At 35.2% G+C, this 144179-nt stretch overlaps 6 protein-coding genes and 1 long non-coding RNA gene across 9 annotated transcripts; 6 read left to right on the top strand and 1 right to left on the bottom strand.

The window, feature by feature from the left end:
• The first annotated feature begins 28820 nt into the window (after positions 1-28820).
• On the top strand, positions 28821-48129 carry LOC106130192 (cardioacceleratory peptide receptor). Its single transcript, XM_060945174.1, has 10 exons — positions 28821-28922; positions 32182-32317; positions 34500-34603; positions 35232-35325; positions 35778-35870; positions 37299-37481; positions 40815-40910; positions 45389-45569; positions 47139-47271; positions 47905-48129. The coding sequence occupies exons 1-10, from the start codon at positions 28821-28823 to the stop codon at positions 48052-48054; spliced, it is 1272 nt and encodes a 423-aa protein (XP_060801157.1). The 3' UTR covers positions 48055-48129.
• A 10497-nt stretch (positions 48130-58626) lies between these two features.
• Positions 58627-61269, top strand: LOC106130157 (uncharacterized). Its single transcript, XM_013328931.2, has 4 exons — positions 58627-58755; positions 58990-59304; positions 60415-60530; positions 61222-61269. Exons 1-4 carry the CDS (start codon positions 58743-58745, stop codon positions 61267-61269), a joined length of 492 nt encoding a protein of 163 aa, XP_013184385.2. The 5' UTR covers positions 58627-58742.
• Positions 61270-62198: 929 nt separating this feature from the next.
• On the top strand, positions 62199-64190 carry LOC106130158 (uncharacterized). The gene is made up of 5 exons (XM_013328932.2): positions 62199-62293; positions 62378-62468; positions 63159-63245; positions 63463-63870; positions 63970-64190. Exons 2-5 carry the CDS (start codon positions 62387-62389, stop codon positions 64098-64100), a joined length of 708 nt encoding a protein of 235 aa, XP_013184386.2. The 5' UTR covers positions 62199-62293; positions 62378-62386; the 3' UTR covers positions 64101-64190.
• A 10371-nt stretch (positions 64191-74561) lies between these two features.
• On the top strand, positions 74562-75838 carry LOC132901885 (uncharacterized). Its single transcript, XR_009656935.1, has 3 exons — positions 74562-74643; positions 75182-75301; positions 75767-75838. It is a non-coding gene; the product is annotated as an uncharacterized LOC132901885 (long non-coding RNA).
• A 13301-nt stretch (positions 75839-89139) lies between these two features.
• On the top strand, positions 89140-113764 carry LOC106130195 (uncharacterized). The gene is made up of 20 exons (XM_013328973.2): positions 89140-89164; positions 89549-89662; positions 90408-90527; positions 91677-91778; positions 93139-93207; positions 93619-93711; positions 97701-97835; positions 99489-99602; positions 99645-99791; positions 100834-100962; positions 101961-102101; positions 102828-102932; positions 103258-103392; positions 104296-104358; positions 108341-108430; positions 108991-109083; positions 109428-109511; positions 111350-111469; positions 113109-113204; positions 113472-113764. Exons 1-20 carry the CDS (start codon positions 89140-89142, stop codon positions 113750-113752), a joined length of 2256 nt encoding a protein of 751 aa, XP_013184427.2. The 3' UTR covers positions 113753-113764.
• Positions 113765-115301: 1537 nt separating this feature from the next.
• On the bottom strand, positions 115302-124670 carry LOC106130177 (peroxisomal targeting signal 2 receptor). 3 transcript variants are annotated; one of them, XM_060945247.1, is made up of 8 exons: positions 124625-124670; positions 122926-123139; positions 120641-120823; positions 119027-119212; positions 118285-118402; positions 117852-117936; positions 116604-116771; positions 115302-116138 (listed from the first exon to the last, which is right to left on the bottom strand). In XM_060945247.1, exons 1-7 carry the CDS (start codon positions 124642-124644, stop codon positions 116612-116614), a joined length of 966 nt encoding a protein of 321 aa, XP_060801230.1. In that variant the 5' UTR covers positions 124645-124670; the 3' UTR covers positions 115302-116138; positions 116604-116611. The 3 variants fall into 3 exon arrangements, with proteins under 3 accessions (XP_060801230.1, XP_060801229.1, XP_060801231.1); XM_060945246.1 differs by having other exon boundaries at positions 116609-116771; XM_060945248.1 differs by lacking the exon at positions 124625-124670 and adding an exon at positions 124054-124232 and having other exon boundaries at positions 116609-116771.
• On the top strand, positions 124565-126376 carry LOC106130178 (arrestin homolog). Its single transcript, XM_013328953.2, has 6 exons — positions 124565-124729; positions 124811-125017; positions 125102-125233; positions 125321-125672; positions 125885-126079; positions 126228-126376. Exons 1-6 carry the CDS (start codon positions 124565-124567, stop codon positions 126374-126376), a joined length of 1200 nt encoding a protein of 399 aa, XP_013184407.1.
• The last annotated feature ends 17803 nt before the right edge of the window (positions 126377-144179 follow it).

Genomic DNA, 144179 nt, shown 5'->3' with positions numbered 1-144179 from the left:
GGAACCACACGGCACAGGTATACAATTACCGTGATAAGTAATATAGAATGTAAGTAGTCTATGCCTACTTCTCTAGGAAAGTGATTATATGAACGTATATAATCCTTCTTCTTATCTCAACTAATAATATAAATGCGTAAGTTAGTTTGTTTGTTACCTCTTCACCGTTAAACCATTGAACCGGGCCGAGCTGCCTTAAATTTTGCATATCTATACTAATATTATAAAGCTGAAGAGTTTGTTTGTTTGTTTGAACGCGCTAATCTCAGGAACTACTGGTTCGAATTGAAATACGAAGTGTTATGTGTGTATCATGCAAAATCTATTGGACGAACGTTGATAACATTTAATATACGTATTAAATATTATATAACCTGGAATAACACACAAATAACATACTTTTTATCCTAAAATTCGCACGGAAGCGAAGCGACGGGGCGCACCTAATAATCGAATAAAAATAATCGAGAATGAATTAAAATATCGATTGGAAATCGTTCCATATCACAAGTTAAACATAAGATAGCTATAAAAACTTTACCCATGAATATAAAACACTTGATTCTCGTATCTTCAGGAATATCGTTAATAGAAATCGAATTCTTTGAATAAATCAGTGTTAAATTATATCACATCAAGTCTTGTTGCGAGCGCTCTTACGGTGAGGGAGAACGTCGTAAGGGACAGGTTCAAATCCCACCTCGGTCATTTACCAATGAAACTTTTCAAAGTTATGTACATTAGTTTGAATACTAACCGATGCTCATACGATGAGGGAAAACAAGGTGAGTAAACTTGCACATTCAGGCAACTGTATTTGTAACAAACATACATACATATGGTCACGTCTATATCCCTTGCGGGGTAGACAGAGCCAACAGTCTTGAAAAGCCTGATCGGCCACATTCAGCTATTTGACTTAATGATAGAATTGAGATCCAAATAGTGACAGGTTGCTAGCCCATCGCCTAAAAGAGAATCCCAAGTTTGTAAGCCTATCCCTTAGTCGCCTTTTACGACATCCATGGGAAAGAGATGGAGTGGTCCTATTCTTTTTTGTATTGGTGCCATGGATCCAATACGGGTTAGGTTCACCTGCAAAGGTTGCGGAGGTCAGATGGGAGTCGCTTCGTGTGAAAACCTGACTCGCCTATATATAGGATCCATGGTCAAAAGGCATACTCCTGGCTTCTCTCCAGAGAGGTGAGGATGCAACCGGGACAAAACTAGGAGGAAGGAGTCTTGTTGAAATCATATAGGATCTGTTTGACACAGTTGTTCGGATTTTCGCCTCTGAACCATAAGGCCCTGGGTTCGTTCCCCGCTCAGGTCATGATGGAAAAATATATTTTTTTTCATATTGTCCTGGAATGTATGTATGTATATTTAAGTATTTAGTATTAATAGTTGGTTAATACATAAATCAAAAAAAAAAATCAAAAAATCTTTATTTTTCTCTACAATCTATTAATACATTAACAAAGTAAACAATATGTTGCAAATTACATTAAAGATTGTGAGAGACTAGTGCCTAAACTAAGCAGAGCTTGTATCTCAGAACACTAGCCTCTCCCCACTTAGTGTACATAGTGTCATATTGTTATTAAAAAGTAAAAGTATAAAGAAAAACAATAAAACTTCGAGAAGCAATTTAGGAACAACATAGGTCGCTAACAAATCGCCTAAAAGATTATAAGAATCTCAAGTTTATAAGCCTATTCCTTAGTCGCCTTTTACGACATTCATAGAAAAGGAAAGAGAATTTCTCGTTTCTGTAAAATATATTAAAAAATATATACATATATAAAGCCACGGTCTAGTCTAGTTTTTAAATGTACCATCTTTCTGACTAACAATTTTGTTGGTCATTTATCGATATATCGTAAACTTTCGAATGCAGACTCTGCTGATGTTTTATGAATACTTGGAAGCTCTTTGTGGTTTCAAAGTAGATATTTTATTTGGAACATGTGTTTTCAAGTCAGTTGCAGATTTGACTTGCATGAATATAAAAAGAGTTAATTTAATTCTGAAACTTTTAAAGCTTAATACATAGCAGAGAATTTTTGTTTTGTTTTTTTTTATTTACATACTTATGATATGCTACAAATACTGAAAGTATACATACATACATAAAATTACGCCTCTTTCCCGGAGGGGTAGGCAGAGACTACCTCTTTCCACTTGCCACGATCTCTGCATACTTACATACACCTTCGCTTCATCCACATTCATAACTCTCATACTGAAAGTACCTATACACATACATAAGATTACTCCTCTTTCCAAGAGGGGTAGACAGAGACTTCTTTCCACTCACCACGATTGCCCACACCACAAACTTTCACACACATTCTTCTTTCGTTCCGTCCACATTATAACTCTCTTCATTGCCGCTCATCAGTTTCGGTAGTCATGACCTTGGAAAAAAATGTATAATGATATAAATAAGTACATATGAGATAAACAAAACGGATCATTCCCCATAAACCCTGAAAATCTCAAGTTCAATGACCTCTTAGCCGTGTGGTTCCCGGCACCAATAAAAAAAAAAGAACAGTACCACTCCTTCTCTTTCCCATGGATGTCGTGAAAGGCGACTAAGGGATAGCCTTATAAACTTGGGATTCTTTTAGGCGATGGGATAGCAACCTGTCGCTATTTAAATCTCAATTCTATCATTGAGCCAAAAATCTGAACGTGGTCAATCAGTCTTTTCAAGACAGTTGGCTCTGTCTAGCCGTTAGAGATATAGACGTGACTTTAAGTGTGTATGTATTTATGAGACAAACAAAACAGATCATTCCCCATAAACCCCAAAAATCTCAAGTTCAATGACCTCTACACCACAAAGGTCGTCGAAGCAATAACCTATAACACAACAGCAATCACTTATAGAGATCCCATAACCAAAAGTTCCGGCGAAACTAGGCTTGAAAAATAACAAGCATTCTTCAAACCAAATATTCTGATTATTCCTATTGGTCTCATATAAACCATTGATACACATCTAGCTAGATACCGCAGCGGTGCGATCGCGATATTTCATAGGTACGTTAACAAATCAACTCAACAATATTTGCGTCTCATCTATGAAAATATTTTTCTGCAAAATTATGTCTTATACCTTTAAGGGGTAGACAGAATTAAAAGTCGTACGACTGGAAGGCCGAATTAACTAGAATGTCTTAAAACATAATTTTATGAGTGTAAGCCTCATCCCATTTTTAGTGGTCAATACAGGCACAGCACAATAATTAGTTTCATACTTCAGTTAATGAAGAGAGCTTGTAGATAAACGTGACCTTTAGTCATGTGACCATTACTTTCTGTTCTGTTCCACCCTGCCATAGTTAAACGGTGATCACGGCGATCTTAATTAATCATAACTACACCAATAAAAAGAAAAAAGTATAGGACCACTCCATCTCTATTCCATGGATGTCGTATAAGGTGACTAAGGGTATAAACTTGGGATTCTTCTTAGCGATTGGCTAGCTACCTGTCACTATTGGAATCTCAATTCTAACATTAATCCAAATAGCTGAATATGGCCTTTCAGTCTTTTCGGGACTGTAGGTTCAGGCTACCTTGCAAGGGATATAGACGTAATTATATGTATATTTGTAATCATGATCACTACAGTCGTCAAATGATCGAAAAGTATCGTAAATACGGCCTTTTGTCACCCTTTTAACTTGCAGTTTGATTACTCATGTAGGCAACATAAACATTTTACGAGAATCATGTAAATTTGATGTCGACTCAAAATACAATCGCTGAGTCTAGCTAGATCTATGTCAGTGATGAAAACACACGAAGTGGGAACTATTTGAATGCTTTGACATGCAAAACCAAGTCTCGAAAAAGAACGTGACACTGAAAATGGAAATTTTGCTTCATTCTTTCTTGGGCGTATAACGCACGTCCTTTTTTGGGTTGTGACAGATTTAATATCATGTTGTAGGATAGTTGTATTATAGGCACCCTCTGAACGCCTACATATCATCGTCTTTCTGCCGTGTGGTTCTTGGCAATTTTAGACTATTCCATCTCTTATCTATGTATATCTTCAAAGGCAACTATAGGAAAACAAAAAAGCAACAACCCGGGTGCAGTGTGGTTCCCGTCACAAATAAAAAAAAATAGGACCACTCCATGTCGATCCCATGGATGTCATAAAAGGAGACTAAGGGATAGACTTATAAACCTAGGATTCTTCTTTTAGGCGGTGGACTAGCAATCTGTCACTATTTGGGTCTCAATTCTATCATCAAGCCAAAAAGCTGAACGTGGCCTATCAGTCTTTTCGGGACTGTTGGCTCTGTCTTCCCCACAAGGGATATAGACGTGACTATATGTATGTATGTATGCAACTATAGGAAAAAAGTGGATTAATCTAGTACAAGCTGGCCTGCCAGCAATAAAAAAAAACACTCGTGTAGATTGTAAAAGTCGACCAAAGGAAAGGCCAATAGACTTAGGATTATTTTTAAGGGACAAGTCCGACAATCTATCTCATTTCCATCATTTGGCTATTTATCTGAACATGGCCCTAAAATCTATAAGTAAATTTAAAAAGACGTACGTAGCGCTTGCTTGACCTATCAGATATACCTAACATATCTTCTTATTTATAAAATTCTCGTGTCATAATGTTTGTTCCCGTACTCCGACGAAACGGCATGCCCAATTCTCAAGAAATTTTGTGAGCATATTGAATAGGCATGAGAATCGGCCAACATCTATTTTTCATACCCCTTAGTGATAAGGTTTGTCCACCCTTAACATGTTTTTTTAACTAGAAAATACTTCAAAGCTATTTATTATCATATAAACGAATACGGATCAAGGTGTTAGTGTTAATGTACCATTGTTCGACCTTTTCAATTTATCTGTCAACTGCTAAATAAATCAATGGCGCGAGGCGATTGCGACGAATATGACAGTGACAAATGAATATCCTCACCGAAGGTCTCATCAGCCGGAGCCAGGGGGAGGAAATTAATGTCTCCTCGCGATATTACTGGCTTCTCATAATTATCTTAGTCTTCAGTCATTCTGAGACTGTTCGTCTACTCCGTAAATGAGGAGGAAAACGTGATTATATTGACGTGTGGTTCCCGGCACTAATAGAAAATAGAATAGGTCCGCTCCATCTCTTCCCATGGATGACGTAGAAGGCGACTAAGGGACAGGCTTATATAACTCTTTGGGATTCTTCTTTTAGGCGATGGGCTAGCAACCGGTCACTATTTGAATCTGAATTCTATCATTATGCTGTGGCTTTTCAGTCTTTTGATTACTTTTGGTTTTTGTCAACCGCGCGGTAGATATAGACGTGATTATATGTTATGTTTTATATTTTACATACATATAATCACGTATTTCGAGTTATACTAACTAGTTCAACAGCAACTGAAATTTCTAGCTCTTGGGATTTAATTGTGTTGGTAGAGTTAGGTATAATTAATTTAATAGAAACGTGTTTGTATGATGTTATGTTAGATGTGAAGTAACATATTTGATTAACCTCGTTTTATGAAAGTCAAAATTATGTACATAACATATATAACATATGTAACATACACGACATACATAATATAATTTAGTAAGTTAGTAAGTAAATGCTTTATTGTTCACTAAAGGAGTACATTACAAATATAAAACAGTACAGAACAAAAGCGGGCTTATCCCTTAGTGGGATCTCTTCCAGCCAACCTGACAATAAGAGGATCACATACAAAATTGAGGCAAAGGTGAACAACAGTTCATTTACGAGTATTATGTTTATGACTTAACAATCATATACGTACATCATAAAAATAAAGTTAATATATAAACATGTATGTATACCTACTAAATTAAATTCATGAACAATTGAAGAATTCTTTTGCCATTACCGACTAACAAACAACCTAAGCCTGAAAAAAAAGAATTTGAAAAAAGAAGAATCCCTTGTTTTACTGTTCCATATAAGTTACAAAAATATTTTTTTGTCTTTTCACGTACCTATAATTGTATGCGTTCAATCAGTAATTTATACGACTACTTAAAAATTAATAATACCAATTCAGTGCCAACCGTTGTTATCAATTTTTCCTTTGTTTTAAGAAAATTTGTATTTATTTTCAAGCCGTGTTTGGATCATGCATGGTTGCGGAGGATCTTATTCAAAAGTGGATCTTATTCCGGGGTCTTCTGAGAGGGCGTAAGCGAAACATACATCTGAAAAAAAAAAAACTATGAGAGTATCCTGAATAATACAAACAATCACTTATTACATGAAAATGTACATACATACATACATATGGTCACGTCTATATCCCTTGCGGGGTAGACAGAGCCAACAGTCTTGAAAAGACTGAATCGCCACGTTCAGCTATTTGGCTTAATGATAGAATTGAAATTCAATTAGTGACAGGTTGCTAGCCCATCACCTTAAAAGGAATCCCAAGTTTGTAAGCCTATCCCAAAATCTTAACAGAATCTCATCAAAATCTTGACAGAGAAATTCTCTGTCCTTATGAATGCTAAGAACATGACGTTTTTCAAACAAAAATTCGTACAAAAGCTAACATTTCCCTTTAATTTGTGCCCTTAAATTATACATTGTTTGACAAAGTGCTTAAATCTCTTTTCCTATAATTTACGTCAAGATAACGCATTGTTTGATAGATTATTCCATTGCCAGCTTTATCAATCAATCTGACTTTTACCACTTAAGCTCTCTAAAGCTTAAAAGGTTCCCTTGATAGCATTAAGTAGGTATATATACATCATTTTTGGAACATATTTTGGCATTTAACAAAATTACTTTCGTACTTTCCACAATATATAACACGTCTTTATCCCTTTTGGGGTAGACGGAGCTAATAATCAAGAAAAAACTAGAATGTCACGTTAAGCTGTACATATTGAATGAAACTCCATACATAAATACATTTATACATACATACATATGGTCACGTCTAAATCCCTTACGGGATAGCCAACAGTCTTGAAAAGACCACGTCCACTTTCAACTTTTTAGCTTGATGATAGAATTGAGATTCAAATAGTGCCAGGTTACTCACCCCTAAAAAAGTATCCCAAGTAAGCCTATCCCTTAGTTGCCTTTTACGACGATTCTTTTTTATTGATGCTGGGAACCACACGGCACTACGGTATACTTTAATGGAACAATGGAATTGTGATAGGCCATCATCTCAAAGAAGAATCTCAAGATAAGAAGCCTTCTCCTAATTAACTTTTACAATCTGCGAGGGATGAAACTGTAACGTTTTTTTTTTATTTCTTACCAAACCTAGTGTATTTGTATTTATGTACATTTTTATAACAATATTCTCAAACCAACTCTTTTATCAACAGTAACAAAACCGCAAAGAATTGCGATAAAAACAACATTGATTTATAACCCTGGATATATTTAACATCATAAACTGGCTAGATAAATTGCTGAGATTTCCACCTCCGCAAATGGGTTGGGTTGCCATCCAGTGGCTTGTGTAAACGGATGTAACATAAACCATTCTAAATCCTGCAAGTTACAGGTGTTTCCTTGCTTTTTTTAATGGGAGTAGATGACTTATGATTATGGTGGACTTTTTTAATCTCTATAAATGTTGTCATTTTACGTAATCCATACCTACTTAATTTAGGAATGCGTTCTTGGTTGGTACTTTTTACGTGGTCGGAGCCGCTTACATACATACATACATATGGTCACGTCTATATCCCTTGCGCGGTAGACAGAGTGGTCCTATTCCTTTTTTTATTGGTGCCGGGAACCACACGCTACCGAGGAATGATAAATTTAAAAAAAAAAACAAAATGCCGAATTAAGACAGGTTGAAATACATTAATCGTGACTTAAATACCTATTTGAATGACCGTAATTTATTATACGGAAGCTCATGAGGTCTAACTTCCTAGTCCACAGTGTACGTACTAACACAAAGATAGGTAAACGTAGAAAGGTTTCTCTTGTATACTGAAACTTTTAGTTTCGTAATACGGAAGGTAAGCACAGAGTTTTATAAAACACTAGCTGTGCCCGCGACTCCGTCCGCGTGGAAAAGTTATTTTGGGCATCATTCCTCAAGGGTGAATAATTTTCTCAGTTTTTTTCACATTTTCCATTATTTCTTCGCTCTTATAGTTGCAGCGTTATATTATATAGCCTAAAGCCTTCCTCGATAAATGGTCTATTGAACGCAAAAATATTTTTTCAATTTAAACCAGTAGTTCCTGAGATTAGCGCATTCAACAAGCAAACTCGTCAACTTTATAATATTAGTATATATACATACATACAGCCACGTCTATATCCCTTGCGGGGTCAGGACCAACAGTCTTGAAGAGACTGAAAGACCACGTTCAGCTGTTTGGCTTTATGATGGAACTGAGATTCAAATAGTGACTGGCCCATCGTCAGAGGAATCCCAAGTTAATAACCCTATCCCTTAGTAGCCTTTGACGACATGCATTGGAAAAATGTGAAGTAAGCCTGAAACCACACGCCACATGTTTTAAAAGTCAATTGTTTATTTGTTTTGTGAGAAAATTTAATAGTTGCAATATGCATCGGGTAAATGTGTTATAAAATAGATATTCGAGACATGTTCCATGATATATTTTACAGTTAAATACATGCTTTGTCTAAAAATGCAAGAGACCATTAAGCTGGCCGTCTTGCGAAAACCTGCAAGCTGATCATCATTATAAATAAATAAAATATTAAATATTACTATAGTAAATATTAATAATTAAGTCAATTATTAAGCCCGATTCCACCTCACCACATACCTCAAGAAAGGTCACATTAAAAAATAATACTAAGATAGGACTAGCTGGGTCCGTACCGACCGGTAACCGATCGCTCTGGTTTTTTGTCAACTATTTCAAACTTGGATAAAACGAATAATTTCCGAACAGACATAAAGATTACTTCAGCGTGTTTGTACTAGAGAAGATTCTTTTCAGATGACGTAACTTATCTCTGTTGCTAAGGAAACTAGACCTAAAAACTAGGTTAGTATTTTGAATTCTTCTTTTTAATTTGGGGTTCTTTTTTTTAAATATATCATGTTATCATCAACTGTACTTACTTTAATTTGAAACTAGATACGTCGTGGAACGCTCAAAGTTTGTCACGGGTTAATTGCGCTCCAGTTGTTTCAGAAACTTTTTAATTTAATGCAAAGCTTTGCTGCATTAAGGAAACCATTTTTACGACCTAATGTGTTAAACCTCTATTCGGTAATTGTTTTGTGGTCAAACTTTTGTTTATTACTGTCAATTTAAAATTGTATAACTTTATTTGTACTCATATTCTCTTCTCCACAATTCTACTTTCAATTCTAAGCATGAATTTCTTTTTATTTATAAAATAATTAGTTAAATAATTTAACCCGAATGGTGCAGTGCCGTGTGATTCCCGACAACAATAAAAAAAAAGAATAGGACCACTCCTTCTCTTTCCCATGAATGTCGTAAAAGGTGACAAAGGGATAAGCTGATAAACTTGAAATATCAGCAAGGGATGAAGAAGATGAAGTAATAAAAAGTTGAAAAGAGTATTTAATGTGTAGTCGTTATGGATACAAATGAAAATGTTACAATATTTATCGCAGTGAAAACCAAATGCGTAACAATTATAATGTAACCTTAATTATCCGAGACCCACATTAGGACCTTAAGGCGCAAAATTAACACCTTATTCAAAGATAATAACAGCAAATGATCTCAAATTAAACCTGCGCTGTAAACAGGCGTATTATGCAAATTTATAATTGTCTGTGGTAAGTCATAGGCTTTTAGTGCATAAGGTATGACATCATAAAGTAATAGTCTATATACATACGTATGTAACAAAATCACATCCTGGTATCCCTTATCACAATTCCAGCACTTTGAGGGTAAACTCAATAAATGTTATTTGTTGCTGGTAGATTAGTTTGTGTGTGTTTAATGTCGTATGGTTCCCGGCACCAATATAAAAAAGAATAGGATCACTCTTTCTCTTTTCCATGAATGTCGTAAATGGCGACTAAGGGATAGGCTAGTATATTTGGGATTCCTCTTTTAGGTGATGGGCTAGCAACCTGTCGCATTCTATCATTAAGCCATACAGTTAAACGTGGCCTATCAGTATTTTCAAGACTGTTGGCTCTGCCTACCCCGTGAGGGGTATAGACGTGGTTTTATGTATATATTTATTTAAACATTGAAAAATCAGTTATTTAACCTTGGCGATTCTAAAGGTCTCTCCTAAACAGTCTTTACGCAATATCCAGCGAATATTTTTCAATTAACCACCCAAGAGTGGCCTTCTCAGCCCTTGAACAAGCTTAAGGCGTCAGGCTCTCCATAAAGAGGCTTAGACAAATTGAATTAAAAGTAATGATTCAAACACTCGTCCTTAAATATGGAGTAAGAAGACGTTGAGGCAGCCAGACTTGATAATTTTAGGTTCCATTCATTCATAAAATCACGGCTATATCCCTTGCGGGGTAGACTGAGCCAACAGCCTGGAAAAGACTGATAGGCCACGTTCAGATGTTTGGCTTAATGATAGAATTGAGATTCAAAGCGTGACAAGTTGCTAGCCCATTGCCTAAGAGAAGAATCCCAGGTTTATAAGCCTATCCCTTAGTTGCCTTTTACAACATCCCGACATTACGTATGTATTTGTATTAAGAATGTTTTTATATGTTCCTTACCAAACCAACACGAAAGCACACACACGTCTAATCAAAAAACATTTTGAAACCATTACAGAAAAAAATATATTTTTCCTCAACACTGGATCACCTGCCTTAAATCAAGGGCCTTAACTTTGGTCTAGACTAGACATAGAGACAAGTATTTGTATCTTGTTTATACTCCTTGGGTTTAAAACAAAATTGTTTCCAATGTCGCGTCTTGTTTTACTGTTTTTGTTAACAAAACGACTTGGCATTTGTGTTTCATGTCTTAAAAAACTTTCTTTTCGAAGTTTGTCGAATTATATTGAAAAGAAAATGGAAAAAAACAGTGAAATCGTTTTCAATAAAATCGTCCAGAATTTCTGTTCGACTTTGTTTCCACTTTTCAGTTGTTCAATCAAAGGAACAATAATTATTTTCCAGAAGTAAAACAGTCAGCCAACTTGGAAATTTTATCCATTAATAAGAGTTAAGCAAATTTAAAGACGAGTTTATATTGGTCGAGTTAAAATTTTTGAAAGCTAATGACAGCTCACTATCTTTATAAAATTTTTATTATGAATAATGAAGTGATTTTGATACGAGTATATAAGTGAATAAATAATATAAAACTATATCTTATTACTTTTAAAATTAAATACGTTACACGTGTTGTAATTATTAAATTAACAAAACATTTTGGAAGGATTAAAGATGAGGATTCATTGAAACGTGATAGTTCACTCACTATCTTAAATTTTTATCGGACGCTCCAGTGAATAATGAAGTGATTTTGATATTGAAGTGAATAAATAATACAAAACTATATCTAAGTACTTTTAAAATTAAATACAGTTACACGTGTTGTAATTATTAAATTAACAAAACATTTTGGAAGGATTTAAGATGAGGATTCATTGAAACGTGAATGGGACGCTCCAATACGTTACAATGATAAAGACGCACAAGGCGTAATACAATAGAAATCAAAATAATATAAGACAATCGCCATATTAGTCCAAGATCCCAGAGCCGTAAGACACAACTTATTTTCTAAAGAATGGATCTTTCGATTCTCAGTAGTCTTTCATGTACTTTTAATACCTGCATGTTTGTGAGACTTGCCCGGTGACACCTGCGCAGGTACCAGGCGAGAAAGGTAACTAAAAATCACAGTTACTTAACTTAAATTTTTATGACTGATTTTTATATATATTTTATAGACTATTACTCTGAAGTCATATCAGAGAAGTCAGACGCTTTCCATGCGCCAGAACTTTTGTCAGACGCTTTAAAGCTCTATCAAAAAAAAATTAACTTAATTTATTTTTAAATGTCTGACTTTTATATATGTTATTCAGATAACTATTACAAAGTTGTATTAAATCAGTCAGACAGTTTGTAATGACCAAACACCCCTTAAACACAAGAATTACTCAGCCTCGAGTATGAGCGCGATAGCACAATGCGCATGCGCGTCAGAGTAAAATATCTAATATTTGAAAAGTACTTACTGTTTTCAATTTCATATTTTTGCATATCTATTCAAATACGATGAAATTTATAATTAAAATAATAATTAATCATTTTTAAAATAATATAATATATTGCATAATAGCTGTTGCCCGCGACGTCGTCCGCGTAAAGTTCGAGTTGAATCTTAATCATACAGTCTGATACAGAGAGACAGACAAAAAATGTAAAAAAAAATTCTCTATTTGTTTCAGTCAAAATATTAAATGTACAGACAAAATATTTTTACCGTATGATTATATGTAGTATTTTGATTTCAGTTTTTTTAATAAATACTCTAACAACACAAAAAAAAATATTTTTAATAAAAATTAATATATATCTTGTTATTGTTGGGACTCGAACTCGGACCGCCAACTTCACAGTCTCACGCGCTAACCACTGGACCATCGAAGCCGTTGCGGTGGTGTCGAATTAAAGTAGACTACATACATATGGTCACGTCTATATCCCTTGCGGGGTAGACAGAGCCAACAGTCTTGAAAAGACTAAATGGCCACGTTCAGCAATTTGGCTTAATGATAGAATTGAGATTCAAATAGTGATAGGTTGCTCGCCCATCGCCTAAAAAAGAATCCCAAGTTTGTAAGCCTATCCCTTAGTCGCCTTTCACTTATATTTATATGTTATAGGTTTACTATTACTATACTATTTTTTAATTGTTTATGATTTTATTTTTACGGAAAATTCTGCCAGCAACGACAATCTAACTGATGATGAGAACGATGACTTGAGTGGACAGTATAGAGATTTAATAAATGATGAAAATTCAAATGATTATTTTGATGATGAAGACGATAAAGTGACAATAAAATAATTATTCAATTGATTAATCATAATTAATTATTTTTTTATTGAAATTATTATAATAGATATATTTTTTTAAATAAAATAAAAATCATTCTTTTTGAAAGGCTATTGCTACAAAAAAATTCATTTTCCCCTATTTATATGCAATATATTATATTATTTTAAAAATGATTAATTATTATTTTAATTATAAATTTCATCGTATTTGAATAGATATGCAAAAATATGAAATTGAAAACAGTAAGTACTTTTCAAATATTAGATATTTTACTCTGACGCGCATGCGCATTGTGCTATCGCGCTCATACTCGAGGCTGAGTAATTCTTGTGTTTAAGAGGTGTTTGGTCATTACAAACTGTCTGACTGATTTAATACAACTTTGTAATAGTTATCTGAATAACATATATAAAAGTCAGACATTTAAAAATAAATTAAGTTATTTTTTTTTTGATAGAGCTTTAAAGCCTCTGACAAAAGTTCAGGCGCATGGAAAGCGTCTGACTTCTCTGATATGACTTCAGAGTAATAGTCTATAAAATATATATAAAAATCAGTCATAAAAATTTAAGTTAAGTAACTGTGATTTTTAGTTACCTTTCTCGCCTGGTACCTGCGCAGGTGTCACCGGGCAAGTCTCACAAACATGCAGGTATTAAAAGTACATGAAAGACTACTGAGAATCGAAAGATCCATTCTTTAGAAAATAAGTTGTGTCTTACGGCTCTGGGATCTTACTCTATATTGTATTTGAAATTAGAGGAATTATATCGCCATCTACTGCGTAGTAGTCAAACATTCATCTAGTGTTGTGAAACCCATGATAAATAAAGCTGGGGGCACGGCAGTGCCCCGCCAAGTCGAGCAAAAAAAGTAAATATATACGGGACAAATTACACTGATTGAGTTAGCCTCGAAGTAAGTTCGAGACTTGTATCACGAGACACTAACTCAACGATACTATATTTTATAATAAATACTTATATAGATAAACATCCAAGACACAGGCCAATCAGAAAAAGTTCTTTTCTCATCATGCTCTGGCCGGGATTCGAACCCGGGAACTCCGGTGTCACAGACAAGCGTACTACCGCTGCGCCAAAGAGGCCGTCAATGATGATGATGTTTGATATGTCCCATTACATACGTGGACAGTGTTCATTCGTCCACGATTTAGATTTAAGAGTGAAAATGATACAGTGTAATTTGTTGAGAAGGAAAGGGATTCTGGAGAGAAGCCCCGGGGAATGCCTTTGGATACTGTATTGGGTGAGTCAGGTTTATGCAGGAAGCGACTCCTATCTGACCTCCGCAATCTTTGCAGGTAAACCTAGCCCGTATTTTATCGATACATACATACATACATAAAATCACGCCTCTTTCCCGGAGGGGTAGGCAGAGACTATCTCTTTCCACTTGCCACTTGTATTTTATCGATCATGATTACAAAATGATGATGTGCAGGTTTCCTCAATTCCCTCACAGTAAAAGCATCGGTAAATATTAAAACTAATTTACATAACTTCGAAAATAGGTATATGGCCAAGGTGAGACTCGAACCGGTGACTTTCTACACATCACGCATTTTAACCGGGCACCTTACGTAGAAATACAACGATATTATATCTGAAAGATACTCGAACGTACTTCCAGATAGAAATTCAGTTTTACAAATTGGATTTCTTATTCTAAAGGAATGTCCTCTGCATCTGTAGTCATGAATACTGTGCCATCGTAATACAAGAAGGGTTGTCGCTTGTCACTTTGAAAATAATATTATTAATTATATAAATTAAATATATACGGGACAAATTACGCTGATTAAGTTAGCCTCAAAGTAAGTTCGAGACTTGTGTTACGATATACTAACTCAACGATACTATATTTTATAATAAATACTTATATAGATAAACATCCAAGTGCCGGTGACCGATGACAGACCTAACAGTCTTGAAAAGGCTAAATGATATGGATTTGAGATTCAAATGATTGCGAGCCCAACGCGTGTCCCTTAGTCGCCTTTTACGACAGTCGTGGGAAAGATATGGAATGGTCCTATTCTTAATTGCCGTGAACTACAAGTGCGTGGCTTTTCAGTATTTTCAAGACTGTTCGCTCTGTCAACCCCGTGAGGAATAAAGACGTGATTTTATGAATGTTAACAAAATATTGCCACGCAACCCTATACCCTGTGGAATTGACCCGCGCCATTTTCCGCTGATACCGAGGGGTCAACTTGAACGTGTTGACCGCAAATAACGCGCTGCAAATACAATGGTATTGCATTATGTTAGATGTGTATAGTAATAGCAGTGCCGTGTGGTTCCAGGCACCAATAGAAAAAAGAATAGAACCCCTCTAACTTCTTTTTCATGGATGTCGTAAAAGGAGATAGGCTTATAAACTTGGGATTCTTCTTTTAGGCGAGGGGCTAGCAACCTGTCACTATATGAATCCCAATTCTATCATCAAGCCAAACAGCTGACGTGGTCTATCAGTCTTTTTAAGATTGTTGGCTCTGTCTACCCAAGCAAGGGATATAGATGTGACTATATGTATTATTTACCAATTCATGTAAAGAGAAACATCGGGAATGATAAACACAAAAAACATAGAAATCTCTTTCAGCAGACCCGAGATAGGAGTATGATGGAAAGAGTGATATGTTACATACATGTATGTAAGTCTCAATCTCAAGTCTCCGAGTTCACTTTCATTTTATCGTAACACTTATGATACCAAAAAGCATTATACCGAGCGTCGACGGTCGCATGGGTAAGGTGCCCGGTGTAAATGCGTGATGCGCAGAAAGTCACAGGTTCAAATCCCACCTCGGTCATGTACCAATGACTCTTTTCAAAGTTATGTAGGTACATTAGTTTGAGTACTAACCGATGCTCATACGGTGAGGGAGAACATGGTGAGGAAACCTGCACATTCAGGCAACTGGGTGTGTAACCATCGATCCAATATGGGTTAGGTTTACCTGCAAAGGTTGCTAAGGTCTGATGAGAGGCGCTGCGTGTAAAAACCTGACTCGCCCAATCCAGGATCCATGGTCAAAGGTATACTCCGGGCTCCTATTCAGAGAGGTGAGGATGCAACCGGAACTTAAGACTTATGATACAAAAACCACTACGGAATACGAATAACAAAAGTAAACACAGTCCGATGTCAAAGTAATCTACTTTCTATGAAGTCTCAAAAACGTATTAGTATTCTTTCGGCGTCTCAGCGCGGATGAAGTGAGTAAAAAATGGGAGTTATGTGTTTGGCACGGTCGTATATGTCATATAAGAAACTTGGACAATAGTTATGATACTACGACATGATACAGTCGTTGGCGAGTGACGTTGAATGTATGGCGTTAGTTTACATCGTGGAAGAACATAATAACAGGAATAAAGATTAATTAAGTTTTACCTAATTCAAAGGATAATGACCGTCAGTTTTTATTGAATTAACGCCACTGATTTCTCGGGACTTTTACCGTAATTACATAGTACATACACACATACATATAATCACGTCTATATCCCTTTCGGGGTAGCCAGGGCCAACAGTATTGAAAAAACTGATAGGCCACATTGAGCTATATGGCATCATGATAGAATTGAGATTCAAATAGTGACAGGTTGCTAGCCCGTCGCCTAAAAGAAGAATCCCAAGTTTATAAGCCTATCCCTTAGTCGCCTTTTACAATATCCATGGGAACGAGATGGAGTGGTCCTATTCTTTTTTTTTATTGGTGCCGGGAACCACACACATGTGGTGTTATGCTTATTTATCTTAAGTTTTTAAAGAGTAACTGACTAAAATAGTAACTCACAGCATAAACTGCTCGGTCCTGATTTTTGTAAATAAACATTAGGTTTCCCATAAACGGTCTTAGTGTAGTAAGCGAAGATTTCCCAAAATTCCCACGAGAATGGAGATAAATGGGAATTTCTAATCACGCGGACAGAGCCGTGAGCGCTTACTTACAAATAAACAAGAGACAGACCAATAAAAGCGATACACTTCTTTTAATTTTAAACTAAAAGTGTCAATAACTATGTACATATCTTTTCCTATTTGTAATTCCATCCTGACAAGGTTATCCTCCCTCGTCTGATGTTGAATTAACGCCACCGATTTCCCGGGACTTTTAGTGTGATTACATTGTGGTGCTAAATTAATATTTGATAAGGGACTCGGCTCTAATGAGTTGAATAGTTTCTGTATAATATGTTGTATTAGTAAACCTAACTATATATTATCAGAGGAATTGTTAAGGTTAGTCTATAGTCGTCATTTTCAAAAAAATTGACAGGCGGTTCCCCGCACCATAAAAAAAAAGAATTGGACCACTCTTTATCGTTCCCATGGATGACACAAAAGGCGACTAAGGGATAAGATTATAAACTTGGGATTCTCCTTTTAGGCGATGGGCTAACCAAAGCTTAACGTGGCTTATTAGTCTTTTCAAGACTATTCGCTCCATCTTTCTACGTCTAAGGGATATAGACGTGATTAAATGTATGCATATTCTAACAATATTATATTATTAAAAAAAAATAATTTTGCTTAATTATTATCCGTGTAGTTCTCCACACATCGGAACAATATCTCTTTCTCGTAGATGTCGTAGAGGCTACTAAGGAGCAATTTCACCCTGTGTTACCACTTCGAGCTCAAGCTCTGTTAGTTTCCCCCGTTGTCAGAGTATCGGAGATCGGACGAAAGTCGCTTCATATATACATTGTTTCATACATATATACATATATAAAATCACGCCTCTTTCCCGGAGGGGTAGGCAGAGAGTAAAGTAAAGAGAGTAGAGTAAGGTAAAGTCGCTTCATGTTACTATTATTTTAGTTTTCTTGTTCTATTCCTAGATCTTGGTCAAGATATAAGAGTGACAGGTTAATAGCCCATAAGAATAAGTTTATTATTCTCTCCCTTGACTGATTTTTACAATCTGACCGGGATAAAAGTACTGGTCCACACTATGTTTATTTCTTCTCTTCTATACCAACATAAAAGCTTGCACCAGATGAATGTACCTATTCTTTTAGTCACCTTTTACAACATTCATAAGACAGAGATGGCGTGTTCCTTTTCGGCCATGAAATTATAAATTTCGAAATACCCTCTAAAGTTTTCTGTTCTCTCACATACATACATACATACATATGTTCACGTCTTTATCCCTCGCGGGGTAGACAGAGCCAATAGTCTTGAAAAGACTGAATGGCCACGTTCAGCTATTTGGCTTAATGATAGAATTGAGATTCAAATAGTGACAGGTTGCTGGCCCGTAGCCTAAGAAAGAATCCCAAAGTAAGCCTATCCCTTAGTCGCCTTTTACGACATCCATGGGAAAGAGATGGAGTGGTCCTATTCTTTTTTGTATTGGTGCCGGGAACCACACGGCACATCAATTTCTAAGCTATCAGGAAGTCGATAAAATTCTATCGATATAATTCTCCCTAAATATTGGTATTCCCTCATCAATCAGATCCCACGGGCGCCGAATTGGTTCGGTTGGTAAATAATTCCGATTTATCAATAATACCCAAATCCTGTGAGCAGGTGTTACTAAGCATATTGATTTATTTTGCATATTTGAATTCCGGGTTTCATGGGCCCATCGATAATGATCGATCATTAAAAAAACGGTCAAGTGTGAGTTCAATTCGTTTTAAAGGTTCCGCCCGTTATATATTTTATTTAATTTCGACGGCCTGTGGCGCAGCGGTGGTACGCTTGTCTGTGACACCAAAGGTCCCGGGTTCAAATCCCGGCCAAGGCATGATGAGAAAAAAACTTTCTCTGATTTACCTGCGTCTTGGATGTTTATCTATGTAAGTATTTATTATAAAATATAGTATCGTTGAGTTAGTATGTCGTAACACAAGTCGTGAACTTACATTGAGGCTAACTCAATCTATGTAATTTGTCCCGTATATATTTATTTCCTTCATTTTAATCCAACGATAAGGACGTCCTTGCGAAAGATCAGGTGTTTGAATGAAAAGAGTTATGAATGTGGATAGAGCGGAAGAAGTATGCAAGGATTATGGCAAGTGGACAAATTAAGTCTCTGCCTACCTATCCGGGCAAGGTGCGATTTCTTGTAACCTTGAGAGAAATATCCAAACAATTTAAATTATGATTTTCTTAAAAAAAGTAAAAGAAAATGGAAAGAATGGAAAGTTCAAATTTCGTCAGAAAAAATAAGAAAAGGATAAAAAGGATCCAAATTAATTCCATTTGAAATTAATTAATGTCATCCATACATATAATAAAACTGTAACTCAACTTTGTCTGTACATTGAAGATATTTAAGAAAAAAAATTATAAGGGGTCTTTTTTGGGTCAATAGAAGCCAAAACAATTTTTTTTAGAATTTTTGTCTGTCTGTCTGTCCGTCTGTCTGTCTGTATGTTTGTACGCGCATCACGCAAAATCAACCAAACGGATCTGAACGAAATTCGGCACAGATATTGTTAGTAACCTGGATTAGAATATAGGCTACTTTTTATCCTGAAATTCTATCCCAAGGGGATGAAATAGGGGGTGCAAGTTTGTATGGAACTTCGTCATTTTTGATTTGAATCGATATAAAAAGCTATAAATAATTATACATACATACATACATATGGTCACGTCTATATCCCTTGCGGGGTAGACAGAGCCAACAGTCTTAAAAAGGCTGAATGGCCACGTTCAGCTATTTGGCTTAATGATAGAATTGAGATTCAAATAGTGACAGGTTGCTAACCCAACGCCTAAAAAAGAATCCCAAGTTTGTAAGTCTATCCCTTAGTCGCCTTTTACGACATCCATGGAAAAGAGCTGGAGTGGTCCTATTCTTTTTTGTGTTGGTGCCGGGAACTACACGGCACTATAAATAATTAATTCTTATATTTATTATAATGATTAAAAAAATATCATTTTATTGATTTAATTCATTATGCTTTGTTTATTGATTTAGTTCCCGTGGTTTAGGTATTTATTTTTTGACCACCCGATACGAGATGGCGCCTCATGAGAATTTAAGAAATAACACGATTGTAGCCGCCGGCAAAATTTTTAATTAATTAAGTTTTAATTAAGTAATTTTAATTTCGCCAGTACTTACTGTTTCACCACATCTTTAAGAAGATTTTTTTTTATGTATGAGAAGATTTTTTCATGTAGGTAGTTTGACGCACCCCGCATCGGCGACGGTTGCCATGTTCCTCAAGATTAGCAGGAATAACACACATATAGCAACGTCAGTACTTACCGTTTCACCATTAATTTAGTTCCCGTGGTTTAGATATTTATTTTTTGACCACCCGATACGAGATGGCGCCACATGAGAATTTAAGAAATAACGCGATTGTAGCCGCTGGCAAATTTTTTAATTAATTAAAAATTCGTTTTTCATTGATTTAGTTTCCATGGTTAAGACATTTACTTATTTGGAGAAAATAACAGGGAATCGCATTATGGGTGGTACCACTGTACTATTTTGTGGTGATTTCCGCCAGACTCTACCCGTAATAAGCCGAGGTACTAGAGCTGATGAAGTAAGCGCATGTCTCAAACGATCCATACTCTGGCCTCAGGTTAGGAAATTAAGTCTAACACGTAATATGAGAGCTCAGTTGGGTGGTAATCCTCGAGAGCAAGAATTCTCAGATGTGTTATTAAAAATCGGTAATGGTATGTTGCCTGAATCGAACGGGTTGGTACCTCTGCCAGATAAATTCTGTCAAGTAGTCACTTCGGTGGAGGAACTTATCCATTTCGTTTATGGAGACCTATCTCAAATAATTCATCACGAGGATTCTTGGATATGCGAGCGAGCAATCCTAACACCCAAAAATGAGCAACCAGCTGCTAATAATTTAAGTATTTTGAAAATAAAATTATATACCAATCCATAAAAACAGTTTTAGATAGTACCGATGCTACAACTTATCCGGTAGAGTTCCTTAATTCACTTTCGGCATCTGGACTGCCCGCGCATACAATTGCACTAAAAGTAGGCATTCCAACTTAACGCCGCCGAAACGTTGTAATGGGACTCGCCTTAAAGTGGTGTCGCTTCATAACAATATTATAGAAGCTAAAATTCTTACTGGTTGTGCAGCTGGTGAAATTGTTTTTATACCGCGCATTCCCCTCATTCCCAACAACTTTCCATTTCAATTTAAGCGTGTACAGTTTCCAGTGGCTATATGTTTCGCGATGACAATTAACAAATCGCAAAGTCTTGGAGCAGCCGGAGTCGACCTCAGGACGAATTGCTTCGCACACGGACAGCTCTACGTCGCTTGCTCGCGGGTCACCAGCTGTGACAGTTTATTTGTGATGTCTCCAATGGGCAAGACAGCGAATGTTGTATACAAAGAGATACTTTAACTTTCCATTATTATACTTACCTTTTTTTGTCTTTAGAATTTATTCGTTTTTTAACAGCTGCGCCCCCGGGACTTTGCTTTTGTAGGAAAAATAAATTATGTTCTATTCCAGGCATTATTCTTCCCGTGTACGTAAGTTTCATCAAAATCTATCCAGTTGAACTTGCATGATTGAATAGCATCCTCAAACACGCACTCACGTAGGCACATCTATTTTTTTGCATAATATTAGTTTATGTCAATGCAAGGCTCTTAATCTAAGCAATCTTTTTATGGTAGTGAAATTAACGCAGGCGAAGCCGCGGGCAAAAGCTAGTCCATACATATAATAAAACTGTAACTCAACTTTGTCTGTACATTGAAGATATTTAAGAAAAAAAATTATAAGGGGTCTTTTTTGGGTCAATAGAAGCCAAAACAATTTTTTTTAGAATTTTTGTCTGTCTGTCTGTCCGTCTGTCTGTCTGTATGTTTGTACGCGCATCACGCAAAATCAACCAAACGGATCTGAACGAAATTCGGCACAGATATTGTTAGTAACCTGGATTAGAATATAGGCTACTTTTTATCCTGAAATTCTATCCCAAGGGGATGAAATAGGGGGTGCAAGTTTGTATGGAACTTCGTCATTTTTGATTTGAATCGATATAAAAAGCTATAAATAATTATACATACATACATACATATGGTCACGTCTATATCCCTTGCGGGGTAGACAGAGCCAACAGTCTTAAAAAGGCTGAATGGCCACGTTCAGCTATTTGGCTTAATGATAGAATTGAGATTCAAATAGTGACAGGTTGCTAACCCAACGCCTAAAAAAGAATCCCAAGTTTGTAAGTCTATCCCTTAGTCGCCTTTTACGACATCCATGGAAAAGAGCTGGAGTGGTCCTATTCTTTTTTGTGTTGGTGCCGGGAACTACACGGCACTATAAATAATTAATTCTTATATTTATTATAATGATTAAAAAAATATCATTTTATTGATTTAATTCATTATGCTTTGTTTATTGATTTAGTTCCCGTGGTTTAGGTATTTATTTTTTGACCACCCGATACGAGATGGCGCCTCATGAGAATTTAAGAAATAACACGATTGTAGCCGCCGGCAAAATTTTTAATTAATTAAGTTTTAATTAAGTAATTTTAATTTCGCCAGTACTTACTGTTTCACCACATCTTTAAGAAGATTTTTTTTTATGTATGAGAAGATTTTTTCATGTAGGTAGTTTGACGCACCCCGCATCGGCGACGGTTGCCATGTTCCTCAAGATTAGCAGGAATAACACACATATAGCAACGTCAGTACTTACCGTTTCACCATTAATTTAGTTCCCGTGGTTTAGATATTTATTTTTTGACCACCCGATACGAGATGGCGCCACATGAGAATTTAAGAAATAACGCGATTGTAGCCGCTGGCAAATTTTTTAATTAATTAAAAATTCGTTTTTCATTGATTTAGTTTCCATGGTTAAGACATTTACTTATTTGGAGAAAATAACAGGGAATCGCATTATGGGTGGTACCACTGTACTATTTTGTGGTGATTTCCGCCAGACTCTACCCGTAATAAGCCGAGGTACTAGAGCTGATGAAGTAAGCGCATGTCTCAAACGATCCATACTCTGGCCTCAGGTTAGGAAATTAAGTCTAACACGTAATATGAGAGCTCAGTTGGGTGGTAATCCTCGAGAGCAAGAATTCTCAGATGTGTTATTAAAAATCGGTAATGGTATGTTGCCTGAATCGAACGGGTTGGTACCTCTGCCAGATAAATTCTGTCAAGTAGTCACTTCGGTGGAGGAACTTATCCATTTCGTTTATGGAGACCTATCTCAAATAATTCATCACGAGGATTCTTGGATATGCGAGCGAGCAATCCTAACACCCAAAAATGAGCAACCAGCTGCTAATAATTTAAGTATTTTGAAAATAAAATTATATACCAATCCATAAAAACAGTTTTAGATAGTACCGATGCTACAACTTATCCGGTAGAGTTCCTTAATTCACTTTCGGCATCTGGACTGCCCGCGCATACAATTGCACTAAAAGTAGGCATTCCAACTTAACGCCGCCGAAACGTTGTAATGGGACTCGCCTTAAAGTGGTGTCGCTTCATAACAATATTATAGAAGCTAAAATTCTTACTGGTTGTGCAGCTGGTGAAATTGTTTTTATACCGCGCATTCCCCTCATTCCCAACAACTTTCCATTTCAATTTAAGCGTGTACAGTTTCCAGTGGCTATATGTTTCGCGATGACAATTAACAAATCGCAAAGTCTTGGAGCAGCCGGAGTCGACCTCAGGACGAATTGCTTCGCACACGGACAGCTCTACGTCGCTTGCTCGCGGGTCACCAGCTGTGACAGTTTATTTGTGATGTCTCCAATGGGCAAGACAGCGAATGTTGTATACAAAGAGATACTTTAACTTTCCATTATTATACTTACCTTTTTTTGTCTTTAGAATTTATTCGTTTTTTAACAGCTGCGCCCCCGGGACTTTGCTTTTGTAGGAAAAATAAATTATGTTCTATTCCAGGCATTATTCTTCCCGTGTACGTAAGTTTCATCAAAATCTATCCAGTTGAACTTGCATGATTGAATAGCATCCTCAAACACGCACTCACGTAGGCACATCTATTTTTTTGCATAATATTAGTTTATGTCAATGCAAGGCTCTTAATCTAAGCAATCTTTTTATGGTAGTGAAATTAACGCAGGCGAAGCCGCGGGCAAAAGCTAGTTCCAAATAAAATTACAGATTCCTGGAAATTTTGCCAAAGGTTGACAATACTTCCAAGGACCGAACCCTAAACGGATAACAAAAGTTATTTTAAAAAAAGTTACTTACCAACTTTTCAAACTCAATCTTTAAAATTATGATGCCAACATTAGCGAGATCTCAGGGTAATTTTACTGAAAGTGCCATTTAATCGGAATCATTTACCAATATAATAATATATTTAAGTAATTAAATTTTTTTATGTTTTGTGTTTCAAACTACAAGAATGATGATTTTCGGCACCGTTGTAAAGCTGAAATATTAATCTAAGGTGGAATCAATTGCCACAACACATTTACTAAGTTACGAGTACTTACAACTTCCATAGTTTAAATTCCTTATTTAATTGAAAATAACATTTTTTACTTACTTTTTATAGGTACTTTTTACTTAATTTTCCTAAAATCTACTTATTTATTTGAAATAAAAGACTTTACTTATATAGAAATGAAACAGCTGGCATGTAATATTTTAAATTTAAACCAGACAAACTATTCGAAATTTAAATTAAATTAGGAAAACTTTTCAAATTATGGAAAAAGGAACGCAGAATTGAAAGATGATAATACGCTATTACCATTTTGAAACAAAGTGCACTCTCAAGGAATATTTTAAATTCAGAATAATTATATTAGCGCCATCTGGCGTCATTAAAATAGTTTTTCAATGCATATTTCAAAAGTAAATGGTAATCTTCTTAGAAACTTTCATTAATTAATATAAAAAAGGTGGGCTTATACTATAGGCGCAAGGGATATAGACATGACTATATGTATGTATGTAAGAAAACCAACCACCCAACAAAAGTATACAATGTTGATTCACATCAAATGCAAATATTTCAACGAAATGCACAGTTCTCTGTACCATAAACAAATTTAATTATAGTCATGTTTGAATTAACACCCGCTCTCATAAATACTACGAGACATACAAGTATGTGGCAATTAACTCCGAAACGGTATCTGATACTGTGTGTTTACAGAACACAATAGCGTCACATTATATATGTAAGTACAGTGGGCTACATGAAAGTATTGTAAAGTGATGTTATATGGTGCCGTGTGGTTCCCGGCACCAATACAAAAAAGAATAGGACCACTCCATTTCTTTCCCATGGATGTCGTAAAAGGCGACTAAGGGATAGGCTTACAAACTTGGGATTATTTTTTAGGCGATGGGCTAGCACCTGTCACTATTTGAATCTCAATTCTATCATTAAGCCAAATAGCTGAACGTGGTCATTCAGTCTTTTCAAGACTGTTGGCTCTGTCTACCCCGCAAGGGACATAGACGTGACCATATGTATGTATGTTATATGGTTAGGTTTGTTTTTTTATGAAGCCGTACACTGTAGGTACACCAAGTAGAGTATATTTACCGTTTAAATGAAATATACATATGTTGCCGTGTGGTTTACGTCACTTTATAATAAGATCATCGTAAAAGGCGACTTAGGCATAGGCTTATAACCTTGGGATTCTTCTGTCCTGTCACTATTTGAATCTCAATTTTATCGCTAAGCCAAACAGCTGAACGTGGCCTATCAGTCTTTTCAAGACTGTTGGCTCCGTCTACCCCGCAACGTATAGACGTGATTATTTATATGTATGTATGAGTGTGTGTGTTCTGCAACCAGTATTGTAACCAATACCTCCTGTTCTGTTTACAGAATAGAGTAGCGTCATACATATTATGTATACCTACGTAGATACAAGGGGAGTATATTATTTTTGGACGTTGAACTTAGCAGTGTCGTGTGAAACAATTAACTTCTACCACAGATATTGTGTATAGAAAGTAAAGGGCGATGACCTCTCGGAATGGTTCGAACGTATATATACATATATATCTTTGAAACTGAAATCCAGGACATCATCAACAATCAGTTTAGATGATCTTTTCTTGATTGGCTTGGTTTTTTTTTTTTTTTAAACTTAATAGGTACAGACGTTGGTATATCCTACTAATTATATCCTTTTCCTATAAAAATATTGTATAAGGTTTGTGAATATGTGTGCACGAGTTTATATATCATGTTTGTAACCCTTCACATAAAAGCAATTTGGTAGGTACACAGTTACATAATAAACTGAAATAATTTAGTATGTGCCGTGTGGTTCCCGGCACCAATAAAAATAGAATAGGACCACTCCATCTCGTTCCCATGGATGTCGTAAAAGGCGACTAAGGGATAGGCTTATATAATTACTTGGGATTCTTCTTTCAGGCGATGGGCTAGCAACCTGTCACTATTTGAATCTCAATTCCATCATAAAGCCAAACAGCTGAACGTGGCCTATCAGTCATTTCAAGACTGTTGGCTCTGTCTACCCCGCAAGGGATATAGACGTGATTATATGTATGATGTATGTATGTAATAATTTAGTATTTTTGTCCCCAAAATTATCATGGGAGCGAAGCCTCGGGGCGCAGCTAGTATAGACATAAAGAAGGGATTCATTTAGCGCCGTCTTCTGGGAAAATTACCGCGGGAGCCCAGGGGAATATATATACACATAAAATATCTTATGTAGGTAGTTTATTTTTAATTGGATTTATGTAAAAGAAAAATTATATAGAATTATGTGGAGTGCACGCCTGTGCCGTGTGGTTCCCGGCACCAATAGAATAGAAAAGGGTGACAGGCGCGTACATAATATACATACATATAATCATGTCTATATCCCTTGCCACGTTCAGCTGTTAGGCTTTATGATAGAATTGAGATTAAAATAGTGACAGGTTGCTAGCCCATCGCCTGTAAGAAGAATCCCAAGTTTATAAGCATATCCTTAAGTCGCCTTTAATGACATTAAAGGGAAATAAATCGAGTGGTCTTATTCTTTTTTAAATTTGGAAACACACGCCACAAATAAAATCCATACATATCTTAAGAAGAAGAAAATATTTTCAATTGAGACAGGCATTTTTAGCGAAATTTAACACAGATCCATGAAATAAGAAGTAGGCTACTTTCATTCCTGAAATAGCCATAGAACTGGCGCCTCAAACAGTAGCTAGTAATGAATAAACAAATGAGTATTCACCGTAAAGGTGCGAGACGAAAATAGCACATTAGCATGAAGGCAAAAGGCATCTAGTTACACCACAAGATGTGAACTTCGCTCATGTTTTAGCATAATTACACTTGGTCCCTTTCAACGCTGAAATTACTTTTGTTAATGTCTATTGTCACAGTTGCAAGGCAGTACAAGTGACAGTTGTTTTAAAGATACATTTTACAAGGTTTTATACAGTATACAGTGCCGTGTGGTTCCCGGCACCAATAAAAAAAAAGAATAGGACCACTCCATCTCGTTCCCATGGATGTCGTAAAAGGCGACTAAGGGATAGGTTTATAAACTTGGGTTTCTTCTTTTAGGCGATGGGCTAGCAACCCGACACTATTTGAATCTCAATTTTATCATTAAGCCAAACAGCTGAACGTGGCCTATCAGTCTTTTCAAGACTTCTCTGGCTCTGTCTACCCCGTAAGGGATAAAGACGTGATCATATATATGTATGTATGTATGTATGTACAGTATAAATACATACATATATTCACGTCTATACCTTACGCGATAGACAGAGTCGACAGTCTTGAAAAAACTGATAGGCCGAACATTGAGATTCAAATAGTGACAGGTTGCTAGTTCATCGCGTAAAGAAGAAAAGTTTTTAAGCCTGTTAATCGTCTTTTACGACATCCAAGGAAAAGAGACGGAGTGGTCCTATTCTTTTTTAAATTGGTGCTGGAATTGGCATCTTAGTTATCGAATAAGAACTGTTTGAAAATTAAATCAAAATTATCGATACGACACCATCTTCATCAAATACAATTTCTTAGCTACCTTTTGTTCAAATTAAATTCTGTCCTAGAAATATTTTCAAATGAACTTGGAAAGATATAGACGGCAACCCTTCGACCGAGGGTCGTTTCTCAATTACGAGAATACTTTTTGTCGCCTCTATTGCAATGTCTGACAACCCTCAAAGGATGAGGTACAGTCGCGGACAAAAGTGCCAAAATATTTTTTTTTTTGGAATAGTATATTTGGTGTAGTAAAGAATTACAAATAGACGCGTCATGCAACAGTGTTTTATAGTACTATTGAAAAAAAAATATTTTTGTTTCCTTTTAATTTGTACACTTGACATAAATATGTAAAGGATCTGTTTAATTGAAATTGTATAATACTTTGTATTTGTTGATACTTGTACCCCGTTCTTTCATAATTTTTAAAAAATAACCTTTCTACTTGGTTGTATTACATCTATTTCTTCTTCTCCCTAACGTTGTGCCCTTTATGGGTAAAATATAAAGTAAGTATAGTTTTATAAGTATACCTAGTCTAAATATTGTGTCTAGTCTAGTAGTTTGGGGATTAATTGAAAGATGAACAAAGATCGAAAAATAATTCGATATTTTTCTCATTTATTTTAAAAACCTTGCAGTCTGCCAACCTTTCGAAAGAAGAAACGGCTAAAAATTTTCTGACATCCCTGATGGAAAAGTATCGGCACCTAATATCTCACATAGTTTTACGAATATTTTACAATTGTTACAGGTGATTCCCCCAAAATGTGAAGGTCACGGTCATGGAGGAGTGCTCCAACTGCAGCGTGCTGGCCGAGTTCAACGACTCGTTCGTCAACTCAACCGCTAATGTCACGCACATCAACAAATTTTACTTCTATCAGGTAAGATTGTCTACTTTTCATCAGTATCAGAGACCGCCTGTTTGGCGCAGTTGGCGGATTCTCGCCTCTGAACCTAAAAGTCTCAGGTTCGATCCATGGTCAGGTCATGTTGGAAAAAGTAACGTATTCTGATCCATCCAATATTGGTCTAAGATCTGGTTCTGGGTAACCTTTCAGGTTATTAAGGTCAGCAGTGCTTTTCTTAATAAAATAGTATTTTTTAATGCGATAATATACTGAGCCAGCAAATTTTGAAATGTTAGCGCTCAATGTGCAGCTTCAAATATAATTGACTGGATTTGGCAAAATTTTAAAACAAAGAATCGAAATACGTCTTTTTCTGTGTAATAATAAAAATCGGAAAACGGAAGTCCAGATCCCGGTGAAAAGAATTCAGGAAACAACAAGATAAAAAGAACTAACGAAGCGAAAATTGGCAAAACCTCAAAATTGGTTTCAAATTACAACTGCACTATTTTAAAACTGATACTAAAACCTTGTTTTCTTGCCGTATATAAAGACGTGAAAATTCAATAGACGACTCAATTTATTAAGGCAAAGCTAATGAGGTGAAAAATGGTCTTAATAATATTGTATCGTCAACATAATTTTACAGAATGTAGATACGGTCCGAGTTAATTGTGTGAGAGAATCGTCCCTCTAAAGTATGGGTCTAGACGCTCCTGTATTCTAATCTCGTACTTGGATTCCGTTCAAGTCATGAGAGACAGCGGAATTTGGAACTTGACAATTACGCTTCATCAAATTCCTTCATCATCTATGTAATTTAAATGTATGATGTAATGTTATAAAAAAAATCTATAATCTAAGTTTGACGGCCTCTGTGGCGCAGCGGTAATATGCTTGTCTGTGCCATTGGAGGACCCGGGTTCGAATCCCGGTCAGGGCATGATGAGAAACGAACTTTCTCTGTTTGGTCTGTGTCTTGGATGTTTATCTATCTAAGTATTTATTATAAAATATAGTATCGTTGAGTTAGTATCTCGTAACACAAGCCTCGAACTTACTTCGAAGCTAACTCAATCTGTGGAATTTGTCCTGTATAAAAGAAAAAAAAAGATCTCATGAACCAAAAATCCATCATTTTAATCTCTCATGCCACAGAGAGCGTATTGACATTGTATCATGCGATCCCATGATGTCCTCAAAATGGCGAGAAGGGCGCACCGGAGGAGTTTTAGTGAGTAGGCTGTCACACAAGATGCCAGGAGTCCCACACTCTTCCTGGTGAAGACCGTATAAAGGATTTCCCCTTCGAAAACAAAAGAAAGGAGAGTTATTTATATCGTTGTCTCTTAACAGTTCTATTTGAGTTTTCCCATTTGTAAAATCACTTGCCACGTGAACTGTCATTTATCGGTTTTGTAGCGTAATTGCAGCGGCTCATTCTACTGTTTTATTTAATTCTATAAAGACGTTTGAACATTGGTTTGTAACATGTTTCTTTTTAAACGTAACTCTTTTAAAATCCTCTTGGTTCTAAATCGCTACGTCTTTATGCATTGAACCCACAAACCATTAGTGCCGGTTGGTTATTTAAATTCTGTATACTCCTCAGAATAGCATTTATGAATCTCTTTCAGAACAATTGTGCGTGCTATTTGCAGTGCAATGTGCATTAAATATTTTATTCACAGCTTTGTACCAAAATAGAATGAATGAATTATAAATACTTACTTTTATTATTTTCTTTTCGTTTCATACTAAAGTGATATTTGTGATGTTGAAATTCTGCCCAAGTTAAAGGTAAATAAAACACGACAATTACAATCTTACTTAACAGGTTTTTTAAACCCGACGAAAAAAGAGAGGTGTTATCCTCCATCTCTTTCCCATGGATTTCGTAAAAAGCGACTAAGGGATAGGCCTACAAACTTGGGATTCTTTTTTTAGGCGATGGGCTAGCAACCTGTCACTATTTGAATTTCAATTCTATCATTAAGCCAATAGCTGAGCGTGGCCTATCAGTCTTCTTATCAACAAGACTGTTGGCTCTGTCTACCCCACAAGGGATATAGACGTGACCATATGTATGTATGTATGTAGTTTTATATCCTAGTCAAGATACTCACTTCTCTGAAGAGGATTTTACTGGGACTCTATATGTACTATATAAAAACCTGTAATACTCGTAACTACTTTTAAATATATATTTTTTTTGTCAAATTCACTTACATTTTTTAATCCCCGCGTCCCACTTAAAAGGGCCATATCGCGGTATTGTCCATATTATAGAGAGTGGAAAACGGCATTACTTTCTTGAGATCCACAGATAATGTTGTTTCCGACGACCTGATTCTAGATTGTAGCAGGAAATAACGTTTTCAGATTTAGGTTATTATGTTTTATAACGATAACAATTTACTGAGTTTTATTGACATTTTCTTTTTTTGGGTGAATAGGGATTGTAACTTTTTAATCTTCAGATCAAAAGGTACAATGCCTACCTTGACGTATCTGTTTTTGTCATGAGTTTGTGTAGTATGTTTCGGTGATGTAGCCGTAACCGATTTTACTGTATTTTTTTTGTTAAATAAATCTTTTTATCGTTACGGAAACAGTTTTGATGGTACAGTAAAGAGGTACATTAAAGGAAATTTTAATCTCAATCTATCATTAGGGCTTTCGGATAAGCTGAACGTGGCTTTTCGAGACTGTTGGCTCTGTCTACCCCATAAGGGTTAAAGTCGTGATGTATATCACTGATGATACTAAGTTGTGTGTGCATATGTGTAAAGGAAAAGGTGTATACATACATACATCCATACATTATGGTCACGTCTATATCCCTTGCGGGGTAGACAGAACCAACAGTCTTGAAAAGACTGAATGGCCATGTTCAGCTATTTGGCTTAATGAAAATATAATTGAAATTCAACTAGTGACAGGTCGCTAGCCCATCGCCTAAAAAAGAATCCCAAGTTTGTAAGCCTATCCCTTAGTCGCCTTTAACGACATCCATGGGAAAGAGATGGAGAGTTGTCGGGAACCACACGGCACCAAGGTGCAAGATGAAATAAATATTTACTAACGTTAGTAGATTTTTTTCGTACAGTGTTAATTATAGTGTCTTTTTACCCGACTGTCCTCATAAGTTTCAATTTCAATATTATCTGAAATTTTGTAAGAATTGATTTATAAAGCCATACAGCTGAGCTTTCAGTCTATTCGAGACGGTTGGCTCCGTGTTCCCCGCAATATATATAGACGTGACTACATGCACGTATTTTATTTTCAGACGGCCCAAGTGGCGGTGTTATGGGTTCTGCTCGTGGCGATCGTGGCGGGGAACGCAACGGTGGTGCTAGCGCTACTCCTCACCAAATCCAGGAAGAGCAGGATGAACTTCTTCATCATGCAGCTCGCTATATCAGGTATACTTTTAATTTTAATGGATCCGTACCTTAAGTTCCGTAAAGGTGAAAACGGTTCAAGGATCCGTACCTTAAGGTAAAAACGGGACCCTATAACAAAGTCTCCACTAGTAAGGTAATCCTTTCAAAGTCCAGGAAGAGCAGGATGAACTTCTTCATCATGCAGCTCGCTATATCAGGTATACTTTTATTTTCAAGGATCCGTACCTTAAGGTAAAAACGGGACCCTATCACAAAGCCACCACTAGTAAGGTAATCCTTTAAAGTCCAGGAAGAGTAGGATGAACTTCTTCATCATGCAGCTCGCTATATCAGGTATACTTTTATTTTTCAAGGATCCGTACCTTAAGGTAAAAACGGGACCCTATCACAAAGCCTCCACCAGGAAGGGAATCCTTTCAAAAAAAATAATTAAATATAACTATTGAACCGTCAGTGACCAGGGGACGTCCGCTAAGGATTTTGGAAGATCTCTCGTGAATTATATTTTTTATTTTACGCGGACTGAGACGGGCGCTTTCTAGTTATATAATATGTACGTAAAGTATGAGGAATGGCGTGATTCACTAGAAAAAGACTGGTCCTATTCTCAAAATTCCGGGAAACACAGATTTCGTATCTTTTTTTTTCTTTTCTCTGGAACAAATTCAAAGCTTGAATGAGCAGAATTCTTTATTTAAATACTCTCTATTCCACTCGTGCTTAGAAAAGTAATCATTTTTGTGATTGTGGGCGTGTGTATGGGCGATGTTGCTTTGGGAAACCATATGAAGTTAGATTGCTCGTACAGTACTACCAAATCCGTCAGCTAATTTTAGCCGCATGATGTGTTTGACGTATAATTTCAAAACTTTATCCCACGATTGACATTTCGGAAAAAAAGTTCGACTGTCATAGGTATAATTTTGGTAAATAAATGAGAATTGTGGCAACTGTAATGTTGTAGTCTCAGCCTACTACTCCGTGCAAAATATATTTTTTGTATATTCCTGAGGTATTTCCATTACACATCATAAAATATAATTTAACACAGTTGGTGGACTTATTATTTAATTAAGTAGATGCAGAAAAATTAACTTTGCCAAACCTGCAAAATCCAATAAAAAAATAATATAATCATACATAAAAAACCGTAATATATTACAAAACTTATTTTACACCTAAACAAGTTAACTGCTCAATCCAAAAGTTGACTGTAAGTCAAATAAGTCTAAATGTGACTTTAAATTTGTACTTGTATGTATTATATATAGATATATATTCTGTGTGCATTTTATTATGTTTAAACATTTATTTATCTTGCTCTGCGCCAACGCCAATCTCCTGTTTGGTTTCCTTCCACCCAAAGGTTGACTGAAAGAGATTCCATTAACAATAAGTCCGCCTTTGTACCATCTCTATTTGTTTTGTGCTGTTTTGTATATTATGGTACAATAAAGAGTTTTATCCATCTATCCAACTATCTTGGTAAATTTAATAAAAATTGATTTATATAGAGCTATTATTAGATTAATCTTGGTATTCCGCATCCAATCAATAAAGGCAGAAACGGAGAAATTTTCTCAAGAAGAGAATACTATAAAACGATTCGTCAAATTTCCTTGCCGTGTTCGACTCAAAGACGTTTCCATTAGCCGTCCGAAGTGGAAATGTTGCCAGCATAATGGGTACTTTTGCGAAACAGTTGACTTGAGCAGCCTTTAATTTAAATTTGGGGAAACCTGGTGCGCACTTTCTGTTAATTTTTGACAAAAAGTATTGTCAAAATTAACCAAATAATTGAATAGCATCCGTGTGGTTCTCAGCAACACTAAAAAAAGAGAATAAGGACACCCCTTCTCTATTCCATGGATGTCGTAAAAGGCGACTAGGGGGCAGGCTTATAAACTTGAGATTCTTCTTTTAGGCCATCGCCTAAAAGAAGAATCTCAAGTTGATTATAATGAGTCTTAAGAGTCCATCGACTAGCAACCTGCTACTATTTCAATATCAATTCCATCACCAAGCCAAAAAGGTGAACGTGGCCTATCGGCCTTTTAAAGACTGTTGGCTCTGTCTAGCCCGCAAGGAATATAGACGTGTTCTGTCTAACCCATAACAGATAAGGACATAAAGAAATTTTATTTATAACATTAATCTAATTTATTATTAATCATAAGCTAAACTAATGAGTGCTTTTCAGATCTTCTCGTGGGACTCATCAGCGTGTTGCCAGACTTAATACAACGAATTACTATCACTTGGCTCGCCGGGTCGCTGGCTTGCAAAATGATGAAATATTTACAGGTGATGAAATATTATTTTGATTTACTTATTTTCATCATTATTATGTCACATATCATTTGCCATGTGGTTCCTGGCCTCTCCTATGAATAGGACCACTCCATAACTCACCAATGGATGTTGTAAAAGCCGAATAAAGCTAATAAATATTAGATCGTTCTTGTAGGTTAAAATTTGTCATCTATGTTATTTGGGAAGCGGTGGGGAGCACTTGACACAATTTTTCGTTATTCTCATGGAATAAACGGGGTTTTTAGTTTAACGCAGACGAAGTCGCGGGTAAAAGTTAAGTCATAAGTTAATACATACATATAATCATGTCTTTATATCTTGCGAGGTAGACAGACCAAACAGTCTTGATAATACTGATAGATGATAGAATTGAGATTCATTTACAGGGACAAGTTACTAGCCCGCCGCCTAAAAGAATAACTACAAGTTTATAAGGCTATCCCTTAGTCGCCTTTCACGACATTCATGGGAAAGAGATGGAGTTTCATTTTTCTATTGGTACCGGGAACCACACGGCACTCATAAGTTTATATTAGAAGCTTTTTCGATAAAACAGTCAATTTTATTATTCCAATATAAATATTTGATTGTACGATATTAATTTGGTGTATATTTTCAGGGTGTAGTAACATATTCGTCTACGTATGTGTTAGTGGCGCTTAGTGTGGACCGGTGTGATGCCATCACTCATCCCATGAATTTTACAGGGAGCTGTAAGTATCTACGAGTACATCAATATCGAATAAAACAAATTCTAAGATGAAGTGATAAAAGTTGGAGTTGACATATCAAGACAAAAAAATTCCGTGTGCTTCCCGGCACTAAAATTAAAAAGAAAAGGACCACTCCATCTCTTTCCCACGGATGTCGTTACAGGCGACTAAGGGATGGGCTTCTAAACTTGGGGATTCTTCTTATAGGCGACAGGCTAGAAAACTGTCACTTTATGTAAATTTCAATTCTATCAGTAAGCCAAATAGCTGAACGTGGCCTGTCAGTATTTTCAAGACTGTTGGCTCTGTTTAATCCATAAGGGATATACATATATACAAAAATATAGACATTTTCAGAGATACATACATACATATAGTCACGACTATATGTATGTATGTATAAAAAATGTTAGAAAAGTATTGTTTTTAAATGGATATTTTTTTTGTTTCAGGGCGAAGAGCTCGCGTACTAGTCTTGGGCGCTTGGTTCATCAGTTTTCTATTCTGTGTTCCTATGTTGTTTTTATTTGACGAGGCTGATGTAGGTTTGTATAAAATCTTTTTCTTTTTCTAGATTTAATAAAAAAGTAAACTAATTGACTGACTGACATATCAACTCATAACCCAAACTTATCTTAAGTGGTCTTTTCTTGGACTTGGACTTGGTGCACTACGAGAGTACATACATATGATCACGTCCATATCCCTAGTGGGGTAGACAGAGCCACCAGTGATAGTTGAAAAGACTGATGGTCTATCAGTATTTTCAAGACTCTCAGCTGTTTGGCTTAGTGATATAATTGAGATTCAAATAGTGACAGGTTGCTAGCCCATCGCCTAAAAGAAGAATCCCAGATATATAAGCCTATCCCTTAGTCGCCTTTTACGACATCCGTGGGAAAGATAAGAGAGGTCCTTTTTATTTTTCTAATGGTGCCGGGAACCACACGGCACCATAAGAGTATTTACCAAAATTCTCAAAAGTAACCATTAAGCCATACAGCTGAACGTGAATTTACAGTCTTTTCAAGACTGTTGGCTCTGTCTACCCCGTAAGGGATATAGACGTCATTATATGTATGTATGTAGGTACTAGGCTTAAAACTCTTCTCATGCCATTGATTTTGGTTGCGGATTCCGCATACACGTTCCAATTGTGGATGTTACCGCAATTTTAAGCCGAGCCTTAACCCACGTACGCAAATAAACTTGGATTTCCAGCTTTAGCTATTGGAAATTTTAGAATCTCCTAAATACGAGTATGCTTTCACTATCACTAAAATGTATAAAGCTGAACGTAACGATCTTTTAAACTCTTAATCTATACTAATATAATTAAGCTGAAGAGTTTGTTTGTTTGAACTTCGTTCGCGTGGAATAGTTATTTTGGCCATCATTGAAGCCCTTAAGGATGAATAATTTTCCCCGTTTTTTTTTTTTCACATTTTCCATTATTTCTTCGCTCTTAAAAGTTGCAGCGTGATATTATATAGCCTAAAGTCTTCCTCTATAAATGGTCAATTCAACACAAAAATAATTTAACATTTCAAACCAATAGTTCCGGAGATTAGCGCGTTCAAACAAACAAACAAACTCTTCAGCTTTATAATGTTAGTATACATATTTATATTTTTGACGGCCTCTTTGGCTCAGCGGCAGTACGCTTGTCTGTGTCACCGGAGGTCCCGGGTTCGAATCCCGGTCAGGGCATGATGAAAAAAGAACTTTTTCTGATTGGCCTGGGTCTTGGATGTTTATCTATATAAGTATTTATAAGTATTTATTATAAAATAAAGTATCGTTGAGTTAGTATCTCGTAACACAAGTTTCGAACTTACTTCGAGGCTAACTCAATCAGTGTAATTTGTCCCGTATATATTTATATTTATTTATTTATATTTATACTTTTCACGCGAGCGGAGCCGGCGGCAAAGGTTAGAATATATGTCAATAAAACTCAGTGCATTTTACAGGTATAATCCAATGCTGGTCGGGCATCAGCAAACTGCAATGGCGGATATGGATGACCAGCGTGTTCGTGTCACTATTCGTTGCGCCTGCGCTTACTATTGCCGCGTGCTACGGCGTCATAGTGGTCACGATACGACAGAAGAGTCAAAGGGTGTTAGGGAGAAGAACAACAGCTACTAGGCAATGTAAGTTTTAAAAATGATGATTATTTTGAGTTGTATGTTGTTTCTGGTACCAGCATGGAAAAGAATAGGATCACTCCATGTTTTTCCCGTGGATGTCGTAAAAGGCGACTAGCGGGTAGGCTTATAAACGTGGGATTCTTAATGAAATGAAATATTTTTTATTTACTTGAAACATGGTACAAATGGGTGTTAGAAATATGATCTTACATGTTCCGCCAAAAGTATGGCATGTAAATATTGTTTTGAAATAATGGCGTTACTTTCAAAATTAATAATTTAATAATTAGTAATTATACAATTTAAAATTAAAATAATCATCAATGGAATAAAAACAATAAAAAATTCATGCAGTCTATTCTTTAATTTATTAATTGGCAAAGACTTGTATGAGTCCGGCAGCTTATTATATATTTTAATGCACATGTAATATGAACTCCTACTTCTAAATCGTAAATTGGTACTTATTTTAAGCGATGGGCTAGCAATCTGTCGCTATTTGAATCTCAATTCTATCAATAAGCCAAGTAGCTGAACTTGGCCTATCAGTCTTTTCAAAACTGTTGCTCTGTCTACCCCGCAAGGAAAATAGACGTGATCATAATGTATGTATGTATTTAATCTATGTCTGTTTAAATCATATAATTCGTGATGCTTGCTGAATGACTGGTTCATTGCAACAAGGGCAGTCCGTCTTCATCACTACATTATATAAAGCAAAGTGAAAACATATAAATAAAGATACTGCGTGGAATTATTGTTGCTAGCCTAAATGTTCGGAATAAATAGTGAAGCTCTTTTATTGCCATAACTTTTATAACTAATCCTTCGAATAGTGTTCACTGAAATGTAAATATTATATGAAATTGCGAGTTTATTAAACATCTTGATAATATGGCAAAACATGTTTTTAATACTACGGAGTTTTTATTAACATTTATAACTTTCTAACTATATAAAATATAATCTTTACACATATATGAAAAAAATACTGATTACATAAAAGCTTTATTTGGTTGGCCAAAATAGATATTAAACATATTCTAGGCATTCAGTAAAATTTATAACGTATCTTTATTAGAGACAGAAATTCTTAGATCATTTCACGCAAAGATTATGATACATCAGTTATAATAAAAGCTATCAAAAGTAAATAATACAATATACTGCTACTAAAATATAAAGTCTGTGACAAATGACCCGACGACTTGATGTTCTTGAGCCTATCCCATTGACTTGAATAATACAAGGACGCTAGACCAAATATCAATAATAAAGAGAAAAGTAAGTAAGTAAGTAAGCGCTTTATTGTTCACTAAAGGAGTTGTAGCGGGAGCGATGATTCGGCTCGACCGCCACTAAAAGGAAGATCTTCCGCCAGGCTAGGTGTTATGCCTGGGGAACCGCGCGACAGACGATGTTGTTTTTTTTTTTTTTTACTATGAGAACATTGAGAGTTTGCCTGAGGGGCATTTACTATTACACCGGGACGTTTAAAACAGACGATGTTGTGTCGGAGGTTGTATTTATGCTCCAATCCGTGAAATCTTTGAAATCGTGATTTAGATTCTTCGCTGCTATTGGTTGAGCGCGTCAATTTCTTCGCGATGATTGACAGTAGTTGTTTGATTGGATGTTGTGACGAGTGGCGTAGAGATTTCGCCACAGAGTACATTACAAATATAAAACAGTACAGTATAAAGGCGGGCTTATCCCTAAGTGGGATCTCTTCTAGCCAACCTGAAGTTGTATTACCAAAAGTTGTATTATTACAGTGCTCCTGTACTGAAATATAACATTGGAGGCAAATAACTGAGTTATATTGTATGTCATTTGTGCTAGATGTTACAATATTACTTTTATCAAAAAAGCAGAATAGGGCGAGGAAAAACATCGTGTGAAGAAATCTGCAAAGATTGCGAGATAAGACTGCGAAGTCGCTTAATGTAAAACCGGACTTCCAAAATATTAAATCCTAGTCTTATATACTAGTCAAGATACTCACTGCTCTGGAGAGGATGTTACCGGGACTCTCAGATGCAGAAAGATATAGAAAAAACTTAATAACTTCCTACAAGAAGTTTATTTTATAATTAGCCAATATCAGTTAAATCAGAGACAAAATGGCGGATATCGAATGTCATTTTTACATCGCCAATATATAGTCCAGAGCTCATTGTAGAGGTCAGTGCTATCCACATAAAACCGTAGAAAAGGACAGAAGCTCATATTTCACTGGACCCAACCCATCGCCACTCAGATCACGTGCTCTCTAATTTGGTTGGATTTCTCAGTTTTTCCGCTCATCCATTTTCTATACGTTGACGGGTTACATCCTTGAAGAATATTGAAAGTAGAACGTTAGATTTTTTGCTACTATATTAGAGCTAGTGGTCTACCACGGCTTTTCTCGTGGTATATACATCTCTCTCTCTCTCTTCGTATCGTATTCGTCATTACTGATACATTCTCTGATTGGCCTGGGTCTTGTATGTTAATCTATGTGAGTATTTAAGTATCGTTGAGTTAGTATCTCGTAACACAAGTCTCGAACTTACTTCGACGCTATCGAAATCTGTATAATCTGTCCCGTATATATTTATTTATATTTTTAAATAGCCGAGCCTATTAAACGCGCAGTAATTGAAAGAACTTTTTTAAAGGCAAATGAATTTCCATGCTCGGTCAGGATCTTTAACTCTGTATAATTAGTTAAAAACAAAAAAGGACATTTTATTTTATGGTACTATGACCTGCGTCTTTAACAAAAAACGTGTTAATTGCCAGTATTTTTATTCCAACTTGAAAACGCTTAGAATTGACGAGGGCAGTACATTTCCAATGAAAGTCGAGTTTCCGAGTATTGAATGGTATTAAAAAAGGGTGTCAATTAAGTCATAATTTTTTTTTCATCATCATCAAGACGTTGTGCTTCTATGTTTTTTTTGTGTCCGTCCATCCATCTCGTTAAAACCTCAGAAGGTGACTAAAGGAATCGAGCGAAACCACGGGTGAATGTTATTTTTTTCTATAAGATGTTTAACATACATACATACATACATATGGTCACGTCTCTATCCCTTGTGGGGTAGACAGAGCCAACAGTCTTGAAAAGACGTTCAGCTATTTGGTTTAATGATAGAATTGAGATTTAAATAGTGACAGGTTGCTACCCCTTGGCCTAAAAAAGAATCCCTTAGTCGCCTTTTACGACATCCATGGGAAAGAGATGGAGTGGTCCTATTCTTTTTTGTATTGGTGCCGGGAACCACACGGCACGTTGCCGGGAACCACACGGCATGTTTAACATGATGTTTAATATTGTACAATTTTCAGATAGTGACGATTTGGACAGTCGAAGGGCGAGCAGCAGAGGCATCATACCAAAGGCGAAGATCAAGACTGTGAAGATGACTTTCGTTATTGTTTTCGGTAAGTTAATAACTACTTAAACAGTTAACGTAAATATTAAACGCGCACGTAACGTTACAGTAAAAAGCAAAAGAAAAAAAAGTAAAGTAAAAACCTTTTATTTTCTCCAACAATCGTACATGAAAAATACATGGATTATAAAAAATTGTTGTTACCAACACCGATTGAAAGAGACTGGAGACTGATGAAGACAGGGCCTGGGTTACAGTACTCCAGTGCTCCCGCCTTTGGATGTGGTATTTACATAATGAAGAAGACTTATAAACTACTAGCTGACCCGGCAAACGCTGTTTTGCCAATTATTTTTATATATTATTACGGAACCCTTTTTTTTTTTCCAAAATAAAATATAGTCTATGTTACTCGTGGATAATGTAGCTTGAAGAAGTTTTAAAATCGGTCCAGTAGTTTTTGAGCCTATTCATTACAACCAAACAAACAAAGTTTTCCTACATACATACATACATATGGTCACGTCTATATCCCTTGCGGGGTAGACAGAGCCAACAGTCTTGAAAAGACTGAATGGCCACGTTCAGCTATTTGGCTTAATGATAGAATTGAGATTCAAATAGTGACAGGTTGCTAGCCCATCGCCTAAAAGAGGAATCCCAAGTTTATAAGCCTATCCCTTAGTCGCCTTTTACGACATCCATGGGAAAGAGATGGAGTGGTTCTATTCTTTTTGTAATGGTGCCGAGAACCACACGGCACAAAGTTTTCCTCTTTATAATATTAGTGTAGATAGCTATTGCCAACGCAATTGTTAGTCAAGAAAGTACAAAACAGTTACAAGGCCAAGTCCAGGTACAGTAAGAAGTATAGTTGCAAAGTTAGTTATTCACTACAGAAGACAGAAGGAGAAAAGAGGAGAGAAATTATCATTTTAAAATTACTAATATATTGTTTGGACATAAAATACAATCTCTGACATTACTCCTCTCACTAAACAAACAAAGAATTTGGATTAACATATAACTAATTTCCTTCATAATCAACAAATAATACTATTCCATAGAAGTAATACTTCCTCATCCTTATAAAACCTGAACACGCTTCCTCGCGTGTTCGACTCCATAGAGTTTAACCGTGCAACCTATATTTTTTTATGATGTTGACAATGTGGTACTTTCCTGTAGGGCTCTTGTTTGATTAAACACTAACATTTTTATTATATCTTCACGTTATATACAAGTTTCTTCAATCACAGATTATTATTCCTTCAAGTACGTGATAATAAAAGAAAGTAATAAATAAACTAAATAATTCTATGATTAAGTCTAACAGCCGACCGTGGCCTGTCAGTCTTTCAAGACTACTGTCACCGCAAGGGATATAGACGTGATTATATGGATAGATGGAAATAAATAAATATATTAGTAGCGTTCATAACGGGCTAGATTACACAGATTGAGTTAGCCTCGAAGTAAGTTCGAGACTTGTGTTACGAGATGCTAACTCAACGATACTATATTTTATAATAAATTCATATATTTAGATCCATCCACATACAATAACCTACAACATATTTATAGATGATGATTTTATTAAGTTATATTTTTTTGCGCATTTTATTTTCTCTCTTCAAGACTTTGGCTTTGTTTACCCCGCAAGGTACATAGGCGTGACTTTAAGAATGTATTTTCAACTGGATTTTTGCTCAGGGCGTGCGTGAATATTTTACTCTTGTTGGTAAAGTAAATATTTAAGATTACCTATTTAAAAACAAAACAAATTTTATTTTTTATCTCTTTAACTTAATATTACTTTTGAGAATAATAATGTAATAGCAATGAAATTAGTATCCAAACGACACAGATATCCAAACAAAAAAGATATCAATGACTTCGGCCTTCTTGCGATAAAATAAAGTCATAATCTGATTTTGTGCTGAAGTTTGGTGTCACTTTCTAATACTCATGATGATGATGATTTACACACAAACATATAATCACGTTTATATCTCTCGCGGGGTAGACAGAGCCAACAGTCTCGAAAAGACTGAAAGACCACGGCGGCTTAAGGTATGATGTAATTAAGATTCAAATAGTTACAAGTTGCTAACCCTACCCAATCAATCCCTAGTTTATAAGCCTTTCCTTTGGTCGACTTTTACGACATCCAAAGTAACGTAATTTCGGATTCTAAATACCTATTAATAAAATTTTCCTCACGTAAATGACATAAACGACACTTTGCAACCGACGCTCCGCAGTCCATTATGATATGAAGTCATTAGCTTAAAACAACATACATACTTACAAAAGATTCGAAAATAACCCACCAAATCCCCACAATCACGAACCAACAACAGGATGTCAGTTTGTGACAGGACAAACATACAAATATTTATATTAGAGACAGGCACGCCACAAACCAAAGCACTTAGTTGCATGGAAATACCGTTAAATTTTATCGTTTTTAACCCAACTGAGCTAAAAGGAGTGTAAAGTTTTATGAATTTCTGAATTGGTGTCTATTTATAAGTATAACGTTTATTAAATGAAATGCCGTGTGGCTCCCGGCACCAATTAAAAAAAAAGAATAAGACCACTCCATCTCGTTCCCATGAATGTCGTAAAATTCGATTAAGGGATAAGCTGATAAACTTGTGGCTAGCAACCTGTCACTTTTTTGAATCTCTATTCTATCGTTAAGCCAAACAGCTGAACGTGGCGTATCAGTCTTTTCAAGACTGTTGGCTCTGTCTATCCCGCAAGGGGTATAGGCGTAATTATAAGTATGTATGTACTTATATATAAATGAAAAAGAAAACTTATCCGTTCTGCTGGTTCTTCGGCACGCATATTATCTTTAACGACGTCAGGCCACGTTATCCCTTACGGGGTAGACAGAGTATTAATTGACAGTCTTGTAAACTCAAAGACCACGTTCAACAGTATGGCTTGATGATGGAATTGAGTTTAATTCATGAATATAAATCTGGCATTATAGTAAAGGTTAATTAATGTATACGAAAATGGTTTCATGTACAGAATTATAACGAACAGGTACAGTGAGATGCTAAGAAATATATCATATTACATGTTAACAGGTGAAATTGTTTTACTACTTATAATGATATTGAATACATTCAGTTTAACTTAATTCAAAAGTCATTGCCACGAATTATACTAATTCTGGATACATTAAGGTTTTTTCCAAAATGCTATACGTATATCAATATCGATAACACTTATTTATACCAGTATAAGCATATAATCTGCCTTTTTTTTTCAATATTGATTTGATTCTTTATTTAAAAAATTAATTGCCATTTGATTTGACTATGACACAAATATTGACTGATTCCTAATTTGACATTGACAGCTCACATTGCGTTGTTGATCATTAGTATTAAAATAATTAATTTGATAGTATTCTGTTTTTGAATTCCAATTGACACCGGGGCTAGCCTTGTGACTTTTTTAAAATATTATCAACGTATAGATAATTTGTTGCGGAGCCATACGGTCATCCCCTCCCCTCCACAATATTTAGTAGACTACCTAACCTAGATATTTTGTAGTAAGATGACTAATATTACAATTAACACATTGTTGATCAATTTAGGGATGTTTTTAAGATAAACGCGCAGCCCAAACGCCAAGAATAGCAAGAAGTTGATGTCGCTATTATTTATTCATCAAAAATGGCGAACCTCGTGTCATTGTCAGCTACTTTATCTCGATTTGCGAAATCGATTCCAGCCCAATCCCCTGCCAGGCTTGTTTATTACCCATTACCATATTTATCAACATATCCATGGTATTAGACGATCAGGAAGCCAATTTTAGCTCGCTCAGTGACATAATGTTCAACTGAAGATATTGTATCGATGATTCCTTGCTATGACTCATGAATAATTTTGTTGTATTCATTATCATAAGGTACAGTTACTTTTATGTGCTGTGTAGTTTCCGGGACTTTAGAATCTCACTCCATCTCTTTCACACAGATGTCTTAAAAGGCGACTAAGGGATAGGCTAATAAACTTAGTACTAAGATTCTTCTTTAAGGCGATGGGCTAGCAACCTGTAACTATTTCAATCTTAATTCTATTATTAAGCCTTTTTAAGACCTTTGACTCTGTCTTCACCGTACCTAAGTGATAAAGACGTGGTCATATGTAAGTACGTACAATGTACATGTTCATTGCGTTTATTCTTGTAATTCTAATCTAATCTAAGGTGCCGTGTGGTTCCCGGCACCAATACAAAAAAAAAAATAGAACCACTCCATTTCTTTCCCATGGATGTCGTAAAAGGCGACTAAGGGATAGGCTCACAAACTTGGGATTCTTTTTTAGGCGATAGCCTAGCAACCTGTCACTATTCGCGAATCTCAATTCTATCATTAAGCCAAATAGCTGAACGTGGCCATTCAGTCTTTTCCAGACTGTTGGCTCTGTCTACCCCGCAAGGGATATAGACGTGACCATGTGTAAGTATGTATTCTAATCTATATTTTGTTTCCAGTATTCGTCCTATGCTGGTCTCCCTACATGATCTTCGACCTCCTCCAAGTGTACGACTACGTGCCCGAGACCCAAGTGAACATGGCGATCGCCTCCCTCATACAAAGCCTGGCGCCGCTCAACTCAGCTGCCAACCCTGTCATCTACTTTATATTCTCCAACAGGATTTTCGTCAGTCTCAGGTAAGAATTATGCTACCAACTTTTCCAGGAGTGGTTGAGTGCTTTAAGTAAGTGAAGACACGTTCACGACACGACAAAGTGTGCCGTGTGGTTCCCGGCACCAATACAAAAAAAGAATGGGACCACTCCATCTATTTCCCATGGATGTCGTTAAAGGCGACTAAGGGATAGGCTTACATAATTGGGATTTTTTTTAGGCGATTGGCTAGCAACCTGTCACTATTTTAATCTCAATTCTATCTTATAGCCAAATAGCTGAACGTGGCCTATCAGTCTTTTCAAGACTGTTGGCTCTGTCGACCCCGCAAGGGATATAGACGTGATTATATGTATGTAGGTATGTATGTATGTAGTAAGTAAAGTTTATTAATTTTACTTTACTATAAAACCACGCCTCTTTTTCGGAGGTGTACGCAGAGACTTCATCTTTCCACTAACCGAAATGAAAAAATAAGCAGCCATTAGCTTACTTCTTTTGCATCATCCACGTTCACAACTCGCTTCATGCAATCTCATCGGTTTCGGGTACTTTTGATCTGACTTCATCCACATTCATTACATTACTCTTACCTCTCGCCAACACATCTCCGATTTGATCAAAGTATAGCACATCACACATACAAATAAACATATAGTTTTTAAAGTTCCGTACCTATTAGGTAAAAACGGGCCCCATTACTAAGCCTCTGCTGTCTGTCTGCCCGTCTGTCTGTTCGTCCGTTTTTCCGTTCTACCGTCAAAAAAAAATTATTGATATTGGTCCATTGAAAATGTTTTTTCTTATTATAATTTTTTTCTTAATATTAATAACAATAACAGGTAGTCGCTTTAATTTACACAGAATATTTACTTGGTAAGTATATTACATAAAAATGTAATTTTTTGTTCGATTTTAATAAAGGTAATATAAACAGAAACGTGAATATAAAAAAAAATTGTTTGACAAACGTGATGACGCGGGGCCGAATAGCACTTGGCCGGTTTTTAAATAAATTGAAATCAATGATCCCTGGGTATTTACTCTACAAATAGAAGCGAAGTAACTAATTATAAAACTGTCAACTTCAAATGATTTATCAAATTTAATTAAGCAAGAACTTATCGCCTTTTCGACAAGGCGTTGCTTAAAACGTTCAGTGCTAATTTCCTAAGTTTCGTTCATTTCATTCGTTCAATAAAATGTCTCTTGTGTTAAAATTGGTATACTTCCACTTTCTTTGTAAGAATTTTCGTTCAATTAATTTGTGTTAATAAGAATTCTTTTATACCTACTTAATGGATTTTAATTAGTATAATTAAAATTTAATGTTCCTCACGATAGTACAGTACAGTATATATATACATATATATATACTGTAAAGGAGGATAGATATAGACGTGATTATATGTATGTATGTATGTATATATATATACATACATACATTTTAGATACATAGATTTTTTACTGTTTTATTATATGTATTTATTATCATTAACTATACTTCTCATAAGAATCTTATAACTACTACAAGTACACTTTCTTTGCTCAATCTGTGTCAATTGTATCTACATTCATTTTGTGTGTATCAGGAACATACCTCCGTACAAGTGGCTCTGGTGCTGGATGAGGGCCAGCGACAGCCCAGCCGGCAATGAGTCCAGGGCACACACGGAACTACTGACGTCATCGCACAGGAGGACCAGGAACGATCTGACAGTTAGAGTGAGTTCTGGAATACATACATACATATAATATATATAATATTACGCCTATATCCCTTGCGGGGAGCCAACAGTCTTAAAATGACTGATAGGCCACGTTCAGTTGTTTGGCTTGATGATAGAATTGAGATTCAAATAGTGGCAGGTTGCTAGCCTGTCGCCTAAAAGAAGAATGCCAAGTATAAACTTGGCATTCTTCTTTTAGGCGACGGGCTAGCATATTCTTTAGTCGCCTTTTACGGCATCCATGAGAAAACGATGGCGTGCTCCGTTTCTTTTTTCTAATGGTGCCGGTAACCACACGGCACTGAGTTCTGGAATCGCCCATAGAATTAAGAATAACACGAGATTATAGAAGTGTTAAGAACTGGTGAATGTGTTCGTTGTTAGCGATGACCGTGAGACTGTTATAGAATGTTTTGTAATTGAATTAGCTTCACTCGCGTTAATTTAGCGCCACATACATGCGCGAATTTATCGCAATCTACAAAAGAATTCTGGATTTTCGCTACTCCATCGCCACCTGCGAATACCACGGGAACTTTGTTTTTTTACCAAGGTAACGACTTCATCGCCTTTTATAGACTCTTAATTATAATAAACTTCTTACTGTAAATTCCTCCTTCGCTCTCAGGTGAAAGATGACAGCCTGAAGTACCCCAAACAGAGGGTACACCAGTGTAACAGCAACAACTCCAGGAAGGTACGCCTCCACCTTCCGGAAGGTCAGCTCAACAACAACTGCCACACAGTCCAAAGAAGAAGGGACGATACGTTCTTGTAGTATAATGAGTAAACCATAATGTTCAGATACATGTGTTGTAAACATTTTTGTTAAACAGGTTGGCTTTTCATGAAACAGCCATATTGCCGAGTAAGGTAAAGTAAACATACATACATCCCTTGCTGGGTAGACAGTCACGTCTATATCCCTTGTGGGGTAGACAGGGCCAACAGCCCTGAAGAGACTGACAGGCCACGTTCAGCTGTTTGGCTTTATGATAGAATTGAGATTCAAAAAGCGACAGGTTGCTAGCCCATCGCCCAAAATAAGAATCCCAAGTTTAAAAGCCTATCCCTTAGTCGCCTCTTACGACATCCATGGGAAATGAGATGGAGTGTTCCTATTCTTTTTTATATTGCTGCCGGGAACCACACGGCACAAGGTAAAGTAAAATTAAATTATACTGGCAACACATTTTACTTAGTAGTAACATTGTATTATAATGTTACGAGAACCATCGAGTAGTTTAGTTCATAATGATGTAATGAAATTTTTGAAGAAATTTGAAGCGGGAAAAATTTAAATTTTATTAAGTAGGTAGGTACCATATCATACATATTGAACGATAATCTGATGCCACTTCGTATGGTCAATAATTTCGTGTAGTAATACTTATCACCTATTTTATGTCAAATCATGTTATAATTATGTGCTTCATTCTTTTTTGTCCAAAAATTAGATACGAGTATAATGCCGTATACGTTGTAAAATTTAAAAAATATAATATAATAAAAATAATATGCTACTTTTTCTCACAAAGCAAGTATTTTTCAATTTGACTGGTTTTTTAAAAGCCATCTCTGTATAAGATGTTTTCAGCGAGATTCGGAGTTTTTATAGTCACTATTATATTATATTTATAATGTAAACATTCCGTTCTCAACGTTTGCAAATGCGTTATATGAAATCTGTTACTCTATACATTGCATTTATAACTATTGACTTTATACCTTTTTTTCACGAAAAGTACAAAATTTGTTTTCTAGTCAACTGCAAATATTATTAAAGACATTCTTTTTCCTCCTGGATTTAGTTCCGATTGCATTCTCACCACTCTGGAGAGAATCCCAGTGTAAGCCCTTGACCAAGGATCCTGGATTGGATGAGTCAGGTTTTTACACGAGGCGACTCCCATCTGGAACTCTGCAACCATTGCAGGTAAACTTCTTGTATTGATCATGGTTATACATCTTCACGATATTTTTTCCTCACTATGAAACCAAATCAGTTTTATGATCAAATATTTGAATTACACATTCATTGATATTGATACCTATATATGTATGAAACAAAAAAAAATACGATGTAATAATAAGGTTTAGTAGGTACGAGTATTTAATATAGTATAATGTTAACGGTATAATAATATTACAATTTATTAAAAGTGTGTAACATAAGAATATTACAGGGACTTTATAGTATTGTATTAATTAATAAACTTTTTAATAGATACGCTAGTAGAAATATAGTATCAGAACATTTCTACAATTTGTATTGATTTGATTTATATTTTTGCACTCAAATTTTTATAATAAGTAATTTTGCTTTTTTGTATTACTTAGTCTTTCGGGGCCCAAGTTTCAATAAATTTATGTAAAAAAGACTTCACTTTGAACAAATAAATTAAATCGAATGTTTAATAAACTTAAAAACGAGATAGTGAAGTGCCAAATTAAAGAGTCAAACTCTAGTCACAGTCTACGAACACAACGTTGTATTCAATTATAAGTTTGCAAACTAGTACTTAAGATAAATGGTGTATTTAAGTGTGCAAAATGGACGATAGAATAAATGAATGGATTACATTTACATTTTGTTTTATTGTGATACGTGCAGCCATACCTAAAGTCACATCTGTATCCCTTGCGAGGTAGACAGAGCCAACAGTCTTCTCTTGGCTGGGCCACGTACAGCTGTTTTGCCTAATGATGGAAACTGAGATTTAAATATTGACATGTTGCCTACAAGAGGAATCCAAAGTTAATAAGCCTATCCTATATTAGACGCCGTTTATGACATTCCTGGAAAACAGATGGAGTAGTTAGTTATATACTTAACTGCCGGAAACCATACGGAACAGTATTATTAGATGTTAACACATTGTTTAATGCATAATATTTTACCTCAAAAAACATTAAATCCATACAGCTGAACGTGGTCTTAAAGTTATTTTTTGCTATTGTAAATGATAAAGCTGTTTTATATGTATGTATAAGATCCATACTTAGTTTATAAAGAGAAAATATTAATTCTTGTTTGTAATGCAAAAACTGCTGGAGACTGGACTGATTTTGATGATAATTATCACACAGAGAGATAAAACCTTGAGTAACATAACTTTATTTATTTTATTCTTTATTGTAACAATTACAATTTGTAAAGTACAATAGGCAGACTTAATACTAATAGCATTATCTAACAGTCTAACATTGGGTTAAGCGGAGAACCTTTGTATAAGAAAATTTAATTCCCACGGTAGATAAATTCTTTTTATATTAAAATTCCACCAATAAATGTATTGTACGTAGGATAAAAACTAAGAACAGCATAAATTTTACATGAAATATAAAATATGAGGTCACATTGGGCTTCCCGCAGACGATTTTTAATACTCTGACCCTAATCAATTCCTCTTTTTGTCACACATGCTTGTGCAAGCGCCCTTAATATGAAACTTACATAAGTACATATATTTAATTACGTCTATATCCCATGCGGGGTAGACCGAGCCTGCAGTCTTAAAAGACTGACGGGCCACGTTCAGCTGCTAGGCTTAATGATAGAATTGAGTTTCAAATAGTGATAGGTTGCTAGCCCATCGCCTATAAGAAGAATCCCAAGTCTATAAGCCTATCCCTTAGTCGCCTTTTACAATATCAATGGGAAAGAGATGGAGTATATTTTTTCTATTACATTATATCCATAATACTTATGTAATATCCATTTAAATCGAGTCGAAAGTTCCGACATTATTTACGCTTATTTATTAATTCGTTGTGTAAATCCATGAAGCCATTTCAATGAAATAAGGTGATAAAGAATATCCAACCTACAAAGATTTTCGTAAGAAACATAACCTACTTTTTACTGTCGGTTAAATTATATACCCGAAATATTACAATTTCCTACTCCCTTCATAGTTTCCCATTTCGCAACACAAAGCCCATCAAAAATAGCAATTAAAAGCATGCTCGGCGTCTGCAAATTATAGCGAGATATTGACCCGGTTTCGCTCGGGTCACGATACGATACAATGAACTATGAAAACAACCCATTTGCCTTCATCGGGGCTTGAGATTTCAGATTTAAGGCGCCTTTACACCGTCAGACCAAAAGTATTAGTTACATATACCAAAATACTCACAAATCGTGAGAAATGAACTGTGTAAGAAAGACTTTTCTCGTGGAAATCAGAATAATTTACAATTTCTATTGTATCTCCAAATGTGAAACACAATTGAGTGGATAACATTGAATGTATTGACGTTTCATAATTAAACTTTAATTTATAAGATAAATAAAAAAAATATATGTCATCTATTCGGATGAGGTCTAGTCTATATCCGTGCTAATTTCTTCAAAATCAGTTCTGATCGTTACAAACAAAAAAAGAGATTCAAATTCAAAAATTTTATTCATTACATTTGGATATGTGGCGTGTCGTATAAATTATGAAAAGAACGATGTCTGCACGCGCATGACGCCGCTCCTGAGAGGCATCGCCGAGCCATATAAGATTTATATATCTTTCAATCTTGTTTTTGTTAGAAGGTCGTGAAACTAAACACTTAACTCGAGGCATCACAGACCATCCACAGATAACTTCTTCATATCACTTAATAATTGAATAAATATTTCTATAAGCGCAGTGGTTGAACCGTATAAAGCGACCGCGAAGGCGCACCCCCGGGTACGCTATCTGGGCGATAAATTTTAGCGAAACGCACATACATTCACTGATGGGGGATTTTTTGCTCGTCAAAATATGAAAACACAATATTGACCTACAAGTAAGTACAAGATGTTCGTGTTCAGTCTTAGTAAAAATATCTACATTTTTTGCATTTTTTCCTCGAATTAATAACTTATCAAAATTTGGTTGTTGTGACAACGTGACGAAATATTTCCCGCTTCCTACAAATTAGGCGTTTATGTTAAATATTTAATGTAAAAAATAACCTATGATATAAAATGTTGTTCATACATACATACATATGGTCACGTCTGTATCTAGCGGGGTAGACAGAGCCAACAGTCTTGAAAAGACTGAATGGCTACGGTCAGCTATTTGGCTTAATGATATATAATTTTTGGCTTAATGATATATAATTGAGATTCAAATAGTGACAGGTTGTTAACCCATCGCATAAAAAAGAATCCCAAGTTTGTAAGCCTATCCCTTAGTCGCCTTTTACGACATCCATGGATGGAGTGGTCCTATTCTTTTTTTTATTGATGCCGGGAACCACACGGCACGGAAAATGTTGTTCGACTTAAACAAAAATACAACTACATTATTTATATCTTTATTAAATTTCTTTACTTATTTTTCTTTCATACATCACATCTTTACTATTTACGGAGCAAACAGCGAACAGTCTCTACTCTGAAAGGCAAGTTGAAACTGATGGCTTGATGTGGGAACTCAGATTAAGAAATCTTGACAGGTCACTAGCCTATTGCCTAAGTGAAGAACCCTAACTTTAAAAGCCTTTTTCTTTCACAATCTGCGCGGGCATCCATTTTATTATATCGATAAATCAAAATACATACAAGCCAACTCCCAAACCGCTCATAACTCAGTGAGGTTATTTGTCCCCTCGCCAAGTCTCCACTACTCGTAAATTTATCGGGTTGTGACGTCGTAACTCGAGAACCACTCATTATAATAGTACTTGTAATTCGAGAAGCCATTGTGGACAATGAAATGTTTTCTTGAAATTAGGCTATAGCAGTCTCAGACGGCGTATGTCCTGACCTATCCATTTCCATTGTTCTTGTATCAAAAGAAAATATGTTGTTGAAATAATCGAGGTGAGTATATGACGTACCTAATGTGAGTGACGGTCGAAAAATATTCCTACTATAACGCGTGCATATGAGATTAATTATTTTTAATAGGAGCTTTTTACAGCAGATATCGTAAAAGACGATAAAGGGAACACCTAACTTTAACTTTGAAAAAGTACCATGATCGAGGCTAGATATGATTCCACTCGTCACGAAGGTCAAATAGAAGTAAATTAATATGTACGGGAAAACTACACAGATTGAGTTAGCCTAAGAAGTAAGTGTAGTAGTAAGTAATGGGTTGTTCAAAAATAAATGAATCACTTCTCTCTCCTCTGTGGCGCAGCTATAGTGTGCTTGTCTGTGATTTTCTAATTGACCTGGGTATTGGATGTTTATCTATATAAGAATTTATTATAAAATAAAGTATTGTTGAGTTAGTATCTCGTAACACAAGTTTCGTACTTACTTTTTAGGTTAACTCAATCCTTGTAATTTTTCCCTTATATATTTATTTATTTTAATAAAATGTAAATGCCACATCAGGTATGACTTATGAATAAAGATATAGTAAATGAATCATAATGTAGATATACAGGGGCATTACTCCGAAACACAGTACGTTTCATTTCTTTCGTATACGATGTCGTAAACGTCGAATAAGCAACTCTCTTTTTCGTTTTATTTCAGACTAACGGCCCGCCATGACTTCACTTGTGATATAGATGGCCTATTACATCCGCTGATAACATAACATTTTAACGGTAAAACGTTTTGATATACGATTCAATGTGTCCGGAGATGAGTTCAATCTTTACAAACAAAAAAAAATCAAAATTACAAACTTTATCTTTATTTAAAATTTCAAGGAAATAGTTGGAGCCGTTTTCGTAAACACAAGTACATATAGTAACAAACAAATAAACTTACTTACACATTTATAAAATTAATTAAGTATTTTTTTTATAAAAAGCACCTCCTAATAGGAAGTAGGTTGAAAAGGTGTGTACCTAAGGTAACGTAATCTGTTGTGTATACATACCTTAAGTAAATAAATAAATAAATAAACGTCATCAGTGTACAATCGGGAGTAAGACCCCTGTTGTCCTGAATTATTCAATATAAAGGGATATCAGAGCTCATCCCGTTTTTATTAAGGTAGATGTCTGTAATAGGCCCAAGCTCTCTAATATAAAGAATTGGGCACAATGTAAGATTTTTTTGGGTATTTTTCTTTCAATAATAGCCTATTTTACATCATTATAGATCGCACAATATGGATGAAGCTTTAGTCCAAGAATAGATATCCAAAGGGCTAAAGCAGATGAAAATTACAAAATAACAGAATTTTTTTACTTAAAAGTAATTAGTTACATATATAAAAATTAATAGCTAAGTTTATTAGCTTTTTGATTTTGAAGCCGAAATAATAATAATAATTGAAGGCAATATTTAAAAAAAGATAAATAAATGTATTATCAATAAAATTTCAGAAGCATCTCATCGAAAGCTTAATAAATATGTAAATTTTCATCCGAACTAATTTTATTTGAAACGCAATGAAAGGTGAAATCGAATATAACCGAATTAGCATATTTTCGTGTGTGAAACCTGTTTGTGAGGCGGATTTATATCAAATTCATCCAATCCTGTTGATTGTCAATATTGTTGCATATTTTTTAAATAAAATAGACCGTTTGTCTGTTAACTTTGCGGGGGTGACATAGTCACTGCATGACGAAACTACTTTTTAAGTAAAAAAATAAAGAGAATATTTATTTATTATGTAGTCTAACCTATATTTCAACCAAGTTTCATATAAATCGTTTAAATCATGAAAAGTAGAAATAAAACTTTACCAAATAAGTAACACTTTTTTAATGGAATATTATTATGTGATAAAAGATTTATTTATAAGAAAGTCTTAAGTATGTATATTGTAACCAACTTTACTAATATAAAAAGTAATCGTTTAAAAACAAAGAAACTTACTTTTAAAAATTAGTAAAACTTAATTTGATTATACTAAATTCACTTAAGCCACATATTAAATAAAAACATTTTATAAAAAAAACATAACCCTTCCTTTGCAATCGGATAAAAGGCACAATCGAAAGTATTTAATCAACAATAGGTATTTTTCCCTCGTCCTTTTTTACGAAGCTGCATTGACCTAATTCATGGACCCTTAGTAATCACTTTCGCGGAAAATCAGAGAAATTCCAATTCCGGATGTAACTGGACACAGAGCATGGAAACAGGTTCCAGCGTTTAGTGTACTTCTTTGCTCTGGGGTACAGATGGTTGGAAACCATTTTGAAACTCTTTGCAATGGATGAGAGAGAAGTGATTATGAAATAAGTGATGGTGACAAGGTCTCATTTAATCTATATTTGGTCGAGGTCAGCAACTTTGTCTAAATAATAATAATATTTTTATAATATACTTACATAATTACATAAGGACGTCCTGGCAAAGGATCAGGTCAAGAGTACCCGAAGCCGCCGAGCTTGCATTAAGAGAATTATGCAGCGAAGGAAGTATACAAAGATCGTGGCAAGTGGAATGATGTAGTCTCTGCCTACCCTTCCGGAAAAGAGGCGTGATTTTATGTATGTATGTACTTACATAATTTTCAGTATAAGTACTTACCTAAATTATAACAATTCTGTCATTAGTCTGGGTAATAAAAAAAACTATTATATACTATATTGCAGTGAATAAAGCGAACTTTTTCCGGGACCAAAAGTATGTCATTTTTAGACTCTTAATTACATATACGCGAAATTTCAAGATTAGTCCAAAAGATACCGCGTGGTAATAAGTAACAAACTTGAATACTTTCGATAAATACTATCGATAGTTTTGTAGTTTTTGGTGTTTTTGTACCAAACTTGTACATAATTTCTAAAGCCAATTATCGATAGTGAAACTATCGATAGTTCGCCAACTCTAGTAGAAATCGTATAAATCATACCGGTCGACTGTTCTCGATATTAGTAAATTGCTTGTCACCTTATTGTAACGGCGGTCTAATACAAATGTCAGACACAGGTTATCGTTCGGTTTTAGACAATAAAATAAGTAAGAATCAATCATTAAGTACCTGTCGTTGATAAAAAGAAAAATATATCTGACTATCTCTCATCTGAAATACGGTAAATACAACAAAATTCATTTTAATCATACATACATACATATAATTATTTATGTCCCTTGCGGGGTAGACAGAGCCGGCAGTCTTGAAAAGGCTGACAGGTCACGTTCAGCTGTTTGGCTTAATGATAGAATTGATATTCAAATAATGACAGGTAGCTAGCCTATCGCCTAAAAAAAGAATCGCAAGTTTACAAGCATATCCCTTAGTCGCCTTTTACGTAATCCATGGGAAAGAGACAAAGTAGTCCTTTTATTTTTGTATTGGTGTCGGGAACCACGCGGCACCATATTTTAATCATAAAAATATTATAAAAATTGTTACCTTTATCAACAGTAGATGCCGAAAATTAAAATATTTTATTTCATAAATTGTAACGATAAGACTAAAAGGTAGAAGCGACTCTTATCAAATTTAAGACACACTTTTGTCCCCAAAGGAACTGCCGACTGTTAGATAGCTATACAAAAATATTTCAAGGTTACGATGCTTGTAAAAACTGTCTACATGGTGTGAGACAAGGGACACCCGGGTGACTACGCATTATGATTATTAAGACGAAAAAATAGTAAATACCTGATAAAAATATAACGTCATCAAATAAATTTGGGGCGAAGACACGTTTTTTGTATGTATGTATGTATGTGCGTAATGCAATTACTGAACCGAACCGGTGGTTTGATTTTGATGAAATTTAAAAGATAATAATAAAAATTCTACACACAAAGTTATCTTCTCTCTTTAGCATTGTTGAAATGCCTTATTACTATAAACGAAATTATGAAAATGATTTAAAAAAATATGTTACAATGGAATAGATTTTTTTCATAATTGTATACAAGTTAGCACTTATTGACGTCACATATGTAACTAAAATCTAATTATTATCTACTACCGCTTACAAAGCGCATATACTATTGAAGAAGCGGCGGAACAAACTATACTACACAAGTTTTACCGGACGTAAATTTTAAAAAATATAGATCTAAATCGTGGACGAATGCACATTGTCTACATTAAAACGTTCCTAACGTTTTAATGTAGTTCAATATCAAAGTTTTTAGGATCCCATCTGATTCGAAACTATATCCACCCTACAGAACTAGTTGGATTTGAATAGAAAGTGCAGCTAATAACACTTTTCGGATTGTTAGTCTCTCAAGTTAGTACCTATGGGTTGTCAGCGCCCTCTGTGTGGCGGGGATACTAACAGTTGTAAAACTGAAAAATTTTTATAGCACCTGCCTGAAAAATGTGATTTTTATACGAACACGTTTAATGTCGTACACTTTTACTGACAAAATAGAAAAGTATTGGTATAGACAAAAATACGCAGAATTTATAGACGTGATAGCACTCTAAAACATGAACTGAAAGAATATTAACCAGCAGTTATTACTACTTATATCGTAAGTGTGCTATAATCCTAAAGTGCACATATTTATATAAAAACAGAAATTTCTTTTCGTAAGATTATTCTTTTCTTTGTATTTGCTTTTAAGAGAAACATCTCGCGTGGTATAGAATTCACCACTTTATATTTTTTTCTACTCACTGATATTCTATTAAAGGAACAAGAACTTACTTACAAGCTGCCGAAAAAATAAAAGGTCAGTGTCAATCGCTCCATAAAATGTGTAACGTGGCTAGTACATCGTCCAATTTTTATGGCGTCCGTAAAAAGTGACCTCAAACTCTTATAGCTAGTTGCTGATACAGGCTGTTCACATTATTTCCGCTTTTATCTAGAAGTCAACGACCGTTACAACTACAGTGGATTTGTTGACTCGCTTGGATTTGAAATTGCATAAATACTTCTTTCATATCATAAAGACGAAAGCCTTATAACTTATCACAAAATTAATCAGCTGAACGACAATTACGACTTACCAATGTACCATACACAACACATCATCACTACATAGTATAAACAAAGTCGCTTCCCGCGTCTGTCCCTATGTATATATTTATGTATGTATACTTAGATCTTTAAAACTACACAACGTATTTTGATGCAGTTTTTAATATATAGAGTGATTTAAGAGGAAAGTATTTATGTACAAAAGCTACCCGTGCGAATAAACATACAGCAGAGACTATATTTTTTGCGCTCGAATTAAGAATTGAGAAGATATTCCACCAACCTGTGGAACCACTGCTTCAACGATGATGAGCCGAAGGTTGTATCGCACCAATCCTTAGAAACTTCGCTTCAGCGATTCATGTATCTTCTATTTTTGTAACGTATTACGACGCCGCCACAAAGAGTTTTAATTTGAAACTAGGTCCAGGTCAAATTTTTTATTTTAACACATATTCTAAAATCAAACAGTTATACAATGACAAAATGACAGACATTTAAAATTGTCCATCAAACAAATGTCAATAGTCAATATACCCAGAAAATGATAAAAATATCCTAAAAATTCCTTGAAAGAAACAGAATAATGAAGACGTGAGCGCTGACACTATTTTAACAGGTGTTTCAATAATTCACAGCAACTTGATATAAAAAATCACAATGGATGACAAAGGTATGTAGTTTGATAATTGTAAACCTGAAACGAAATAAGTGGCGTAGGATGCAATTGATAACTCGCAAATCTAAGAGATTGAGAGGATCAAATGCACAAAGGTAATTAGAAAATAGGTAAAATTAAAATTTTCCAAAAAACCCAATATTTTTCTCATCTATTTCCAATTAAGAACGTTTATCTTAATAATTTCATCAAAACGAATATTTATTAAAAGTATACTGCTTATTGTAGATACGATAGAAGATCTTCTAGATCTAACAGACTCTGAAGACACCACATCATCATCTAGTCACCAAGTGTTCGAAGCCGGTCGCAAACAATTAATTCTAGAATTACACGATCTCCAAAAAGATGAGCCAATCAATCCAGAATTGGAAGCTGATAAGAGAAAAAAGAAGAAGAAAAAGAATAAATTACCAAGTAACAGAAGTACTACAAGTGGGTCTTCAAGCAGTGCTTCTGATAGCTCAATTCCGCCAGCTGTGGCTGATGCTGTAGCCAAAGAACAGTTTTATGATGCTCATGAGAGTTTTCATGGACTACAAGGTAATCACGATCATGGTCTTATTTTTCGCCGTTGATTGAAATTGTAATGAGAACTTTCCCAAAAATATTGCAATTAGTGAAAGAAAATACATGTCCTGCGTTCTCTAAGAGAGTACTCACTCGTACGAATAACTCAGCATAGAAGTGACAACTCATGCTACGCATAGTTTAGAATTAGAACTACGAGTAGTTAGCTGGCTAAGACTAGCTTTCAAAATAAAATGAAATAATAAAAAATAACATACATTAATAAAAGGTCCGTATCTAGATAGATACCTTAAATTATGTTTGAATGTTGGTTCTATTGGATATAGATCTACTATTGATTCTTATTCGTACAACCCAAATAAAATTTCAACGAAATCTTTTTGGCATTCATTTATCAGGCAGCAGAATAAAATATCTCCCAAAAATACACCTACTTGTCTCACATTCGCATAAAAAGAATCAATGAACTGAAAAACAGATCTCGTTATAAAGAAATATTGCCAACATTTGTGGAGATATAGATATTCAATCACTTGAAAATATGGATCCGTTGTATTTTTAGAAAATATCTGCCTCAGGGAACTCGGTGGGATGTAATCTTGTTAGGCACTGAGGAGATAACATAAGTCAAGGATAATATCTTCTGAATTCCCGATTGCATTATCTCCAGAATTATAATAAATATACGGGACAGATTACACAGATTGAGTTAGCCTTGAAGTAAGTTCGAAGCTTGTGTTACGAAATACAAAATCAACAAGTTTATATTTTTATAATAAATTCTTATAAAGATAAACATGCAAGACCTGGAGAATCAGAGAAAGTTCGTTCCTCATCATGTCCTGGCCGGGATTCGAACCCGAGATCTCCGATTTCACAGACAAGCTCACAGGGAACCGAATTTATTTGCTAAATTTGAGTGCTAAATGTATTCAAATGAAACATTATTGTAATCTCTAAGTCTCAAGCGTACAAATGTGTGATATAAAAATTCTTTAAACTAAAAATTTAAAATTGTCTTGTTGGAAAGAGATCACTGACCACATTTTTCTTATTGGAAAAAGTTTTATTTATTTGAATTTTATTGAACGTTTGCGTTGTGAACCAAATGTATGATTTCAGACACCCAACCGAACGCAGCGCTCACGCTTGGCCAGTCCCATTCAGCGCATGCTCCCAAGATTACAGATGCTTTGCCGGCTTCAGCTCCCGCCACCCAGCCCTCCAGCGCACTTTCGGTAAAGCTGCATTAGAATTGAATAGATTTTGAATTTTCAAAATTGGATACAAGGTTCTCACTTATTGACGTCGCATCACTTAAATCTAATTACAACTACTACCGCTTCAAAATCGCATGTGTAGAAGAACCGGCGGAACAAACAACACTTCAGCATTTTCACTGGTCGTCAATTTACAATTATAGATCTCTTAAATCTAAATATATACGGGACAAGTGACACAGATTGAGCTAAAAACAAAGTAAGTTTGACACTTGTGTTACGGGATACTAACTCAACGATACTATACTTTGTAAGTATATTATATGAGAGCGTCGATGGTTGTCCGAGATGTCGCTCTCGTGGTAATTTCCAGAGACATTAGCCTGTCTGATCTGATAACTAATTATATCCATCCAATCCAAAATTTCGTCGAGATGGGTTCAAGAGTAACACTCAGACTTTTAGAGATCTGATCTGATCTAGGCATCAAAATTCTTTAGAGACAGCATAGGGTAATATATACGTGGCAGGTCAGCACTGTTAATTTTAACATTGTATACTTTTTTTTTCAGAAACACTTACCACGCCCTGAATAAAATCTGATAATAATTGTATGTTATTTTTTTAATAAATTTTATTTTTTTATATCTTAATACGACTTTAAATGGCGTGGCACTTTACGATTTGACAGTATATTTTTTATTTTCAGATGACTTGGATAAAAAGGCGAAAAAACGCACGCAATTATCGCCTTTAGACGTAGTTCTTTGCTGTGAAATTTATCGAGACCTAACAATGGATTATGACTTAAATAAATAAAGCACCTTTTCAATTACTAATCTTTAGTTTTCTTTTTCTGAAAACACTCAATATCATACTAATTGTAAAAGTCTTTGAAGCTGAACATGATTATACTTTAGAATTTGACCACTATTGAGCGTCTGAATCTATGCCGTGTGGTTCCCGGCACCAGTAAAAAAAAGAATAGGACCACTCTTATCTCGTTCTCATGGATGTTGTAAAAGATGACTGAGGGATAGGCTTATCAACTTGGGATTCTTCTTTTAGGCGATGGGCTTGCTACCTGTCACTATTTGAATCTCAACTCTATCATTTAGCTAAATAGCTGAACGTGGCCTATCAGTCTTTTCAAGACTATTCGGTCTGTCTACTCCGCAATGGATTTAGACGTGATTATATGTATGTATTGAAGATCTGCTATTTTGATAATGAAATAAATTTCGAATAAAGAATAAAGGTAACTTAATTAAAATTAATACCAAAGCCTCTGGCCCATGTCTAGTTTCCCCAAGCCCCATCAAATTCCGATCCTTTATTCTTAGTACTCTGTTCACCTAGAAATCAAGAATCTTAACTCCTTAACCTTCGTATGGAATCCCTTGGTGTGGGTGAATCCGGGACGAAAACCCTCGCGAATAATGGCGATGCCTGTCTTGCTCACAAACTTGTAAGTACATATGTTTAAATCTCATGTCTCAGTCTGTTGAATGTTTTTTGTCGGAAAAGAAAAAGGTTTTTTTTTTTACTGAAAGCCAAAGTATTATTATTATTGCCAAATTATTCACGACGATGGCATAAGCCAAATGCCAAATGATCTATGCATCATTAAATCATTATCATTTTGATGGCAATGAATCAAATGTCACACACATGTCTCAATATTTATTTGTTGTAAAATTAACTGGTGTATTTTGATAAAATTTTGAAATTTTATATTAATTGGAGGTCCCTTTTGGGACTTCCTAAAGACTCTTTAAAATGTTAGTATCATTACGTACGCTAAATAAAGTCGGTTGATGAGAAAGTAATTTTAATAACCTTTAGATTATATTTTTCAATTTCAGTTCGCAGCTATGGAAAAACCAGTTCGTTATAAAGCAAAAAATAAAAAACAGGCTCCAAAACCTAAAACACCTAAGAAACGTAAAAGCGATGGTTGGTTTAATTTATTATTTTCATGAATGGATTTTATTTCTAGTAAACACATTTAACATAGGCAATACCTTACATAGGCAAAGGATAACCGGATACCTAAATCTTGTTTTCACTCAATTGGTCCCATTATTTATTGCTAATACTAATACATTTCATTTCCCTGAATATAACAATGTATAGGTAATATAACTTTGTATATGTAAAAGAGAAAGATTACCTCATCTAAATACTCCGCTGAAATCACTGAACAGTTATGCCTGAAATGTCTAAACATAGTCATAATAATGTAAGCTGATTTAGGACAACATAATTCTCATAGGGGCAAAAGCCCGTCATTATAAGTATTATAAGTACCTACTCGTATTGTAGCGGGAGCGATGATTCGGCTCGACCGCCACAAAAGGGAAGATCTTCCGCCAGGCTAGGTGTTATGCCTGGGGAACCGCAGCTCCGATATGTTGTGTCGGAGGTTGTATATATGCTCCAATCCGTGAAATCTTTTCTTGCGCGAATTAAGTTTTTTGCTATTTTTGACTGATAGCGTTGCGTGACTTTATTTTTGTGACTTGTGGCGTATATATGTCGCCACAGTATTATAGATAGCATGATAGGAAAAAGTAAACAAATGTTTTCTGTGAATACTTCGTATTATGATGTGTATATGTAAATGATGAAATATATTATCTGCAGGACCCACTTGCTCCATGTTTTTATCAGAATTGTCACGAAAATTAGCGCACAAGAAGAAAGAAGAAGAGGAAACAAAGGGTATCGTTCGTAAGTAATTAAATTCCTTTTGTATATTGTATTAAAGAAATAGTGATCGTAATTGATAAAACTTATGTTTAAAATGTAAATATACTTCATTTTTTCTTATCTTATTAGTACTTCTATAAATTAACTTATTATTTATTTTCTTTGAACTCTAAAATATTTTGAACTTTTTATTTTTTTTTCACTTGTAACAGATTTTTTACGTTAACTAAATTTACAGAAACTATAATAGAAAGCATCACAAATGCCCTACCAATCAAATTTTCAAGGAGACCGTCAATCGAAAAGAAAGAGTCACCTGTTAAAATCGAAGTATTACAAACATTTGCACCAGAATTATTACCAAATACGTTACTAGATATTCCCGCACCAGAAATATCTAAATGTGAAGAAAATGAACAAGAAGACGTAGAGGTTTCTGTAAAAGGTGCTTTCAAAATGCCGAAAATGCCATTAGTTAGTAGTGATGTTATAAAACAAGCTATTGAGAGAAGAAGAAGGAATATACAAATGGAAGATGTAGCTGTAAATACCGGTACTGATCATGATGTGGCTGCAGAATTGACAAAACACGTGGGAACCCTAAGGAAAATTTCTCTCATAGCTGAAGAATTTAATCAGAAAACAGGTAGTGTAGCACATATCATTCTTATCTAAGTAGATTTATTTTTTTACTTTACATAATTGCTGTAGAAAAGATATTTTTATAAATAAATTTTAATTTCAGCAAAAAACCTTAAAGAAATTGTAGACAGTGTACAAGAAGACCTGTTGAAGAAATTAGAAGAAATAAATGCAGAAAGACAAGCAATGATGGCACAAGCATCGGCAGCTGCAGTAGAAGTTGCTAAAGAATAAAACCTCTATCAAATAACAACCAAAAGCTAGACAGTGACAGGAAGCGGGCAGAATACACTTGACATTAGAATTTTACATACATTTTGATATAAATTTGCCAATCAGCTAAAGGCGAAATGTTTTATTAAAATTCTAAATTTATCTGTGTGTTTCCATAAATTACCGAAAAATGTATGGTTTGTGTTGACCATGTATTAAAGAATTTTGAAGTCGTTGGTTTGATGAAGTAAGATATTCGTTTATTTAAAATGAAAGATCCATAATTGATCGGTTACTTTGTTAAATATTTTTGGACATTTTCTAGAGGGACGTTCCTACCTCTACGAGATGGAGTCCCTAGACATCATACCAGCATTGTGTGTTAGTCAGAAAAATAGTTTTGTGAGTGTCGGTGGTAAGTAAGGGTTTGCTTAATTTTTATTTGATGGCAAAAACTTTTCATTCTTTCCTTTGGAAGTCTTTAATTAGTTAATAAGATCAGATTCATGAAAAAAGCTATTGTTAAATTTTAATATTCTTCTATAAAGACTAATACATATTTTTTATCTCTCTCTCTCTTACTCACTCTTTGGATTATCAACGTTATTTATGGAGATTTAAATTCAGCGGAAACAAACACCATTGCTGAAGATAAAGTGATAAGTATGAACTCATTCAAGACAACGCGTATACCAATATCTACGTTTTACCGAACTGGTAGATCGAGTCTGCCTCGTAAATATTCTGGTGAGAAAAAATACACTTTTACTATACAGCTGTTTAACAAAACATAACCAAACGATGCTAAAACAATTTATGAATATTAATTAAACTTTCTTTGCTTGACATGAAACAATATGCGCATTTTGTACCCGTGAAATGATTAAAATGGTATATTGACGTACATATGAAAATCTAATCGTCTAAATGTTTTTAGGTGACAGTGGAATTGGTACAAGCAAACAAACCGAATCTACAAAATCTTATCGTCCAAGAGAAACTTCTATAAGTACTTAAGATTTATTTAAACATAATACGGCGTTAAATCTGCCGCACTGTATCAATATTCTCTCTTTGCAATAAAAATGCCATGATGAGAAACATACTTACAATAATATTTGAATTATTGCTATCAAACCTCAGAAAATTTATTCTTTCTTATATTTTTCTCTTTTCAACTTCATTTTGGCTGGAGCTTTATTCCTAAGTTTTTATTCATTTATGTATCAAAAGTGATTTCGTATGTGAAGATAAAAGTGTAATTTGTTAGCTCGCTTAGTAGAACGCTACATGACATACATACATACATGCATCATTTTTTCTTCCTTTTAGGCTACAGAAAGTATGGAGATAAATCAAAGCCAAGTCATATACCATTACGTAAATTTGGAACCAGAACAATCATAAGTGACACTAAGTCAGAAGGTCATCAAGAAAAACTTGCAACTATAGATCTGCATTCTGAACCTTTAAATTCAACTCAAGGTGATTTATTACCTCTCTTTTGATTGAGCATAATATTACGTACATACATGCATACATATCACGTCTATATCCCTTGCGGGGTAGACAGAGCCAACAGTCTTGAAAAGACTGATAGGCCACGTTCAGCTGTTTGGTTTTATGATGGAATTGAGATTCAAATAGGACAGCCCATCGTCTAAAAGAAGAATCCCAAGTTTAAAAGCTTTAGTCGACTTTTACGACATACATGGGAACGAGATGAAGTGCCCTATTCTCTAATTTTTAAAAAACAGGAAATTATTTCACTATTTTAGATTATATGAGTTTCAATTTCTCTCTCTATGCAAATAAGAATATATTTAGAATATGACTATCGAAGAAAAGTGGTGGAACGCCAGGCCAGTCAAAGTTGGACGTATAAGTGAATGTTTATTATATCGTTTTATTCTATCTTGTTCTACAGATTTAAGCATTGAAGAGAGTCCTGCAGTAGAAAAATCTCCAACAAGTACTCTGAAGAAGGCCGATGAAAATCTAAATGATCCTACCATCAGCAAGATACTCTATAGTATTGACTTCATAATTTTTATTTAATAGCTGTTGCAGTGGTTTTATTGCGTTGAATTTCGGAATGTTCATTGAGATAAGGTCTCTCTCGATTCAGCTTTTGTATCATATATTTGTATGCTAAATCTTAACTCAAAACATTACAAAATAATCTTTTGAGCAGTCAAGTAATATATTGCATGGGTAAGTATCAAATAACTTCTTTGCTATGGTGATATGAGTGGGATCAGTGAAGACAAATGCATCTAAGTATAGAAGTTCTTATTCAGTTATATTTTTACTAATTAAAAGATTTACTTTTGGTCCTTAAAATAACGTGAAACATTGTTTTGATCCTTATAGGTGATGTAGCAAAATCTGAACTCTCCTTTCAAAGAAGTCGAAGCACAGCCTTTTCTGCTGACACTGATGGCACTAGTGGTAAAGCAATTGACAACGGTAAGCCTATAAACAATAAACATGCATGAAAAAATAATAATAATGCCAAAATCCTTTGTTTATGCGTATATTGAGTATTCCATTTAATTCTTACTCACATCTTCAAAATTCAAAGCTACGTGGTTCCCAACACAAATAGAAAAAAGCAAAAGACCACTCTATCTCTTTCTATTGGATGTCGTGGAGATAGGCTTTAAAACTTGGGTTTCTGCTTGGGCGGTGGGCTAGCAACCTTTATCTATATGAATCTCTATTCTATCACCAAACAGCCGATCGTGTCTTATCAGTCTTTTCAAGATTGTTGGGTCTGATTACCCCGCGAGGGATAAGAACGTAATTATATGTATGTTTGTGTCTTCGAATTTGAATCAACAACTTTTTTCTTCTGCCTTAAATCAGATCCTGAAGCTCATTTGGCGAGGATACCAAAAGGCGAGAAAGTAACTGCTGTGTATGACTCCATCATTGTGGCAGCCAATAAGATCAAGGCTGTCAATGAAACTGTCAGCAAATGGTTGAATGATGAGTTCAAGATACCGATGAGCAGACCTCCCGGTGTGTATACTGTAAAAGGAAATATTTAAAAATTGTGGTCGCTTTTGGCAACATTTGCTATGTTTCTATATGCCATATGTTCTGAGAAGGAGGAAGAAGGTTCACGATAGATCGCTGAACAATAATTAAAGAATTTCACACAATTATTTCAAATCACATAACACCTACTTATTCTTTTAAATCTATACTGGTTAAACGAATGCAACTTACAAAAAGAATATTCTGGAATAACAGCTAAATCGAGTCAGATATTTGTGAATTTGTAAAAGATTCCTCCCAATTCAAATGTGATGCGTGAATATAAAATCTGTTTTTCAGTGACATCGAGCACTTGTCGTTATTGCAATTTGACCGAAAGCAGCAAAAACTTTGACAACGTTGAAATAGACCGTTTCAAAGAAGACGTATGTCCAACGCACGAACCGAGAGCTAATCCGAAAGATATGGCTCACAAAGAGGGCCTGATAAGAATTCTGACAGGTACATTCTAAATTCATGAACACATAAGTGAGAAAGTGAAACAGAAATAAATATTAAAATGTATGTATTTATAATTTCAGATTTACCAATGAACAATGAGAAGAATTTAACAAAAGCTGAAAACCCTCATCGGTATCAAACAAAAAATGCAACCTATCTAGCTTTAGAAAGTCAAGGATTCAAGCACCATACAGGTGATGGTATGTTTCACGTAACCATTGTTTGTTTGTTTGTTTGTAATATCTTTATTGCATAGAAATTTATACAGTTACAAGAAAATATTACATAGTTATAAAAGAAACAAATCACTTGCAATGGCGGACTTATCCCATGAAGGGATCTCTTCACTATATATTCTTCACTATTATGTATGAGACTCAAAAACTAGACATTTAACATTTAGAAGAAGGCTATTATTAGCTCATGTAACATTTTCATGAAAATTCTTTCTATGTAATTAAGTTATCATTGCTTGCTTGCAACTTATTGCTTACGCTTAAAAAAAATATACCTACTATCAACAATAAAGTATTTAAAAAAAGATGATTAACAAATAGACAATTTTAGGTGTTCATAAAGATTTTCAATATCCGTCGCATGTTACAATGTGTATGGGCGAGAGAATACCAGTACCATCTTATACAGTCTGCCCATCAGAAGTACTCCAAAGGACCACCAACTTCGAATGTAAGTATTCAATTCTCGTTTATCTAACAAATATGTGTGGTATTGAGTGGAGTCTTGTAAAGTAGGTGATCTAAACAAAATCATTAATATCATCATGAAGATAAAAATATTCCAGGTGGGTATTTCTTTTTCTTTTTTATTTTTACATTATGACAATACGAATAAGTTATAACAGTTCATTTGGGCATTAGTAATTCTAGACGGCCTCTGTGGTTCAGCGGTAGTACGCTTGTCTGTGACACCGGAGGTCCCGGGTTTGAATTCCGGCCAGGGCATGATGAGAAAATAACTTTTTCTGATTGGCTTGGGTCTTGGATGTTTGTTTATATAAGTATTTATTATAAAATATAGTATCGTTGAGTTAGTATACAAGTATAGTAACACAAGTTTCGAACTTCGAGGCTAACTCAATCAGTGTAATTTGTCGCGTATATATTTATTTATTAGTAATCATAACAATAATTTCATGCTAAGTGCAAAGGAAAACCAAACAAAACGTAAAGCATGGCATATCTCCAGCATCAAAATTATCGACAGATTTTTTTGAAAAAGGAACAAATTTCTAGATTGCGAGTCTATCACAAACAGCACTCTGACTGCGGACCTGGAAATCCGCGGGAACATTTCCAGCCAGTTCACCATGGAGCACCCAGACGAGTACGCCATTTTGGACGCGTGGTGTCCCCACACCTGCCACTCCCAGACTTACATGACCAAGTGCACGACTTGCGCTCACCAGAAGACTTTGCCGTGGTCTTTTAGAGAAAATCAAGATGGATTCAGTGATGAAACTACAAAAGATTCTGGTAAGTTTGTACGTTGATACATTGACGACTTTTTACAAGTGGAAAGATGTAGTATCAAAGAGACGTGATTTTATATATATATGTTGATGAAATGAACTTATGAGATTGAAGTTAGAGTCTTGTGAAGATAGACGGAAAATTTCTGTTGAATAGAATAGAATAGACTAGATTTATTTTCAAAATTGGATACAAGGTATCACTTATTGACGTCACATAACTTAAATCTAATTATAACTACTACCGCTTTCAAATCGCATGTGTAGAAGAAGCGGCGGAACAAACTACACTGCAGCATTTTCATCGGACGTCAATATACAAATATAGATCTCTAAAATGTAAATTGTGGACGAACGCACATTGTCTACATTAAAAAACATGAATGAATGTAAAACTAAGTAAGTTGTTAATAGTATTCCACAATACCTTCATTAGAACTAAACACTAAGAAAAAATGGTAGCAACGGCTTTAAAAGTCATATTTATATTTTTGTAAACAGTTATTTTTATTTTAGGACAATCCAATAATACAAACAATTTACGATGTAACTTTATGAACGACAAACAAGCATGTGAAAGTGGACAAGGCAGGCCTACTGGAAAGTTGCCACCAAGTAAAAAATACAATTGTGAGTATTTATTCAATTCACATCACTCTTTTCCTCTTCATATAAATTTAACCTGAACTAAGTGATTTTTTTTTGTTCAACTTTTAATGATTAACATTCATACCTAGTAGAAATTAATAATGTATTTATAGATAAACAATAAGGAATATACAAGAAAAAACGCAGCCGCAATAAAAAAAAAATAGATATTATTACAATTCCAGACTTATCGCTAAAAACTGACTTAAGAAGTGTTTTTTGCAATGATCCTTTAGATGATAGTAACGGATCATATGATTGTGCCACAAAAGATGATACTCGTAATAATATTATTATTGCCGTGTGGTTCCCGGCACCATTAGAAAAAAGAAAATACCACTCCATTTCTTTCCCATGGATGTCACAAAAGGCGACTAAGAGATAGGCTTGTAAACTTGGGCTTCTTTTAGGCGACAGTCTAGCAACCTGTTACTATTTGAATCTCAATTCTATCATCAAGCCAAACAGCTGAACGTGGCCTATCAGTCTTTTTAAGACTGTTAACTCTGTCTACCCGTCAAGGGATATAGACTTAATTAAATACATACATACATACATACATATAATCACGTCTATATCCCTTGCGGGGTAGACAGAGCCAACAGTCCTGAGCGGACTGATAGGCCACGTTCAGCTATTTGGCTTTAAGATAGAATTGAGATTCGAATAGTGACAAGTTGCTAGCATATCGCCTAAAAAAAGAATCTCAAGTTTGTAAGCCTATCCCTTAGTCACCTTTTACGACACCCATGGGAAAGAGATGGAGTGGTCCTATTCTTTTTTGTATTGGTGCCGGGAACCACACGGCACTTAATTAAATGTATGTAAATAATATTATAGTTGATTGTTACAGTGAGCCGGCAGATCAGGAGTCTCCGAGAGCGGTGGTCACGTTCTAAACACTCGCACCAGCGCCGCTGGATCCACGTGTGGAAGATGAAGGCCAAGTGGCACTCCTGGGCAAGATCGCCATTCAAGTTTAGGAAGTGTAAGTTCCTCACAGCCTTTTAAGTGTTTTATGCTTCTTTACCTTACCTTTACCTTGTGCCGTGTGGTTCCCGGCACCAATACAAAATATAATAGGACCACTCCATCTCTTTCCCATGGATGTCGTAAAAGGCGACTAAGGGATAGGCTTACAAACTTGGAATTCTTTTTTATTCTGTCAATATTTGAATCTCAATTCTATCTTAAAGCTGAACGTGGCCTGTCAGTCTTTGCAAGACTGATGGCTCTGTTTACCCCGCAAGGGATATGGACGTGAATATATGTATGAATTTACCTTACCTTTAAACCTTGATTTCCTCGTTCGGACACGCTATAATTATGCCAAGCTATATCTATTTTCTTCGTCAGATAAAAATGGTTGAATGGGCTGTGTTACAAAATATTTTCACACATACAACATGAGTTCAGATGTCGATTGCAGTAGTTATCAAACAAATTAATAGTTAATTAAACTATTGAGAGTATTTATAAAATAAAAGCAGAAAAACAGCCTGTAAATTACCTGAGTAATGATAATTTTAACCAATCAAATAGTAAGTAAATAATTATAACTTCTAATTTTTGCAGTCCGAATGATTCACAATCTGCAACGGTCCGTTCTCTGGGAAGATGTCGACGTGCAAACAAACGTTGTCGTGTTTCGGGAAATTGGTAAGTTTATTTAATTTCGTAATGAGTATTTATTAATACCCCACTCCTTAGCTGTCCCGACAAACGTTGTGTTGACAAATCTTGTGGTCAAGCCGTTTCGGAGGAGTACGGGAACGTACATTGTGACACGAGAATTTTATATATGAGATTTATAAAACTAGTCTCTTTGTTGAAGACATGGTGAGCAAAAGTTAATTTTAATCTTACTTATAATTATGTAATCTTTTTTGAACAAAACAACCTCGCAACTCGTACCAATATTCTTTATTTTTCATAATTAAATCTAGCAGACTTTTCGAACTAGATTTTCTGTTGTTAGTGACAGAAGTGTGGTTGAAAATACACAGCTAACGACAACCAAATCCATAAATAAGCGTAGAATTCCAACATCGACCAAAAAGTTGTAAGAATACATCACTCGAAACGACCAAACGCTTTCCGAACCGTGACTTATGTTGTTTTTTTCTTTTTTGATACTTTTTCTAAACAACTACAGCATTAGTCACCCAGTTTTAATCAGAGAAAGACCATTAGTGGTAATAAATGACCGTTTTGGATTTTCTAGATATACGACGGACGAGATTCGTTGCATACCGCTTTTGTTTCCATTGAATGTTATTTATAGAATTGACATACTTAATTGTCATGTTACAATGTAAGCAACAGTCTTTTCAAGACTGTTGGCTCTGTCTACCCCGCAAGGGACATAGACGTGACCATATGTATGTATGTAATATATATTGTAATATATATTATATGAATGTGGATGAAGCGAAGGAAGTATGCAGAGATCGTGGCAAGTGGAAAGAGGTAGTCTCTGCCTACCCCTCCAGGAAAGAGGCGTGATTTTATGTTTATACCTATTTATGTATGTATTATAATCATAAATATCTTTGAATCTCTCACCATCTGTGTGTTTCGTAAGTTAAAAAATGTACAGAAGTGAACTAGCTCTTACTTATTTATTTCTAGCGATTTACGAGATTTGACTTCTTTAAATGACTGAGCAGCATTTGCATTGTAACTAACAAATTAATATAAGGAAACAAAATTCATACATATTCACGTACTTTTATTTTCATCATAAAAACTTATTTTCTAAATTTCTTCTCCTATACTTTTGTTTGTTGTTATTTTATTTCAGTGAAAGAGTATTTATGTGGTTAAATCATACTTATAAGGTGCCTTACCATAATGTCATGTTTGTCTCTTCTATTTGCCGTAACAATACGCAATAAATTTTAGAATTGAGACAATTAATTTAGTTTAATTTTTAATAACTTCAAAACAAATTAGGAATGTGAAAAAAAAATCGATTATGGAAAAAATCGATTAAAAATCGATTTTATAAAAGTAAAAATCGATTTTTATATGTGATTTTTTTTAAATTAATAATCGATTAAAAATCGATTTTTATAATCATACAATAAATGCACTCCGACATTACGTTTTTGTCTTCTGGCTTGGAGCCCGGAACGCGAACTGCCAAAGAATACTATCATAGCTCCATAATATTACATTAACGCCATCTGTGCATTCTTTCTGTGCTCTTAAAACAGTTTAGATGATTAATTTAATCAAACGTTCTCTAGTTGGAATTAGTCGATGAACAGTATTTTACCGACATTCGGTTGATATTTTATTCATTATTTGTTGCTGAAACTTCATTTTTCAAACTTGATTGTTAAAAACTTTAATTTGTGTTGATTATATAAGAACTTACTGTTTCTGTTGTTTATTTTTAATGAATCAATCTATTGATATAATGTATATGGCGTTTATTTTGACATAAATTGAAAAATTAGGAAAAAATCTATCAATATAATAAAATCGATTATTTTCTTAAGAAAAATCGATTATTTGTTAATCGATTTTTCATACTTAAAAAATAAATCGATTATATAAAAATCGATTTTTTAACTGCAATGTCACATCCCTAAAACAAATATTTCCATACATCACAATCACGTTTATAAATATACCTTGTAAGATAGACAGAGCCGGCAGTTTACACAAATTGCTAAACAATATATAAACATTATAAAAACAACTATAGCGCGTTTTAATATGGCAGCACGCCATCTAGTGTAAAAAAAATGGAAAACTAATCGGACAAGATTTAAAAATCATTTATTTTTTTAGGTACAGGAATGGCTCTGTGGCAACTTAAGTCGGCTAGTATTACAACGTCAGCTAACTTCGGATTTCTCAAGGATTCTTTGCATCTGAAAGATTCTGTTGATCTGAAAGACTCAGTGGTTCAAGGTAATGATAAGTTAAATTCCAATCTTGGAGTAATAGTTGGTAAAACACTTTAATGAAATAATCTAGCAAATCTTATTTATTCGACTCATTGACTTTAACTTTATCTGACATCTAATATGTTGACCCCATATTTAGTGAACGAAGTACTGAGCATCGCTAACGTCAACCACACTCGCGTCAAAATAATGATTTAATAAATTAATAAATTACTTTACAAAAGACAAGAGTACGTTGTAATAAACAATATTTATTATCGAAGAAGTAGCGTACATTTAGTCATATAATAGATAGCTATTTCTCCATATGTTTGATCATAAAATCGGTTCTTTACCGGATTCTTATCAGCGAACCATTTATATAAAGAAGTGTCCATTTCAGAATTATAAGTAGGCCTTTAACCGATTGAACAGGATCATTTATGATGGATGGACATCAAAACATTTCATAAAATGTTCACGTTTAGTGTAATACTATTTTAGATGCCATTTAACTCGTATCTTCTTCCTCATTCAATTACCTCGACGAAAAATGTCCTTCTACTGTAAATAGTTTACCATTAATAGAAATTCTTGTAAGTTATTTAGGTCAGGCGTGGTAAGGGTGATATTACACAACTGCTCGGTTAAAAGAGTTTCTAAGCTTTATTTATATTTTTGTAGGGTTTATATGAAAATAGACAATACAGTTTTAGCGTTCTGTTATCAAAAAGGACGTTACTTCGAAGATGGCCTAATAGAGGCCTTTCTTTTTTAATTAACATTAAATGTTTTTAATTAACTTTTAATATTTTATTATTTAACTTTAAATGTTTTTTTATTAACTTTAAATGTTTTTCTATTAACGTTGAATGTTTTTTTTTCCTATTACCAATACTCATAACTTTTTAAATAGTCAACTAAAAATTTGTTTCAGAAAAAACTAGATCTTCGTTTAGATTGAGGCTGCCGTTCAAACACATTAATGTTGGTCCTTCGAGATTCCCATTCAATCACAGTTCCAGTAAGTGTTACTAAGCATAGCAAAAATGTGGAGTAGCCAAGCTCAGTAAGACATTTATTTGATTATGTATAACTTATATATGGAACAAGCTGTGCCCGCGACTTCGTCCGCGTGCAATAGTTATTTTGAGCATCATTAAAGCCCTCAAGGAGGAATAATTTTCCCTGTTTATTTTTTTCACATTTTCCATTATTTCTTCGCTCCTAATAGTTGCAGCGTGATAATAAATAGCCTTAAGCCTTTCTCGAGAAATGGTCTATTAAACACAAAAATAATTTTTCAATTCGAACCAGTAGTTCCCGAGATAAGCGCGTTCAAACAAATAGACAAACAAACAAATTCTTCAGCTTTATAATATTAGTATAGATGTGATGCGCCTTGATCGTTATATGGGAGGTGGCCAACCGTGTGTACAAACAGCTCAGCAGATACCTGGGCCACATCACCTAAACCTATCACCATTCTTTTACCGTCAAATAATTGATATTGAAGGTTCGATCGCTCTGGGCATTGATGAACAAATGACATTTGTTTACAGACTTGAGGTCTTTACCGCATAAGAAGGCGACACAAACTTCGAGCAAATCTTCAGAGCCCTGCAAAAACTTCTTTCAACAAACGCAAACTACATTCAATTGCTATATACACAGTGAAAATGGTACGTAATGCTTAGACGTTTTAAATTAAAATGTTTTACTACATTAGTCGTTACGTCGGTGGTCGAATTGGTAAAATGCCGGGTTTAAATGCGTGATGCGCATAAAGGTACACAGGTTCGAATCCCAACTCGAACATGTTCATCAACCAATGACTGAATTTTAAAACCAACCAATGCTCTTACGGTGAGGGAAAACATCGTGAAGAAACCTACACATTCAGGCAACTGGATGTGTAAACATTTATCAATCCAATAAGAGTAAGGTTGCGAAGGTCAACTGGAGTCGCTTCGTGTAAAAACCTGATTCACTAATCAAGGATCCATTTTCAAAGGCATACCCTAGGCTTCTTAAAGCCAGGAAGAAAAAGATTTTATTACATTATTATTATTTTATTCTAAGGACTTTAATGTCAGCTTTATCTGTTTTTGACATCTTTTTTTTTTAATAAGAATATTTTTTTCCAGATAATTCAGTGAACCAATCTTTAAGCCCTATTGTGTTTGAAAAGAATATTATGGATAGTAGCATAGCCACAGGTAACATATTTTGAAAAGTAAACTTAACATTATTTGAAAAGATATTCCAGATTCCTGATTTTCATACGTTCATACCACTTGTATCAATAGTCTAGAAAATAATGAAACGCCATGTTTACGCTGTAAGGCTTAATAAAGGAATAGAGGCGATGCGCTAGCAACTGTCACAATTTGAATCTCAATTCTATCATTAAGCCAAACAACTGACCGCGGCCTATCAGTCTTTTCGAGACTGTTGGCTCTGTCTACCTCGCAAGGGATATACACGTGGTTATATGAATGTATGTATGTATATATGACTTTTGTACAGCAAGAGTGTACAATTAGCACAAACTATATTTATCTTCGCTACTAGACCAGCTACTAGGGAGCAATTCTGATGTAAACTGATTTTCATAATCCGTTTTCTTTCCGGTTTCCTTCACTTTGGAATGGAACCACTCCATATACTTTCCCATGGACGTCGTAAAAGACGACTAAGGGATAGGCTTATAAACTTGGTATTTCTCTTGTAGGCGATGGGTTAGCAACCTATCATTATTTGAATCTCAATTCCATTATATGAAGCCATACAACTGAACGTTATCTTTCAATCTTTTCTAGACTTGGCTTGTCATCATTCTTAAGCTAGGGAAAAAGTTATCTCTTAAAAATAAATTTCAGAATCCACAAATGCAACAGTGGCAGGAAAAGTGTCAATAAGTGAAGTGTGCGTACAGTCCGATTCTCCAAAACTTGCAAAGAATGTTCGAGAAACATCTACAATGCCTGGCGAAATTGGAAATTTGGGTGAGTAAAGAACACATACATATTTACATACAATGACGTATATATATATCGCTTGCGGGGTAGACAGAGCCAAACAGTCTTGAAAAGTCTGAAATGCCACGTTCCGCTATATGGCATAATAATTGAATTGAATCTCGAATAGTGACAGATTGCAAGCCCATAGATTATATATAGAGAGTTATAATTAGATTTAAGTGATGTGACGTTAATAAGTGAAACCTTGCATACAATTTTGAAAATAAAGCTATTCTATTCTGAACTTGAAGAAATATCTATAATTTTATGAAACATTTCAAAGAGTTACCTTATCGAGTCACCTGCAATTTCTACGACCAAGAATTCAAATATTGCATTGCATTCATGTTTTCCTGTTTGAAATTTTTCATCATTTTGCGAAACGAGGTCAAAATTGCGTTTGACGTTGGCCTAGCCGAAAATAAATAAGTGTGAAAACATACACGAAAAATGGCGGTTATTTCCGTTCCGTGCCGTGTGGCACTAAAACAAGAAAAAATAGGACCACTCCCATCTCTTTCCCATGGATCCCGTGAAAGGCGACTAAGGAATAGGCTTACAAGCTTGGGATTCTTCTTTTAGGCGCTGGGCTATATATGATTATATATGTATATATAATCATGTCTGTGAGCCGTCTGTGTCTGTGGGTAGCTCTATGTTAAAACCTGAGTAATCCAATTTAATATTATGGCCAAAAAGACGCACCTCGGGCTCATGTCTAAAGAAATTATGGAGGCTATAACCGCGATTAAAGCCAGTAGCCCCAGTAGCACGGCAAGCGCGACGCCGTTTTTATCGCGCGAAAACCTAAGCTGACACAAACTTTGTCATTTCTTCACAATCAGTAAATCATTTTTTTTATTTCAGATAAACTCCAAAAGCAGTCAATTGGTTTGCTGAAGAAAGAGAAAACAATAGAAAATGGTAAATATTTTTACTGTTCTAAATTTAATTTCTCTGTATGAAACACCGTATATAAGTCTGGCCGGTTATGTGTGAAAAAAGAAAAAAAGAAATCATGCATGTATTTCAAAAAGCTGTTTTAAGTCTTACAATACTGGCCATTCCCAAATTTTTATTGTTAAAACAAAAAATAATGGACATTGATTTCTACTCTTTTGGCGGGAACTCATTTTTTTATATTTTTTGTGTTGTTTTTGTCCATACCCTTTTTCCATTTATCCGGAATTCATGATTGACGATAAATATTTTAATGTTTTTAAATAGGTAGGTATTATAATTATCATTTATATTATGTGAGTTTGACTTTGTTGAAAATAAAAGTTCAATCAATCAGTCTTTATAATGTTATTAAAAATACAAGAATAACTTTTCTTTTATTTTATTTTTTTTTTACCAGAAACCCAAATGAGCCCAATCCCAACCCTATCCTCTTTCGGGACACAAGGAGACAAACTGTCACTCAAATCTTTAGGACTACAAAATGAAATTTTAAAGAAACCATTAAATTCTTGCGACACACAAAAACAGAATTCAACTCTGAAATCTACCGGGACTCAAGAGGAGAAATCTTTGCAATGCTCAGGGACACAACAGAAAATGTCTATAAAATCGTTTGGTACACAAGATCAGAAGATGTCGGTGAAATCATTTGGAGTTCAGGAACCGCAAACCATCAATAATTGTGGCAGTGTTACTGGTAAGTATCAGTGTTTGTTGCTAATGTCTATAGTAGATTAATAGGATAATCAGGAGCTCATATGAGAGTAGGTCCGTGTAATTAAATGAAAAATTAACTTAAAATTGGTTTCTCGGTCTTGGAAAAACAAGGCTTGGCTCTGCCTTATATGATCAGGTCAAGATAAAAAATGATCTGTTTCAGATTTATGAGTCTTGGATAAATATATCTTTGATACGTGCATACATATAATCACGTCTTTAACCCTTAAGGGGTAAACAAAGCCAACAGTCACGCAAAGACAGAAAGGCCAAATAAAGCTGTACGGCTAAACGATGGAATTGAGATATAAATAGTGACAGGTTGCTAGCACATCACCAAATCTTTAAGATATGTTTTTTTAAAACATAGCTTCATATAATTTACTAGCTGTACCCGCGACTTCGTCCGCGTGGAATAGTTAATTTGGGCATCATTGAAGCCCTCAAGGATGAATAATTTTTCTTTTTTTTTCACATTTTCCTTTAGGTATTTCTTTGCTCCTTATAGTTGCAGCGTATTGTTATATAGCCTAAAGCCTTCCTCGATAAATGGTTTATTCAACGCAAAAAGAATTTGTTAATTCGAACCAGTAGTTCCTGAGATTAGCGCGTTCAAACAAACAAACTCTTCAGCTTTATAATATTAGTATAGATTATCGCTTGACAACTTTATTCAGGAGTAGGTACCTAGATTTACGGTTCGTCTAAACTTAACACTAAACTCTCAAATAAATAATCTTCTAATCCGTGAATTTCAATCTTAAAATGGCAAACTGAACATTTTTCAGTAAATTGTTTGGTTTCAAATGACAGATGACCAACCCTGTTTGATGGATCATGCATTCGTTAAGTGCAGGTTTCACGCGTTCAGCTTTTTCTCAAATTGAATCATACATCATTCCACTATCAGTGAAGATTTTCTTTTAGAATCTCTTCCATTTTGCGTTAATGATTCTATTTTTAAATTAGACATGCAATTACAACTTCGGAAAACACGTGTATTTTGCATAGGTACATACATAAATCACAAAGGGGTAGGCAGAGAGATACCACATCTTTCTACTTTTTCGGCTACTCTTGATTTGACCTTTTGCTAGAACGTATTGGATTCCTTTAATATTTCGATATAATAATCACCCTCCCAGCGTTATTCAATATTATGTCCCAAAATTTCGATAACATCTGTTTATTATTATTACTAATTATCTATTTCATAATTAAAATAACACTTACTATTATTGTCTTTGTCGCTTGAAAACAATTACTAGTTCAAATATAAACAAGATCAAGTGTAGACTTAAATCGAAAGCTGAGTCTGTAAGATAAATATTGGGACACCAAATGTTCACTAAGTGCTGCCAATGCTATAAGCTAAAATTGTATTTTATTTATTTATTTATGTACGAAAAACATAAAGGAGGATTAATACAGAAATTGTAGTATAATGGTGCTACTTATTTCAAAAGAAATATTATTGAATTGTAATTGGTAATCCGAATAAGGGACAAAATTTAAAAAACCAGTTTGATTCGTTCACCTGGAAATAATCTCGAAAAATAATCTCTTAGTTGCACTCTTATAGATCACAATGGTATATAGATAGATAAACTCTTTATGGCACTATAAGAAAAGAAAAACAGAACAGAAAACAGATAGACAGGTTGCTAGCCCATCGCCTGAAAGAAGAATCCCAAGCTAATAAGGCTATCCTTTTGTCGCCTTTTACGACACCCATGGGAAAGAAATGGAAGGTCCTATTCTTTTTTTCATTGGTGCTGGGAACCACACGGTACCTACTTGACTCAAAAAACGAACTCATTCTAATATACTCATAGGTTAGAATCCTACCGAGGCAAATTAACTAATGATCGTTTTCCAAGAACATTCATTCCTATCCGATTCGTACATTTATTCCTAGACCTTTTTGTTATCGTTACCAGCCCAGTACGGTAGTTTTAAAATCTAATCGTCCAAAATGGATTTCATATAATTGGTAATGAAGAACTAAAATGTGTGTGACGTTTAAGTTAAAAATATTATTAGTAATGGTGTTATTGATATTTATACTTAGCAATTTAGCCTAAGCTGAGCCTTTACCGCCCACGTCTGCATTTCCCTTTATCGCCCATGGTACCAGTGAGAGTCCATGGAAGATACCACGGAAATGATTTTACCCGTAGTTGCTGTAAAAAAAAAGGTAAAAGTAAACGTAGTTTGGTAAAAGCCAACTAGTCTAAAAAGTAGGGATATTCTCTCGTATATAAATCATTCAAGTACCCGAAACCGCCGAGCTTGCATGAAGAGAGTTATGAATGTGGATGAAGCGAAGGAAGTATGCAGAGATCGTGGCAAGTGGAAAGCGGTAGTCTCTGCCTACCCCACCGGGAAAGAGGCGTGATTTTATGTATGTATGTATGTATAAATCATACACATACATACATACATACCATCACGCTTGTTTCCCATTGGGGTAGGCAGAGCCTATGGAATTCCACTTGCTACGACCCTTACAGACCTCTCCCGCTTCCTCTACACTCATTACACTTTTCTATTTTATATAAATCATACTTTATCTAGGTATATATTTAAATATATACTTACAGGTACTAGAACACAAACAGTATCACATTTTACGATACTTGTGGAGCGGTCGCAGGAATTCAAACAGGAATCATGTGCGATACTTGCATACGATATTGGTAAGTTGAAAAAATATGTGCCTTGTTTTCCCCGGCACCAATAGAAAAAAGAATAGGACCGCTCCATCTTTTTATGGATGTCTGAAAAGGCGACTAAGGGATAGGCTTATAAACTTGGGATTCTTCTTGTAGGCGATGAGATAGCAACCTGCCACTATTTGAATCTTAAATCTATCACTTAGCCAAACAGCTGAACGTGGCCAATCATTCTTTTCACTGATGGCTCTGTCCACCCCGCAAGGGATAAAGACGTATGTTTGTAAAAAATATATTCAATACTGATCTGCGGCGCTAGCAAGGCAAGCGTGACTCCGTTTATTCACGCGATAAACTATCGCTGAGTGGTTACCGACACTTTAAAATAGAACCACTCCATTTCTTTTCCATGGATGTCGTAAAAGGCGACTAAGGGATAGGCTTATAAACTTGGGATTCTTCTTGTAGGCGATGAGCTTGCAATTTGTCATTATTTGAATCTCAATTCCATCATAAAGCCACTGAACTGAACGTGGCTTTTCAGTGTTTTCAAAACGGTTGGTTCTGTCTACTCCGCAAGGGATATAGACGTGATTACATATATGTATGTATTTTGGCTCAATCTACACCATAAGCAATAAAAACACGATATGTGTACGTATTTCGAATGCATGTACGAGTATATATGTAATAGGTAAAATTTAAACGTTCTTGACATCTTTAGATTCTAGACAACAGACATTTAACAAGCAACATATAAAAACGTATTTGGTGGAACAGTCAGATGACAACAAGAAAGATGGCAAAGCTATAAGGGAAAATGACTACAACTTGGCTTTAAATAATATTGGTAAGAGTTTTAATTCTGATAATAAAATTAAAATTAAATTTTAGTTTGTCATCATTATTTTGATTATTAATTTACGTTTTAATCGCGTTAGTTATAATCACACATACAGCGAACAAACTTTATAATAAAAGAACATTAAAATGTTTTATTTATCACTCACGATATTTTTCTTCCCCCTAGGAGAATCGGTTAGTATTAAAACTAATGTACGCGTGTATCATCAATCATGTTTCTATCTATTTATAAAAAGCATAGCGTAGACTTAGTTCTATTCTTTGATCATAAAATGTAGTTATGTCTTTATGAATAATTAAGGGTAAGTGTTTTAATTCTTAGTAGGTACACTTGGTATTAATTCATTGTCTATGACCGTATACATAATTTCGTACCTATTATTATTCTTTACTTAAAACTTATTATGTCATAAAGCTACAATAAGCGAACTTTATACGTAAAGCTTTCTTTACCAGTCAGACTTTCAAAAGTGGAGTCCGGAAAAAAATCTGGTTTCAAATTAAGATTTAAAAAAATGGGAAACTGTGTCTCTATCACGGCTATATTCACCAACCGATTTTAATGAAATTTAGATTATGGGTAGTTGAGTACCTCAGCCTCCTCAGCAGGGCACGCGCGAGGCCTTTTTTATCGCGCATAAAAATATCGCTGTTTCGCTTTTAACGTCTCATGTAACAGCTAGTAGATTTTACTATAGTTTTATATAAATATAGACATACATACATTCATAAAATCACGCCTCTTTTCCGGAGGGGTAGGCAGAGACTACCTCTTTACACTTGCCGCGATCTCTGCATACTTCCTTCGGTTCATCCACATTCATTACTCTCTTCATGCAAGCTCGGCGGTTTCGCGTGCTTTTGACCTGACCCTTTACCAGGACGTCCTTAATTTGATCAAAATACGTTCTTGACTTAAATAAATATTTGTATTTGAACCTGCCACTTTCAAATGTATCACTAATTTTTAGGTGAGGAACTGGCAACTTATGAAATAGATCAACCACAAGATGCTTCTAAAACTAGAGTTCATACCGAACAGTCTTGTGTAAAAGTGTCTGCTAATGATATAGGTAAGTAACATAATAATACTCTTAGAATAATATCGGTATTTTTCTTATTTATAAATAAAAGTTACTGCTCGGACTAGCTAGATATTATAATAAAATGTTTCCCCAGCCGATTGTGGTAATTTTATTAAAAATCCATACCACTTAAAACCCGTAACAATTAACGCTTAGATTAGCTATAATATTCTTCTTAAAGTATGTACTTAAAGAATGCCGTGTGGTTGCCGGCACCAATACACAAAAGAATAGGACCACTCCATCTCTTTCCCATGGATGTCGTAAAAGGCGACTAAGGGATAGGCTTGCAAACTTGGGATTCTTTTTCAGGCGATGGGCTAGCAACCTGTCACTATTTGAATCTCAATTCTATCATTAAGCCAAATAGCTGAACGTGGCCATTCAGTCTTTTCAAGACTGTTGGCTCTGTCTACCCCGCAAGGGATATAGACGTGACCATTTGTATGTATGTACTTAATAAATCAAGTCTGAGGCTAAGATGAAGAGATGTTTAGGAGGAATTGAAAAAAAATATATGTGTAGATATATGTTTGAAACATTAGCTACAGTTAAAAACATTAGTACAAATTGTAAAAGAGTTATGGAAGAAATATTGAAATAAAAGATTTATATTGTAGATTATTACTACAAGCTATAATTTTTCTTTAATTTTATTGTCACATGTACCGTAATCTATTTTCATAAAAAATTGGCACTATGTACTAGTTTTTGTTTGTTATTTCTTGTGTTAATTGTAACATTAAAGTCGGCATGTATTTATACCTAAGTATTCAATACAGGTATTCAACCAGAGCCATTGTCACATTATTCAATACCAATAGCTGAGTCGCAGGAAGCGCAGATAAACTCTACAGCGTACGAAAATTGTGAGTTTTAATAATTTACTTATTAAATACTCTCTTAATAGTTTGTATCTAAATACATACATATATATAGTCACGTCTTTATCCCTTGCGGGGTAGACAGAGCCAACAGTCTTGAAAAGACTGATAGGCCACGTTCAGCTTTATGGCTTGACGATAGAATTGAGATTCAAATAGCGACAGGTTGCTAGCCCATCGCCTAAAAGAAGAATCCCATGTTTATAAGCCTATACCTTAGTCGCCTTTTACGACATCCATGAGAAAGAGATGGAGTGTTCCTATTCTTTATTTTTATTGGTGCCGGGAACCACACGGCCAATTTTGTTTAGTTTGTATCTTTCAGCACTTTTACGTCTTCGAAGGTTTCATCCTCCTGACGCAAGACTCGGTTGTATCCTCTCCTCTCTAAAGAGAACGCTGAGATTTCAAGTTTCTCGAAACATGCGCACGCGCGACGCTGTTTTTATCGCGCGAAAAACTATCGCAATTTCGCTTCTTATTATGACGTGAAACGGGACAGTGCCGCGTCGGTACCAATAAAATGCAGAAAAGGACCATTCCAACTTTTTCCCCATGGATGTCGTAAAAGGCAACTAAGGGATATTTTTAGGAGAAGAGCTAGCATCATCTAACTATTTGGTACTCTATTCTGTCATCAAACCAAATAACTGAACCTGAATTTGGAACTTGTTATTCCTAATTTTTGTATCATTTGCAGACATCCCAGCAACTGACTCGCACATTTCAAAAGATTACGAAGAACTAGAGCCAGTGAAAGAAAGTGAAAAATCAAATGTACATACCGATCAGTCTTGTTCTAGACTACCTGGATATGATATAGGTATGTCCCAGTTTTTGTCTGCTAAGTCTACTGGATTCATCTGAAATCTGAACAGATTTCAATGAATCCAGATTTGATCACAAAAATTAGATACATACATATGGTCAAGTCTATATCCCTTGCGGGGTAGACAAAGCCAACATTCTTGAAAAGTCTGAATGGCCACGTTCAGCTATGTGGCTTAATGATAGAATTGTCGCCACTGATTGAAGCGTTTAGTTAGACTGTTTGGTATTTCAACACCAAAAGGGTGAATTTCCGGCTGCGTGTCGTAGTCCGATTTTAAAGTTGTCAGTTGCCAAAAGAATAACAAATATAGGTACAAGAACTTTGTGTTTCTAACATTGTGATTAATATTAAGTTCATATTAATATATTCCTGTAAGTCCTTTTATTACAGAAGTACAAGCATGTGAAACTCATTCAATTGCCATTACAAATTTATTGCCACGTGCCCAAAATTCTCAAAATAAATCGCCACCGCGAGAATCAAAGAAGACACTAATTGAGAAGAAGCAGTCTTCTAACAAGAAGTATACCAAAAATGCTGGTAAGTTATATATTTATGGGCTGACGCGAAGAAGACCACGTGGTACAAATTAGTTGTCAGAACAAAAAAGAGGAAGAGGCCGCCCGCCATCGACCTGCCTCCACGCAAGACTGTTGGCTCTGTCTACCCCGCAAGGGCTATAGACGTGATTGTGTGTATGTGTATCTCGAGAGAGCTCAGTTTTCAGTATCGATAACCTAAACCGACCGTGCGTCTTGGCGCAGAAAAGTTTCAAGACCCGACCCCAAATAATTCCTATTATTCCCCAGGGATGGAAGAAGAAGGTTGTAATAGCTAGTGTAAATGTCAACTTTGATGATAAATTCAGCTGTATGGCTTAGTAATGTAATTGAGATTCAAATAACGACAGGTTTATATATACGTAGCTCAACGCCTGAAAAAGAATTTCAAGTTTTTTGCCTACCCCTTAGTCGCATTTTACTACATCCATAAGCTACGCAGCGATTCTATTATACCTTAGAACGGCAACTTGGTTAATTTGTGTGGTGAATTGCAGATGCTGAACCACATAAAATTCATTCGTCAAAAACGTACGTATTAAAGCAACCTGGAGAGTCTCAGAAAAGATATGTCGAAATTGGCCAGTCTTGTTGCAGAGTACCCGGTTATGATATTGGTGAGTAGGTACATATATATAATACGAATTCATAATATCCTGCCTAATATTATGAAACAATGTAATAATTACTTGTTCGAAATGAAATGTATTTAGTTGTTTTGGTGAAAATTCATTTTATAACGTTAAAGAATTTTTAGATTATAATTACAATCAGACATTTACAATCAAAATTAATCTATACTAATATTATAAAGCTGAAGAGTTTGTTTGTTTATTTGAGCGCGCTTATCTCAGGAACTACTGGTTCAAATTGAAAAATTCTTTTCGTGTTGAATAGACCATTTATCGAGTAAGGCTTTAGGCTGTAACATAGCTATAACATAACGCTGCAACTATTAGAAAAAAAGGGGAAAATTATTCATCCTTGAGGGCTTCAATAATGCCCAAAATAACTATTACACACGGACGAAGTCGCGGGCACAGCTAGTTATTATATAATAAACAGTTGCAATGTAATTTTCAAGAGCTGCGCGAGTAATGCGTGTCGGGGCACAGATCACAAATCCTACCCCGGCCGTGTACAAATCATTTTATCGACTTATGTTCTTCATACACACATTCAGACAACTCAATGTGTTACATATGTACATACAAATGGTCAAGTCTATATCCCTTGCGGGGTAGACAGAGCCAATAGTCTTGAAAAGACTGACAGGTCACGTTCAGCTTTTTGGCTCGATGATAGAATTGAGATTCAAATAGCCACAGGTTACTAACCCATCGCCTAAAAGAAGAATCTCAAGTTTGTAAGCCTATCCCTTAGTCGCCTTTTACGACATCCATGGGAAAGAAATGGAGTGGTCTTTTTTTTATTGGTGCCGGGAACCACACGGTGTTACCATGATCCAATATGAGTAAGGTTCCCCTGCAAGATTGCGGAGGTTAAATGTGAGTCGCTTCATGTGACATCCTGAGTCATCCAATCCAGGACCATAATAGTAAAGGCGCACCCTGGGCTCCTCTCCGGAAAGGTGATGAAGATGAGTGATAACCGGGACTAACGCTAGGAGAATGAAGAAATTGCATTGTAATTTTCCTTTGTGAAAACAATTTTAAATATCATCGTCATTTTTGAGACTGGAGGACGTTTCACTTTAATTAACTTATTTTCTAGATACATACAAATATACATATCATCACGTCTATATCCCTTGCCGGGTAGACATAGCTATCAGTCCTGAAAAGACTGAAAGGCCCACGTTCAGCTGTAATGGTTTAACAATGTAATCGAGATTCAAATATTCCTTTTACGAAATCCATGGATAAGATATATCCTATTGTTTACTGCCGGGAACCACACGGAACTGCTCATTTTCTAATCTATACTAATATTATAAAGCTGAAGAGTTTGTTTTGTTTGTTTGTTTGTTTGTTTGTTTAAACGCGCTAATCTCAGAAACTTCTGAACCGATTTGAATAATTCTTTCACTGTTAGATAGTCTATTTATCGAGGAAGGCTATAGGCTACATTTTATCCCGGATTTCCTACGGGAAACGTCAACAATGCAGGTGAAAGTTGAATGAGCTTTCCACGCGAACGCTGCGCAAAGCAACAAAGATATAGTAAAACAATGTACTAAAGATGTGAAGTACTCATTTTTTGCCACAAAAAAGTCCGCGAGAGCATATATCTATCTCTTAAGGTTTACTTACAATAACCACTTTTATGTTCATTTTTTAAGATTATTTTTTCATTATAAACATAAGTTATTTTGAAACCAATTTTTTTTAATTCAGTATTAATCCTTATCCAAACAAAAATGTTTATTACTTTCGGCTTTTCATGTAGACTAAAATTGCCATTTACAGTATATAAATCAGACGAATAGGTTTTGAGATATAGCCGAGGAGGATGTTTGCAAAAATAAATATACATACATACATACATACATATGATCACGTCTATATCCCTTGCGGGGTAGACAGAGCCAACAGTCTTGAAAAGACTGAATGGCCACGTTCAGCTATTTGGCTTAATGATAGAACCGAGATTCAAATAGTGACAGGTTGCTAGCCCATCGCCTAAAAGAGGAATCCTAAGTTTATAAGCCTATCCCTTAGTCGCTTTTTACGACATCCATGGGAAAGAGATGGAGTGGTCCTATTCTTTTTTGTAATAGTGCCGGGAACCACACGGCAAAAATAAATATGATGCCCAAAATAACTATTCCACGCGGACGAAGTCGCGGGCACAGCTAGTTATACATAAAAACACGCCTCTTTCCCGGAGGGGTAGGCAGAGACTACCTCTTTCCACTTGCCGCGATCTCTGCATACTTCCTTCGCTTTATCCACATTCATATCTCTCTTCATGCAAGCTCGGCGGTTTCGGGTATTCTTGACCTGACCCTTTACCAGCACGTCCTTTCGACTTTCTAATTATAAGAAGAAGCATATTGTTTTGTATTTACAGAAATTCAAGTATGCGACATGCGATCAATAAAATCGAACTCATTAAAACATTCTCAAAATTACCAAACAAAGTCTTCAACAGACAAACATTCCGTTTCTAATAATACACGGGATGGTGACGCACATCCTGCCAAAGATAAGGGTATGTACTCATATATTATGACTTCTTATTGTCGTATCAAGATAGGTTTAGTGTTTTATACAGGTTGATTTTTAATTGATAAGGAAATTTACACAACATGTCTGAGCGATGAAACTGAGTAGGTAACAATGAAAAATAGTAGAAAAAAGATAATTTTTCATACAAATTGGTTGATCAGCTGATAGGCCTGAATATAGGAGGAAAATTGCTTTTTGCTATATGTAACAATGTTTAAAAGGAAAATGTGTGGCCCAGTTTCATTGTCAAAACATGCTGTGAAAATTTTCTTGACGAATAAAAATTCACTCTGTATATAACTAGGCTAATGTTATGGTGACAACAAAGGTGAAGGTATAAAGCAAGCATCTGACGGTAAAATCTTCTAAATAGATAGACAAAACTCTAAATATTTTTCGGAAAAGGCGACTACGGCTTAATAACTTCGGATTCTTGTAGACGATGGGCTAGCAACCTGTCACTACTTGAATTTTAATCACATTATTAAGCCATATAGCTGAACATGGCCTTTCAGTCGTTTCAAGGCTATAGATATAAAGGCAAGGAATATAGATGTGACTATACGTATGTATGTAAAATGGGAATTGCATCGCAGAAAGAAAGTTAATATTAATTATATTTTTAATCTATTATCTATACTTGTCAATGTTTGACCATTTATTTCAGAAATACAACCAAGTAGAACTCAATCCATAAAGTCGCAAACATCACAGCGTTCTCAAAAAATGTCACTGAAAGAATCCAAAATTGGTAATAGTTCTGTTAACATTGTTTCTATCAAGCCATAAATAAAATAAATATATACAAGACAAATCGCAGATACTAACTCAACGATACTATATATCACAATAAATACTTATATTGATAAACATCCAAGACCCAGGCCAATCAGAAAAAAATTGTTTATCATGACCTAGTTTGGATTCGAACCCGGGACCAAACAGTGCCACAGACAAGCGCACAGCCGCTGCGCCACAGAGGCCTTCGTAACATACCCGACTCTTGCGAAATGTATTCAGCGAGGTAATTTACAATCGTCGTAAGGCTCAAGTCTTATATTCTTTCTCTCTTAATTTCTTAAAATTTTGAGAATAACATATTAATTTTACTAAAGAAAATTGTTTTTTTTTTTAGAAAAAAAACCAAGCAAAACGCTATCCCAGAAGTCCCATTTTTCTCAACGCTCTCAAAGGTTGCCTTTACAAGAATCCCATAATACTATTGCTGAAGCCAGTGGTGACGATATTGGTAATTAATTTATTACGTCTTATTTATTCACGGGGTAGGCGGAGCCTGGCTCGTCCTCGTTTATTTTGTGGTCTAATAGTTTTGAAACAAAGGATACATTATAGGCCAATCAAAATGGACAGTTAAAGTCGGAAGTGCATTGAAAACATGCAAGGGTGATAGAAAAATAAATTGTTGATTGAAAGTTAGAACTGATTACAATGTTTATTTAACTGGATAATTTTTGAAGTAGAACCTTAATAAAATTGCTACGAAACAAGTGTAACATACATATGGTATTTAAAATCAAGTGTAATATATATACATACGGTATGTATGTATGTTACACTTGTTTGTATCCTATATGTAGTCTAGGCTCATACTTTCCATTTATATCTGTCCGGTACGGAGATAAACATACTATATTCGTTCGTTTATTCCTCTCTGTAAAAAGATATACCTATCTATGCACCGATTTTTTTACTGTTTCAAAGTCAAATGTATTTTACTTTTAAACAGTATTATTATAAAATGTATTACAGTAAAAAAGTTGTATAAAATGTAGTACATGTACAGTTATAAAATGTATTTTATTTTCAGTATTTTCAAGACTGTTGGCTGTGTCTACCCCACAAGGGATATAGACGTGATAATATGTAAAAGTAAAAATATTATATCTGTAACAGCCTTCCTAGTGATTGTTTCGCCAAAAAGTTTAGGTATCAAGAGCTTTTACTCTTGTAATCAAGAAATAATTCATTTACAGACAAACCTTCAATACAAATGCATTCGTCTGATACATATTTATTACCGCAATCGTTGAACTCTGAAAAAGTTCTAGTCGACACAGGTCATTCTTGTAACATTAAGTCTTCGCACGAAATGGGTAAGATTATTTTTAAATCATATTCCATTAAAAGTAGATATCGTTCAAGATTCCTCACCAGTGTTGCGTTGTCGTGCCGCTGCGGTCTACCCTGCGCCATCTTCGTAGTCCGGGAGCCGGCGCACGCTATAGTAGTCCAAAAGCGAAGGCCCGGGCTTCGCTTTTGGACTACTATAGCGTTTACCAAGTTGTGTAGCTCGCTATCCTATGTTGGCCACTTGCTGGATCCCGTGTCAATAGCTTAACCCACGTCCCCTTAAATATCTATACTAATATTATAAAGCTGAAGAGTTTTGAACGCGCTAATCTCAGGAACTACTGGTTCGAATTGAAGAATTATTTTTGCGTTGAATAGGCCATTTATCGAGGAAGGCTTTAGGTTATATAACATTACGCTGCAACTATAAGGAGCAAATAAATAATGAAATATGTGAAAAAAACGGGGAAAATTATTCATCCTTGAGAGCTTCAATGATGTCCAAAATAACTATTCCACGCGGACGAAGTCGCGGGCAAACCTAGTTGTAAAATAAGTTCTAAAAACGTTGTTGTTATTTTATGGATCTTTAAATTATCTCTCGTTTCTTTTACCTCAACGTGGTTGCAAACGCTTTGCACATCTGTATCATAGAAATATACATAAATGAAAGAGTGTCAGTTATGTCAGTCTCAATTCTATCATTAAGCCAAATAGCTGAATGTGCCTTATTAGTCTTTTGGACTGACTGTTGGCTCTGTCTACCATGCAAGGGATAAAGACGTGAATGTATGTATGTGTGTATGTCAGTTATGATTCCCCCTTCTTATCACAAAACCACTCCATGGATAAACATTTTTCTAGAAAAGCGACTATTAGGCCACTTACTTACAGCAAAAAGTTAATATGTCATCAAAAAATACGTGGAGAATAGGAAGTTAAAAACTTACTTATGACTATTGGCAAAAAAGAAGTTACTAGTAAGTGTTGGTACAATTATATCTGGTAGAAAATAATAATTGTACCTAGTTAGTAGGCATAAGTACCTATTAACCTCTTTTTTTTTTTTCTTAAAGACACTTAATTTCGTCATGAAATTTGTAATAATTTATTTTGGTCTCGTTTACACACACTTATAAGAAACATGTAAATAACATTATTTTTGTTTACAGAAACTCAAGTATTTATGGAACCTAAGCCGTCTAGGAATCCGACTGTGGCAATCACACAAAACTCCAATCTGAAATCGTGCCAGGTCCGAATGCAACTACCCAGTAAGTTTATATTATCCATTAGTCACCATTTTTTAAAGGGGGTAATTTGGAATATCTTGTATCACTACATGGTATGACCATGTAATCTATACTTATATTATAAAGCTGAAGAGTTTCTTTGTTTAAACGCGCTAATCTCAGGAACTACTGGTTGGAATTGAAAATTTCTTTTTGTGTTGAATACACCATTTATTGAGGAAGGCTTAAGGCTATATAACACCACGCTGCAGCTATTAGGAGCGAAGAAATAATGGAAAATGTGAAAAAATATTATTCACCCTTGAGGGCTTCAATGGCGGACGAGGTCGCGGGCACAGCTAGTCTTATATTTAAAATTCTCGTGTCACACATGTTCGCTCCCGTACTCTTCCGAAACGGCTTGACCAATTCTCATGAAATTTTGTGAGCTTATTGAGTAGGTCTGAGAATCGGCCAACATTTATTTGTCATAACCTATAGTGATAAGGGTTGTCCACCCTTAACATTTTTTTTTAACTAGAAATTATTAAAAATAATTTATATGGCACAACTACGTTTGCCGGTACAGCTTTTAGCTATAATACATACATTAAAATCAAATCGTCAATAAACACTATATGATATATAATAATAACACTATATACATGAGAAATTACATGTCTAATGTCAAAAAGTCAAATATAAATATATTTGACTTTTTCTGATACTAACCAATGGTTCTCTTATAGTAAAGAACTAGAAATATCGTCGTGAAATAACCTATACAGTTAGGCAACAGAATTTGAAACAGTTATCTGAGATTGGTCAGGTTCCCCTGCAAAGGTTATACAGTTCAGATTGGAGTCGCTTCGTGTAAAAATTGGACTTACCCTCTCCTTGAGAGGTGACCGGGGCACTTCATCAGGGAGATTATAACCTTACGGGGTAGACATAAAGTGACCATACGTCCCGCTTTCGGCGGGATTGTCCCGCTTTCAGGCTGTCTGTCCCGCTGTCCCCAGCGAGAGCAAAAATGCCCCGCTTTTTCAAACAAACCAAATTTTCATACTTATTTTATATCAACATTGCACTCAAATCTCGCAGACGAGAACAGTCAGTCAAAAATACTAAATGTACAGACAAAATAATTTTACTGTTTTATTATATGTATAGATAATTATTTATAATTAACATATATATTAAGTATATTAATAGTACTTATATTTTTTATTTACTTCTATACAAAATTCCGTAAGCGTCCCGCTCTGACGCAAAAAAAAATGGTCACGTTAGGTAGACACGACTTTATTTCTAACTCGTTATCTCACGTTAAGATAAATAAGATGTATTTAAAATAATACATATCTATCTATATATATATATATAAGATTTTGTGTTACAGATGTCCGTAATACGACTTCCCAGTCGACTCTTGTCGAGAGTTTGTACCAACCATTTTTGTTTGAAGTGGGTAAGTTAACTAGAAATATAATTATATATATATATATAAAATGCAAATTTCCTTTGCCTCATTTTAAAGTAACCTACATACATACATACATACATATGGTCACGTCTATATCCCTTGTGGGGTAGACAGAGCCAACAGTTTTGAAAATACTGATCGGCCAGCTCTTTGGCTTAATGATGCAATTGACATTCAAATAGTGACAGGTGATAGCCCATCGCCTAAAAAAGGGTCCCAAGTTTGTTAGCTTATCCCTTAGTCGCCTTTTACGACATCCATGGGAAAGAGTTTGAGTGGTCCTACCTATTCTTTTTGTATTGATGCCGGGAACCACAGGGCGCTTAAAGTATGTAGGACACATTTTAAATGATGTAGGAAACATTTACATTTGAAGTGTTTTTGCCTATTTTACAGGTACAATGTCATCTATCAATAAGCAAAAATCGATAGGTATTGTCACAACGGAATCGGATAGACAGTTGCAGAACAAATCTGTAATGAATGCAGGTGCGTATATAAAATGTTACATACATATGGTCACGTCTATATCCCTTGTGGGCTAGACAGAGCCAACAGTCTTGAAAAGACTGAATGGCCACGTTCAGCTATTTGGCTTAATGATAGAATTGAGATTCAAACAGTGATAGGTTGCTAGTATTTAGTAGAACGTATCTTGATCAAATTAAGGACGTCCTGGTAAAGGGTCAGGTCAAAAGTACCCGAAACCGCCGAGCTTGTATGAAGAGAGTTATGAATGTGGACGAAGCGAAAGAAGTATGCAGAGATCGTGGCAAGTGGAAAGAGGTAGTCTCTGCCTACCCCTCCGGGAAAGAGGCGTGATTTTATGTATGTATGTATGTATAGGTTGCTAGCCCATCGCCTAAAAAAGAATCCCAAGTTTGTAAGCCTGTCCCTTAGTCGCCTTTTACGACATCCATGGGAAAGAGATGGAGTGGTCCTATTCTTTTTGTATTGGTGCCGGGAACCACACGGCATATAAATTGTTTTAGTTGTATTTTCATATTCGTCCTATGAGTAGTACCTATTTGCATGCTTTTAGCAAACAAGTCTACTTGGATCATGGTTATTGCACTAGTTGAACGTACATATTCCCTTAGTTGCCTCTTGCTAACTAAGTATACTCAAAACATGTCAATCTTAAACACCGCAGACGGCACAAAACAATTTCGATACCTTAATAATAATTCTCAAAGACATCCATCATTCTAATATGCGTTTATATTAATTTTAATTTTTATCATCGAGATACATTTTCTTTTGATATTGTCTCGAAGTTTTTATAGTGCTTAAAGTTAGTTTGCCATGTATTTTTCTGCTCATCTTTTTCTCCCTGAGTTTACATGAAAACCATCATCACTTTTGATTAATGACTCCACATTATTTTGGACAAGATTGATGGTAGTTTCAGTTTCAAAAGAATTTATAGTATAAAATGTGATCGTTACAACCACCGCGAAGGAAGTGGTGTCTTTTTTTGTTTGAGATCAGTCTAGATTGTGAGTGAAAAAGATTTTAGTACAGAATATTTTTATATCTGTTTTTAAGGTATTGTTATAAATCTACATATAGGTACTTACTCTAAGTAATAGCGGACGCCGCGGCTTCTGCCGTGGTAGGTACGATCGCGTTCATATCTGCAGTCATAGTTTTAAAATTCTTACGGGTTAAAATAGCGTGCACTGTGGTTCCAGTAGATACACACACACATGCATATTTAAAAAGATTAAATATTCCATCAAATGAATACGGTCTTTAATACCAATGATTACTAAGTAAAACAGTTTATTATTCTATGACATATAACAAAACAAAACAGAAAGAGACGGTAATCAACGATGGCCGAACTGGGCCCGATAATTGTCGATCGAGATATCGTCGTCTCTCATTATTTGCATAAGATTTGCCTTTAGAGAGAAGCCTGCGACTGCCAGACTTATGTCAATTCGATAAGGTTGAAAGTTTGTCTGCACACGTCCCTAACATAGGTAGTGGTTCCTTATTACTTCGTGTGAGCAAGTGAGATCTAAGATATATTAGATAATTTAGCTTGCTCACACTCGTTTGTTCTAGTTACTAGCGTTACTTGGATTCCGAAGTTATACAAGGATTTTTTTTGTCTATTTAAAAAAAAAATTGTGTTACTGACAATTTTTAATGTTTCAAGGTGCCATTTGAACTAAATAACTGACTGACTAACTAACTAACTAACTGATATCTAAGAATTACAATACCCGCGTCTTCAAACACGGAAATCAGCAAGAAATATTAAACAAGAGGGATCAAAATAAAACATTCAATAATTAAAATTAGTCAATTTTATTGAAGTTTACCTATAGTTTTGTTTACATATCGATGATTATATAAAGCTATACATACAGCATATTACACTAATTATATCATCTACTTATCTCCTGTTATTAAGGTTACAGCTTAATTATTCGTTTTCATAAAGAAAAGATATTGAAGCTGTCCTTAAAATACTATCTAAGTAATTAGTGGTTTTAATATAAACTGGCAGAACCTTTCACGCACTATATGGACTCGATGCACAGGGCAGTTGTCTTGCACAAATGATACTGTTGGCATATCATCAATCGGATAAATACACCGCACAGTTGGTAACATGGTTTCTTCCAGCACTTGCACATAATAAGCAGCTGTAGCACGTCCTGCTATCCACACCTGTTCCCCAGGTCCAGTAGCACTCATCCAGCCCCACATATTTACAGATATGCGTCCAGACTCCATCTTTGGCCCAATATTTTTTCTTACCGAGTTGCATTTCTTCGCCATAAATGAAGCTTACCATGTTGCGATGACGTAAACGAACTTTTCGTCCGTAAATATTGCTTTTTTCCAGTCAAAATCCAAATACTGCCGAGCAAATTCTAAATGTTTTTGCTTATTTATTTCGGATAAATACGGCTTTCTTGCTGGCTGTCTGTGGTGTAGTCCCTAACGGTGCAATTAACAACAGTAACCACTGATGTGTCGAACTGTTCCGCAAATGTTCTGGTCGGTATGAAGCCATTATTTTCGTACTGATCCACCATGGATCTCCGCTGTGTGGCGTGTCGCTGTGTTGATTAGCGGACGACGGCCGCTGCGCGGCGACTTTTGCTTACACTACCCTCTTCTTGATGGCGCGTTACCCAACGCTTTACCGCTTGTTGTTTATTGTGTTATTTGTGTGAATGTGTGAGTGACAGCGGTGAGTGCAAGCTATAAAGTTTTGCGAACTATGACTGCAATTATGAACGCGACCGTACATAGCTTATGACACCCGCTGATATGTACCTTTTTAATAGATTACTAGCTCTTTCCAAGAGACAAATGAAATATAATCATATGTTTCTGTTTACATACGCCGTACGTTTAATCACGCCTTTTCTTGAAGGGGTAGGCAAAGACTACATCTTTCCACTAGCCACGATCTCTGCATACTTCCTTCGCTTCATCCACATTCATAACTCTCTTCATGCAAGCTCGGCGGTTATTTCGGTTTCTCTTCTGTTTGTTTGTAACATTATCTCTGAGGCCTCTGTGGCGCAGCGGAAGTGCGCTTGTCTGGGACACGGTAGGTCTTGGGTTCGTATCCCAGTCAGGACATGATGAGAAAAGAACTTTGTCCGATTGGCTTGGGTCTTGGATGTTTATATTTATAAATGAATGAATGAAAAATTATTTATTCAAGTAACCAGACTCATTATGTTAGTATACTTATAACTATGTTAGTAGGCATAAATAAAAATAAAAATAAAAATAAAATTAAAATTCTACAATAAATAATTACTGCGCAGACCACTCCTGCACTGTCCCCCCAGATACAGTACAGCAGTGGTTTACGTAGACGCAATCCAGCCTGGCTGCAATCATGCGCAGGATGCTGTTGTCGCTCTCCCGCACCCTGCGCACCAGGGACGCACACCGCTTGCGCATCACAGAGTAAAAACAATTTACGCGGGCATCTGCAAACATCCCTGAAGCGCTGCAGAAGCGAGGTAGCCCCAGCAGCATCCTAAAAGCGTTATTGTACTGTACACGAAAGGCATTGTAAGCTTTTTGAGTATATTTTGCCCACAGACTACACATGTAAAATGAAGAGCAAAAAGCTAGCTATAAGTTAAACAATATAGTATCTCATTACACAAGACTCGAACTTACTTCAAGGCTATCTAAATATATTTAGACAAATTACACATATATGATTAATTGTTCCTGTATATATTTATTTACTATTTATTTATCCTCACGCTTTAACGTACTTATGTATAAGTAGAATCTTCTCAAAATATTCATTCACTATTTATTAGCAATAGGTAGGAAACTTATGTCCTATGTTCCCAATTACCATAGTTTTTACAATAAATGACCTATTATATACTAACTTTCCTGTCAATCTAGGCCTGTGGCTGGGCCTAAGAAAAATACAGTTATTTTGTAAACTAATTTCTCTTTCCTCTTTCATTTCCAAGATCTGACTCCTCAAATCGCCACGGCTGCCACCAGCACAGGGTTGCTGACCAGAACGAAGTCAACAGGCGGATCTGCCATCGGATTCAGGAATATAACTTTAGACGCCTACGCTCAGTATTCTTGTTATCATCATGGTGAGTTGTTTTATTTTTCTCTCACTCCTTATCCTTCTCATTACAGCGTATTCCCGTTTGCATTGAAGCGGTGCAGTCTTCTGGTACAAGTGTTAAAATGATATTCCAGCCACAGCTATTGTAACACCAATATTTTTAATGGATAAACTTTTTTCGTTATTCTATTCTCAGGTCACAATTCTCAAAAAAAATACATTCACCTAGTAATTTTTTTTAACCATGATCACACACTTCGTGTACTGTACATTCTCTGACTGACTTACTAAACCAGGATCAATATTTGAATCTCAATTCCAATCAAAATTTCCATACTTTACCTTTTAGTCTTTTCTAAACTGTTGGCCAGCCCTGTCTACCACGCAAAGGATATATGTGGATGTGACTGTATGAATGTATCTTTTTATTTCTTATTTTCGCATGTCATTTCTTTGTTATTGTTATTTCTTATTTCACTATTGTTACACGGTTAATGAAATATTTTAATGTTGACGGCCTCTGTGGCGCAGCGGTAATACGCTCTATAATCGGAGGTCCCGGGTTCTAATCCCGGCCAGGGCGTGATGAGAAAAGAACTTTTTCTGATTGGTCTGGGTCTTGGATGTTTATCTATATAAGTATTTATTATAAAATATAGTTTCGTTGAGTTAGTACCTATCTCGTAACACAAGTCTCAAACTAACTTCGAGGCTTACTCAATCAGTGTAATTTGTCCCGTATATTTTTATTTATAGACATCTAAGGTGTTTTTTTCTTTCGTGACGTGACCTTGTAGTTTTGTAGGTAATGCAGAAGCTGTTGCTCTTTACTTCACACCCGGATCGCGGTCATACTGGAGGGCTTAACGAGGTCAAACGCCGATATTATGTTGACATATCTAAATTTATTTCATCCAATGTATCAAAACAAGAGATTATCACGCCATAGTCTTTATTGATAGCGTTTTTACTCGGTATTTTTACGCTAAATTTGAGTAATGATGGAAGGATTTAATGGTAGACGGGCGATTTGTTAGCCCCTATGATTAATTCTTCTGTAATCATAGCCGATATGTATGTAATTTGTTTGCTTCATAAATATATTTTTGTTATATTTTAACAGTCTGATGACTGCTTAACGCCTTGATAATACATATATATACATACATACAGTCACGTCTATATCCCTTGCGGGGTAGAAAGAGCCAACAGTCTTGAAAAGACTGACAGGCCACGTTCAGCTTTTTGGCTCGATGATAGAATTGAGATTCAACTAGTGACAGGTTGCTAGCCCATCGCCTACAAGAAAAATACAGACCTTTATACATTTGATCACGTCTGTATGCCCTGCGGGGTAGACAGAGCCAACAGTCGACAGCGTGAAAATTAATCTTCTTGATATATAACGTATATTCAGAGTTAGGAGAAGGACACAGGGTACCTTTTAACCCGCTAAAAACTATAGTTCCCGAGGGTATTGCGAAAAACCTGTATTCTTTTGAAGGTTGCGCTAAATTCGTAACTTTTTGTAGACGGTGCTAATTTCGTGTTTTTTTTTTAATTGTAGTCGGCATTAAAGTCGTAGATGGTAATTGAAACAGTAATTATTTCAATTTGTTTCTTTTATGCAGAGATCGTGGCAAGTAGAAAGAGGCGTGTGAATGTATGTATGTTTCAGTTGCAGCGAACTGTAAAGGCGTACAAACAGACAGAGAAATCAAATCAACAGCGGTGATCACGTCGTGCATACCCGTTGACAAGGGAACTGAGCCTGGCTTGATTGATGATACAAGTATGTGTATTGTAGTTGATGACACAAGTATGTGTATTTTAGTTGATGGCACGAATATGTGTATTGTAGTTGATGACACAAGTATGTGTATTGTAGTTGATGACACAAGTATGTGTATAGTAGTTGATGACACGAGTATGTGTATAGTAGTTGATGACACGAGTATGTGTATTGTAGTTCATGACACAAGTATGTGTATTGTAGTTGATGATATAAGTATGTGTATTGTAGTTGATGATATAAGTATGTGTATTGTAGTTGATGACACGAGTATGTGTATTGTAGTTGATGACACGAGTATGTGTATTGTAGAGTGAGCTTTATAAAATTACTATTGACCCGCACCGCAGTGCCGTGTAGTTCCTGGCACCATTAGAAAAAAGAATAGGACCACTCCATCTCTTTCCCATAGATGTCGTAAAAGGCGACTAAGGGATTGGCTTACAAGCTCTGTCTACCCCCAAGGGATATAAACGTGATTTTATGTATGAATTTAATAATTATACTTACTTCTTCAAGAGTAATCCTTTATTCTATACTTACCAAGTACTTAACCGATCATTTAAAAAAAAATATACGGGGCAGATTACCGAAACGTTTTGACATCGCTTTTTTAATAATATTATATTGAACTATATGTCTACACAGGTATATGCACTTTTTGTGGAAAAAACACATTGGGATCTACTTGTTCGAGTCATCGTAAGCATTATATCATTATGATTTTCCATTCTATTATCAAATGTTGACTTTATTCATTGTGTAGATTTTTAGTAAATACATTTTACTACGGTAAACGGAAAGAGTAGACGGAAAAGGATATTAGCTAAATATGAAAGAAATAAATTAGTATTAATGCCGTGTGGTTTCCAGCACCAATAGAAAAAAGAATAGAACCACCCCATGTCTTTCCCATAGATGTCGTAAAAGGCGACTTTAATAATGTATGTTATAAACTTGGGATTGTTTTTCAGGCGACTGTCACTATATGAATCTCAATTATATCATTAAGCCAAACAATTGAACTTGGCCTATCAGTCTTTTCAATACTGCTGGCTCTGTGTACCCCGCTAGGGATATATATATAGACTACGAAGAAATATATATATATATATATGTATATATTTCTTCGTAGTCTATACTGTCGGCTACCTTCGTCACATCACACCGTTATGATCGATAACATTTCATATACCTATATGCTATCAAAATGTAATTCCTTCTTCATCAGCCCTGAGGAAATGCAATCACTTCCGCTCATCACAAAACACGCTGCAGTCTACATCGATTGCCGTGCAGTGTTCCAGATATTCCCACATTCCCCTGACAAAGGCTCCTTCCAGAACTGGCTTGGTTTTAAGTAAGAATGATGTAGAACTATTAATTTTTCTAGATTTCACACGAGAGTATTTGAAGAATGAAGTAACAAATGACTATCACGTGCGAATAGGCTAGCCGCTGTATAAGTGAATGACTTTACTTAAGTTGCATGATGTTTTACCACAATATCTTAAAGAGAAGATCCTGTTTAACGTCAAATTATTAATGAAGTTTTTTTTTTCTGAATCTATTCATGCCTGTGCATTTTAATGTAACTGAGAAGACACTCTGCCCCAAAGGAATGACAATGGCAAAGTAATACATTACGTTTAAAGAAATACATACATATAATCACGTCTATATCCCTTGCGGGGTAGACAGAGTCAACAGTCTTGAAAATACTGATAGGCCACGTTCAGCTGTTTGGCTTTATGATAGAGTTTAGATCCAAATAGTGACAGGTTGCTAGCCCGTGTTATTAATGTGTGTATTTTGTAGCTAAAAATATCTATCTATCTATCAATGTGTTAGAAATTAGATTACATACATACATACATATCATCACGTCTATATCCCTTACGGGGTAGACAGAGCCAACAGTCTTGAAAAGACTGAAAGGCCACGTTCAGCTATTTGGCTTAATGATAGAATTGAGATTCAAATAGTGACAGGTTGCTAGCCTGTCGCCTAAAAAAGAATCCCTTGTTTGTAAGCCTATCCCTTAGTCGCCTTTTACGACATCCATGGGAAAGAGATGGAGTGGTCCTATTCTTTTTTTTTTATTGGTGCCGGGAACCACACGGCACCTAGAAATTAGATTATCGGTACGAATACATAAAATTACGCCATTTCCCGGAGAGGTGGGCAGAGACTACATCTTTCCACTTGCCACATTCCTTTTGCATACTTCTATTGCTTCATGCATCTTTTTAACTCTTTCCATGCAAACTCGTCAGTTTCGGGCAAGTTATCTTGACCTGACCTGACAGATACAATACGAAAGATCAGCATCACTTAATATGATATGTGACCTTACAGAGGATGACCAACTAGCTAATCTGGCTCGTATGATAGCGCAATCGTCACGAGAAAGTTCTAGATATAATCAAGTATCCAGTGCTTCGGCCTTGAACGACGATGATGATAAGTGGATGAAGCGGTTCAGTGATGACAAAAGAGGTATTTATTTATTTTTTAACCGACTTCAAAGAAGTTTTCTATTGGATCGTATGTTTTTGTGGCCAATGGGAGATGATATTGATATTATCGTGATGATCTAAATGAGAAAGATATGAGCGGCGCTTTTTATCAGTACTAACCATTATTTTTACCGCCTTCAAAAAAAATTATGGTTCTCAGTTTTCTGTATGGTATGTATGTATGTTTGACCGCGATTATCTTCGCTGAATCGATTTTGATGCAGTTTACAGAAAAGTGATTGTTACACTAAAGTGAATGTTGTAGATATTTAACCGACTTCAAATAAGATCGATATCGATTGGAGGCGGTTCTCTTTTTACAATAGTTAATAATATTTATTCTAGGTGCTGATTTTGTATTTGTGTTTTTGTTTTTTACCGTACATGCTTCTATTCTCAAGCAATCTCAATTCTATCAGTAAGCCAAACAGCTGAGCGTGGCCTATCAGTCTTTTCAAGGCTCTGTCTACCCCGCAAGGGTAATATAGACGTGAGTATATGTATGTACAACCGTTTTCCCGCGACTTGGTACCGTTACAAACAGACTTGCGCATTAATGATAGATAATATGGATTTGTAACCTCGTTCTGTGCTATATAGGTATCTTTCTTAAGTTGAAAATTAATTTTCCGATTTTTAGTATTAAATTATTAGATCGGAGTATTATTATTTAATTAGCTAATGATGATTTAAAATTCTGTTTTAGCTCTTTCCGAAGACGCTGCATTGACGAAATTGAAACTGATTTCGCGGTCATGCAAGAAGAAGACTAAATCCGCAGGCATCAGAGGCAAAGACTTATTAAAACAAGGTGACTAAGAAACTCTAATTAAAATGTAATTTTTCTCTTGGGTTATTTGCGATTATTAATTAATCCAATTAAAACAATTAAACCAAATGCCGTGTGGCGGAAACCACTTTTTTGTATCGGTGCCGATTTGTGGTTTTAATTATTATTTATAAACGGTCATACTTAAACATACATACATATAGTCACGTCTATATCCCTTGCGAGGTCCACAAAGCCAACAGTCTTGATGCCCTTATGATGGAATTGAGATTCAAATAGTGACAAGTTGCTGCTGCACACGGCACCTACTTATATCCTACTTATCAAAATGCCTTATTTCCCACAGACGCACCACCGCCGTATGAAAATCTTTCCAAAGACAGTTTAGCCGATGTGTTTCCTAATAAAGATGAGAGCAAGGAGATTGCAGTTCATCACATGCATTTAGAGACTCCTGTTATGGTCGATAAAGTGACATCAGGTAATGACTGAATTACCAAGTCCCTTTTTTTGTTTATTTATTATTGAATCTGACCTGTCAGTCTTTGCGGGACTGTTGGCTCTGTCTACCTCGCAAGGGATGTAGCCGTGACCATATGTATGTATGTAAATCTGACTAACTGATTTTAAACTTTCGAGTAGCATTGTACTATTTATAAATAATACAGGTATTAAACGCGCATGTAACGTACCTTCATTTTATCTCGGACGTTTCGAATCTAGTAACAATGATCACTAAAGATCGGAATAAGTAGATTGAATTGGGGTCAATGATCTGAAACGTATATATTAATATGGACATGCCTCCGTCCGAGATTGCGGGATTTGTAAATTATTAAGATTTTTTCCGGAATTTTTACAAGTGGGATGAAGAATATATTAGTGGTAGCTGTTTTCCCCCCGTTAACCGCGGACAATTTAGTTTACTATAAGTGTAAGTACTGAAATGGAATCCCGGAAAAGAGGCTTATCCATGTTATGCTTTCTATGGTAATTCATGATGCAAGTACATAAAATCAATCTACCTATTCCGATTTCTGATGATCACCCAGCGATCCTAAATATAGTCCGAGATAAAAAATAATAAATAAAAGGTTTTAAACGAGACTTTTTTTGAAAAATCAGGTCAATTGTAGAAACTTCTTCGTCTGTGTCTATTTGTTCTCAAATTTTCTAAAGTTGTAGCGTAGTAAAGTAATAATATGTCGTCAGAGTATTTTTAAAATTACAAGAATCTTCTTCAAAAAGTTGTCTTTGGAACATTTAAGAAATTACACTTCTTCATAATGTAGTAAAATTCAATAACTTTACTAACGCCAGGCATTCAAAATTCACCGCTGTGTATTAAAGCTAAATAACTTTAGTAATTTTATCGATATTTCAGATTTGATGTCAAAGGATTTAAAAGAATCGATACTCCAAACTAGTCCAGAGTACAGGGACGCAGGTATACATCGATATAAGGGAATGATGATTCAGCAATTCTGTCTGTTAGGTTATTTTGTTTGGTCGACATTTTTATTTTACTCATTGGGACAAATTTCTAGCTTCAAGATTATTTCTAGATAGGATTTATCGGGCCTTCGTAGGACTTCTGAAAAGTACTTCTTTAGCATCCTAAGTCTTAATTATCAATTATATCAAATTTCAAGGCAAGGCCGTGTGGATCCCGGCACCGCTATAAAAAATAATAGGACCACTACATCTCATTTCCCATGGATGTCGTAGATGGCGACTAAGGGATGGACTTAAAGACTTGAGATTCTTATTTTAGGCGAACCTGTCACTATTTGAATCTCAATTCTATCATAAAGCCAAGCCAATATTAGCTGAGCGTGGCCTACCAGTCACCCCAAAACTGTTGGCTCTGTCTACCTCGCAATGGATAAAGACGTGACTATATGAAAATAAATGAATGAATTATATCAGTCTGGACCACATTTTTGGCTTTAAATCAAAATTTGGGCACCGATTTTTTTTATTAGTACCTATCTTCTTTAGTCAAAACAAATCGTATTTACCAGACGATGCGCCTTTTTTTCAAAGACATTTCGAAACTTAATAACGTTACATTGAAAAGGCTGAAGAATACATATTGACCTCCCCATTAAGGGCCCTTGTTTCATTGGAACAGAATTGCTCAATCAAGCCCTGTGCAAATTTGCCCTTTGTTTTACTAAATTCCAAGTGATTTTTTGCTTTAGAATCGCTACCAACGTCAAAACCTGCCTCCAAATTATGTATCACGTTGACTGTGAGCGGGCACCGTAGATCTAAATATGTCGTTACTATTCTTAAGCCGAGAATGCATAGGTAGGTGCCTCATAAGGGTGTTGCTACATTAAGCCATATATACGTACGTTTTGACATCTTAAATACATTTATATGTTATGTAGGTAGGTACACATGTTTTGGCAAATAAATTTATCTTATGTGCCGTGTGGTTCCCGGCACCAATACAAAAAAAAAAGAATAGGACCAGTCCATCTCTTTCCCATGGATGTCGTAAAAGGCGACTAAGGGCTTAATAGGCTTACAAACTTGAGATTCTCTTTTAGGCGATGGGCTAGCAACCTGTCACTAGTTGAATCTCAATTCTATCGTTAAGCTAAATGGCTGAACGTGGCCATTCGGTCTTTTCAAGACTGTTGGCTCTGTCTTCCCCGCAAGGGATATAGACGTGACCATATGTATGTATGTATGTTATCTTATCAATATATCGTGATCTAACATTGCGTGTCAATTGCGGGAAATTAACACAAAATGGTGACAACATAAAAGATAATTGTATGAAATATGTTTATTGTCCAAAACTAAATTAAGTACCTAATTAACTAACAAATGAAATGGAATCCACGAAACTTAATTTATAATTTGGTGATAAATCTATTAAAAGTTATATTGATACGTCGTAAATATGGATTGATGTAGCGACACAAAAAATTTATAAACCAGTTTCATCACTACCTCAAATATCCATACACAATGCTACGACAAATATTCTAAGAACTACAATACATTATAGTAAAACTTAGCTTTCATACTGTCATTGGCCGTACTTCACACCATTTTATGCACAATTTTACTTGTTACGACTTGTTCAGTGATTTTTTAATGAAGAGGTAACAAACAAACTTACCTTCTCATTAATTATATTAGTAGGAATCTTGATATAAAGGTTGTGGACGATCCTGTAAGTCTGTAAAAGAAATGTAATATAATAAATTGAGAGGAAAGAAAGACAATTGATTCGATTTTTCACTTGTAATAGGAATTTAAACAAACTTCCTAAATTATTTAGTGATTTTTGTTATTCTAGATGTTGAATGACACTGCCTTTTATATGTTTAAAACTATAAACTTAATTAACTTAACTTGTGCTATGTGGTTCCCGGCACCAACAGGCACAAAAAAAATAGGACTACTCCATCTCTTTCCCACGGATGTCGTAAAAGGCGACTGAGGGATTGGCTTATATACTTTCTTAGGATTCTCCTTTAGGGCGATAGTAGCTAGCAACCCGTCACTATTTGAATCTCAATTCTATCATTAAGCCAAACAGCTGAACATGGCCTTTCAGTCATTTCAAAACTGTTGGCTCTGTCTACCTCGCAAGGGATATAGACGTATATTATCACGTCTATATCCCTAGCGAGGTAGACAGAGCCAACAACTAAATATACACATCAACTAAGCACCTAGCTGTCTTAACTGGTCATCAGGCTTTGAAGACTACAATTTAAAACGTAATCAAGATTACCCACGCTATGATAGGAGAGAGCAATTTTCGTGTTATAATTTTGCAACACACTTAAAGTTCCCTCGTCCGTCACGCATCCACCAACAGAATTTATAATCTATGGAGCCTTTGACCAAGCACTGAAACTTATTACGGATGAACCCTCGTGGGAACCCTTTGGGTTACTGCCGTTTTTATGTGTAGCACCCATCTTATTTAATTGTATTTCAAGTATTTTAATATTATACAGTTATGACCTTAGATATTGTTTGCTCTTTTTACTTTAAAATGTCGCACGTGCTTTCCTATTTGCTTAAATGCTTAAATAATTGGTCAAAAGCTTGTGTGATTTGAATAAATATGTTTTTTTTTTATTTGATTGACTGTCGGAGGTTGAATTGTCGATAGATATCGTCCATCGGATTTTTTTTTTGTAGAAATAATTAGAATAACAATCTATACTAAATATTATAAAGCTGAAAAGTTTGTTTGTTTGTTTGAACGCGCTAATCTCAGGAACTACTGGTTCACATTGAAAAAATCTTTTTGTGTTGAATAGACCATTTATCGGGGAAGGCTTTAGGCTATGTAACATCACGCTGCAACTATTAGGAGCGAAGAAATAATGGAAAATGTGAAAAAAACGGGGAAAATTATTCATCCTTGAGGGCTTCAATGATGCCCAAAATAACTATTTCACGCGGACGGAGTCGCGGGCACAGCTAGTGTTATAGTAACAATAATTACCTGTTAAGTAACTTAATTACTTAACATGTTTTGTAACATTTTAGTTTCCAAATTACTGAAATAAAATGTCAAAATATATTATTGTTATATAATCTGTACGCACCGTTAGGTACACAATACAAAAAAAAACTTCAAATTATTATATAGAAGTGATGAGACTGGTTACATGAACTTATCTACATATATACTCGTTTTGCAATATGATACGGTGTTTGTTTTAGAAACAGATTCACGGATGTTTAGCAGGCGGTCGGCCGGCGTTCTGACGTCACGCAGTCTATTACCGACCTCTCGTATTTGCTATCGGTACCCATCCGAGATTAATCCACTGGGTAAACAATTTTAAAGTAATAACTTTATAGACAAAACCTCTTCTGCCTCCTGGCTTTAGTACCGGTTGCATCCTCACCTCTCTGGAGAGATTAATATTGTGAAGTTGACGTTGTTGAAGAAAATGCTGCAGTGCAGTTTGTTACCGCTTCTTCTGCACTGACGCCTTGGAAGCGGCAGTAAACTTAGTTTTTAAGTAATTTATTTGACGTCAACCAAGTTGTTAAACCATACGACAATTATTAAGCGATATAATAGTATCCTATAATAATGAATAAAAATGGTATGGTAGGGTATGCGTTTGACCATGGATCCTGGATGGGTGAGTCAGGTTTTTACACGAAGCGACTCCCATATGAGGTGGGTTGTTGGTGTTGGATCCATGGTGACACATCCAGTTGCCTGAATGTGCAGGTTTCCTCGCGATGTTTTCCCTCGCCGTAAGAGCATCGGTTAGTATTCAAACTAATATATACATAACTACTAATTTATAGACAAAACCTGATGCTTACAAAAGCGAGATTCGGTTGTGAAATTAAGCAAAAATATATAATTTTTTTTTTTTTCAAAGTATTTCATGGTAGTCGTTTTATTTTTTTGTGTATTTTTCCAGATTGCGTATTAGTGTGTGACCTTCCACCTTGTACTGTGACTAATTTGGGGCACGATATTTCTGTTCAGAAATTGTGTCGTGAAGATAATGGTAAGCATTTATATTTTGCAAACAACAATAAAGAATCATTTCCCCTTGCGTTAGTCACAGCTGCATATTAATTCTCTGGAGAAGAGCCCGGGGTCCGTCTGTGGCCCCCTTGACCTGGACCTTTAACCAATCGACCACAGAGTTCTCTTACTAAGACTCGTATATAATAAATATATTCTGAAGTTTGGCACGGTTTCGTCTTCTCTGGGATGGAAAAAGAAACCTCAAGCTACGGTACTACGAACTGCTACAACGCTACGCAATGCTAGGATGCTACGCAATGCTACGACGCTACGAATTGTTATGACGCTACACAATGTTACAACGCTACGACTACGACGCTACGCAATGCTACGACGCTACGACTACGATGCTACGCAATGCTACGACTACGAATTGCTATCATGCTACACAATGCTACAACGCTACGGCTACGACGCTACACAATGCCTCAATAATTACAAAGAATTTTTTAAAAAAGAAGCTACTTAAAAAATCGATCCATTAAAATAAATGATTATTCAATAAGTTTTCATACACTCCGTTTTTTTTTGTTTCAGTTTACAAGTCTCTATATAAAATGGCTCAAATAAACACGAACCCGATGACTGATGATGGAACGGACCCATATGGTTTAATTTCGCCACCAACCAGTATGATTTGATATATATATAAATATATTTAAAATAAATAAGCCGTGTGGTTTCCGCCACTTTAGAATAGAACCACTAATCCACTCAACCATCTTTCCCATGGATGTCGTAAAAGGCGACTAAGGGACGGGCTTATAAACATGGGATTCTTCTTGTAGGCGATAGGCTAGCAACCTGTCACAATTTGAATCTCAATTATATCATTAATCCATCAGTCCATCCATCAATCCACAGCTGAAAGTGGCCTTTCATTCTTTTCAAGACTGTTGGCTCTGTCTACCCTGCAAGGGATAAAGACGTGACCATTTGTATGTAGGTATAATATGTTTTATATTTTTCTGTAGAAGACGTTATCACGCGAGACGAACGGCCAGCGAACGTTATCAGGGATGACCGGTCGGTATCAACTATGACCGCCGCTACCTACGGTGAGTATATGAAGTGTTAAAGTCAGACCTCACTTAAGGTTTTATTTTTTCTATCGCCTATACTTAATGTTATGTGTCGTGTGGTTCCCGGCAACAGAAGAAAAAATAATAGGATCAGTCCATGTCTTTACCATGGATGTCGTAAAAGGCGACTAAAAATATATACTTATTGTAACGTCACGCATCATACTTTCAGATCAGATGTTTTACAATGTATAGGTATAAAACAACTTCCAGTTTAGTGAATAAGATAACGTGACCTTACAATGAAAATATGACAACGAGTAGCCACTAAAAAATTGCACTAACCGCAAGAAGGCAAATTAAAAAAAGTAAGTATAGTAATTGTGTGCCGTGTGGTTCCCGGCACCAATAAAAATAAGGAATGGGACCACTGACTAAGGGATAGGCTTATCAACTTGAGATTCTTCTTTTAGGCGATGGGTTAGCAATGCGATGAATGATGAATGTCACTATTTGAATCTCAATTCTACCATTAAGCCAAACAGCTGAACGTGGCCAATCAGTCATTTTAAGTCTGTTGGCTCTGTCTATCTGCTTGGGATATAGACGTAACTATATGTATGTTTGTATACTTAATAAAATTTGCTAAACTGGGATGAAATATAACAAGTTATAAGTAGAAATACGTAGAAATAAATAATTATTTTACCTTCTTTTGTCCAAGAGATAGACGATACAACAAATTTATATAGTCACTATATATTCTAACTACTTTTTGATCTTCAGACATTATATTTTCAGCTCAGATATTTTATAATTTAGTTATAATACAACTTCTTAACTATGATTTGGTGAATTATTACAAACCAATAAGAGAACTTGACCTTAAATCGAAATTGCGACAAAGAATAACCACTTTTATAATAATAATATAATAAATAATAAATATCTTTATTAGACTCTTTTTTACAATAGCTCATATATGATTGGAAATAATTGAAAACTTTTAAGGAATTATACTGGCCGCAAGAAGGCAAATTAGAAAAAAAAGTATAGTAATTCACTTGATCTACACTGAGCCTGATATAAGCTACAAATATTGCATGTTTGCGAGACGTGGGCAAACGTGGAGGCATTGATTCGTTCGATATCGGCTTCCATCGTATGCGGGTGACAATATTTCGTTGCACGTGACATTCGAGAATAGATCCCCAATTCGGTGGATTTCATTCGGTTTTATTAGAATCCCTTGAGGCCAGTCAGATAGGTACTTAAGTACCAAAATTTCTGTTGGTAAATTACTTGTTTATAGGAATCTTATATATAAAATTCTCGTGTCACGATGTCCGTTCCCGTAGTCCTCCGAAACGGCGTGACCGTTTCTCGTGAAATTTTGTGAGCTCAGATATTTTATATTACCTATAAGCTACGAAATGACAAAAAATACTTCAATCTGATGATGGATATTAAAAAATAACCAATAAGTACATATTTACATATATATAATCACGTCTATATCACTTGCGGGGTAGACCGAGTTAAAAAGACTGATAGTCCAAGTTTATATATTTGGCTTAATATTAGAGTTAGGATCCAAATAATGACACGTTCCTAGCTCATCGCCTAAAAGGAGAATTTCACGTTTATAAGCCTATCCCTTAGTCGACTTTTACGGCATCCATGGGAAAGAAATGGAGTGGTCCTATTATTTTTTCTATTGGTGCCGGGAACCACACGGCACTATATCAAAACACCCATAACCCAACCTAATACCCATATACAATTTTCTTTGATCGCATTCTGCCAACTAAGTGAATCAATATCTCTATTGAAAACCAGTGAAGTTTTCATAATATCGATGATTTATTTACCAGATGTGCCTAAGTATCATTCGTCATTTGAAACCATCCAAGTTCCAGCGGACCTCATCCAGACGTCTGTCTCCAAGAATTACCACGCAAGAGTGCTGCATCTACCCAGCTATTATGATCAAGGTATGTCGTTTCCCATACATACATACTTTAACCCCTCTTTCCCGGAGGGGTAGGCAGAGAGAGGAAAGAGGTAGTCTTTCCACTTGCCACAATCTCTGCATCCACGTCGTTTCTCATACAGGTAGGTATGAGAAACGACGTGGATGCATATTTAATCTTGTATTTTATTGAAGTGTCATGAAGTGTGAATGAATGAACAAAAGTAGTTATGGCAGAGAACTTGGTAAGTGGAAAGACGCGTGATGTACATATGTAGGTACGTATTTATAAATTTTGCTGTATAGATACGCCCCGACGCTTTGCCAATGTTTCGAGATACATATGTACATATAATCACGAGAAGCCAACAGTCTTGAAAAGACTGAAAATCCACGTTCAGTTGTAAGAAGAATCCTAAGTTTTTTAGGAAGGGACGAGCCCTTAGTCACCATATACGACACGACGTCCACGATTGGCTCTGTCTACCCCGCAAGAGATATAGGCGTGATTATATGTATGTATGTTTTCCTTGGTAAAATAAGATTTTTGCACTTATGCAACCCCTCAGAATATAAAATGGTGGAAACCTAACTTTACTCTCAACTGCAGAAGATTGAAACGAAGTTTCTAGTAAGTTTTCGAGTGCTCTACAATCTTCGCCGTCTAGGCAATCTCTCTCAAGTTGAGTAAATAAAATGTGGTGCTAAAGATTTAGTGCTAACGAAAAAATATACCTACTTACTGTGACTGAGTATGCTTTTTTTAAGCTTTGATTTGATCTAGAAAATGCCAAACATTTTTACCGTCTAAGTCAGTCTTTCCAAAAGGGCACTGCAGGTTCAAGGGGGGCGGTAAGAGACCCAGAATAATTAATAATAATTAATTAAACTAATTTGAAGTTATAGTGGTTTTTAATTAGGTGAAAGAATGGGGGCGCTAAAAAAATATTTATTCTCAAAGTGGGCAGTAGACAAAATAAGTTTGGGACTCTCTGGTCTAAGTGATCAAACGGTTATGGCACCCAATTAAAAAAACTCTAAAGCTTTGTGCACAAGTTTAAATTCTACAGCGACAATGTATTATGGATTATTTACCGAGTTATAAATGTAAGTTTGGATACAATACTAACCGATATTCTTACGGTAAGGAAACATCGTGAGGAAACCTGCTGCATTTAAACAATTGGGTGTGTAACCATGATCTCATAAGGGTTAAGATTCAAAAGGTTTTGGAGGTGAAACGGGAGTAAAAACCTGACTTACCCGATCCAGGGTCGTGGTCAGGGGCAGACCTTGGGCTTTTGGGAAGAAAGTTGTGGACTTAACTAAGACTAACATGTGATGAATCCCAACAAACAACAAAATTATATCACAATTGCGAAAGTAAGTTTGTTTGTTTGTTTGTTGTCTCTGCACGCCTTATCTCCTAAACCAACTTTCTTGAAATGTTTTGCGTATATATAATTAAGAGTCTGGAGAACGTCATTGGGTCTTTTTTATCCCAACATAAACTATAGTTCCCGTGAGATTTGCGCATAACCTGTTTTCTTTTGAAGGTAGCGCTAACTTCGCGCGGGCGAAGCTTTATGTAAAAGCTAGTTAGAAATGAAAAGAATTCGAATAGAAAGGCTCAACTTTATTAACTTATCTATATATTTCAGTGACAGATGATGATCAAATCAAAAAGCCGATAATGGGATCCTGCCGGTATTACAGCCACTTGTTGACCAAGCAATTGGGTCGTATGAAGGAAAATTGTAAGTATCAACACTAAATTATCTGCTTTTATTGTTTTTTTTTTATACAAAATAGCATTAAAACAGGCAAGCCATTTTGCTGATTTTAAATATTGAATTTCCTATTCTATATTTGTTATGGCTTTCGCCATGAAAAAATCTGCCATTCCGCATAAAAAGCAACCATTATTACGATATAAATTAATATTGTTCTGAGGATTGGACCCCGAATGCTAAAATGTCATAGCTACTGCCAAGCATTACTTAAAATGTCTTCTTCCATTCCAGTAAAACATTTAAAACACGCCGAAGACAGTATGTATCGCGTGTCAAACGTTCGCTGCAAGCCTGCTTGTACCGCCTGCACCATGATTCCCAGTGGAAGAGTCGAGCTTTGCTGTCAAACTACGAGAAAACAAAAACTTACCCCTCTCTCTAGATGCGTTATGGCGCCTAGTGTAATTAGCATAGCCGAAGGGCAAGATAAAAATCATTTAAAGTCTATTTACTATATGCTTACGGCGATTGAGGGTAGAATTAGAAGGCTGAGGCACCGCATTCCTAATTAGTTCGGTCAAATTCCGCTAGATGTCATCGAGTACAAAAAAGTCACTACAAAATCAATAACTAAACGACAAAAGTGAATCTACCCTCTCTCTAGATGTGTTATTTAATGTCACAAGCATAGCCAAAGCGGCGACTGAAGAATAAGAACTGAGGCAAAGCATTCCTAATTAATTCCGTTAAATTCCGCTAGATGTCACTGTAAAGAAAATTTGGATTTAACTTAGGACCAAAGAATTTTCCACAAACTCATCACTTTGTTCTGTTACATACATTGAATTAAACATTTGATTGTGTTTCGTGATATAATGTAATTGTCTAAGTTCTGTATGAATAAATCACTAGTTTAAATGTATATCCAATATATATATTTGAAGTCCACACAGAAAAATAATATGTATGGTAACCATATTGGATCCCATAAAGTCAATTGACATAAAGACTTAAGTAACGTTTCGCATGACGGTTCATTTGTAAAATGTTACATACATATATATATATATATATATATATATAACTGGGCTAACAACCTGTCCCTATTTAAATATCCATTCTATCATTAAGCCAAACAGCTGAACGTGGCCTCAAGTCACTCAAGTCACAAGTCATCATCACAATCTTATCATCAGTCTTTCAAGACTGTTATATATATATATAATCTTATCAACATATATATATATATATATATATATATATATATATATATATATGTATGTATGTAACATTTTACAAATGAACCGTCATGCGAAACGTTACTTAAGTCTTTATGTCAATTGACTTTATGGGATCCAATATGGTTACCATACATTTTACTAGGCTCATTAACTATTATTATATATATATATATATATATATATATATATATATATGTTGATAAGATTCTATATATATATATAACAGTCTTGAAAGACTGATGATAAGATTGTGATGATGACTTGTGACTTGAGTGACTTGAGGCCACGTTCAGCTGTTTGGCTTAATGATAGAATGGATATTTAAATAGGGACAGGTTGTTAGCCCATCGCCTACAAGAGTCTAAAGTTAATGAGCCTAGTAAAATGTTAACCTTTAATTAAGGGCATAAAAACATGTATTACAATACTGCATTGTATTTATTCATTATATGTCAATCGGAACAGATTATAGCATGATTTAACACTTTCCAAATAAGTGGGGTACTCATCTATTGCGTTTTTGATTTAATATCTATGACAATTCGTTTTTTTACCAACCTACTTAACAATAATCTTGTTACAACTAAATATTTACACGAATTATGGTAAAATACAAGAAAGCTTAAATGAAATACTGAAGTCATACTATCTCTGTCTACATAATAATGTTAAACAGAGATAGCACGACAAATACAAAAACATTAATGGTCCTTGTATAATAGGACATTTAATATTTAATATAATTACATAATATTTATGCCTAATACAAAGATTGCATAATAAAACAACGAAATATATTTTACAAAAACACATTACTAACATAAATTTTAAATGCCGGTTTAAAACATAACGATATAACTCTCTATTTACAATGATAATAAATTCGGATATTAAGTCAATATTAAATGTGCAAATGGCCCACATATAATGTCCTTACATTTTTCGGCTACGATTGGTATTTACACAAACCGACTCCTATCTGACACGCTATCATTCAAAGGTCTGTTATATTTCTGGTCAATCTTTCACATTAGCCGTTATATAAGAAAGTTTAGCTCTTATATTAATTATTTATCGCTTGGATTTATAGCTGATTGGCTAGATAAGTTAGAATACTATAAATTGTAATAAAATGGAATACTATTGAAGTTAAATCAATGACGTCATAATATTGTTTTATAAAAATTCGGAGTTATGGAATATACTTGCAAATTTACATTTCACATTAAGGAGAAAAGTGTAATGTTTTTTTCATTAAGGAAGATTTATGACTTATAATGTTCTCATTAAATTGTATGTCCATAATCTTTTGCATTACATTTTCGCTATAATCATCATTTCGCAAAAAGTTACATAATAAATTTAAATATATAATAAAATAAATAATGTATGATAATAACATAATATTGCTATCATGATAAATATATCAAAAAACTGTATGCGAAAGGTGATTATGGCAAAAAAAAATTGGCAGTCACAATATTGACAGACATATACGCCTATGACACTATCCTATAAAAAAGTAAAAATCTGACCATCATACAATATTCATATTCCCTGTTCGAACTATGCACCAATCGCTTGGCAAGCGATTTTGAACCTTAGTACTTTACAAATAAAGTTGGCACTTCTAGTGCTACCATTTGGCACATCACTCAGTTCGTAAGCACAGCCGCAGTCAGTCACAATGTTCCAAATTTGAACACCTCTTGGTTATCTGAAAAAAACAAAAATCAAAATGAAAATTTTGCATTAATCCGTCAATGGATAGAATAGATTTCTTTTCAAAATGGGAAACAAGGTATCACTTATTGACGTCACATCACTAAAATCTCATTAGTGTACTATGTGTAGAAGAAGCGGAGGAACAAACTACACTGCAGCATTTTCACCGGAAGTCAATTTACAAATATAGATCTCTTAAATCTAAATCGTGGACGAATGCACATTGTCTACATATTAAAAAACATGGATGAATGTAAAACTAATATTTATCTATATATCTATTTCAATACAAATATTTTGTCAAATAAATATGATAATGGATTACGATGATGCCTATAGAATGGAAATAGGATATGTGGAGTGTGTAAGTATGATTTCTGGAGTGTGGAAGTACATGTGGAGTGTAGAAGTATTATGTGGAGTGTGAAAGTATGATATGTGGAGTATGAGAGCGTACCTCACCTCTCAACAGAGGCTCCTGGGCGTGAACACGTGCACGAGCGAGTCCCAGCCGCAGTCGGCGAGCTGGCGCGCGCGCAGCGGGCTCCAGTCCAGCCCGTACGTGAACTCCGAGTGGTGGCGGATCGTCTCCAATGGGTCACAGCCGCGTTTTAGGTCCCATATCCTGGAATATAGGGAGGTTACACTATTAATTGACAGATCATAACATATTATAAAGAACTCATATTTTCCCAGTGTCTCAATTCCATCATTAAGCCGAGCAGCTGAATGTGGCCATTCAGTCTTTTCGGGACTATTGGCTCTGTCTACACCGTAAGGGATATAGACGTGACTATATGTATGTATGTATGTATTTGCCCAGTCTGTATGAATTTATTGGTTAATCATGGAAAGTAGTGGACGGATTTTGTTCCTTATTGAAATGTTGAAAAGAAAATTTTCGGAGGAAGGTTTATATACATTAATGCTACCCGTACAAAGCCTGGATCGACGTGTCATCACAATAAATTGACACATGTAGAAAAATTACAGTAAATTTAAATATTATAAACTTGCTTTTCCCGCGACTTCGTCCCCGTGGTTTTTTTTTTCGCAATAAAAAGTAGCCTATGTTCTTCCTCAGGGACAACTCTCTATCTCTGTACCAAAAAATCGGTCCAGTTGTTTAGGCGTGAAAGCGTAACAGACAGAGACATACCAAACCCAAGGCTACCCCTGTGGATGCATTATAGCATTGCTACTTTTACTGTCAAATTGAAATGTTTCCAAAAAACAGAGCTAGAAAATATTATCACTGCATATTGTAAGACAAAGTCTTTTCACACCATCTTTTTCTTATAATACCGTAAGGCGTACGCCGCAGCAATTCAAAACAGGTCATAAGCTCAACGGATTTCTTTGCACGGGATAAGCAAAGCACTGGTTTTCAGCTATAATAACACATACTAATAATAATATACACTTAACGCTCAGTTATTACCGTGTGGTTCCCGGCACCAATACAAAAAAGAATAGGACACTCCATCTCTTTCCCATGGATGTCGTAAAAGGCGACGAAGGGATAGGCTTACAAACTTGGGATTCTTTTTTAGGCGATGGGCGAGCAACCTTTCACTATTTTAATCTCAATTCTATCATTAAGCCAAATAGCTGAACGTGGCCATTCAGTCTTTTCAAGCTTTGTCTACCCCGCAAGGGATACAGACGTGACCATATGTATGTATACGCTCAGTTAATGCCTTACCTTGTTGTGAAGTCGTAAGAAACAGCCGCTATCACTGACGGCGCGTGCGGCGAAAATTGTACTCTTCTTACTGCGCACTCGCAGCCTGTTGAAAGTTTATTACATTAAACAAAATATACGAGCAAAAAATTTCTTTATTACTTACTTTTTTGTACACTTATCGCAAAATTATTTGAGTAACCTTACTAAGTTTTCTCCGTAAGGGATGATGACATAAGCAACTAAAAGTATGGAAGTATGATCCTAACTTTTGAAAAAAGAGAATCGCCTCCTAAATTTCTTAAACCTTATAAGTGTAACAAACACTTTTCTGGAAACCGCATCAAAATCGGTTCAACGATATGCGAGTAATTCGACAAACATACATACATGCACACAGAACCAATGAGGTACATCTTTTTTAAAGGTGGTTAAGAGCGAACTTATTTATTACCTTTAAGCGTAAACATAGGTGATGTGAGTCTTCTTAAATCCCACCCGCGGACTAATCCGTCGGATCCGGCCGTCGCAAGCGCGTGAGTCTCTGTTCTACTCCAATCACATGACAACACCTGAAAAACGTAAGAGAATGTAGGTACAGAAATTGTATATTTAAATAAATAATGTGCCTTGTGTTTTCCCATGGATGTCGTAAAAGGCGACAAGGGGATAAGCTTTTAACTTGTGATTCATCTTGCAGACGATTGGCTAGCAGCCTGTCACTATTTGAATCTCAGTTTGTGGCCTTTCAGTCTTTTCAAGTTTGTTGGCCTTGTCTACCTTGTGTGAAATAAAGACGTGGTTATGAGTAGGCACAAAACACGTAATTAAAATAAATAATTTCTATTGCTCACCTTCCACCCAAAGGTTGACTGGAAGAGATTGCTTTAGCGATAAGTCCGCCTTTGTACCATCTATATCTGCTTTGTGTTCTTTTGTATGTTTTACTCTTATGGTGTAATAAAGAGTTTTATCTATCTACTAGAGGCCGCCCGCGACTTCGTCCGCATGGAAACCCTATCAATCCCGCGGGAACTCTGGGATAAAAAGTAGCCTATGTGTTATTCTGGGTCTTCAGCTACCTACATACCAAATTTCATGGTAATCGGTTCAGTAGTTTTTGCGTGAAAGAGTAACAAACATCCATACATCCATACAAACTTTCGCCTTTATAATAGTAGTAGGATCTATCTTACCTCAGCATCATGAGCCTTGACCACAGCCGCAGGTCTGCTGGCCTCTGTACAAGTCCACAATTTGAGGTGACCATCGCCCGATACCGAGGCGAATGTAGCCGGCGAGTGGGGGGAGAACGCCGCGGTGTAAACAAGTTGGGAGTGACCCGCGAACGTGTTGAGACACGTTTCTGACTCCGGGTCCCACTAGAATGGACAAACACATTCTTATTAAACGCCGCGGTGTGAACCAGTTGGGAATGACCCGCGAACGTGCTGAGACACGTTTCTGACTCCGGGTCCCACTAGAATGGACAAACATATTCTTATAATAGGTGCGAAGGTAGCCGGGATTGGGGGTGAACGCCGCGGTGAAAACCAGATGAGAGTGACCCGCGAACGTGTTGAAACATGTTTCTGACTCCGGGTCCCACTATAATGGATAAAGATATTTTGAGAGTTGCTGTCTATCAAACATTAAAGACGCGAATATAACACTGAGGAAATTGAAAATTCTCCTATATTCCATTAGTTACTGCGCCAACCAGGGATGTGACATTGCTGATAAAAAATCGATTTTTATATAATCGATTTATTTTTTAAGTATGAATAATCGATTAATGAATAATCGATCTTTCTTAAGAAAATAATCGATTTTATTATATTGATAGATTTTTTTCCTAATTTTTCAATTAATGTCAAAATAAACGCCATATACATTATATCAATAGATTTATTCATTAAAAATAAACAACAGAAACAGTAAGTTCTTATATAATCAACACAAATTAAAGTTTTTAACAATCAAGTTTAATAAAAGGAACTTTCAGCAACGAATAATGAATAACATATCAACCGAATGTTGGTAAAATACTGTTCATCGACTAACTCCATCTAGAGAATGATTGATTAAATGAATGCACAGATGGCGTTAATGTAATATTATGGAGCTATGATAGTATTCTTTGGCAGTTCGCGTTCCGGGCTCCAAGCCAGAAGACAAAAACGTAATGTCGGAGTGCATTTATTGCATGATTATAAAAATCGATTATTAATTTAAATAAAATCGCGTGAAAAATCGATTTTAATTTAAAAAAAATCGATTTTTAATCGATTACTTCCATAATCGATTTTTTTTTCACATTCCTAGCGCCAACTGCGCACACCCTGCCCTCCATATAATCACCCGTTCCTTTTACATTATTAGTTATCACGCCATCTATTGAGCAATTTCGTCATTTTCTAGTTATTTTTTCCAATTTGACTGTGGTGTCCCTACTAGCATTCAATAAATGTTCCCTAGGTGTTGAAAGAAATGCAGACATGCGCCGCGCCTAGTACAAGTTACTAGCAATGACGCACTTATACACACTACCAGATAAAACTATTCAATTACTCTCCACGTTTGAATATATTATAGTGCCATTGTTTTTGGTAATTGAGTTTATACAAATAGTTTTCCTTTATCAAAAGTCTTGATCTTTGCTTATTTCAACAGTCTACTAAACTTCGCTATTGTGGGCTCTAAGAACTCGCAATGGCGCAAACCCTACCCTCCATATCATCACCTATTACACTATTAGTAACCACGCCATCTGTTGAGAGCTTTGGACAACTTTTAATTATAGAACTTACCAATTTAACCGTAGTATCCCAACTGGCAGTCAATAAATGTGACCTTGGCCAGTCTACTGAACAAACTTCACTGGTGTGGGCTCTAAGAACTCTCAGAGGGGCCGCACAGCCCGCCCTCCATATGATCACAGCCCCGTCGCCCGCGCCGCATGCCGCAGCGCCATCTGTTGTGCCCGACCATGTCTGTGGATAATAAACAAGTCTATATTACTGATAATGTTCATCACAAAAATAACTGAATAATATAATAGAAAAAATTTAAGAAGCACAAGATTATCAACAGCTCATTGAATTTTTATTTGAATTCTCATCATAGCACAATATTAATTTTGGGTAAAAACCTCAGCTTCCTACTAATTTAGAAGTATGTATTTGCTATTACCATTTATAACTAATATTACTATTTACGGAATTTGTTGTGATAAACATATATGTGATATATGTTTATCTTAATGATTGTAGTACTTCCATATGAAATGCTTCTCCAAAAATTTTGCATTCTATTTTGTTTGCAAAGATGTAATATTCCTGCCTAACACAAGTCTGCCTAGTAAATATTTTTTTTTTTCAAACTCATAAATTATGACATGTATGTCAAAATTCCATTCAAATTCGATATATCCTTCAAGATGTACATTGTATAGAAAAAAAGCAGGTAGGAAAGAAGAATGGCGAACTTCTATACAATTTCAGACCTGGACTTAGGAGTCCCGTTCACGAAAGAAATCTATTGATACTTATAGAACTAATCTAGACAAACAAAAAAGTTAATGGTGTTAATTATATTAAAGTTGGGATTTCAAAAATATTTACACTTGAATGTAACAAGTGAGGTTATTATTTAAATCGTGGTTTTCTATTCGTTATAACATATTGTTGTTTAAAATGAATTTGTAATGAATACATACATAATATGCAAGTCTACTGTTTCTATACGACGAACTTAATCTGCGATAATGGTGGTTAAGTAACTTTTGCAATATGCAATTACTAAACCAATCACTTGCAAATCGAAATCCAGAATGCAATGCTAAATGTTAATATTAAATCAAGAATCGTTGAAGTCCAAAAACACGCGTTAAATCGTCAAATAATTTAAAAACCACTAATAAAACACGATCACAGAAAGTCACGAAAGTAGATTTGAATAGCGATTTGACGTTTGACGTGAATGTATGTAATGACATGACAATTATTGCTTTACGCTGATTGGAGCATACATTATTGAAAAGAAAAAACGTTTAGTTGTGCATGATTTTTGCACTTCAATACGTTTTGTTTTAATTGGTTTTAATAAGATTATGAACTAATTTATCTTAATAATCCCTACTTTTTAAATCACGATTTTGTGGTAATAAATAATACGAATTAAACTCTTTTTATTTAATACATTTTCGTTCGGGCACGCTTTTGTAAATAAATGCGGTCCAGTTTCGCCAATCTTCTTTTAAGATCTTACTTAACACCAATATTTTACTAAAAAAACTTTGCATTACCTATTTGGTGCAAAATCCTTTCTGTCACAGAAATCAAAATAAAACTAAAGTCAATTGTCTATAAATAAAGGCAATTGTTCTATCCTGTTAGTGATGTAAGCAAGTTCACGGCACTGTAGGGCTTCACCGCAAATATCATGTACCGTACAGATTAAAATAGATTATAATTAGCACCACATTATCTTTACTAGTAAACATTTAAGATTCTTTAAGAACCCTACAAAACTTTATATTCACAGAAATTTAAGAAGCAAGCCATTTCTTATTAAACTATTCTGAGTAAAATATAAAACTGAAAAATGTTTTTTAAAGGACAAAAAGACTGTCTTTTTATTGTAACAGACTTATCATTTTCTACAAAGACACCTTTTGATTTCTTATTATACAACTGAAGTTCTAAACAACAGAATCCCATAAGTTTTAACTTGAACTTAACATATTAGTTCAAGTAATTACAAGGTTAGGTTAGGAAATACTAGCAGAATACAATAAAAACAAATCAATATGTTGTCTACCATCTACTTGTCTGTGAATAATGTGATTACTTCCATTGTGTCATGTTAAACCATTTAAATAAGGCTCATCTCTTCTGTAGGTGAAAACCAGTTTATAATTTACAAGCTTTGTTCCACTTTTCAGTCTTTTAGGGGTTAAATTTACGATAGATAAATATAATAACATACAAAATGACTAGCTAGTAACTCTGGTTTAAGCTGGTTGTTGATGAGACCCTTGTTTTTTTGTATAAAACAAGGAACATATACTTACTGAAGAAGAATTAGTGCTTACCACATCAAAAAGTCCATCAGTCCACTCCAACTTCTGCACTTCAACTATTGTACTTCCATCTGGAGCCAGCTCCAAGAAGAATAGTGTTCCTCCTCCGGCAAGGCCGTAATACTGACTAGTAGCGACTGCAAGGGCATCAGGCCTGGTCCGGGAGAACCGCACACTGTACCCATGCCGCCCTGGGGTCAGAAATGTTGGCATGCTGATGGTGTAGCTGTAATAATAGATTTTAAATGTTGTGAATAGTTTGGAAATTCTTAATTGTATACATAAAGAAGGTTTAGCTGATAATTGTATATCTAGTCACTTTTATTATGTTTCCTTCTATAATTCTTATATACATATAATCATGTTTATATCCCGTAGACAGAGCCAACAGACTTCAAAAGACTGATAGGCTATGTTCAGCTGTATGGCTAAGTGATGGTCCTTAATTGCATTTACTTATGCATTACATGATTTCTGGTTAAAATTACATGTTGTACATACTCAATTGGTCAAAAATAGTACATACAGAGCCAACATTCTTAAAAAGACTGATAGGCATGTTCAGCTGTTTGTGAAAAAAATTGTACCTATGTGTAATATACTAAAACAAACAAGTTTTAGCATAATCTTTTTGGTCACTATGGGTATTCACTGATGTGGCTCTTAGATAGATTTTATATTCTGTTCCAATTTCTGTATTAAGTTCAAATGACCATTGACTAATAAACTATAATGTGCACAATAAACAAGCAGCATAAAAGTTAAGAGATAAGAATAATGTATGTTTCATGTGAAGCTCAACAAAAAGATGACTGAAAAAGTAATATGATTCTTCACTTTGTATAATAGAAAAGCTGAGAAGTGACAGATAACTTGGCATAGATTCTAGTTAGAAAATTAGCATTAATCCGGTTACTTTTTGGTAAGTTAAGTAAGGTTAGTTCTTGGTAAGTGTATGTTTACAGGAGTCTTATTGGAATGGCCATCAGTATAAACCAATACTGGTTTTTCGAAATAATAAGAAACTAGATCTCTGTGTATGAGATCTGAGACTATAGAAAAGTAAATACACCTAATAGATTTCTATATTATTATTTCAGAAAAAAATATAGTAGAAGAAGCCTGTAAAAAGAAACTTACAATATTTTTATTATTACATTTCCTGTTGTTTTTACTCTGCGAATAATCCAAGATGAATATCAAATCAAAATAACTTTGACAATTCTAGTTTTAAGGGTTTAATTTATTAGAATTACCTATTATTATCTGATTTTAAAATGTAATAAATGCAACTTAACCTAAACTCGGCAACAATCAAAACAAACGTCAAATCTTTTCTATGACTTTAGTGATGGGAAAATATAATCGATTTGATCGCACGTAACCGACGACTATGCGTCACACCGTCATACGATTGAAATCCTATTAGCCCGCCTACATTTTAAATCCAATTAGCGTATTATTCTATTTTGCCAGAAACCTCACACGTTTCCTACATATAAAAGTGATTTTTCACAGAGCAATTCATTTCTGGTGACCGCCTCAACGATACAAAACATCCATAAATTAAGCATCCAGTACCTATTGAAAAATCCCTTTTCTTCTAGTGTTTTTCAAATTAATTTCTTTTCACTATAGTATAATAATCAAAATGGTAGTCGCTGTTAAAGTATTCAAAAAGACAACCCCTAATGGGAAAGTCACCGTTTACCTTGGCAAGCGTGACTTCATTGATCATGTAGATTACTGTGACCCTGTTGACGGAGTAGTTGTGGTTGACACCGATTACCTGAAAGGAAGAAAAGTTTACAGCCAGGTATAAACAAACTGGTATTAAGTGAAACAGTGCTATCATGGAATGCAGTGAATTGGATTTATCTATTTTTCTTTTGTGCAGCTCGTAACAACGTACCGCTATGGTAGGGAGGAAGATGAAGTGATGGGAGTGAAATTTTCTAAGGAAATGGTCATTGGTCAAGAACAAGTCGTGCCCATGGTCAATGCTAAAATGGAGTTGACACCAGTACAGGAAAAGTTACTGAAGAAGCTTGGACCAAATGCCTTTCCATTTACTTTCAATTTCCCGGAGATGGCACCAAGCTCGGTAATTATTTTGCAAGAAATATAAAATTTTTGTATCATCAAATTTTATAAAAGTAGGTATTTATTAAATAAACTTAACCAATAGGTAACTTTGCAACCCGCGGAAGAAGATCAGGGGAAACCAATGGGCGTTGACTATTGCGTGCGCACATACGTGGCTGAAAATGAAGATCAAAAGAGCCACAAGCGCAGTTCCGTCACTCTTGCAATCAAGAAGGTACTACGACTTCTAAATCTGATTTGTGACATAAGTATTAAACCTCGCATTATTAGCGTTACTTTAAATGTATTCTTATTTTTATAGCTGCAACATGCTCCAGCTACACGTGGGCGACGTCTTCCAAGCTCTCTTGTTAGCAAGGGTTTCACTTTCAGCAATGGCAAAATAAATCTCGAGGTTACTCTTGACAGAGAGATCTACTACCATGGCGAGAAGATTGCTGCTAATGTTATTATATCCAACAATTCGCGTAAATCTGTACGCAATATTCGCTGCATGGTTGTACAGCATGTGGAAATTACTATGATCAACTCACAGTTCAGCCGTCACGTGGCTTCTTTGGAAAGCCGTGAAGGTTGCCCTATTACTCCTGGAGCAAGTTTGTCCAAAACTTTCTATTTGGTACCTCTGGCACGCAGCAATAAGGACATTCGTGGTATGTATAAAAAATATATCTTTACCAAATTAGTCTTTGATAGTCTTGAATTCTAAGCTTGACTTAAAAACTTCAAAAATAGTTTTGAAAAGTTCAAATTCTTCATTTCTGCTAAGTAGGTTATCTTTGCTTTGGTAAAGTTACGTTACATGATCTAATAATACATTTTTATTTATTGTAATATGCAAATTCCTTCTCATTATTCAAATCAGGTGTGGCCTTGGATGGACATCTGAAGGAAGACGATGTCAACTTGGCAAGCTCGACTTTGGTATCTGAGGGAAAATGCCCTGCTGATGCCATTGGTATCGTGGTGTCTTACTCTGTACGCGTGAAGCTGAACTGTGGTACTCTTGGTGGAGAACTCGTTACGGATGTACCTTTCAAACTTCTTCATCCAGCTGAAGGTATGATTTTGAACTAATGTCTCAATAACCAATTTTTGACCGTTTCTGACAAAAAATTGCTACTGACGCAGTGTGAACAATTAAAAAATTAGTCCGAAAGTCAAATATTGATTTACGATACCAATTTCATCATTTTTTTTATATCTAGGCACTATTGAACGCCAGCGTTTCAATGCCATGAAGAAAATGCAGTCAATTGAGAGACACCGCTACGAAAACTCATTGTACGCCAACGAAGAAGAGGATAATATTGTGTTTGAAGACTTCGCTCGTCTTAGGATGAACGAGCCTGAATAAACATATGACGTGAGAAATAACAAAAAAAAAAAGAAAAACTCTAAAAATATAAACAATCAAAATATGAAAATAAAGTAAAGTAATAAAAATAACCAAGTCGTTGAATACCTATGTATAATGTGCTTACACTTTGTATTTTAAAAAAATATATTTATTTTGTTTTCAATGTAATCTTATTTTTAAAAATTATGTATATTTCAACTATTTACGATGATATTGCAAAATTTAAACTCACCTTGATCATGTATTCCAAAAGTAAATTCAAATAAAATTAACTTCACCGGAAATACTTGTTTCAATCACTGTCCTATGCAAATTTTGTCCTTACCACTAGAACGACCTGTGCACCACTGACAATTTCTATTTGAAAGTCAGCTATCAAATCCTTTTTGCATAAATTATTATCCTTAAGAAATAGGGTCGGGGTTGTCCACGCCCAAAACTATTGCACCCTTCTTGCTGAATAGGTAATGCACCAGCTTTAATTGTTATAAGACATTGCAACTTCGATCGAAAAAAAAATGTGTTAGCACGCAGATTATCATATATATAAATTTAAGAAGAAGTAATAACTAAAAAAATTGCCTTGATAGAAACAAGCAACTCAAGAAATATGAAATGAGACTGTTATAATATAGTTCTGCAATTATGTATTGCGATAAAAAAAATATTTAAAAAAAGTTAAAAACCTTATTTTTAAATTAAATCATACAATTGCAGGAGTGTGCCCTGGTGACTGGCAGCATAACAAATCCTTGAGCCAGATAGTTTCCAGCCCTCAGGTCATGAGATTGTCTCAATCGGTTGATGGTCAAATAGGCCCCAAGATCCTAGTTCCCTCCACAAAAAGTTCAAACTGGGTCATCAAAAATCTCTTTTATCAACCATTACACAGTTTTCTCTATCTACGCATTACACCCATCCATATCATTAACAATTCATTCAATTATATAATCACGTTTAGATATATATAGGGTAGACAAAGCCAGCAGTCTTGTTGAAAGGCTGACAGTCCAAATTCAGCTGTTAGGCTTATTGATAGAATTGAGATCAAATAGTGACAGGTTGTGAGTCCATCGCCTTTGAAAAGAATCCCAAGTTAATTAGCCAATCCCCTAGTCGCCTTTACGACATCTATGGAAAAAAGATAGAGTGGTCCTATTTTTTTTATATCGATGTCGAGAACTACACGGCACATCATTAACAAACCCCTAATTCACAATACCCCGCAAGACTATATCAGAAAAAAAATATAAATTAATCCATCCATGAGTCCATACTCAGCGCCTCAAAAAATTTATCTGACCAATAAATTACTCAAAAAATTATCTGCCTTCTATGGAGTAGGCTGATATTTTTTTTCATATCATAGGTATTTAAAACTTCAAATTTCAGCCTAATCTGTATAATTTCTATCTAATCGTGTACTGCAGCCATTTAATCCAGAATAAAATGATGTAATTATAAATATAAATTACACTGATTGAGTTAGCCTCGAAGTAAGTTCGAAACTTGTGTTACGAGATACTAACTTAACGATACTATATTTTATAACAAATAGGTACTTATATAGATAAACATCCAAGACCCATGCCAATCAGAAAAAGTTCTTTCAGTTTCACTATGACATTCGTCACTTAGACATATTTTATGAACTTAAATTTATGTTTTAATATCTATTTAGTCTTAATTTTGATCAGACCTAGACCTAGTCATATAAGAATGTTCATTAAATAAATCGATTTATTATTAAGAATTATTAAGTCACTTCACTAGAGGTAGATGCATAGGTCGATCCATTAATGAACAATACAAATTGAAATAATACCTACAACTACAAGGTAGGTACCTACCCAAGCAAAAGCTTTTAAAAACTCTACTCCTAGTCCTTCGGTGAACTTTTATTTTACTTGGTGATGATTAATATTCCTGGGAAGTCTTAATGTAAAACAATGTAAAGTAAGTAGTTTTAAGTAAGTCTGAATGTGGATGAAGCGAAGGAAGTAGGTATGCAGAGATCGTGGCCAGTGGAAAGAGGTAGTCTCTGCCTACCGCTCCGGGAAAGAGGCGTCATTATTATGTATGTATGTAAGTCCTTCTTCACCCGATTTACTAATCGCTATTATATTCAGGTCATTCGATTAAGTGGTATAAAAAAGGACGTAAGTACGATCTTAAATTTTAAATTTGTAAAACGTTTGTAAATCACGTGTATAGGTACCTACTAATTGCTTTGTAAAATATCACTATGACATCTTCAACTATAAAGGGGTTTCGACCGACCTCGAAACATTTCCTCACCAAGCTAAAATATTTTCTCATCTTTTCAAAACCAGTCTTGTAAGTTTTGGACAATGGACTAGAAGACACCAATGTCCTTCCTCTAGGATAGGGTTGAAGGAACCAGTTTGACCACTTCCTTGGGAAAGGACAGCAGATGAATGACCCTTTATTTGCATGCGTTTTTTGCAATCGCAAGTTGCTTGCGTTGTGTTGTGACTCACGGACTTGTAGGATGTGCAACATGATTGTTTTAAGAAACATGTCTCAACATGTTTTTAATTTCTTATTATGAAAAACATATTACTATTTTGAATTTTTAGAAATAATTTGTCCTTATTTTGATTAAAAAAAAGTATGAGATAGGATCAAATATTCTATCATAATTTATTCGTATCTACATGTAAGTAGGTAGGTTTTTATGAAATTATTTGAAATTATCTACTTAAAATAATAAAACAATTAAATTATTTATTAACAATATACATATATTTTTTAACAATTTATATTCACAATCTTTAGTACGATAAACATTTTATTAAATATTCATAACGTGTTAAAATAAATTCTACCAAAATCCTTCTCTCTCGTATGTCACAAGCCCATCACCAACCATTGTAGCGCACCCCTAACAAGTGTACCTTTCACTAGCCAAGACATTGTCTGTTCCTACGAGTAAAGGTGGCTTGTAAGGGACATTGGGCGAATTCCCACACGTAACTGGTCAAACTGGTTTTGTGCAAAAGGGTGGACACCCCATGACCGGCTAACTATCTAATGAACGTGACGTCGGTTATTTTGCAAGGATTTACTTGCGTGGGAATGTTTTGAGGATGAACGTATGTAGTGAAATTCCGTTAGGTTTTGTCTTTGTTGTGTTTTAAACAGTTTAAATAATTGAGAAAAGGATTAACTTCATATCAGTCCTTTATTTAGGACGCACTCTGATAGCTTACACGGCAATTAACGTAGGAACTTAAATAGTAGTCTTTGACCAATTCCTAAATACAGACCTAATTTGGACCTGCTACGTAAGTTAAATTTCTAAAAAACTTTTCTGTCAAGCTTGTCGGTTTCGGGTAACCTTGACCCGACCTTTAGCCAGAACGTTTTATGAGATTTTAGGTTTTTGGTTGGTTTTTTCGTAGTATTAAAACCTCGAAAATCTTTTATAAACTAAGTGCATAAAGCAAATTAGGTACCTACATCAGCGAACTTATCCCATGAAAAGGACTTCCATCCAGTCAACTGGATTAGTAAAATAACTTTCCTTAGGAAGGTAATTAATATCCCCCTTTTACTACGCTTTTTTTAAAATAGAATTACTATTTAAACGTATTTCATAAATAAATAGTAAGAGGTAAATCATAGCTAGAAATCTTTTATCTATATTCAGTTATTATTTTATTGAGAAGTCCCGCATTTCCTTCCCGTTCGTTCATCAAAGGTGATGAATTGTAACGTAAACATCACAGCTTCAGTTACCCCTTCTAGCAGCCCTTTATCTTTTTCTATATTTTTTTCATCTCAGTCGCGTGCGCCTGCGCAAAGGGATGAGGTATGAATGAAAGACGGTCCATAGGGGTGCGCACTATGGACCATAGTCTTTCATTATGCTACCTGTTTAGCACATACAATGGCGGTGTAAACGTTATGCAAATTGTTTTATGATAAACTAGTATTTGCCTGCTGTTTCACTTGCGTAGTACTACAAGGAAGTTCAATTTTGAAAAATTCGTTAAATATTAAAACGAGAGAAGCGAGTAGGTATGCGAATATATACATTATATGTATATTTATATAATACTAGCTGTGCCCGCAACTTCGTCCGCGTGGAATAGTTATTTTGGGCATCATTGAAACCCTCAAGGATGAATAATTTTCCCCGTTTTTTTCACATATTCCATTATTTCTTTGCTTCTTATAATTTCAGCGTGATGTTAAGTTATAGCCTAAAGCCTTCCTCGATAAATGGTCTATCCAACGCAAAAATAATTTTTCAATTCGAACCAGTAGTTCCTGAGATTTGCTAATTCAAACGAACAAACAAACCCTTCAGTTTTATAATATTAGTATAGATGTATATTTGACCCAATACTCATCACGCCTTATCCCCTACGGGGTAAAGTCAAAGGTCATGAGTCTCGAAAAGGCTGAAAGACCACATTGAGCTGTATTAATGGAATTAAATCTCAAGTTTAGAACCTGAATTACTTTTAATATTTTAAGCATTTAAATCTTGTTCCTCTATGTAAGTCTAGGTCCAGAACACCCTCATTTCTCTCGGAGAGTAGCTCGGTTTGTGTCTTTTTGACCGGGAACACATACATATAATCACGTCTATATCCCTTGCGGAGTAAACAGAGCCAACAGTCTTGAAAATAATAAAAAACGTTCATGGCTTAATGATGGAATTGAGATTTAATAGTCACATCTAGCCCATCGCCTACAAGAAGAATCCCAATCAGCTTTTCCCTTAGTCGCCTTATTCAAATAACAGAGAAAAAAAAACCCGCACAACGTACTTACAACGAAACGAACAGTAACTGTTACTATAGGGGACCTATCTGATAAGATACTCGGATCTAACAAAGCGAAACCTTTGTCCTTAAAACCTGTTTGGGCATTCGTGGGAAAGGGCAGGGAGGTTGACCCCTGATTTGCATCACGCGTTCAATGCAACGCTTTAGAATTGCATGCGAGTGGTGGGGATTGATTGTGGGGTCAACCGTGTGGTTCCCGGCACCAATACAAAAAAGAATAGGACCACTCCATCTCTTTCCCATGGATGTCGTAAAAGGCGACTAAGGGATAGGCTTACAAACTTGGGATTCCTTTTTATTGAGTCGAAATTGAGATTCAAATAGTGACGGGTTGATAGCCCATCGCCTAAAAGAAGAATCCCAAAATATACTAATCCCTTAGTCGCCTTTTGCGACATCCGTGGGGAAAAGATGGAGTAGTACTATTCTTTTTTCTATTGGTGCCGGGAACCACACGGCACTAAGCAAGCAAGCATATATATCATCTACAACATAAACAGACTAACGGAGCAAGCTTACAATTACGTAAACTACTTGTTTTATACATACGTAAGTATAAAAGCTTGCAAGAGAAATCTGTGCAGGTCCAACGAACTTGCCAAGTGCATTGCCACTAGTACTCTTGGTCAAGTGAGCTTATTGCGTATAATAGTATCCTGTATGTATTAAAATATTCAAATGTCTAAAGGCTCAGAGTGCCATCAGGTGATGGTGGATGTTTATCTATATAAGCTTATTATAAAATATAGTATCGTTGAGTTAGTATCTCGTAACACAAGTCTAGAACTTACTTCGAGGCTAACTCAATCAGTGTAATTCGTCAAAAAAAAAGAAAAGGTAAGTATCTGAATCCATACTAATAAAATTGTAACGGACCGATGTCTGTACCTACTTGAAAGATATTGCCAAAAATACGGAAGACCAACTAAAGCCAAAAATGTGACTTTACAATTTCGAATTACGTAGGTACTATATAATTACGTCTTTATCCCATACGGGTTAGACAGAGCCAACAGTCTCGAAAAATCTAAAAGGCTACGTTCAGAGCTTTGTGTTAATGTTGGAAATGAGATTCAAATAGTGACATGTTGCTAGCCCATCGCCTAAAAGAAGAATCACAAGTTCATTAGTGTTTAGTACATTGTATATTACTGCGTTTAGTATATTTCAAAATGAATATTGGTATCAACCTATTTTCTTTGTTTACGAGTAAGTACGATATATAAAAAAATACGTTCTCTTGGAATTTCTGGAAACATTTTAAAAAGTAACCTTAATATGATGTGATGTTCAAGTAATATGTTAATTTAATTAGTAGGTTGGTATAGTGCATATTTCTAAGTTCAAATCAAGTCTAGTTTCAATTCAACAAGAAATTATTGGCATGCTGTTTAACAATATAAAATCTACACGGTAAGATGATGATAATTATAGGTAGGTACTTAATAGTTCTGCAATGTCCATTCGTATGTCTGTCCGTCTTTTACCGTGTTTGCTTTATAAAGCTTTACTGTCAGAATGCTCGACACATTGTTTTTCAAATTACAAACTCAGTCTTATCGCTAGATTTTAATAATGAGACTAAATAAAATTTTGATAAAGAACTCTCGCTGACCAATTTTAACGTCCAGAATTGCTTTCTTTTCTTTTTTGCTTTCATCAGTACCTAGTGGTTACGTGACTTTTGTAATGAAGTTTTTTGATGGAAATGTCTCAATGGTGCTACCGTGAGTTTTGCATTTATTTTCTGTTAATTTCACTCAAATATCGCTGATAATAGAGCTTAATAACTCATCTATTCAATGATTTGAATAATATGGTTAATATGAAAAAAAGCTACCGATCTTCCTACCTTTATATGGTCTTGCTTGATATGGTAATCAATACTACCTATCTACTACCTAAAATTATATAGTAGAATGGAACTTCTACGGAAACTAATTTAAAGAAATGTTATATTAAGTGTAGTGCCGTGTGGTTCTCGGCACCAATAGAAAATAGAATAGGAACAGTCCATCACACCCATGGATGTCGTAAAAGGCGATTAAGGGATAGGCTTATATACTTGGATTCCTCTTTAAGGCTAGGGGTAGCAACCTGTCGCTATTTGAATCTCAGTTTTATTATTTAGCCGAGAAGCTGCGCGTGGCCTTTCAGTATTTTGATGAATGTTGGCTTTATGCCCCGCAAGGGATATAGACCTGATTATACATATGTTTAATTAGTTAGTTATCGTCTTCATCAAGAAGCTAAAAAATGAAAGTCTAAACAAACGAAAAGCCGATTTTTTTACAACAGTCCTTTAATTAAAATAAATAACAAGTAATAAAACTAATTAGTAGTAACCTTAATAAACTAATAGTGATTCAGGATTGGCTGCAGAATATACGCTTGCCCCGTCGCCCTGTCAACTACACGACCCGTCGAATGCTCCAAGAAAAGCCTCGGTGCAGATGCACTTGCCTCCTGTTGCTGATGCTGTCTCACTCCCGCACCACTCTCGTAATTAACATAATGATTCACCTCAGGCTGTGGTGCCTCTTTATACTGATTTGGTTCTGGAGCATCATCTTTCTCTTTCACTACCAAAACAACTTGATTCTTTTCCTCTTTCGGTTCGTACGTCTCTGTGTTTCTATATTGCTGACGCTGCTTTGGTACTTTTTTGTAAATTTCCGGCTCTTCCTCTTCATCTGAGTAATCTTCAACTTTGTGGGATGGGGCCGCTTCTAACTGTTCAGCCTTTTTACCTGTATGCTTCCTTATTGTATGTCTTTGGTTTGAATCTTCTTCGCTGTATTCTTTCTGAGATTTTCTCTCATGTTTTGCTCTTGGGTGAGCTCGTTTGGCTCTTCCGTTGTCTTCATAACTGGCTTTTTCTGGATCATATTCGTCATTTGTGTATGAAGAATGATCACTAGGTCCATCGTCATAGTGGTCATTGGGACTATCTTTACTGTGGTATGAGCCATCATCAGAATCGCTATCGTATCCATCATCGCCATGATTTCCGGCATTGCCAGCATGATTCAAGTCCCAATAATGTTCACCATATCCTCCTTTTTTATCACCCCATCGTACCTGAATACATAAATGAATATATGTAATTTATTTTAAGTAACTAATGAAATTTCTATCATATTCTGTTATGATGTAGTTAAGTATGTAATTTCAGATAACCTCATTAGTTCTGAAAACGGAAAAGTTAGAAAACAGAAAAAATATGAAGTCAGTAGCAAAAGCAGTTTAAATTATAATGACGATGATACACATAACACAGACATACACGTTGTTTTATTAATGAGATAAATGCTTTTGGTTAAAAAATACAGATATTGGATGAAATAAGTTATTTAGAGAATACATATATCGTTTTATAAATACAATCAATAAAATACTTAAATATAAATGAAATAATGTCATAAACATAATAGATATATTTTGGGGTCATGTTTCTTATTCAGGAGAGTTAAAAGGGAACCTAAAAAAATTGTATATAAAAATATTAGTATCCTCAAAAAAAAAAGAAATTTAAAAGACTAGGTAATTAAAATTTCCTCATGATATGAAACAGAATCCCAAAACCACGAAAGCACAAGAAGCATACTTTAGCAGAAAACAGTCCAGCAGAGGGCCGCGACCTCTCATGCCTCTCAGTGAAGTGGCGTTCGCTGCCCAGACGGTGGCCCTGGTCGAAGTCCTCCTCCGATGGCAAATGCCTATACCTTCATCCACAAGCGAAGCAGGACAGAGAAAGAAATAGATTGTTAGAGAACAGAGAGAGATAAAAATAAGTTTTCAATAATACTTTTCCCATATCCCTGTGGTTCTTAAAGTCTTTCTTCTCATACCGCTGCTCCCAATTGTGGGGGTCTTCGCACACGTGACCGAATTCTATGTTGTACGGACTCAACTGTACTGAGAAAAAATCCCTATAAAGCAAATTTCACCTAGTATCTTAATGATCTGTTGTAACTTGATGATGAAACATGTGTTGACAATGTAGCCAATTTGTTTGAAGGTGAACATTTCAATCTAAATGTAACAATGGACAGATGTAATGTTATTCTTGCTGCAACACTTATAGCAAATATTGATGTATATCAAGTTGAATTGAACTTTGATGTGTTAGAATAGAATACAATATCAAATGGTAAGGATATTTAAGGTGTTAGTGAACTTACTGGAAAAATTTCGCTTGTGCTTGCACTGTGGTAGGACTGTTTGGTGGATTTCTGACCGAGACGCCTCTAACTGGCTTCCAAAATGGACCCGCAGATAATGCTAGGATGCAGCAGAGCCATTTCTGTGTATCATATACAAACAACAATGTTTTTAATTATTTCATTATCAATTTAAATTTTCTGTGTCCGGTCCTTATTGTTGCTGTTACTTAGTTAATGTTTACTCTCTTTCTATAGAACATTCCTTGAGTTTTTACTTTGTATATCAATTTTACCACACGAACTTAAAATGTATAGGTAATTTTATAATAACTCAGTAGGTTAACTGCTTATTTTAACCAAATATTACGAAAGTAAACTAGTCTTGTTATAAAATCAGCAGTCACATTTTTACCAACTTATTTTTCATAACATAATTTTCTTATTAGAAATGTCCAACAGTTTTTTTTTGGCTTTTTCTTATAAATAAGAATATTTTCTAAACTTCAAACTATAGTGTTCAGTCACCTCATTATTTGAAGTGCCAAGAAACTCTGGCTTTACATAAGCATCAATAAATGGGAAACCGAACAAATAAATCAAATGTAAAATTTTTGAAAAAAAAAACAAGCATCTTTTTATATTATAAAGAAGTCAAGTAAGGCCCACATGTAGAACGGATTTTTTGATTTAGTTCTTTTAAAATAGACATTAAGATTTTAGAACCACACTGTGTCAATATTTTGAAGATTTTGCTATAATATTTCATTACAAATTAAAATCATAACATTTAAATTTCCGCTTCTAAATTGATATAAAAAAAACAAAGGAACACTCTTTTGTGAAATCACGCGCGAATAACAAACATTTTTTCCAAAAAATCTGTCAAAACACAGACGATCACACCAAAATCACTTCACTTTCTTTTTCATGCTTATTTTTACAAAGATGTCTGATAAGTACCGTTGTCAACCGTCGTATCATCTCGCTTGATTGATTGTATTGTGGCTACTGTTGTCGACAGGTCATTTATAGTGGTTACTGTAACTATTTACCTTGCCCAGGCGTCGATAACATTTTTAGCTATATCTATATCTATTAATAATATAAGACTTCTATGAATCGAAAACTTCATTCTTCGAGATCAGCTGAAAGGGAGCATAAATAAATGGACTCGGTAGATATTTTGTTTGTAATTCTTGCTTGTACAGATAATTGAATACATTAGATAATTAAGTAATTCATACCTGCTCGAATAAATACAGATAAAGCAAATATTTTTGTAGTTACTAAATATAAAAGAGTTGTTAAATTTTTACTGAAAAATTTAACCTAAATTCAGCCAGTGACATTCAATGTAGTGAGTCATTTTTTCATGCAATTTTTTATTGTTTCCCCATTAATGTGAAGTTATCGGTAATAAGCCACGTGAATTTATACATTTTATTTATTTGAAAGACTAACAAATGTTTACAAAAAATGGCGCTATGTATATAAATCAAATGGTCAATTACAGATCCTCCAGATACAAAACTCGTAGACATTAAAACAGTACATGTACCTTATAGTGGCTAGCTTACCTTTACAATATATACCTATCTATGTAGTAAGTTTGTAAAACAATCGATCGACTAAACATTGACGTGGCTGGAGCTTTCTACTTTCCCTTTAAGTGTACTTCAGTGTAATAGTATAGTTTACCTATCAATAGTAAGCATAAATCCGTTTGTGAATATAAACATACTGTATACAAAACAATTTTTTAAAAGTAAGACTCCAAATGTTGACGACTCCTTTCGTGAAGACTGATCGGAACTTATGGAACAAGAAAAAAGTACCTAAGCGACAAATAAACATTATTAAACTGTTCAGTTTTACACTTCCTTCTAAATAAAAAATACCCTACATATTTTTTGATACTTTTTTTTTGGATTCTACTTAATTTTATCTTTATTTTATCGCTAAATTTAACTGTACTTTCTGTTATTTTGTCTATGAAACAAGTTAGTTAAGAAATTTAAAAGTAAATTAGCAATCAGCTATAAAACATTAAGCTAAATAACATTAAAACGCTTTACGGCTTTTTTTATATCTCATAATAATAAATAATAAATTAAAATAAAACGTCCACACACAACCTCCATAAACATACATTCTAAATTGCTACTACCATTAGGTTCGACAGTAAGTATGAAGTCAACATCACCATTCAGTGTTGGTAGAGTTTATTTTTTTATTTTTATTTTATTTTTTTATTTATTCGTAGGTTTACCTTAGACCTGGTACACCTACGTATACTAGTGCATGGGCTGAGAATTTTGTGGCGCCATTCATTTTCTCTCTCCTATTGGTCGTATGGTCAACTAATCTCTAAAAATAAGAAGTTCTTGTTTCCGAGATTTTAATTATCTGTATTTATAATATAAAACGCAAATAATAAACGCGATAAAAACAGGGTCGCTCGCTCGCTCGCCATTCTTAGGATGTTGATATTTAATTTTACGTCTGCGGAGTACTACTCTAGTCTTTTTTAATAAGATATAGGTAAGTCAACAAAGCAGATAAACTTATGATCATAATCCTCTTTTCCGATAGGCAGAGATGTGTCTGAAACTGTACTTCGACGGTCGTTTAAGTATGCAACAGCAAAACAGTTTAAGTATTTCCTTTTTAATCCCTGTCACTTAATATTATCTTCTTTCATATCACATTAATCGCTTATCACTCTGTTCATTAGCCTGCCTCTCGTAACAGTCAATTAGTATTTGATTCAAAGTTTGGATAATTGTGAAGTTGACGTTATTGAAGAAAATGCTGGAGGTCAGTTTGTTACCGCTTTTTCTGCACTGACGCTTTGGAAGCGGCAGTAAACTTAATTTATTTTAAACAATCAATGTTGTGAAACCAAAAGATATATAAAGCAATGTTCCATATGTCTCATAATAATTAAATAAAATTTTGAATTTGAGGTTTTTCAACCCAACTGTCGAAATTAAAACACAACCAACTAACTGCATAAATTCATCTACTTATATTCTCAGACAAGTTGAATAAGGTATTTGGAAATACGCAAGGAAAGTCCTCTGCAAAAACGGAGATTCAATTTAGGCTTCTTATTTGACCTGCAAACATTTCTTTAAAACAATATTACTTCTGTACGCAATATCTGATAAGTAGAGCGACACGCATAAATTAACAGTCGTTTATATAGGGTTGACATTATTAAGATTTCGGTTAACCATATTTTTTAAACCGGAGGTCCCGGGTTCGAATCCCGGCCCGGGCATGATGAGAAAAGAGTTATTCTGATTGGCCTGGGTCTCGGATGTTTATCTTTATAAGTATTTATTATAAAATACCTATAGTATCGTTAAGTTAGTATCTCGTAACACAAGTCTCGAACTTACTTCGAGGCTAACTCAATCTGTGTAATTTGTCTCGTATATATTTATTTCTTACATTTTCAATAACCTAACAATGAATGATTTAGTAATTAAACTAAACCCCTGCCCATTAACACTTCAGTTTACGGAGCCGAGCCGCTATGTCGTTACCTTCCGTTCGTCTACGGATCTCCTCTTTCCTGATTCGATACATACGAGTATATCGCAGAGAAACACCGAGAATAGCTCTCTCCATAGCTCGCTGACCTTGTGACCTTGAGACTTAAGATGTTAGAGGCCCAGGCCTCGACGCCGTAGGTAACACGTACTTACAGCGTTTCTTATGAGTCAGCCAAGCTGGTGATGTACAGAGCAGGTTTTCCACGTGGACCAACTGACTGATGACCGTGCCGTGTGGTTTAGCAATAGAAAAAATAATAGGACCACTCCATCTCTTTCCCATGGATGTCGTAAAAGACGACTAAGGGATATTCTTATTAACTTGAGATTCATCTTTTAGGCATAGGATGGGCTAGCAACCTGTCACTATTTGAATCTCGATTCTATCATAAAGACAAACATCTGAACGTGGCCTACCAGTATTCTCAAGACTGTTGGCTCGGTCTACCCCGCAAGGGATATAGACGTGATTATATGTATGTATGTACCAACTGATATGCACAACCAGTGAGAGGGGTGAGGGTAGCGTTAAATTAAATTGCTTTGTAGCAATAGAATGAAAATTAAATCGAACTTAACAACCATAATTTACATATACTTAGGGTGGGGCTATTTTTTGCCGTATAAATTGTTACGTCCCTTAACTACTTAAAAACAAAGTATGAACAGCAACAAAAAAATGGCAACCCCCATATCTTTTCCTCTTTAATTATATAAAAACGTCATGCACAAAAAATCATAACCTTTTTGCCTTCGTAATTAGGAAAAAAAATTGTTTGAAAAAAAAAAATGGACACCCCAAATTTTTGAGCCGTGCCAACCCTAGCAAGAGAAAACAAACCGGACTAATCAAGATCAGCGGCCGTGTAATGAGAGTTGCGCAACCCTACGTAATTATTGCGACTCAGAAGCGACGCGGGCGCATTCTGCACAATTTTTATAGAAATGCACTTGCTGATTTTTTTTATTCTTTTATATGGATAAGAGTTAACCCATAATTATGTTAGGGCCTATTATATTCTTACTAAGTTCCAAGTATGTATCGATTTAATCATTAAGATAGGAAAACCTTTAACTGGCTTTGTTTTTGTTGTATATTGATTAATTAGTAAATAAATAAGGCAGAAAATGCTGCAGTGCAGTTTGTTACCGCTTCTTTTGCACTGACGCTTTGTAAGCGGCAGTAAACTTAGTTTTAAGTTATTTACAACCAATGTTGTGAAACCAAAAGATTAAGAATCAATTATTAAGTGATATTGAAGTGTCCCAAAATAATGAATTTTGATTTTATTTGAGCAGACAAAAATCTTGACTTCATTAGACGTTAAGAAAGCCCTTTTGTATTTTTGAGTCGAATAGTTTACATATGCCCAATTGTTCTTGACTTATGGGAAGGTTTCATGTCTCTTCTAAATATTTCATGGCATTATTGAAAACAATATTGGATTAAAAAAAAAGCCTAAATTAGTTGCTGTTTATTAATTGTTCTCACAAAATATAATGCCATACCTGAAACTCGAAGCATTTGGTTGGAAATGGAATTGCGAATTTGCTTATCTTATCCCTTGCGGGGTGGACAGAGCCAACAGTCTTGAAAAGACCGAAAGGCCACGTTATGCTGACCAGCCTAGCTGTATGGTTTAATAAAAGAAATTGAGATTTTAATAATGACAGGTTGAAACTATTTGACTACAAGAAGAATCCTAAGTTAATTAGCCTTTCCATTAGTCGCCTTTTACGACATCCATGAGAAAGAGATGGAGAGGTCATATTCCTTTGTAACGGGAACCATGAGAAACTAGCTTAAAAAAATTGTAGCGTCTATGAAATATTTCCTTATGATTACTTTTAAACCAAAACAAAAAACTTGAGAAGCGGCTTCTCAGCTTGGAAAAAGCACAAAAACGAATTCAGCGATAGCAATTTAATGTTACGTGAACTATGAAAATTCTGCAAAAACGATGCTGTAACTCTAAGTGCAGCCAGCAGGTATTCTGATGAACAGTATTGCATAATGTTGGAGGTAATTTTCAAAGTATTTATTTTGGAACAAACTAACCGATGAATCGTACGTAATAAAGAAGGTAGCTAAAGTCTTTGGTTAAAGTCTGGTGTTAAAGTAAAGTTATTTTTTTTAATAATAGTATTGAATGCGCTTGACCTTAATGTGCCTGAGCAGTAGAAACAATGTAATGTGCCATGTGGTTCCCGGCATCAATAGAACAAAGAATAGGAACACTCCATCTCTTTCCCATGGTGTTGTAAAAGGTTACATAGGGATAGGTTTCTATATTAGGCGATGGGCTAGCAACCTGTTCATCACTAAGCCGCAACATCGCAATTCTATCACTAAGCCAAACAGCTGAACGTGGCCTTTCAGTCTCTTGATTACTGTTGGCTCTGTCTACCCCGCAAGGGATGTAGACGTAATTATATGTTATGTTATATGGAAGCAAAACAAACTCACATTCGATTTTAAAATATTATAATTATAATACCGTGTGGTTCCCGGCACCAATACAAAAAAGACTAGGACCACTCCATCTCTTTCCCATGGATGTCGTAAAAGGCGACTAAGGGATAGGCTTACAAACTTGGGATTCTTTTTTAGGCGATGGGCTAGCAACCTATCACTATTTGAATCTCAATTCTATCATTAAGCCAAATAGCTGAACGTGGCCATTCAGTCTTTTCAAGACTGTTGGCTCTGTCTAGCCCACAAGGGATATAGACGTGACCATATGTATATGTATAATTATAATATAATATTAGTTAAGATAATTTTAAACAAATAAGTAGTATCGTATATGTATTATCTATTTGATAAATCAGATTACCTGATAGATTTTGCATGTAACACACTATTATTCATAGACAACCGGTCACTTTGATTTTGAAAGTGATACAAATTAGGCTTCCAACAATGCCCATTGTGAAACTTGTACCTACTAATAAGAAAGTATGTCAGTTTATCGGTTCATTCGGATACATGCCTATCACGATAGACGCCGTGAGTGAAAATTCTATTGTTTTCTCGAAAGTTATACTTTTTAAAATCACGAATTTTGGATAGAAAAGGGAATGCCAAGATAGTTTGGTCATGTAGAGAGGATTAATGAAAAGAGGTTGATTTAAAAAAAAATACAAAGGGAGTCTGAATGGGACTGTTGGAGTGGGAAGGCCTAGACGAGCTTACCTTGATCAAATCGGAGGCTTTTTTATAATAGACTAGCTGTGTCCGTGACTTCGTCCGCGTGGAAATGGTATTTTGGGCATCATTATTTCTTCGCTCCTAATAGTTGCAGCGTGATGTTATATAGCCTAAAAAGCCTTCCTCGATAAATAGTCTATTCAACACAAAAATAATTTTTAAATTCGAACCAATAGTTCCTGAGATTAGCGCGTTCAAACAAACAAACTCTTCAGCTTTATATTATTATAATATAGATTTGAGTGCGCTTGACCTCAATCTGTCTGATGGTAAGGAAGATGATGTCTAAGGTGGTCCACGCAAGCTCAAAAACCGTAGATTGTGATATCGCACCGTTTTGAAAGAGAAATAAATATAATTTCTCTTTCAAAACTGTGCCGTGTGGTTCCCGGCACCAAATACAAAAAAGAATAGGACCACTTCATCTCTTTCCCATGTATGTCGTAAAAGGCGACTAAGGGGTAGGCTTATAAACTTGGGATTCTTCTTTTAGGCAATGGGCTAGCAACTCGTGACTATTTGAATCTCAAGCCTATCTTAAAGCCATAAAGCTGAACGTGGCCTATCAGTCTTTACAAGACTGTAGGCTCTGTCTACCCCGCAAGGGATATAGACGTGATTATGTATGTATGTATGTAATAAACATAATGAAGGTTTCTAGTTATTTGAATAAATAAATTTGGATATCACCGTCTGGATTAAAGCACCAGGCAAAAGCTAGTATAAAATCTTTTGAAAATAATGTATAATTGTTATATATGATAGCCTGGTCAAGGTTGATAATAGATACATTTACTTTTAGATTCGTGAATAAGTTGTAATTCGATTTCAACCCATCGGGGTCATTGTCTGTTTCGGTTGTAAATTGATTTATTACAATAGCTAACTTAATAATCAAAATAATACCTATAACACCCTCTCTGGCGCAGCGGTAGTGCGGTTGTCTATGTCACCGGAGGTTCCGGGTTCGAATCCCGGCCGGGGCATAATGAGTAACCAACTTTTTCTGATTGGCCTGGGTCTTGGATGTTTATATATAAGTAAGTATTTATTATCAACTATAGTATCGTGGGGTTCCCGGCACCAATACAAAAAAGAATGGGACCACTCCATCTCTTTCCCATGGATGTCGTAAAAGGCGACTAACGGATAGGCTTACATACTTGGGATTCTTTTTTAGGCGATGGGCTAGCAACCTGTCACTATTTGAATCTCAATTCTATCTTAAAGTCAAATAGCTGAACGTGGCCTATCAGACTTTACAAGACTGTTGGCTCTGTCTGCCCCGCAAGGGATATAGACGTGATTATATGTATGTATGTATGTATAGTATCGTTGAACTTACTTCAACGCTTACTCAATCTGTGTTGTAAATATGTACATTTTTATTTATTTATTAAAAAGCACTAGAAAAAGTGTAGATTTGTACATTGATGTATATAAGAAAAATATTAGATATTTCATCTTCAATTCATAGTACATAGCAAAGTCGCTTCCAGCGTCTGTCCCTATGTCTGTATGTATGTTTGCTTAGATCTTTAAAACTACACAACGGACTGTGATGAAGTTTTTTATAAATAGAGTGATTCAAGAGGAACTTCAACTCTTACGAAGGCGCGGGCAACAGCTAGTCGGGAATCTACATATACTAATATTATAAAGCTGAAGAGTTTGTTTATTTTTTTGAACGTACTAATCTCAGGAACTTCTGGTTCGAATTGAAAAATTCTTCTGCGTTCAATAGACCCTTTATCGAGGAAGGCTATATAATAATAATAATAATAATAAAAATCTTTATTGGCCTAAAAGAAAACATGTTACATACATTCCATACAAAAGGAAGACATAAAAGTAAATAAAAGTACTTAATATCTAAACTTGGACAGAAACAAAACATGCTACACAGTATTAACAAAGATTCCCACACTAGGCTAAGCCTGTTTCGTGGGTAACCTTTCAAGATGGGATTAACAGTCAGAGTTAAAGCGGACTAAAGAACATCGGTACGATATTATAATTATGGTAAGTAAGCATGCATTAAAT

Source organism: Amyelois transitella, chromosome 7 (assembly GCF_032362555.1).
Source record: "Amyelois transitella isolate CPQ chromosome 7, ilAmyTran1.1, whole genome shotgun sequence".
Lineage (NCBI taxonomy): Eukaryota > Metazoa > Arthropoda > Insecta > Lepidoptera > Pyralidae > Amyelois > Amyelois transitella.
The sequence above is the reverse complement of the archived record's forward strand: the minus strand, read 5'-3'. Positions and strand labels throughout refer to the sequence as shown.

Excerpts from the sequence above, each read along its gene's own strand:
- LOC106130177 (XM_060945247.1), bottom strand. The coding sequence starts at position 124,644 with ATGAAGTCACGCTTGCCAAG. Across the intron at positions 120,824-122,925 it reads CTGATGGACTTTTTGATGTG|ACATGGTCGGGCACAACAGA; the intron begins GTAAGCACTAAT and ends TATTATCCACAG. Across the intron at positions 116,772-117,851 it reads TCTTACGACTTCACAACAAG|GATATGGGACCTAAAACGCG; the intron begins GTAAGGCATTAA and ends CCTATATTCCAG.
- LOC106130192 (XM_060945174.1), top strand. The coding sequence starts at position 28,821 with ATGGAGGAGTGCTCCAACTGCAGCGTGCTGGCCGAGTTCAACGACTCG. Across the intron at positions 35,871-37,298 it reads ATTTGACGAGGCTGATGTAG|GTATAATCCAATGCTGGTCG; the intron begins GTTTGTATAAAA and ends TGCATTTTACAG. Across the intron at positions 47,272-47,904 it reads GGAACGATCTGACAGTTAGA|GTGAAAGATGACAGCCTGAA; the intron begins GTGAGTTCTGGA and ends CTTCGCTCTCAG.
- LOC106130178 (XM_013328953.2), top strand. The coding sequence starts at position 124,565 with ATGGTAGTCGCTGTTAAAGTATTCAAAAAGACAACCCCTAATGGGAAA. Across the intron at positions 125,234-125,320 it reads TCACTCTTGCAATCAAGAAG|CTGCAACATGCTCCAGCTAC; the intron begins GTACTACGACTT and ends TTATTTTTATAG. Across the intron at positions 125,673-125,884 it reads CAGCAATAAGGACATTCGTG|GTGTGGCCTTGGATGGACAT; the intron begins GTATGTATAAAA and ends TATTCAAATCAG.
- LOC106130158 (XM_013328932.2), top strand. The coding sequence starts at position 62,387 with ATGGAAAAACCAGTTCGTTATAAAGCAAAAAATAAAAAACAGGCTCCA. Across the intron at positions 63,246-63,462 it reads GGAAACAAAGGGTATCGTTC|AAACTATAATAGAAAGCATC; the intron begins GTAAGTAATTAA and ends CTAAATTTACAG. Across the intron at positions 63,871-63,969 it reads AGAATTTAATCAGAAAACAG|CAAAAAACCTTAAAGAAATT; the intron begins GTAGTGTAGCAC and ends TTTTAATTTCAG.
- LOC106130157 (XM_013328931.2), top strand. Across the intron at positions 59,305-60,414 it reads GAGTTTTCATGGACTACAAG|ACACCCAACCGAACGCAGCG; the intron begins GTAATCACGATC and ends GTATGATTTCAG. Across the intron at positions 60,531-61,221 it reads AGCCCTCCAGCGCACTTTCG|ATGACTTGGATAAAAAGGCG; the intron begins GTAAAGCTGCAT and ends TTTTATTTTCAG.
- LOC106130195 (XM_013328973.2), top strand. The coding sequence starts at position 89,140 with ATGTCACTGAAAGAATCCAAAATTG. Across the intron at positions 89,165-89,548 it reads ACTGAAAGAATCCAAAATTG|AAAAAAAACCAAGCAAAACG; the intron begins GTAATAGTTCTG and ends TTTTTTTTTTAG. Across the intron at positions 109,084-109,427 it reads TTTAATTTCGCCACCAACCA|AAGACGTTATCACGCGAGAC; the intron begins GTATGATTTGAT and ends ATTTTTCTGTAG.